Source organism: Aedes albopictus, chromosome 1, assembly GCF_035046485.1.
Source record: "Aedes albopictus strain Foshan chromosome 1, AalbF5, whole genome shotgun sequence".
Taxonomy (NCBI): Eukaryota; Metazoa; Arthropoda; class Insecta; order Diptera; family Culicidae; genus Aedes; species Aedes albopictus.
In genome coordinates, this window is record NC_085136.1 from 25,142,652 (window position 1) to 25,266,363 (window position 123,712).

General features: G+C 43.7%; 1 protein-coding gene across 5 annotated transcripts; it reads left to right on the forward strand.

The window, feature by feature from the left end:
* Positions 1–1,649: 1,649 nt before the first annotated feature.
* Positions 1,650–100,016, forward strand: LOC109428376 (glutamate receptor-interacting protein 2). 5 transcript variants are annotated; one of them, XM_062844234.1, is made up of 10 exons: positions 1,650–1,871; positions 20,149–21,071; positions 82,832–82,957; positions 92,706–92,903; positions 93,495–93,685; positions 93,750–94,048; positions 94,109–94,275; positions 95,862–96,675; positions 98,414–99,416; positions 99,479–100,016. In XM_062844234.1, exons 2-10 carry the CDS (start codon positions 20,723–20,725, stop codon positions 99,587–99,589), a joined length of 3,258 nt encoding a protein of 1,085 aa, XP_062700218.1. In that variant the 5' UTR covers positions 1,650–1,871; positions 20,149–20,722; the 3' UTR covers positions 99,590–100,016. The 5 variants fall into 5 exon arrangements, with proteins under 5 accessions (XP_062700218.1, XP_062700219.1, XP_062700221.1 ...); XM_062844235.1 differs by having other exon boundaries at positions 20,592–21,071; XM_062844237.1 differs by having other exon boundaries at positions 1,652–1,746.
* The last annotated feature ends 23,696 nt before the right edge of the window (positions 100,017–123,712 follow it).

Genomic DNA, 123,712 nt, shown 5'->3' on the forward strand with positions numbered 1-123,712 from the left:
GATATTTTTCGAATATTTAATGTAAATGTCACGGACTACCTTTGAAAAATGCCAAATGATATTCACCGTGAATATCATTTGCATTTTTGGAAGGTACACAGCAAAAAATAAATGCAACTCGCCCGATGTAACTCATTCCGATGTACTAAATAATCAATGTAATCACGATTCCTATGTACGATTACATCGTTTTGATGTAAAATGTTTTGTTCTTATGTGTACATCGTCCTGTGTAATATTCATGCAACCGACGTATTGATCGGGTTGCAGCAGTTCAGATGTAATATTACACAACATTTTTTTCTGTGTAGTTCGTGACATTTACCTTAAATATTCGAAAAATATCGGTTTTTCCGTGACTTTCTTGCAGAACTGGTCTAGCCGCACATTTTTTTCATATACCATATTCTCAGGTTCAGCTTCTGAAATGAGCTGTAGGTGATTGAATTTAGATATGACGAAATAAATTTTTTGCACTTGCGTTGCTTATTTCCTTGATTTTCACTTGCGATAGCAATCATATAACGGCCTACTTTTCTTCACTAAAGCAAAAGTGCCGAAAAGTGCTACTTTTCGGCACTCTTTTGACAACTGAAAAGTAGCACTTTTAGGCACCTTTGCTTATGCGCACTTTTTACTAACTGGCACATTTTCCGTTGATACAGCTGTTGCGTCTACACTACATCCACTGAACACTCGTCCGAATCAGGAAGATTTAGTTTAGTGCAGATCAGCCATAGAAACACTAGCTGAAACTTCCTTCTCTTGTCCATACTGCTGTTTGATGACGACGGAGGACTGAAAATCTGTGACACCTACTACGCCATAGCCTACCTGATCAAACATAACAGCCGCGCTGTCGTGCATGAGAGCTTCCACGTGGTTCTGCCTGATTTCATGTTTGTGAAGCTAGGAAGATTATCCTGAATGAGTATTTTTTGCAATTGCAAAAAAATTTGTATGCAACTCGTTGCAAAACTCGATTTTTTCAGCACTCGTTGTATTTATCCAACTCGGCAAGCCTCGTTGGATAAATGTACGACTCGTGCTGAAAAAAACATCATTTTGCAACTTGTTGCATAAATAACTATTTCAGCACTGCCAAACATCAGCTCTATGCAATACATACCGTCAAGAAATTGCGATGCGATGATCGAAAAGTGGGTGGCTGAACGCTATGCGAGACTCGACTGTAGTAGGTTTTTCACTTCTTCAACGATGGACAGCATCCACAAACAACCGCACGCATTCAGCCGAGTCCTCACGCGGCATCATCGCGAGAGCATTGCGGTGCGGTGAAGGAATGCTTGCCAAAAAATCAAAGCAGCCGCACGCCATGTGACAGAGAATGTCGTTCAGTCGGCACGACGCTCTCTCACTCACTTCTCATCGTTCTCTCTGTGATTTTCCACCGTCCGCTTTTCCAACCATCACATCGCCTACTCGACAGCAGCACCGACGATGACGATGACGATGATGATATCTCAGCTCCTCAGCTTACTATGGATGATGCGTCTCCATCTCTCACTTTCGGTCGTCGCCGCCGACGACGACGTCGTGTGGAAAACGGAGAAAATGATGCTCACGACGGCGGCGGCCGTCGAATCCGACAGCTGAACGTCGCATCGCAGTCTCGTAAGGATTTTCGTTTCTCCAAGTCGGTCAGATAAATTTCGGCACTCGGTCGGCGCGGAAGGAAATTTTGCCAAGTCGCGCGCGCGGAACGTTCGCTCAGTAGTGTAGTGAGTAGGTACAAGTCAGACGAGTTAGTGCGGATGTGTTAGTGCGCAGCGCACCTTTTGCGCACACTTTACTTTTCTTTCGTGATTAATTAGTGAAGCGAAAAGATCGTAGCAGCGTGAAGAATTTGGGTAATTTTATCGACTCAGTGCGGGGAAGTGTTTATAATTTCATTTCGAGTGGTGGGATCAGATTACACACATTAGATGGACATTGGATTGCAAAAATCATACGGATGAATTCCACGACGGATCGATGGGGAACGACGATCGCTGAATTTTGTGAAGAAACGAAGTGTGAAGAAAGAGTACATGCCATGTGCTTGTGGTTGTGCGTAGGGTGATCGTGACACGGAGTGTCACAACTGAGGGGATCTCTACTAGTGGCGGAGTGTGTGCAGTGCAGATAGATAGAAAGCGTGAAGATGTGCAAAGCGCAAACGTTTTGATGGTTTTGGAAGGCGATCAGTTTTTCCTGTGGTTGTGAACGGTGGAAACTTTGCGTTTCTGTGCGGATTGTGGTGCGGATTAGATGGTGTTTTGAAGAAGTTCGACAAAGGGTGTATTTTTCCGAGATGAGTTTATCGATTTTATTTGAATAAGTTTGTAAAAAAATGAATAACAAACAGGAGATTGTTTTCCCATTATATACATACATACTAGTTTAGTTTAGGCAGCTGCTACCTGAATACAGTACAGTGATACTTAATTTTTACAATCGTAGATTGCATTTTGAGCTGACAAAGTAGGGTATCAGACAAAATAAGGACATTTTTTTGTTATACTTAAGATGAATTTTAAGCTTTTTCTTAATGGTTCTACGTTGCCACTGGAACAAGGCATGTATTTCTTCAACTTAGTGCTCAATTCCACAGTTATTAAGGACTTTCTTTGCCTGCCAATGCATGCATTCTTATATTGTGAGGCAAGCACAATGATACACTTTGCCCAGAAAGTCGAAAAAAAAATCCTTACCGGAACGGGAATCGAACCCGCCGTATCCGGATTTACGATCCATAGCCACTAGGCTAACTGGAGACCCTAGTTATAACGATATTGAGTCCTTCAGAGCAGAAATGTGTGAGCCATAGGGGAGGTGTGTGGTTTATGTACGTTCAAAAATTACAGTGATGGTTAGGAGACGAGAAAAACATGGGATTTTATAAGTGAATAGTGATTTGTACATGTTCTTATGCTCTTTACAGTAGCACTGTTACAACGGTAATTTCTTCGCCAATCGGTAATCGGTTCTTTCTGGCTTGCAGACTTAAAAAAAAAACACGGACACGTTTTATGCTTCCAGTGAGCTATTCGCTTTTTGAAAAAAAGCACGACGCTAGACAACGGACTAGCAAGCAACGCCCAGTGGCACAGCCGAAAAATTTTCCTGGCAGCTGCGGCGGGAATCGAACCCGCGCTCCTCAGCATGATGCGACTAAGTGCTTGGTGACAATAGCCGCACAACCACGAAGCCACTTGTGTGTTGGTTCGCGAGACTGCAAGCCTGACAGAAATTACCGCTGTAAATCTACCAGTCGAAAAAATCAAAAAGAACTGTTACATAAGTCATAGAGAAATTCCTAGAATTCTTGGAAGAATTCTGCCCATTTAACATTACGATGGCCAATTAGTCTTGTGGAGGCTTTCAAATTTTTTTTTTGCTTTATTATGCTTCTAACAACCTCTTCTAGACTATTTGATTAAGAAAACGTAACTTGGATAAATTCCTAGATGAATTCTTTTTGTATCCATTGGAGATTGGGAGAGAAATCCTTGAATAAATCACTTGCGAAATTCCTGCAGGAAGAATTCCTGAAGTAATCCCAGGATAAATCTCAGAGAAAATCTCTGGGGAAAAACCCAGGTGAAATTGCTGAAAGATGGGTGTAATGGTAACTTTTTTCATTATACAAAGCTACGATTTGTAATCTATCATGTCCAGTCAGTCTTTTGAAAGTGTTATAGACAATATCAGATCAGTCGGGATATCCTAGGTCATCCAAACTGTTCTTGAGTTTAGTTCTTGAAGTCTACTGGTGTAACGGTGGCTTCATTCATTATACAAAGTTACGATTTGTAATCTATCATGTCCAGTAAGTCTTCTGAAAAGTTAATATACAACATCAGATCAGTCGGGATATCCTAGGTCATCCAAACTGTTCTTGAATTTAGATCCTTAAGTTCACGGGTGTAACGGTAACTTCTTTCATTATACTAAGCTACGATTTGTAATCTATCATGTCCAGTAAGTCTTCTGAATGTTTAATATACAGTATCCTAGGTCATCCAAACTGTTCTTGAGTTTAGATCCTAAAATCTACGGGTGTAACGGTAACTTTTTTCATTATACAAAGCTACGATTTGTAATCTATCATGTCCAGTAACTCTTCTAAAAGTTCAATATACAGTATCAGATCAGTCGGGATATCCTAGGTCATCCAAACTGTTCTTGAGTAGAGATCTTAAAGTCTACGATTGTATGAAGCGATACTCAGTTTGTCAGATATAGCTGATATTACGAGAATAGACCTTACGTTCTGAACTCAGAGATAGTTTGGCAAACCTGGAACATTCGCGTAGTGTCTCTAATGATATTTGAGATTTCACGGATCTCAGCAGATTATGCTGTGCAATTATTTATTGTGAAAACAAATAAAGTTTATCTTGTAGATTTGAAGTACTTCATTATACAAAAGATTGGACGAACCTGAATGTCCCAGAGGTTCATAATAAGCTAGTAGACTTCAAATTGCTCCAGTGATTGCGCTTGTTTATGCAGGATGTCACAAAGGTTTATAAGGATACCTTCAGGTCCAGACACCACGGATAAATATGCAATGTTACTCAGTATAAGGCTGTTGTTACGAGTGTAAACCTGAATTCCTGAACTCGAAGGTAGTTTGGCTGACCTGGAATATCCCTGTAGTGTCTATAAATGACATTTGATATTTCAAGAGTTTCGCGAATCCCAGCAGATAAAGTTTTTCTTGTAGATTTGAAGGACTTCATTATAGAACAGTTTGGACGACCCTGAATGTCCCAGAGGTTTATGATAAGCTAGTAGACTTCAGATCGATCCAGTAATTGCGCTTGTTCATGAAGCGTTACTCAGTATCACAGGTATGGATACTGTTACGAGTGTAGACCTGAAGTCCTGAACTCCAAGGTAGTTTGGCTGACCTGGAATATCCCTGTAGTGTCTTTAAATGACATTGTAGATGACAAGAGCTTCGCGGATCCCAGCAGATTATGCAATACTATTATTTATGGCGAAAACACATTAAGGACAAGGTATTTGGAGTACATTGCTCAAAATTTCTAGAGCACCGTTTTTTAGAACCGTTGAACGGATTTGGATTAAAATGCATCACGCTGTTGACAACCACTGAACAATTAGCGTGATGCATTTTCATCCAAATCCATGCAATGGTTCTTAAAAACGGTGCTCTAGAAATTTTGAGCTATGTACTCCAAATACCTTGTCCTTAAGTTTTTCTTGTAGATTTGAAGGACTTTATATTATAGAACAGTTTGAACGACCCGGAATGTCCCAGAGGTTTATAATAAGCTAGTAGACTTCAGATTGCTCCAGTTACTGCGGTTGTTTATGCAGCGTTACTCAGTATAACAAATATGGATACTGTTACGAGTGTAGACTTGAAGTCCTGAACTCCAAGGTATTTTGGCTGACTTGGAATATCTCAATAGTGTCTCTAAATGACAATGCAGATGTCAAGAGCTTCACGGATCCCAGTAGGTTATGCAATGCTATTATTTGTGGGGAAAATACATAACATTATTTTTGTAGATTTGAAGGACTTCACTATTGGACAGTTTAGAAAACCTAACATCCCAGAATATAAAACACCTTTTGATATTGTTAACGAATTCTAAATGAATACATATAAACGTGACCCACATCCAAGTTCAGCTTTTAGAACAACTGGTATGTCAATTATTTCGGTTTTACCAAATGTCATGGTGTTCAGGATGTTCTAGGTTTTCAATGAAGTCCGAAATACAAATATTCCCTTTTTTCCCTAATAGAGGACTCAATTTGCAACAACTTTGCCGAAGACAGTATTCTTCTTCAGCCGAATGGATGAATTTATACAGCCGTTTCTATGTTGGGGTCATATATGACCCCTCCGGCTCCAAAGCTCCAAAGCTCCAAAAGGGAATTTTAGGGGCATTTCAATAGTATTTCAGGGACGTTTAATGGAGCTTTGAGGGCGATTCAGAGGGCGTTTCAGGATCCTTTAAAGAGGTTTCAAGAGAGTTTCAAGGCAGTTTAGTGAGCTTTGGGAGTTATCAGGATTTCAGGTTTTAATGGCGGTCCTAGCGGTTTTAGGAGCGTTTTGCGGCATTTCAGGGGCGTTTCAAGGGGTTTCCAGGAACCTTTTGAATGCGTTCCAAGGGGTTTCAGGGGTATTTCAAATTGATTATGATGATCTCAAGGAGTTTAGAATCAGCATTAGTAAACATACACAAAAAAAAAAAAGATGACTTCAAGGCCTTTTAATGAGATTACGGAGAGGCGTTTCGAGGCATTTCAGGTCAGAGTCGTATCAGGGTATCCATTTCAAATGGTTCGACCCTGGACAGTTTTTTGACTTCCCTGGACATAGTGTACCTGCCTCATAATAAACAAAGTCGTGCAATAATGGTAGGCAAAAAAGCCCTTCAATTAATGTCTATGGAAGTGTTCAAAGAACACTAAGTTGAAGTGAAACCAGTCAAGTTCCAGTGGGGAGGTAGAACCACAACGAAGAAGAAGGTTTGAGGGCCGTTTCAAGGTATTTCAGGGGGGTTTAAAGGGTTTTTGTGAGGGAGTCCCTGGACATCCTTTGAAGCTTCCTAGAAATCCCCTTAAAACCCCCACGGACTCCATGTAACGCACCTGAGACCCTCCGAAACCCCCGAAAATGCCTCCGCGCCGCTCTGAAACTGAACTTGAAATGCCTCCGAAATCTCTCTTGGACCCCTCATAACGCATCTGAGACCTCCGAAATTCAAAAAACGCCTATGTAACGCCTTTGAATCCTGCCAAAAATGTATTGGAACTTTCAGAAGTGCCTTCTTATAGATACGTACATAAGAATCCGTTTTTAATTGAAACAGACTGAAAGCCATTCAGAAGTGCCTTCGGAATTCCCCTAAAACTCCCTCGGACCCCTGGAGCCCCCCTAGAACCCATGTGAGCCCCGGAGATGTCATTGAGATCATTTTAAACGCCCCTGAGAGCTTCTGGTAGCCGATGAACTACCCTGGAACTCCCTGAGGCTCTTTGAAGCGTTCCTGAGCCCCCATAGAGCCCTTCTGAGTGTCCTGAAACGCTCCTAAGACTCCCTGAAGTGCCCTTGAGACCTCCTGAAACTCCCTGAACCCCTAGAGAGGACCCTGCAACCCTCTGAACACCTTAGAGGCCTCCTAGTACCATCTGGAACCTCCAGGAACCTTCTTGAAACGCTTATAAAAGCCTCTGGTTGCCGTTACCATAGTTACCGTCATTATAACATTTTCTTATGCACATTACCTGAGCAGGAAGCTGCAGAATACCAAACTCAGGCATGCAAAACCCAGGACCTACAACCTGAATAAGGTATTCAGGACTATCAGGAGCTCTGCATAAGAGGTAAAATACATAAAATAATAATTGGTGTTTATTCTAAGAAGACCATGTAAATAATAACATCAGGTATAGCAATACCTCAACAATAACCGACGATTTTTCCATTATTGCATAATAGCTCAAGCAGTCCTCAATAACAAACCGATAACTCATTGAGGTATGTTTTGTCGATTACTTGATACCTACACAATACCAAAATAAGATATTTTCAATACCAGGATAACCACCAGGGTGCGAGGCCGCCATTTTTAAGAATCCAACATCTTGTATGTAAACATTTGTGTATCCACAAAGGATTCCATTGTGGATACACGATAGATGTTGGCTCCTGTCAGATGCATTAGGTGGGATTAGGGTTGCCACATCCGTGAGGATAACCGACTAATACCTTGTCTTGGTATTATGCTTGACTGTGGTATGGTACAGTTATGTGCCAGCTATTCGTTCCTGCTCGGGTATTGGTTCTGAGGAGATGTTCCTCTTTTAATGCAGGGCGTAAATGGAAATTGCATAAAAATATGCATGCATAAAAAAGGTTTGAGTCTATATATAACTGGAATGAAACCAGCACTTTCTCATGGAATACCTCATCTAATTCTAGCAAGAAAAAAATGTTGTATGCAACTCGTTGCAAAACTCTATTACACACTCTCGGCAAGTCTCGTTGGATAAATGTACGACTCGTGCTGTAAAAATCATCATTTTGCAACTCGTTGCATAAATAACTATTATGCAATGATTTTTTCATAATGCAACTCATTTGAGTTGCATAATGTTCATAATGCAACTCAAATGAGTTTCATTATGAACATTATACAACTATTTTTCATTATGCAACTCACTTCAGTTGCATAATGAACCAGTTCGGAAAAATTGGCCATAAAAATACCAAAATGAGTTACATAAAATGTAAATTATGATTCTGAATTGCATAAACTTACTTTTATGATAGTTTACATGATATATCATGTAAATTTGTGTTATATGTCATGTAAATACATAGAGTGGAAAATATTTACCAGAAATTTCAACGAAATTTCGAAAACAATGGTTTTTGGGGAGCTGGTAAACATTTTTCACCAGGAAAAATCAGGAGATACCTTGATCCCTCCTCAAACTGGGTATGAAATAAAAATACATAAAAAAAATCCAAAAATGAGAGAATGCCAGCTTTTTGTTTAACTTATCATGGAGATATGTTTTTCTGTTAACTATCTGAAATAATTTATAGCTGATTACGAGGCGATAATTTCGTGAAGATGCTTAGCGGCATCTCCAATTGAAGATCTGGAAAGGTCCTATTAGACATGACAAATATTTGGCCAAACAAGCCCACCCGGGTAGAGGAAAAGAGCTTAATAATAGCATATTTTGATATTGAGATCAAAATGTGATATTAGATTGATTGATATAAGAGATAAAAGATCTAAAAATAATATCTAAAATTTACTCTACGAACATCATCATCAGATCATATTTAGATCTTGTAAGATCTAACCAATAGCAGCAAGCTATTCGTTTGATCTTGAAATATCAAATTTTGATATTGTTCAGATGCTCCATGAACATTTTTTTGATATTATTTTCAGATCTTTTATCTCTTATATCAATCAAACCAATATCACGTTTTGACCGTCAGTAGTTCACCTCTACCCGGGCAACAACTGACCAACACAACGTGAATCATGGCAACCTTGGATAAATGTTGGACTTCAATGGCAAATATTTGTCATAATGGCAAACAGTGTAATGGCTCCTGAAGAATGTCTGACAAAATTCCCAGGTAATTGTTAAGAAAAGTTTTTTTTAATTTTTATTTTTGTGAATTTTAACCTAAGGTAATTTTACACTGTTAAGAAAAGTCTTTTCTAGACAGCTTGTAGCACGCAAATTGCGGCTAAGAGTTTTCCCGTCTTCTGCTTCGTTCCCTGGCTCCAAAAACAGACGGCTTAAGCGCCACCTCCGAAGAGGACCGTCTGTCGAGTTATGTTTGCCCGGCAAGAAACCCAACCTCAGGGCGGGTTTGTTTTATAAGAGACCAAATAGCGATTTAGGGACGATACAGAAAACTCAAAGGTACGGCTAATCGAGATATCTCACTTATAGAGGTCGCCTTAAGCGATTCTCAAAATATGGTTGATGCTAACCGTCGTTCTACCAACTCACAAAGACACCACTCACGAGTATCATCACTGGAAGAACTCACCAGTTCAAATTTCCCTGTTAGCTTCGGACACGTGAGTGGAGAGACTGATTTCCCAGGCAGTCTACCCTGGCGTACAAGAATTAACTAAAAAACAGGTAGAACGACGCGAACGTGAGAAATCTCGAAGACCAAAAAACTGTTACAGGGAAAGCACTAACATTTCACAAAAATACAGCTTGTTTGAAGGTAACGAAAACTAACGAAACATTTATTGAAAATTTGATAACCTAGGTTTTATTCATGTTCCTTTCCATGCTAATTCATCTTCTTCTACTTCCTAGCTTTCCCTACGTGTGTGCGGTTTTAAATTTGTTACTATCCTAGTTTTGATTCTGTCGACATTTATCGACTCATAATCTCCCCGAGCTCGGTTAGTTGTGTGGAGTTTTCAACACATGCGCATGGTTAATTGGATTTGTCTACTCACGGTACCTTTCAGCTGCTCATCAATGCCGTCGACAAAACAGAAGCGACGGTGTGGCGGTCGACGGACGGCTTGGTAAAGAAGCACGCTATTCTTACCGCATCCTACGGTGGTATTGCGCCGCTACCTCCAAATGCGTGCGACGCGCGGCGGTTTGGGAAATGCGCCTTCCTCGCTGCCGGTCGCTAAACGGACCGGATCACCGGCGCAGTTGCTTGTTGGTGTTGATGACGATGGGGGTCGTCGGTGGCTTGGTGGGTACGGTGTCTACCTCATGAACACCGAACAAAAACGTGGTCTGGCCGCTCTGTCGGAACGGGTGTTCCCTTCCGGCTTTCCCCTCAAACCGGGACTTTTGACGCTGCGACGTGGGGTCGAGAGCGCGTTTGGCGAAAAAGGTGCGGTGTGCCGAGCTTTCGGCCGTGGATCGTTAGATCGAAATCCTGAATAAAAAGCCGTCGAACGGCTGTTCGACGCATTTAACAAAAGTTTACTCCACACAACAAAAAATATCAATTACCTTTTTCTATTCACTAACACGCACACACAAACTACTTGACCGCACTTAACCTTTGGCTTAGGTTATTGAACTGGCTAACTAACGGAAAGGAACAAAAGTAACATTAATTTAATCTAAAGACTTCTCACATTTTAAATCACATACTTAATTAAACACACCGCGACACAAGAACTTTAACACGCACTCTCGCCTCTTCCACGGTCCAGGTCAAAATGGACGAGTAGAAGTTCTGTAGGTCCTCAGATAAGGTCGGATCCCAAGACTTCGTGGCCGGAAATACGTAAAATTACCGAAGTAATTTTACGATCTTTTCAAACGACAATTCTCATCAACCACGAATGAGAACCGAATAAATGCTATCTCTTTCACTTTCATACCCATCTGAATGATCTGTATCGCTCCATCTATTTTTAAATACCCGATCCAATTTTATCGAGAGAGTTCGGGCTTGAACATTGAACCTCGAGATTGTTCGGGTTTCGTGGTGTAGTGGATAGAACGGCAGGAATTTTATTTACATGTATTAGACTTGAGAAGGCGACTTGCATGCAAGTTGTATGCGGGTTTAACGGTGCATGTCATTTCGAATGGTGACATTGAATATCGCAAACATTTATAGTGAACTTTGGAATTTAGTATACTTGACAATGAAAACCAATAGATTTAAATGAAAAATAAATTAACACTAATAATAAATTAACATTGAAGAACATGAAAAATATTTAATTTATTATACAATTTATGTACATTCTAAATACATTTTCTATTATATATTGAATAAATCTTAAAATAATATTTACACAAAAATGACCATGCTACAAGCTTTAGAAAAAAAAATACGGAAGGACGAAAGAAGTTCATATGGCAATTAAACGAATTTCTCAAAGTTTATTTTCAAAATGAACTCTTTGAGAAATTTCTGACGAATTTCTGAGAAATTTCCTAAATACGTTTTCGGTAAAGTCATGGGAGTTTCCTCAGTAAGTTAACCTATGCCATTTTTTTTACAAGTTACAGAAAGTATTGGTAGTGGATTTTCTTGTTGTAGCTCAATCTCTGAAAATTTCAAAAAGAAGTCAGAAGGCAACATCTCCCATTAAGAGGAATTTTGGTAAAAACTTTAAAAGAGCTTTTGCATTAAATTCCTTGTGACATTGCTGGATATACCCTTGCGTATAATGAATAACTTGAGAAAACCATACCAAATCGTTTTTTTTTTTGCCAGAAGCTTTGAATTTTATTGCAAAAGATTTGGATCACATAAAATATATTGGTCTGTGGTACAGTTCGCCAGGAAATCAACGGTTAAAATTAGAATTTTGAAACAAAAATAGTAGTCATAATAGATGGATTCTTATATGGTTTGGTAGAACATTGGTAGAATAAATTGTTAAATGAGTACTAGATGGCGACCGTGACTTCGGTTGATGTTCAAAATAAAAGTTAAGTGAAAAGCTGAATTTTCACTTAAAATTTATTACTGTGTGTTTATTAAATGCTCTCTCATAAGTCATTTTCAATTCCATCTGAGTGTCAGTCTCATTTTACCGTGTGGAAGGTTAACTTTTCTGAAGACTGCGATCACGGCTTCCCTTTTCCCCGAAACCAAAACCAAACTTATCTTTTCTCTTATGGGCTCTGGTTGCCTACTTGGATCGCGAACGGCCCGACACCATCCTGTCACAATCAATTTGCTGAATGCAAAATTTGTAAAATACCCATCGAAGTCGCCATCGTAGTAGCCTCTTAGCACAGTTACTACCACCATGAGTTACACTCAGTGGCGTACGCAGAAGATGACCACCAACGTCGCGTGGGCGAGACGTTTCTTCTCTTATGCCGCCTCCTCGTTGTTGTCGTTATATAGTCGTAGTAACGTAACGCAAAAAGTGGTCAATTGCGGGCCGAGTTAATTAATGTCCAAGCCAAATATATGGTGAGGGACCAGAAAAGAACGATGCCCAAAGTGGATCACTCTTCTAGGGGCAGTCTGCTGAATGCACTAATAAACTACATAGGGTGCCTGTACCAGTTATCGCACCACCTAAGAAAAACTATTTCTACAAAAATAAGTGTTACGCAAATAACTTGTAGTCAGTTGGACGAGTAAACAAAGACTGATTTTATTATCGAGTTCAGGTTGAGTTGAGGTAATACATATGAGGCAAATGTGTTAGTGAGTGAAGTGGATATAAACAAGGTACATATTATTAAAAAGGTAGGTAGAGTTTCCTAACATCTCCCCCTTCATCGTTAACTCAGAACATTTCAAAGTCCTCGAATTTCTTCGGGATAGTGATGGCTCGACGTGACCGGAAGGGCGCGACAGACTCGCGTGCCGGTAAACGTTGTGAGCTTGGTTGAGAGTCCCTGATGATGACCGAAGGTTGCAAGGGTGGGTTATCTTGTAGAGTGATCGGCGAACGTTGTGGATCTCGCCGAGGTTCTTCCTTGATGCGCACTGGAGTCCTCGCTTCGGGATACACCGGCTTTATCAGTGTGTTGTCGCGGCGATATTCCTTGTCTCCCGCAGCAACTATTGTTGAACGGTCCGTAACTGGTTTAACAACAGTTGCGGGGCGCCAGTCCTTGTCGTCTGGCTTCAGCTTCATGAACACCGGCTGCCCGATCTCTAATGCTGGAAGCTTCTTTGCCTTGCGATCGTAGTACTGCTTCGCTTCTTGTCGATTCTTTTTTATCTTCTCGGCGACACCTTCTTCTATCTTTGGCAGATACTTCCCCTCTGCCATTGGTACGCCAAACCGTGTGCGTCTGTTCAGTAATCGCTGAGCCGGAGATGAATCACACTTGTTCGGAGTATTTCTCCACTGCAGAAGAAGATCCCAAAAGTCCTGTTTCGATTCGTACGCTTTCTTTAGTAGTAGCTTCGCAATTTTAACGGCTGATTCGGCTTTGCCGTTTGCCTGCTGATGGTAAGGGGCTGACACGGTATGCTGAAATCCCCAGTCCTTCGCAAATCGTTGGAAATCCTGGCTCACAAATTGTACACCATTATCCGTTGAGATGAACTGCGGTCTCCCGAACCTCGCGAAATTTTTCTTGCAAGCGTTGATAATCGCGGCTGAGTTCAGAGATGGTAGTTCATCGATGTCAAAATAATCAGAGAAATGATCAACTGTTATTAGGTATACCGCTTTTCTGCCTCCAAGCTCAATTTCGCACAAGTCCATGCTCAGTTTCTGGAAAGGATAGCTGGGAATTTGATGGCTCTGCATGGGCTGCGGCTGTTGATTTGGTGCAAATTTTTGACAAATGTCACACTGCTGAACCTTCTGACGAATTTGGTCGTTAATGCCGGGCCAAAACACTCTGTCACGAGCAAGCTTTGTCGTAGCTTCGATTCCGGAGTGCGATTGATGCAGCCGATCCAGAATATCCTTTCGAAGGCTTCGTGGAATCAATATTCTGTCGTTCCGAAACACAAGTCCGTTATGCGTGCTGAATTCATCCCTGAATGGCCAGTAAACCTGCAGCGACTCTGGTACTTCCGACTTTGTAGGCCATCCGTCAATCACAAACTGGATGATTGTTTGTATTTCCGGATCCTGCTTAGATTCCGCCTTGATTTGCTGAACTCTGTCATCCGAAATGGGAATGTACTCCAACGCATACACATCGTAGATGTCCTTGCTGCCAGGGTTGTTAACGTTAATCAACGATTAACGCCGTTACGTTAATTCGTTAACGTTAATTGTAACGATCAACGATTCTTCCGTTGATTTTTCAGGATCGTTGATCAACGTTAACGTTAACGCAGAGCGTTGATTTAACGTTAACGACTCCGTTAATCTTCCGTTAATTTCTGTATTTTGGGATCAGCCATCATCCAAAATAACCCATTTTAATCAATTGGTAGCACTCAGCATAATATGCGAAAAGCTTGTGGCGGACATCTTTGAAGATTTTTCTACGGAATTCAGGCAAAAAGTGGGAATTCTGCAAGAGCTTTTACCGATTCTGTTAAACAATATCTAGTAAATTTGTAATACGTTTCTGGTAACTATTCATGGAACACATTCTGGATAGTAAACAAGAACTGGAAGAACCTTCGATTAATCTTTAAATGATTGCCTTTGGGAGATATCAGGTTTTTTTTTTAAACAGACAATTAAGCTCCCCCAAGTTGCACATTTAGGTAAAAGTGTGACTGTAAGTGGCACAGGTTCCAAGAATTATGAAATTTAAAAATATAAATTTCATATGCCTTTTCTATGAAATAATGGAAAATACAGAGAATTCTATATGTTGAGTGATAAACATGTTGAAAATATCATTTCCACGGTCAAAGTTTTTTATCTCCCATAAATTTACAAAGCAATCAACCAAGGAATATATTTTGAATCATTCAAAAATTTCAAATGTTTTTTTACTCCTAGTTGTTTTGAAAGCTAAATTTAACTATGCATTTTGTTGACCAAACATTCGCTTTCATGCCCCATTAGCTAACCCAACATTATATGTGGCAACTCTTTAAGCGACTATTGGAACTTTGCCTAGTGCGCGAAGAGTTATTAGTCCACTAATGTGGGCGCTTGTTCATGGGTGGTGTGATGAAATTACAGCGACCTTGGTAAATTTAAAGGCATTAGAGAAAAAAGCTGATGAAACAACTAGAATTAATTCGTACGTATTTAATGATTCAAAATATTTAAACCATCATTAAAATAATTTCAATAAAGGGTAAATTCAGTCTTGCTACTTTTCCAATACCCTACCTCACTGTATAAGAAATTAAGTCTCTGCGTCCAATATCACCAACAGTGGGTTATTGTAAAGCCCATAAAGCCACAGCCGTAAAGGCGTGGGTATTCAGCATGATCATGCTGAGAGTGACAAATTCGATTTTGGTTGATCCAGAAATTTTCCTTGACTTCTTTGGGCATAGAGTGTCTTCGCGCCTGCTGCACGATATACACATGCAAAATGCTCATTGGCAGAGAAAGCGCTTAGTTAACATGTAACTGAGGAAGTGTCCATAGAACACTGCTGAAAAGCAGGCTATATTTCAGTGGGGGCGTTACACCAAGAAGATGAAAAAAGAAGGAAAATGGATGGAGTAAAAAATCTTGCTACTTACATCAGCTTGCATTGTTTTCCGTGTTTGAGTGCAGTAGAACACAAAAAAGTCACTGGTGACCGGAGAGATTTAATCGATAAATGATTCTGCTGTCCTCAATGCCAAAATCCAGTAGATTTTCAGAAAAAAAACATATCTTGGAAGATTGTAGAAGTTTATTTCAGCAATCGTGCTGACTGGACATGGCCGGTCTGTGATAAAGATTCCTTGAAATGAAGGAGAAAATTTTTGACACATGGATGGCTACTATGATCACCTCATAGGGAATTCAGATGTTATTTTTTTTCTCATCACATGAAGTAACGCTAGAATTAACGATAATCGTTAACGTTAATTTAACGCATTCCGTTGACGTTAACGTTAATTGCCAAAAAAATCAACGCAACGTCGTTAACGTTGATATGAGCGAAAATTAACGTTAACGGCGTTAATCGTTGATTAACGTTAACAACCCTGCTTGCTGCTTACATCGTTGTCAGCTATTGACGCACGTGAAAGCATGTCAGCTATGATGACTTCCTTACCTGGAGTAAACCGTAGAACCGTGTTGTACCGTTGAAGGGCCAAAAGCATCCGTTGGATTCTCAGTGGTGCTTCCACCAACGGCTTCTGAAAAATCCTGATGAGAGGCAGATGATCCGTTTGAATCGTAACCGGTTTTCCGAGGATGTACATTTCAAATTTACGGCAGGCAAACAGGATGGCCAATGTTTCTTTCTCGATCTGCGCATACTTGCGCTCCGTTGCGTTCAGAGTCTTCGAGGCATACACCACGGGCTGACCATCCTGCAGCAGTACAGCTCCGAGCCCAACGCTACTGCTGTCACATTGGATAACGACATCTTTCTGCACATCAAAATATCGAAGGACGGGAGCGCTTGTAACCATTTGCTTCAGCTGATCAAACGATTGTTGCTGTTCCTGATTCCAACTCCATGGTTCGTGTTTGTTGGTCAGCCGACGAAGGGGTTCAGCTACTGATGCAAGACTGGGCAAATAGTTGGTCAGATATGTTATCATACCCAAGAACCGAAGCAGCGACGGTACATCCTCCGGTGGGTCCATTTTCATAATACTGTCTAATTTTTCCGGGTCTGCCTGCACTCCGCTTGAGGTGAGTACGTGTCCGAAGAACTTAACCCTTTCCTGGCACAAGTTGATTTTATCGCCGTTTAATTTCACCCCTCGCTCTTGCATACGCTTCAAAAAAGCATCCAAGTTTGCGTCATGATCGTGTATGGCTTCTTCTAGTGTCTCTCCACAACCATAGATTAGCACATCGTCGGCAAGCGCTTTTACGTTCCGCAAACCGTTGATTGCTTCATGGAGCTTCTTCTGGAAAATTTCGGGTGCCGGAGAGATCCCGAACGGCATACGCACCCACCTATACCGTCCAAATGGCGTCCAAAAAGTTGTCAATTTGGAGCTTTCCTCGTCCAGACGCACTTGCCAAAACCCGCACTTTGCATCCACGGTTGTGAATACCTTGGCATTGGACAACTCTGGCAGCAACTCGTCGATCGTTGGCATTTGATAATGAGGTCGCTTCAAGGCCCAGGCTGCGTATTCCTTCTGCTGAACGATGATTCCCTGTTGTTCCATCTCCACCAGCGTTTGGCGAAGCTCATCCCGCATAGTAACAGCAATCCTTCTTGGCTGCTGGACAACTGGCTTGATTGTATCGTCGACTTCCAAATGTACATCTCCTTCTAGCCTTCCGAGACCTCGAAAAACATCCTTATGCTTCTCCAGAATCTTCTTCGCAGACGACAGTGGCTGATTCATACAGACGGTGTGACAAACTTGGATTAATTTCAACTGCAGACAGGTGTTTTTCGACAGCAGTGGAGGTTGATCGAACCCGACGACATGGAACACCAGCTTGTATTGGCCGCCGCCGTGATTGCAGTCGATTACGGTTCGACCGAGTGACTTCAACGAACTTCCCCCGAACGCCTTGAGAATTGCTTGTTGATTGTCCAGTCGTAGATTGTTTGTTCCAAGGATCTCCATGGCGTTTTTCTTTCCGATGACGTTACACGAAGCAGCCGAGTCAAAAATACAGGTCACGTTCACTGGATGCTTGTTCACGTCGTAGAAAACGATGCTGCCTTTCAACATGGAAGATTCGCTGTGGTTGATGCTGTACAGGTACTGGATCGAATCGACCGATTCCTCAATCTTGCAGTCCTCTTCCAGATCGCTGGGCTCCTCATCGACACTGTGCACCTGTCCTTCCTTGTGGCTTGAAGTCTTCTTGATCGGTCGGTGCTGGCTTAGCGATTCCTGCTTCTTCCGGCACACCGCGGCGAAATGGTTCTTTTGTTTACAAAAATTGCAAACCATTCCGCGGGCCGGACAATCCGTTAGCTTTTGGTGATACGTTCGTCCACAGAAAGCACATTTCTTCTCACGTTTCTTGCTGGATCCAATTCTGTTCACAACTTGCATCGATGGTCCTGGTTGAAGCAAATTGTTACGTTCAAGCTCTGCTTTGGTTGCTTCTTCGGTGCGGCACTGATTAATTACAGCGGCTGACGTTAGGTTCTGCTCTCCGATGAAACGTTTCCGTAGGTTCACGTCCAGGATACCGGTGATTATTTTGTCGCGCAACATCTCATCTTCCAGCGCGCCAAAGTTGCAGTCCTTCACCAATTCACGAGCTCTATTGATGAAGTGCGACATCGTTTCTGTCTCACCGGTGTCGCTACATTGCTGCCGGCATTGGAAAAACTCGTATCTCGCCAGCTTCACATCCTTCTGCGGAACCATGTACCTGGATAGAGAGTCCAGACAGGCCGCTACCGTATCCTGTTCGTTAGGCTGCAGGGGCCACAGATTGAAAATTTTCCGTGCCTCCAACCCGAGTGCTGCCTTGAATGTAGCAATCTTGACACGCTCATCTCGATGCTCGAGACCCGATGCGATCAGGTAGATCTCGAAAGAGTCCCTGAAATTGTCCACGTTTTCTTTGATGTTCCCGGTCAGCTTCAATTGTTCGGGAAACGGGATGCTGCTGTTAATTGCGGGTGCTGCCGCAATCGAATTTCCTGGCTGAGCTACAGCCTGGGGCACACCATTTCCAACTTGGCCAGTGGGGTTGGCCATATTTGTCGTTTCCTTTTCTCGTTTGTCCGAAATCTCGAAATTGCGCAGTAGATTTTTATTCTGACACCATGTTACGCAAATAACTTGTAGTCAGTTGGACGAGTAAACAAAGACTGATTTTATTATCGAGTTCAGGTTGAGTTGAGGTAATACATATGAGGCAAATGTGTTAGTGAGTGAAGTGGATATAAACAAGGTACATATTATTAAAAAGGTAGGTAGAGTTTCCTAACAATAAGAAGAAGTCCGACGAATGTAAACAATAAGTCCAATGATTGATTAGTTTTTATACTTTACAGGAAAAATATAAAAACGGAGCCAAAACTACTTTTAGTATTTATTACGGCGTGTGCCAATGATAGGAACCCTGTACCAGTTATGGACACATTTGTTAATTTAGGTTCCACTTCGCACTATTTACATGCATTCCTTATGGGAGTTGCCATAACTGGTACACTATGGCGAAATAGGGTGCAAGGAGGCCGAAAAGTTAAGAAAAATGATTTATTTCTACCATAATTTGAGCAAATTGTGAAGTTTGATTGATTGCAATCATATTTTGTGAACGTGATCTGTTGTTCACGATTTTTTTCTTGTTGATTTGTATCTTTAAAGGTTGAAATCAAGTATGGCGAATTTGAGGTACTATAGCCATAACAGGTACACTGAGCCTACTTAGATTGGTACAAAAACTAAAAAAAAAAATGAAAACGCCATTTATTTACAAATTATGACGTCCATCTTTCATACATTCAAGCGTAATTTTTAAGCTCATGAAGTATTAGAACAGAAATGTTTGAATGTAGAATCAGCTGCCGACTATTGAAAAAATGTCTAAAAAAGAGGCAGTTGTAAGATTAGCTTAAAAAGGTAAACATTGACCTGTCAAACTAGAGAATAAGAGACCAAATGAGGTAGATGTAGAACTGGTTTGAAACCAAGTACTACGTCTTAACGTATCTTTAACTTTACATTTAATTTGTAAGATTTTCCTGCATTAGGAAAAATCTACGAATAAACATGGTGACATGTCGCAAAAACCTTCAAACCCATGCAATCTATAGAGGTAGATTGGTACCTGCTACCGTCTATACATTACGAGATGCGTCGCGTTGTGACGGTTGTGACGAGAGGACTTTACGGGCGGTTATGAAATCTTCGACGACGACAACGACGCGACGCGGCGGCTCAGTTTGTAGTGATTTTTCCCGAGAAGGGTCTTAAAAATAGACATTTGGCGGCGCTTTGGTGGAAAATTATGACAAACAGGGCGAGGGGAGAATGAACGATGGTCGTCGAACGACAAAAAAAAAACACAGGGGAGACTGATCGCCGTGATCCCCATTTGAATGGGAGAGATTTGTGGTTGTGTTTTGTGAAGATCTTCGAGAAAAAGAAGTCAGTTTTCTACCTATTTACAGAAAGATTGAAGTTCCCATTCATCGTTTCACGTACGGTATCACATTGTAGTACTAGAACGCGTGGAACGGACAACAACAATGGCGGGCGGCCAGCAGCGGTTTTAGCAACATGGCGGCGGCGCGTCGGTTTTGACAGCCCACAGCTAGACAAACACCGCTTAGTAGGCGAGGGTATTCAAAACAAACATTGTGTAGTGATTTGTCGTGGCAGGCAGGCGCACGGACGGGCACGCACTTGGGGATGTCGCTTTTACGACGGGTTTTTATGTGACCGCGCGAATAAAAGTGGCGAATGAGCTATAAAAGTGCGATCGCCATTTTTTTTTCCCTCTTCTTGTGCCATTTGCAAATCCGTTGACGGATTGATTTTTCAACTGGCGTCGCGAAACCGGGGCGAACTCAGCGTACAATAACCTCGTAAGTGATTTTCGTACATTTCGTAGAAGAAATCTCGATTGAAGAAAAATCGAAAGGGAACGACAGTGAACCAACCGCAAGGATAAATTTCCTCGAAAAAAAAAAAAGACCGCAGTGAAAGAGTTGCGAGTGCCAAAAATCATCCTCGTGGAAAACCATGAAACTGTGGAAATCCAAGAAAAGTTCCTCCGGTTCGGGTAGTGGCAACAGCAGCACCAGTAGCAGCTGCGTGCCCGGAGGCGGAAGTGGCAAGGGTGGGACACTATCGAAAAGCTGCAATTTCAATGGGCACAGCGGCGGCAGCAGTAGCAGCAACAACAGCTTCGAGGATAATAGCGTCGAGACGTCGTTCATCAACCCGGCAGGCAATGGCGGTGGTGGTGGTGGAGCGGCAGCTGTGTCGTCGTCGGCTGCGATAACCACTGCTGGGACGCCGTCGGCTGGTCTGATGCAGTCGTCGGCCGAAGGAGCAAGGGGAGCTGGAACGACCGGGAGCATGTTGTCGGGTGAGTTGCCATTATTTTTGGGCTTTTTTGTTGTGTAACGGGGAACTGGGTACAAGACGCCCCATGTCTAGGAAAAATACTTGTTTTTGAAGTCTTCATTTTAAAAGTTGCAAAATATGCACCTAGAAGAATGTTTGGAGTAAGCTAAATTAATGTAAGCTTTATGAGAGTTTTATAACGGCTGTCATTAGCAGCATGGCATACAATATCACAAGGCAGGCTATAGTTACCTATGTGAACATCCATTTTGGACGTAAGCACTAAACATGAGTACTAGATTTGTAGTAATGAGCTGACTTTTTGTATGGCGAGAAAATAAATTCTTCGTTTCTAAAAAGAAATGGAACAAAATGCATGAGTATTATCATTCCTTGTCTAATTTGGTGTTATTTTAGCAAAACTTTGGGTAACTGTGTTGCTGAATTTTGCTAAAAATGGAGAAAATAACAACACAGTAACACCATAGCTCCTAGATAAATCATCTAACTAGTTTCTGGTCCGCTTTCTTAAAACAATTTTAGAAGTCTGTCGAAAATTTCTTTAAAATTTATAAAAAGTTCGTGTTATTCCTAAAATAAAGTGCTGCATTAAACTTTTAACGATGTTTGAAAACCTACTGAGGAGACTCCTAGAGGTAGACGAGTTTTAAGAAACTCATAAACGAATGGGTATGTTGAAGAGGATATCTATCATAAGTTTTCACAGAAAATCGTGATTAATTTTAAGTAAAGTTATTTATTACTTTTGAGTTTGTTACATCTACAAATTATGAAGAAAATAGATAGGTTTCCATCTGAGCTCTGTCATCTTCAAAGGAGCTCTATCGTTTCAAGAAGAACTCAATCGTCTTCAGAAGTGCTCTGTCGTCTCTGGAGCAGTAGTGTGGCTCTGTCGTCTCCAGAGGAGTTCTGTCGGCTCTAGAAGAGCTTTGTCGTCACCAGAGGAGCTCTGTCGTCTCCGGTGTAGCTCTGTCATCTCCACAGGAGGTCTATCGTCTCTAGAGGAGTTCTGTCGGCTCCAGAGGAGCTAAGTCATCTCCAGAGGCGCTCTGTAGTCTCCAGAGGAGCTCTGTCGTCACCAGAGGAGCACTATACCCCGGCAAAACAGCTCTGTCGTCTCCAGGGGATCCATAAGAGAAATGAGGAGTTCATGAGAGCAATATGGTCTTCATGGTAGCAGTTTTCGTGAGATTATCACGGTCTCCATGAGAGCGCCAAAGTCTTCGTGCGAGGACTTTGGTCTCAGTGTATGGCTGTTTACTCCATGAAATTATACTGGCGGATCTATGAGAGCATTACGGTCGCTATGTGAGCACTATGGTTTCCATATCCATGAAAACCACAGTCTACATAAGACCATTTCGGTTTTTACGAGAGCGTTAAGCTCTGCATACGATCTCTTCGGTCTTGATTTATAAATGTTTACTTCATCGAAGTACTACAGCGTTCATAAGAACACTAGGGTCTGCATGGTAATATTACGGTCGTCATGTGAGCACCATGATCTCTATGACAGCGTTACGGTCGCCATGTGAGCACTATAATCTCTTTGAGAGCACTACGATCTCTATAAAAAAAACTCCAAGATTTTCATGAAATCACGAAGATTTTGTCTCCTTGAGATCACTACTGGCTTCTCGAGAGCACTACTGGCTCCATGAGAGCACTACGGACTCTTCGATAGCACTACTGGCTCCTTGAAAGCACTACTAGCTTATTGGGTTTCTAAGGTCTTCAAAATGCACCACGGTACCTACAATGCCTACAAAAAGCATGAAAATGGTTAAGTTTCGAAATATCTCATTTATAAGTCCATATTGATCTTGATTTGTAAATATTTACTTCATGGAAGTACTACTGCATCCATGAGAATACTAGGTTCTGTATGATAAAATAACAGTCGCCATGTGAACGCTATAGTCTCTGTGAGAGCACTGCGATCTGAGTCACAAAAGTCTCCTTAAGAGCACTACTGGCTCTTTGTAAGTGAATATGTAAATCGGCATACCAGTTTTGAGGTATTAAAATGACTGTTTTAGATTTTTGGTTCCTAGTTTCATAAACTATATGAGTATGAACAATTCATCCAGGATTTTTTCCATAGCTTGCAGTGCTTCTATCATTCCTTCAGAGATTACTTCAAGAATTCATCTAGGAATTTTACCAGTCATTGCTTCGGGGATTTGTCCTGGGATATCTTTTAATATTCCTCCGCTGATTGTTGCAGTGCTTTTTTTTTTCAAGGTGTCTTTCAGGAATTTCTCCAGAGATCCTTTGAGGTATTTCTGCAGGTATTAATTCAGAGCTTTCTTCGGGAATTTCTCCATATGTTTCTTCCAGAATTCCGCTAGAGATTGCTCTATGCTCCATGTGGAATTATTTCTGCTGGAAAGTCTTCAAGAATATTTTACTAGAAATTATGCATAAAATTATCCAGGAATTGCTTAAAAAAAATGTACAAAAAATCCTTCAGGAGTCCATCCAAGTATTCCTTCAATAATTTGTCCAAAAATTACTACAGACATGGATTTCTTCAGATTTTTTTTATCCAGGAATATATACAGACATTCTCCCGGGAATTCGCTAAGAAAGCTCTCCTGAGATTCCCCAAGGAATTCCTCATGGGGTTTCTTCAGAGATTCCTCCAGGGATTCAACCGTGTATTCTTTCTGAGATTCTTTCAGGAACAACTTCAAAGATTTTTTTTTTAAAAATGACTCCAAGAACTCTTACACGTCAGGAATTCTTCATGGAATTCTTTCTGAAACTCCTCTAGGAAATAATCCACGACTTCCTCTAGGAACTGTTTAGAGTTTCCCTTAAGAATTCCTCATGGGGTTCATTCACGAACTTAAGGAATTCTCCTGGAACTGCTCTACTAAGAGTGTAAGGGAGTGAATAATGAATGATAGTTATGATGGTATTCTCTAGGTTGCGAACAAGTGTGAAAATTTATAGAAGGTGAAATTAGGCATAAAGGCCATGTATTGAACGTTCCTCTACGTACTCGTTTTATAAATTCCTCAGGAATATCAAATTTTACATTTCCTCAGGAATTTTACCGATTTCTTTGGTACTTTTTCCTGGGATTTCTTCAGAAACTTGTCCTGGAATTCCTTCAGGAATTGCTCCTTGAATTTCTTCAGGAATTCTTCCTGGGATTCCTCCAGAAATTCCTCCTGGAATTCTTCTAGGATTCCTCTGGGAATTCCTGCAGGGATTTCTCTTAAAAATCATACTGAAATTCGTCCATGAATCCTCCAAAATTTCCTCCAGTTATTCCTCTATAGATACCTCAAAGAATTCCTCTAGAGATTCCTCCCGGGATTCCTCCTGAAAGTGTTCCAGTGATTCTTCAAGAAAATCTTGAGGAATTCTGCCAGGGATTTTCTCTAGGGATTCTTCATGAAATTTATGCAGAGATTGCTACAGGAATTCCTCTAGAGATTTCTCAAGGAATTTCTCTAGAGATTAGTCCAGGAATTTCGACAGGCATGTTTTTAAGAATTTCTCCAGGGGTTCCTCCAGGCATTCCCTCAGGAATTCCTCTAGGGATTCCTCCAGGATTTTTTTTAGGAATGTCTACAGGCATTTCTCCAAGAGTCCCTCCAGGGATTTGTATAGGGATTCCTCCAGGATTTCATTCAGGGACTTTTTCAGGAATACTTTAAAGATTTCCAGGAGGAATTCCTTCGGAAATTCATCCAGGAATTCCTTCGGAAATTCCTCCAGGAATTGTTTCGGAAATCCCTCTGGCAATTTCTTCAGAACTCCTCCAGGAATTCCTTCGGAAATTCCTCCGGAGTTGATCAGGATTACCTCTACGAATTCCTTCACAAACTACTAATGCAATTTATTCGAGAAATTCCCCAGGAAATCCGCTTGGGATTCCTTCAGAAATTCTCCCAGGAACTCCTCCCCGAATTCATCCAGGAATTATTCCAGGTATTCTTTATTCTCCTCGAGTTCTTCCAGAAATTCCGCCAGGTGTTCCTCTTGGCATTCCTCCAGGATTTCATCCAGGCATTTCTGCTGACACTCCTCCAGGAATTCCACCAACAATTCCTCCAGGAACTACCCCAGGTTTTTCTTCAGGAATTCCTTCTACGATTTCCACCATGAATTGATCCAGAAATTCCTTCGGAAAATCCTACAGTACAGTCATTGCACAATTATGGGTCACTCTGTCACAATCATTAGTCAGTCTGTTCGCCATGCAATTCAAATGCAATTGACCCATAATTGTGGGTGACCCATAATTGTGCTATGACTGTAATTCTTCTAGGAGTTTTTCCAGGAAATCTTCCAGGGATTCCTTCAGAAATAATTTTAGAAATTCCCCCATGAATTTTCCAGCGATTCTTTCGGGAATTCTTCCAGGATTTCCTCCGGCGATTCCTACAGAGTTTCCTCCTGGAATTCCTCCAAAAATTCCACCAGGCATTCCTTCAGTTATTTACTTTATTTGATTCCTCTAGTAATTTATCCAAAATTCTTCCTAGAATTCATCCTGAAATTCCTCCAGAAATTCCATTCGGTATTGGTTGGGAATCCGAATTACCCCCGCCTTCGATAGCCTGCTCCAGTTGACGGCTCCTCAACACTCGTAGAGTAATTTCCCAGTCTTCCGGGCAATTTCGTTGATGGGTTGGTTTATTGAACACTAGAACACACGCGACTTTACTTCGGTTACCAATCACTTTAACCCTAAAAGGGATACCTGGGGTCCATTGGACCCCAGGCGCCTTTCAGAGCTCGTCTTTGATGGAACTCATTCAGCGAGGTGACGAAACTAAGGCCATGAAGGTATCCCTTTTAGGGTTAATAACTAACACAAAACAATTAAAATAACCCGCGCGCAGCCTCCACGCACGACCGGTGGTCTGTCGGTATCTGTCTGCCTAATATTGTTCCGATCATCTGCAAACCTAGATTGCCACATGCGATGTTTTTTGTTCGTGTTCAGTGGGCCCAGTAAGAGTTGGTTTCATCTCTGATCTCTCCTAGTTAGTAGACGACCGTTGTTTGAGATGTGCAAGATATACATGGAGCCAGCTCCTCTCAATTTCTGCGACGACCATCTATCGCATGTCCAGCAGTTAACAGCAAACAATGGATAGTAATGCAGCCTGGTATTGAATGTAGGTCACATTTCTGCATCCTAAAACCGGGCGCAGGGTTGAAGTCTGAGGGGTCCGTATTGATCTTAACTCAAACAGTATTCCTCCAGAAATTCTTTTGGGAATTCCTCTAGGAATTTCATCAGAAACTTCTACACGGATGCCTCCCATAATTCTTCTAGAGATTCCTCCAGGGATATTCCAGGCATAGTTCTACGGAATTTTCCCAAGAATTTCTCTATGCATTTCTCCAGAAGGTTTTCAGGGCATTCCTCCTAAGGTTCCTCCAGAAATTTCATCAAGGAACCCTCCAGAAATTCCACCAGGGATTTTTCCAAGAATATCTCCAGAATTTCTTCTAAGGATTCCTCCAGGAATTCTTCAAAAGGTTTCTTTAGAAATTTATCCAGGGTTTCCTCCCAGGATTTCTGCCATGGTTTGCTCTATGAGTTCTACCATGAATTCCTCCTGAATCTCTTGGAATTCCTCCAGGTATTCATACTAGAATTCCTCCAGGTATTCCTTTAGGAAATCGTCCACGGATTCATCCACGAATTTCTCCAGTGGATTCTCTAGGAATACATCTAGGGATTGTTCCGGGAAATCTTCTAGAGGTTCCTCCCAGATCTCCTCTAGATATTCCACTATGAATTTATCTAGGAATTCATCCAGGGATTGCTCCAGGCCTTCGTCCCAGAATTTCTCCATGGATGCATCAAGGAAATCATCATGTTATTTCTTCAGAAGTCCCTCTAGTGATTACTCTAAAAATCCCTCTATAGATTTCTCCTGCAGGGATTCAACCAGGAGTTTGTCCAGAAGTTCCTCAAGGATTTCCTTCAGAGAATGCTCTAGGAATTACTTCAGGCATTTCTCTAAGAATACCTATAGGGGTTCCTCCAGAAATTCCTCCAAGGATTCCTCCAGAAAGTTGTCTACTAATTCCTCGAAGTATTCCCCAAGAAATTTCTTCAGATTTTTTTTCCAGGAATTCCCCGCATAATTGCTCTAAGGTTTTCTCCAGGGATTCCTACAGGGTTTGCTCCAGGCGTACCTGCAGGAATTCCATCCTCTGGAAACTTCTCTAGGAATTTCTTTTTTTTTTTAATTCTTCACACTCCAAGAATGGGGCACGTTCGGTGTAGTACTAGATTTGTAGTAATGAGCTGAATTTCAGTATGGTGAGAAGGTCAATTCTCCGTTTCTGCAATGAAATGGTGCAAAAAGCGTGGGTATTATGATTCCTTGTCTAATTTGATAATTTTCGGGGCTGTACGGGCTCGTTTGGAAGTTAACCATCAATATTAACTTCTTTTCCCGATCAGCCTAGAAAGCTGTGTAGTGTCGGTAGCGGTTGTCTCAATTGGCTAAGAATAACACTACGGACCGCCTGATTCAGTGGTAACACGGCGTGTGTATGGGAAAGGTTTATAACAAAAAAATGGGCATCGCCAAATTTTTCGCTATTCAAAAATAGAGGCTTCCAGCTTTCATTTGCACGGTCCCTCAAAAAAATCCACCGAGGGATCTCGAACAACTTTTTCAGAATACTGTTTTTCCCCATACAAAATGAACGGTTCCAAATTAATCCCTATTTCTACTTAACAAACATACCCAATTTTTGTATGAAAAAGTTCCCCCGATGGAATATTTCGATGTTGGGCTTGAATGAAAGCTGGTAGCGTCAACTTTCACGTAACGTAAAAATTAGCGATGCTTATTTTTTCGTAATAAATTTCTTCTACCAGACACACCGTGGTAAGAGTCCACTAAACGGGTGACCCCTAATTGATGGTGTTATGCGGCTTTATGCTCACCGTGCCAAGGAATGAATGGTTAGGGGGGTCTAATAAAACCCTAACCACAAACGGAGCCTGTGGAGAATTAGGGCGTCCTCCACAGTATTACGCCCTTACTGCACTAACCGGAGCAATAGTGCAGTGGACCTTGTGTTTCTCCGAGATAATCAGTTGCCCTTCTTAAGTCTCAAATTTGAGGCTCAATAAGGGCGGGGTTATTCAAATGTTGTAAATTAGCTTACATTACTACCTATTTGGGTACGCTTAAGGCGTTTTCGCCATGGGCGTTTTTCAATTGACACCGATTTGGTTTGTCGTTGATGTTTCCTTTTTGTGCTGTGATTGTGAAGAGTGTAATCCTGTCTAGTTTGGGTAGTAGCTACGGCTAGGAAACCTCAGATCAATTTTCAGCGTAAGAAGCGTGCGTAGCCCAAGTGGCTTTACTTCGAAAAGATTATTTTCGTAGGGTAACTTCTGTAGGGGGGGTGGGGGTAAGACGGACATGCTTAGGAAACACTCTATTTTGACAGTGTAAACAATGAGATAATTAAAATTTTACCTCCATACTATTTACTTCAACTAAGGTACTTTACAGTCTGCAAACCGATTTTGCAATAAAATTTGATTTTCCATGACTTTTGAGATATTTAAAAAGTGATCTCCTAATGTATGTTTTTCAACAGTGTGGGTAAGACGGACCGGTAGGGTGGGTAAGATGGACACGTTTGGAAAATTAGCTAATAAGCCATTAATTGTGTTAAATGATGTTCATGGCCGTTTATATTCGGTAGATCAATCATAATAGAATCTAAATTTGGCTTTGAATCTCTTAGCGAAACGTGTTTTTGCAAATTAAAGTCCATTTTGTAAATTGGAAACATCCATACACTGGTAAACGCCTAACAGTATGCAATGCTCTGGTAATTTTCGAAGTGCAAACTGTTCCAACAACAAAAATTCAAATATAATGATTTTTTAAACAAAAAATCAATATAAAATGCTTTACACGGCTTCCACAACCATTTTTGTACTCCATAGATTTCAATCTGTGAAAAATGTGTGGGTTTTAATGTGTTTCTCATGGCACTATCAAAGTAGCCCCAACACTGTCCGTCTTACCCACCCTCAAGGCGGACCGTCTTACCGCCACGCAACGCAAAATATTTATTCCACCATCGTTATCCATAAGCCATGAAATTTACCTGAATTTCGTTTTGTGTAGGACGGAACAGTTTAAAACAACTGGGAAACTCAAAATAATATGGGAAAACTCAGCAATTTAATGTTAAAAAAGCTTATTTATTGCCGCCTCAAAATTAGATCCCATCACAAAAGCGTGTAGCCAGCTAAATCATTGTTTATTTTTTGCACTTTTGACATATATATTCTCTCATGGAGTGGTTTAATAATCATCAACTGATAAGAAGACAGAGTTAATCGTAAAAGAAAACCAAATTTCAGCTCTTAAGTGACAAAACTAGTTACCTCGTTCTTTCTGAAATGCTAGAAACGCATTGTCGATTATCACATCTGTGATGTCGTCTGGCTGACATGCCTTTTCATGTGAACTCACATGCTTCCAAATTTGGGATGTCCACAGTGACTCTTTTACACAAAGTTGTATACGTTTTCAAGAAAGTACTCGCTCAAACGTAGTTTTTGCTTGGGTGATTTCTTGAATATTGAGGATGCTTTCGATGACGTGCCTTTCAATGTCATATTGAAAGAGGCATGACGTCACAAGCTACCTCCAATGAGCTATAGACTCTCTTTACGCTTATGCGTTTTATAATGTCCTTTTCAGGGCACTGATTAAACCCGTTGTGGTATGGGCTATGAGCTCTCATTGCGCTTATGCGTTCATTCCCTCTTCTAGGGCACCCCTTCCTATTTCATCACCTTTCCCTTTCCTAATCCCATTCCATCCCTTGTCCCATTCCCTCAGGTAAATGATGAAATAGGCTTATATGTATGGCGATGGCACAAATGTCCCAAATGGAGGATAACGTGCCTCTGGAGCCGGCCTTCTGATACCTGATACCTGATGGTGAGAAGGTCAATTCTCCGTTTCTGCAATGAAATGGTGCAAAAAGCGTGGGTATTATGATTCCTTGCCTAATTTGATGATGTTTGAGCAAAACTTTGGATAACTATATTGTTTATGTTGCAAAAAATGGAGAAAACAACAACACTCTTTCTCTTTGAAATTTATTTTAGGTACCAAAATAAAGTTCGAAAAATCTGAAAAAAATCATAGTGGCTCAAAAATTGTGCTCTCTCGTATAAAATCAAAAAATCAGTACATTTTTTCATATTAAAATACCCAATTTCTGCCGATAGATTTAATTTTTGACAAGTTTTAGTGTAGTTATGATTTTTTGATGTTAGAAAATAGTCAAAAAACACAAAATTGATTTGATACACCTCTTTAGGTGAAGATATGCCGAAGCCACACCTCAAATCTTCGACAGCACAAATCTGCAGAATCAAATGACTGGTGGTGACCAATCAATCAACTTTTCAGCGCAAACCGTCATTTGGTTCTTCAGATTTGTGCTCTTGAAAATTTGAGGTGTGGCTTCGGTAATTATTCAACTTAGTTTCAATGGATTTGGCTGGAATTTTGACCAGTTACTTCTTTTTGGATGCCAATTAAAATATGGGGGAGAACTTGAGAATCAGAGAACATTTTTGAAAAAGATGACAGGCCTATATGTGTAATGACCAATCGATGATTCGACTGGATAACTTTAAGTTAATTCGTTTTTTATCGAACTGCTAGAACTCAATCGTCCCATTATCACATACGAATCAACAAGTGTGAAATATATCTCCCTCATTCACAGTCTGCCCCCATAACAAGCCAGATCGGGGCATCGCTCGTTGCACCCAGCTGTCGGAAATGCATGAGGCCTAATTCGATTAAAATTTATCGCCCATTTTCCATCGCACCAAAGTGCTGGCTACTCACTCACTGCTGGCGAAGACTGATCGAGATCGTCAATTCAGAGAACACTGATAAAAAACAATTTCACCCGCGTCTCGTTCAAGTCTGATCAGTGGCCAACTCATGAACAATCTCGAAATTGACCTTTTCCTTACGGCCGGCGGTGCACCCAATCGCACGCAGCAAAATGAAGACGTTTACAAATCATCGCGATCCGCGCTCCGTGGTCTGCTTACGACGTTGCGAGCCCGGGCAGATATTTATCCACGTTCGACGGAGGTGTGTTCCCAACCGGTGTGTGCGCATAATTCATGCCCGAAAGTGACATTAATTAGGGGAATTAAAATGACAAATTATAGCCGCGCGCACAATACTTTCAGCCAATTTGTCGGGAATACCTACCTAGCAGCGGCGTATTTTCCGCTAATGAGACATTCGGCGGTTTTTGCTTCAAGTTTTCCGAATTTTCCCGGTAAACAAATTGAGAGTCTGGCATTTGTCGGGTGCATCCATTGGAGGACCAGATGACACAATTTACCAGAAACAGTCGTCTCGTCTCGATCCCACGTGGTGATCGTTGTCGTCGTGGTGGCATCGATCGATTAACTCATTCGAGCGTGGAAAATCGAAGCAGGCCGAAAGGCAATTGTTTTCGAACCACTCGAAACTTTGTATAGTCGTATGTTTGTTTAGTGTGTACTTATGGTGAGACCATTCCATTCATTTCCCCTCTGATCTTTTTACTCCCATTCAAAACTACTCTGCCCGACGGGGCATGTGGAAATGGGAGTAAACGCGGAATGAGTGCAGTGTACTTATAACTACTGCATGGCGCAAGATAAACCGATTGAGCCGAGAGACAAGGGAAGCGATTCTGCGCCCTGCCCGGGTGTGCCTGGCTCGAACCTTGTTGCGCTTCCTAATTGAATTATTTATTTGTATACCCACTACTCATGCTCGACGGCTTCTGTTCACTGCTGGGATGATGGTTTGTTTGGTAACAGTAATTCATTTATCACCACACATTTTTTTTATCTGTATAGTCATCTCTATCTCTGAGGAGCGCGTGGATGTGCTGGCTTCCTGGTACTTGATCGACCATCCACAACTGCATATATCATTCCAATGGGGATCATCCACCCTTATGAATGTGTACTCATTTGTATGCTATTTGTTTTGTTTTAGAATCTGGTCCAGAGTACGATAAACTAACTCAATTATCAGAATTAGAACAGCGACGAAAATTTCATAGGTAGTTTATTCTGAAATCTCAAAGTTTTCCTTGAGAAGGCATGATTGCCCTATGTATACATTTCTAATTTCCAAGCAAGATATTATGACCCTATTTTCTGTGTCAATCAAATTTACATTGACAGCTTCAAAAGACAATGGCCAAGCTAAACAATAGTTAGTAGTTTTCAACGAACCATATCTAGGGTTTGGGTACTAGTAGTGGACCCCCTAAGCCATCGAAATTTACTTCTGCGGCTTTTTAGCTATGTTAAGGCAGTGGACTGTTCCAAAGTAGATTTTTTTAACAAGTTCCACGCCCCCTCTTTATGTTAAGACCGTCAAACATACAACAATAATATATTATTCCAGTGAAATACGCATTTGAAAATACGCATCGATGTTGCCTATAATGGACACCACCGGGGTCCATTATAGGATTATTTACAAATATCTTGGCGCCTATAGTGGACCCCCCATTTGATTTCCATGTAAGCTGTCACGCCGCCGACGGTGCCTATAGTGGACCCTCCCTGAGTGTGCGTATAGTGGACCCTTCTGAGTGTTTACATTCATTAAATAGTTAAAATAACCTATTGTTGCCGCCACTGGGTCATTTGTTTGCCAGGAACTGCTGTGTAGCAATGTAATTGATGTACCCCCGGTGGAAGTTGCCTGGAAACAGTTGATTTGGGCATTTATATTTGAGTTTTTCTGAAGGGGGTCCACTATAGGCGCAGGGTCCACTACTAGCACACAACCCCTACTCAATCAACTTCACCCGAGTAATTGAATGAAAGCTTAATGACATGACAATGTACCCGAAATTAACTCAATTAGTCCGGTAGTATGGCACATGGCCGGCCACTGATCTGGTCTAACGGAATGACAATATGTATTGCTGCTCGACAATACGAGCAATAAATTCCAAATTTCACGCCTCAATGAGTAACTCCACATTCGCTTCCTGTACAATGAGTAAGAATCATGTACCAACTTAAGTACACGCGAACCAACAGCGAACCAACCCAACCGGAACAACGAGACCGACTGACGCCCTACGGGTCGGTATGACCTCAAAAACAAAAAAACTAAAGCAACCAAGCTCACTCGGTAATGTTGCACAAATGACAATCCAAAACGTCGGCGTTCCGTTGCGTTGTTTTGAGAGAAATTAAAGCTACACACAGTGCGGCGGCCGGCATCACTAGCTAGCATCATCATCAGAATCGGCGTCGTCATCATTACGATGGAATTATCCAACTAGGAAACCAGCACGGAAGCTCCAAACACTTTCCAAAAATATGCTCCCCTTCGCAAGCGCTTACAACAACAACAATAACAATAACAGCAACACAACGGCTCCCTTCCAACCGCGATTCCATAAGAACGAGGAACTAGGGGAACTGTGGGCAAAATCGCAATAGGCATTTGAGGATGTAGAGCATACACTATTCTGGTATTACAAACAAGTACTTTTCGGTCATCATTAACATTATTTTCTGGCGTAGTATTGCAAATGAGATCAAGCCTGCTTCTCAGCTTGGTCCTCTGCACACACATTACACAGCGAAACATAAGTGAACGATGGCTATGACTTAACCCTTTGAAGCCTGATTTTTTTCAAGCGAGATTTTCCTACGCATTTCTGTGGTTTTTGGGCTCAATAGCATAGAAAGGGTAGAATATGATGCAGATTTTTTTTCTGTATATCCTAAGTCATCCAAACTGTTCTTAAATTTAGATCTTCAAGTCTACGCGTGCAACGGTAACTTATTTCATTATACAAAGCTACGATTTGTAATCTATCATATCCAGTTAGGCTTCTGAAAGTTCAATAGACAGTATCAGATCAGTTAAGATATTCAAGGTTATCCAAACTGTTCTTGAGTTCAGGTCCTGAAGTCTACGGATGTAATGGTAACTTCTTTCATTATACAAAGCTACGTTTTGTATTCCATTATGTCCACTAAATCTGCTGAAAGACCAATAGACAGTATCAGATCAGTCGGGATATCGTAGGTATCCAAACTGTTTTTGAGTTTAGATCCTCAAGTCTACGCGTGTAATGGTAACTTCTTTCATTATGCAAAGCTACGATTTGTAACCTATCATATCCAATAAATCTTCTGGATGTTCAATTGACATCATCAGATCGGCTGGGGTCATCCAAACTAATATGATGTTAAAAATCTAACATCTACAGCAATTGAAGTTCCTGCTCAGCTATATAGAGATATGTTTTATAATCTATTATACTTACTGAATACTATCAGAGACTATGACCTAGCTTCGGGATATTCTGATATTCAGTTTCGTACACACTGTTCAGCAATATGGACAGTTGAGTCACAGACAAACAGACGTAACACTTGCAAAATTTCCATCGACCACGCTTTTAACGATCATTTTAAATTTTCATAGTTGTGGCTTTCACAGCCAGAGGCGCGCGCATCGGTTTTCTATGCGTTTGACGTTTCACACTAGCGCCTTTTGTTGACGATATTGCATAACACAGTGATTCGTGCAACTTTTCCACCAGGTGATGGTAGTGTGAACTGGGCGATGAAATTCCATGAAAATCGTTCAATGTGTTACGTCTGCTTGTCTGTGGTTGAGTTATACAACATTACCAACCGTAATGATTGTATTTATTTCATTTAATAACAATTATATTAAAACTGAATCAACAAATTTTCACCACAATACTCGATTTGTGGCTGCAGTTCTTATCCTCGGCCGCTTCCCACATTTGTCTTCGAGATGTACCTTCGTCATATCTTCACCTTACCTGGAAGTTCTTGGTTGTATGGAAGTTTAGTAAACCTGAAATATCTCAAATGTATTTTGGAATGGCTCTGAGTGTTACAGAAGTTCACGGATCTGGGTGGATTATACTAGGTAACGTTACTTTTTATAGCATAAATGGTACAAAGGTGCTAAACAATGCCTACTAGTATTTGAAGAATATTAGTAAATGATACATTATTTAGTGTAGCAGGCTAGTATTGCAAGTGTAGATATAAAGTTGTGTACTCCATCAAAGATTGGATGACCTAAGTTATCACGAATATTCCATTAAGTGACCCTTGAGAGTTAAGAGGTTCATGGATCCTATCGTAACGTTACTATCTGAAACGAAATAATCTCATGTTACAGTAGTTGTTTCTCCATAACAGTAAGGATGACCCATAATATCCCAAACATATTGTCGTGTACTGCAAATGCCATTGCTGCTGCCTTTTGGTGCGTCCGTTCGTATCCACTATCGTCTATCAACTGAATTGAATCCACGATGCGCAGCTCTTTTTGTATGTTCGCTTATGTTGTTCATTCTAGCTTTCCACTGAGTCGGCCAATCAGAAGGTGCATATTTTTCGCTTCAATCATTCTCTTCTCTATCTCTATTACTACACATATATTAAAATGCTTATTGTTCCTCGAGGTACTTTGGTAAATACAGTGGATGTAACACTACTGTCTCAAAATGACATTTCAAGAGCTTCACGAAACCCAGCAGATTATGCAATGCTATTATTTATGATAAAACCACATAAAGTTATTCTTATGTATTTGAAGGACTTCATTATAGGACAGTTTGGACGACCCTGAATATCCCAAAGGTTTATAATAACCTCAAGTAGACTTCCAATTCTCATGGTTAAATATGCAACGTTACTCAGTATAGCCAGTATAGCAGATATGGCTACTGTTACGGTTCCTTCCTGCTGAAATTGGCCTCATCGCGCCGTCTTCACCGATCTCACGATACGTTCCAGATGGCATGCGGATGGTCGTTCTCTCCATAATCGCACGAGCCCGTCGATCATCTTCTGATGCTTCGATTCTCGTTGCAAGTGTGACGCCGACAATTTGATTGAGAAGAACTCCTTGACTGTAGTTACAATTATTCTTCTAGAGCTCTTTTTATTGCGTAAAAAAAACAAAAAGATAAGTGAGTTTAATACATGTATTCAAGGCGCATATTCTTCCCTAGCCACTCTTGCCTAATGCCTCACACTTTTGCCCTTCAGGACCACCGTGAACTTGGGTTTGACATCACATGGTCGCAATCTCTACTCTACATACCAGGCACTCGGCTGCTCCCATTGTCGGTGATTCCGGAAAACCCTCGGGAACTCGGTGTAACTCTTTCCGGGACGTCCGGGACGTCCGCCCAATGGTTCCGGAGGTCGCTTGGAAAGCGCGAACTGACTTTGATCCGTCTTTTCATAGTCGCACAAAAGGCGAGACAAGCTTCTGCCCCGGGATCACCGTGGAACTTTTGCGACCGTAAAACCGAGCTGAATCCGGGAAAAACGAGAACGTTCTTTGTTCTGTCCCACCTTTTTTATAGTTCGTCGTCGTCGCCACTCCTTCGTTTTACTCTTTTCTGTTGATACCTCTTCCTCCGTTTGTCATGATGGCGTTTTAAAACCAGAAGTCACACATGAGTTCCATCTCATGTTCCACTCAATGCTGAGGATCCTTCATTCAAGGTGTGAAACGTAGAATACTGTTGATTCTCATAGGGCTTTATAGCGGTATGGTTGGCGCAAAGTAGTGTTTAGGCAAATAGTTGTTTTTTTTTTTTCTATTTTCAACAATAAGATTCTCTAATAAAATTTCCACGCGTTACACTGTTTCGTGAAGATCTTCGTCATCTGATCGGGAGCAAATTTGTAAAAGCCGATGGGATGGCCCGCCAAATTCTTCCACGTTGCTGTAGATCGTCCAACCAAGCCTAGTTTAGTGGCAAATGGCTCAAACTTCTTCCCTCCGCTTTTTTTTAGCGTTACCAGTAAGTTGACATTGTCTACCTACACCAGGCCTGCCCAACCTTTTTCGGCCGCGGGCCACTGGTGAAACTGCATACCAGTCGACGGGCCAGAAATAAAAATTCGTTAATAATACATTTTTTTTTCTTTTTTGAGCATGGTTAGATAATAGAAAAGAACTTTTTTGCAGTTTAATGTTTCTAAAGAAATTTGAAAGGTTTTTTGATTTCTTGCAGAATATTGGAGCTTGACAAAGTATTTAGGAAGTTTCAATAACATGTTTCAATGTAGTACCAGACAGAGCTATTGAATGGCACACAAACTCTCTGAAAGCTTCAAAAATTGTGATTAAATTTTTCATGTTTTTCCTAAATTAAGTTTATGACGTAATCTTTCTATTTTGTTTTACAATCTTATCAAGCAAATTTTCACATTACAAATTTTTTTATTGTTAAGAATCTTTTACTTCAATTCTGTAGGACACTCAAACCAAATACTTGCATATTTTTAAATCTTTTAAAAAAATTACAAAATATACTCTAAAAAGTCATTTTATTTTTTTAAATTATTAAATACATTTCCATTGAAAAAGGAAAATATTCAGAATAATAATATCTCGGGCTAAATTCTATCATATTTGTACAATCGTGCCGCGGGCCGCACAAAATGTCCTCGCGGGCCGGATCCGGCCCGCGGGCCGTACGTTAGGCAGCCCGGACCTACACCATTTAGAATACGCGACACCTTGCCACCGAAAGACCCAGCAGATACTCGTACTTGGTCCGCTAGCTCTAGATACCGCAACGATTGTGGAGGTCTATCGAGTTTCTCCACTGTTCGGACCTCAATTTGCAGCAGTCGAGAGTTTGCCTCCGTTCTTGTATGCCGCTTGTCCATCATAGGCACAGTGGTTCCAGCTCGCCAGTAAGTTCATCCGCATGATCCTGCTCCATCAATGTATAGGAGACGCCGTCGTCGAGGAATGCCAGCGTGCGAATGGATGTTTTTTTTTTCGCATGAACGGTGACCGGAATAATTTACGGTGTGGCACGAGACTGATGACGATGAATACCTACTGTACCTGTAACCTTGGGTTGAGCCGAAGGAACGATTGGTTCGACGATGAATGTAGAGAGATTTTGGAAGAGAAGAACACGCGGAAACAGCAGACCCATCTCTTCCGGCAGAAAAAGCGCCGTCTTGAAGAAGTGGAATGTGAACAAATGGAACTGATGTGTCATTCACAAGAAACATGGAAGTTCTACCAGAAGCTCAACGCACCCCGCAAAGGCTTCGTGCCACGAAACGAAATGTGCATGGATAAGGACGGGAGCATTTTGACGGGCGGATGTGAGTTCATCGAAAGGTGGAAGAAGCACTACGACGAATACCTGAATGGTGCGGAAAGCGCAGACATGGAGGATCAAGGCAGCGGGAGAAACGAATACGTCAGTACAGCAGGGAGCAACAACGAGTCAAAACCCACGTTGAGTGAAGTTAAGGCAGCTATCCAGCAGCTCAAGAACAATAAGTCAGCTGGTAAGGATGGTATCGGAGCTTAACTCTTCAAGATGGGCCCGGAAAAGTTGGCAACCTGCCTGCACCGGTTTATAGTCCGGATCTAGGAGATCGAACAGCTACCGGAGGAGTGGAAGAAAGAGGTCATTTGCCCCATCTACAAGAAAGGTGACAAGTTGGAATGCGAGAACATCCGAGCGATCACAATTCTGAATGCCGCCTACAAATTGATATCCCAGATCTTCCGTCGTCTTTCACCCAAAGTTTATGGGTTCGTGGAAAGTTATCAAGCCGGCTTCGTCGACGGCCGCTCGACAACGGACCAAATCTTCCCCTTGCGGCAAATCCTTCAAAAATGCCGCGAATACCAGGTGCCAACGCACCACCTGTTCATCAACTTCAAGGCGGAGTACGACAGTATCGACCGCAGAGAGCTATGGAAAGTCATGGACGCGAATGGCTTTCCCAAGAAGCTTAAATATTAGATTGATCAAAGCAACGATGGATGGTGTAAGAAACTGCGTGAGAATTTTGGGCGAACGAACTAAAGTTCGAATCTCGCCGGAGACTACGACAAGGTGATGGACTCTTATGCCTGCTGTTCAACATCGCCCTGGAAGGTGTTATGCGATGAGCCTGGCTCTACAGCCATCTCGCGGTATCCTATGAAATTACCAATACACTTGGGCAATGCACGATTCATCCTCGGATCGAATTATGTCACATCAAGACCGAAATAATAATAAACACAAAATTGACAAAATCAAAGAGCAAGTGAGACATAAATCTGTTAACGCCGCGATCTAATTAAAACTATTATTCGGTTCTCCCCCACCATCATCTTCATAGAGAGAGATACTGGCCAAGGCGACAAGTCGATTGACTGCCGCGCCCGCCGTCTTCATAGTGCCCTTCGAAGCTAAGCTAAACTAATGCAGCACAGCAAGGTTTTAAATTAGCTACACGCGAGCACTTCTAAAGCTTCCCAATTAATGAAATCGTTTTATAGTCCACACACATCCCAAAAGACTTTTCGATGACTGCTGCAGCACGACATCCAATTTCCTAGAGGTCTAATTTGGGTCGTTACGGATCAAATAAAAAAAGTACCAGATTTTTTTTTATATTGCACGCAGCGCTTCCTGTGATCTATGCCGCCTGTCGTCATCGTCGGCGTCGGTGTCGGCTGGTGGCCCTCTGTTGTTTGAAATTGGAATCTGCTTGAAAGTGTAGCTCCCTCGCGAGCGACGCGACGGATGCAGTTCCCGCCAGTTAGTTGCGATCAGTCACACACAGCTCTTTCGCAGTCGTCTCGTTTTGGGACGATTCTGCATAATGCATCGGTCGCGCGCGCGCCTGTTCTAAGTTTAAGCACAGATAAACAGATGTCTAAGCACTCACTTGAACTTCTATTCCAATTCTACATTGGCTTAGTCATAATAGGGAACGTTCAAAAATTACGTCCAACATTTGGGGGAGGGGGGTGGTGTCTAGAAAAGTGTGACAGTACGTGTATTGGGTATAGGAAAAGTGCGGGACAGAGGCGGGAGGGGTGGGTCTAGAAATCCCGAAAAACGATGGACGTAATATTTGAATCTTCCCATACCCATGCTGTTTGTACCATTTAGACACAGATTTTTCATTAGGATCTAACTGACATTTTAAAATTCTCTTCATCGATCCTCTCTTTGTGTTTTTACAGAATGTATATTGTGTTTTCTAAAGATTTTTTGGTTGAAATGCGAAGAAGACGACTACAAAAAGAATAATGATTTTGTTTGTTTTGATCAACTTATTAGCGAAAGAGAAAGTCGACGAAGAGAAATCGATCAAGTAAGTGGAGAATTGATCATTTCAAAATCATACAAAAATCCAGCTCACTACTTTCAATCTAGTACTTTACTGATTGCGTCCTATTTAGCTACTTATACTGCCGTTTAGAATGACAGTTAATTTATACGATTTTGCAGTTTAACTTGAACATCTGTTCTCTGTGATTTTAACCATTAGCCCCGGCGGAGGGAGTAACGCGTTTTAGAGGGACACAAAAATCAACGACGATGATGAATTCGTCTTTGGTCGTAGCAGCTTCGTTGTTGTTTATCGTAGGTAATGAGAGACTTAAGGTTGGCGGTGGCGGCCCGACCGATGATGATGGTTCTCGGAGGAACAGATTGCACACATTTATGGTTCCACCGCGCCCGCCGGCCGACGCCGCGTGTGACAACGACCGTGCAAAGCCGCAAGCAAGCAACGAACGCAATATAGAACGAATGCGGCTCGGATGGCGAAATACACCGAAACACAATTTAATGGAAATGGTTGAGCTACTGCAAATGGGCTGTGCATCGGCAAGCGGCAGGACTTTGGAGACGATTCATCGATGCGCTGCTGTGCGCACTGAGGATGTTCCAAAGACCTCACACAGGTCACTGTCTGTACTGGATCTACGTGTAAATCTACAAGATTTAGTTCAGATTGAATGGGAACTGGAAAATGAACTATAACTAAATACTAGAATGCAGTGAAAATCGAGAAGTTCTTTGAGTTCTTTTGAGTTTTGAGATAGTCTTGATATACAATTGGGCAGAGGCGTTTTCTCATTGTACACAAGGGAACAATGTTAGAAAGTTCAATCCATTTGCTCTACCTTTACTTTTCTTGGTAGTTCGTTGGTTTTAGACCTTTAGTCCTTATCCTTTAGACCTTATCGGAGTTGCGCTGCCTACTTCTTGCCAAAATTAGTCTTGAATCCATTTAGGAACGCCCGGAAACCATCCTAAACCTCTAGAAACACTCATTCAAAAATGGTATTCTTCTTAGAGGGTTCGAAAAGTCGTTCCAAGATGGAGAAACCCTGATCCTTCCCTGATACCAAATCAAAACCGCTGAGACCCCGTGACATCCCACAAAACCTTTCTGAAACGCCTTGAAACTCATCTAAAACACATCCAAACCCCTCCTGAGACCAACGGGTGCTTCTCTTAAAACCTTGGGACCTCCGAAAGCCCCCCTGAAATCCTCTGGAATCAACTTTACTCCATTGAAACGCCTTAAACCGCTTGAACACCACTCTGAAAACCTTCTGAAATCCCCTGAAGAGCTCCGCAAACTTCGCTTAAACTCTTTTGAAACCCTCCAAAACTATCTAGACACCTTGAAACGCCATTAAAACTCCTGGTTCCCACCGGAACTTCTCTTAAGCTCGTAGAAGAATCCCCTAAACCCACCGTACACTCCATAAAGCTCTACGATGTCTCCTGAATTCGGCTGAATTCTTCTCAATTATTTTGGATTATCTTGAATCGCCTTGAAACTCCTGTTAGAGTGTTAGATCGCCAAAAATCCCGGGATTTCCCCTGAAGCCCCCCTCTTGAAAACATTTTGAGTCCTCTTTAAAGCCCCAGAGACCACATAGAACATTTTAAAATTCAATAAAGCATACTCAAACGGGCTTAAAGCCACTGAAAACTCCCTGAACCAGCCAAGGGCTGAAAGCAGGGATTGGCGGCATGCACCGTGCGGTGCGAAAAAAGCGTGTGTTTCACACAATCGCTAGTGCTCGTCTCCCGTTTTGCCGAGAGACAAGAGACGTATGAGTGAGAGCTTTCGTAATTGTGCGAGAGACAATCGCTGCACTAGCTCTACGGCGCAGGGAGTAATGCGCGGTGCTTGGGACTGTGCTTGTCTCCAAACAGAAAAAATCAATTAATAAATTGAATTGAAGAGTTTGTGTTTTCGGCAAAGTTGTTAAGCTTGTCAAGGGCTGACAAGTGATGGGTCGTTTGATTCGAAATTTTTCCAATCATGTGTAGTATCAAGCCAAGTGCAACGCACGGAGACAAGCACCGAGAGAGTGCATACGACAGAGCGTGAGAGACAGGAGAGCTCCAGCGCGCGGCAAAGTAAGCGAGCAACACACACCCGATTGCGCGTACTCGTCTCCTTCTAGTTTGTTGTGCTGTCTCGTAGCAGAGTGTGCGGCGCGCAAAGAGTTTTGAGTCGCACCCTATCCCTGGCTGAAAGTCTCTTTAATAAAGACAAATCTATCAAATCTCCTGATGCCCCATGAAACTTTCGTAAACCACTTCGCAGCCCCTTTGAAAGGCTTTCAAACTCCTCAAACTCCCTTGAGATTCTTATAAGCCCTGATACCAAGCTCTATTTAAACCCCGCGAAATGATTCGTTTGGGATGATGGGTTATTTGGGGTAATGGAATTTAGGGGACCGGATCACAGCGTCCGAGGCCATACTGTCCCGGTTCTAGAGTCGCGTTTTGCGAAATAACGCCCAAAAGGTTGGATGCATCATAATATCGTATGTGCCTTCTTTTCTTGGACTTCGTGGCGTATCTGCATGTTTGGACGTTATGCCCAAAAAAAATGCGCCATAAAGTCCTGGGACATTATGGCCTCGGACGTTATGATACTGCCCCGGAATTTAGGGTAATGGAATACCGACAAACGTCCTAAAGTTCCAGGTATCTGGGCACGTAAGAAAAGAATGAGTGTCTGCCGCTCTGAGGAGTAGAGCAACTGAATGAAAAATTGCATGTGCCGGGGCTGGAAATCAAACCCATGATCATTCTTGAGTACCATCGCTATCTTAACACACAAAAAAAGCCTCAACATCTACATTTTCTTTTTTCCTCCATCAACCCTTCAGCCCAGTGATTCCCAAAGTGGGCGAAATCGCCCCCTAGGGGGCGAAAACCATATCAAAGGGGGCGAAAATTTTAAAATTAGAAATTGGGGGGCGAAAAATCCAACAAGGGGGCGATTCTCCACAAACCATTTCATTTAGAGTGATTTCAGGTATTTTTTGACAGTTTGGTCTCTTCGTCAAGAGTAGTTTTTGTCATTAGAATTGTCCGAACCTTGGTCGAATAATTCAGCTCGATTGGGAAAATTTTTATGTCAATTTTGGATTCAACAGGCTTAATATATGACGAATAGAACACAGTTATCAATAAATTGAATAGGTTCCCCTTCAAAATCACTTTGAAAATCAAATCTCAACCAAAGTCCAATTATTTCAGAGAATTTAATCATGTTCTTTTTTTGAGTCATCAGCCATTCAGTGGAAGCTCTTCAGTTCTATCCTAAAATAAAAATTTTTGTTTGTTTTTTTTGGAAACATATCAAATATCATCTGATTTAAAATAATAAATCTACTTAATGCACTTAATACTTAATACATGTTTGAAATTTTACCATTCATGTAGTGAGAAAGCATGTTACACTTTTGTTATCTGATATTTTTTGAAAATGAAGTAATTATGGAAATTTGCAACAAAATGATTTTATAGATTCCTTATGTATCAAGAAATACGAAACTTGTCTGTCCTTGATTTGTCTCAGGTGTGAATTCAAAACGTGATTTTTTTTCTTAAAGCTTTCATATATTTCAGGATATAGGAAAACTATGAAAGTATCTTGATTTTACCAGAGTTTTTCAAGCTTCATGTATTCTGAGATTTTGTGATAGAATTTTAAACAAAATTCGAAACTTAATGATTTTATTTCAGGTTTGATTTTACAAATTTGTTGCTATTCGAAGTTGATATTCAAGATGACATTTTACTCCTACATATTTGGTTAAATTGCTTATATTTGCCACTCTACTTGAAAGGTTTTTGTTTTGTTATTTGGCATATTTATTACAGATTATCTAATTTTCGGTAAAATTTCAATCTTTGCCGAACTTTTGAAGTTTTTGTCAGCAAAACCAAGACGACTTACAAAGCTGAATCCCTACTTTCAATCTTCTTTCTTCGATATTTCAAAATAATCATATTGAGTTCCATTTTCTTAAAATTCTCCAAAAATATAAATATACACAGCTAATATCAATTACCGACGTCGGTACTTTTTTACTGGGTTTTTGAACTGCTGACTACTCGGTAACTTTTTCCATTACCGAAAAGTAGGTATTTTGAAAAATTTCTTATTTGTCAAACATTACCGAAAAAGTCAGTAAAATTTTCAGGGATTTTTTACCGACTTTTTCAGCATTTGTTTATTTACTTCCAGCACCCAGCTCATCGGGATTCAAACTATCTTTTTTTCCATTACCCAATTTGGGTTAATCATCAGTGCATGCATCAATAGTTATACATCGGAACGCTGTGGCCATGAGAATCTGTCCTGCCGCAGCACTGGATGAAAAGAAAAATCAGCGGCTATCAGACAAAATTTGCCCTGTGTCTGAACTTGGCAGAGCAAGATGTGGTTTGTAACATTAAATACACAACCGGCAGATATGCAAAATAGTCGCTGATAATTCTTACTTACCCAGTTTATCGCGAAGACGCAGCAATTGATCATTTTTCCAGCCAAAAGTAGTGAAAATTCCGGTAAGCAGAGGAACAAATGATTCAGCCGTTGCCGGAGCCTGGTGATGCAATTGTTATTTGACAGCTGCTTGAAAGCGCTGTTTATGTTCCGTTTGAGGGAAAACTCAGTAAACCAACAAAAACTACTGAAGGTCGGTACTTTGTTTTTACTGACTTTTCCTTTATTCGGTAAATTATCAACATTACTGTGGGTTCGGTAATTGATTCTACTGGAGCCAGTAAAATGTGATGTTCATTCACCGAAGGTCAGAATTCGTTAGTCAAAAACACTGAACTGTCGCTTTTTTCGTAATTTACAGTTGGAGTCCAGTTGAAAAAACTACCGAACTCCTAAATAAAGAATAAGTGTGTAATATAAAGTTATTTAGTCACTATTCTGTTTTATAAATTATAGACTGGAAGTTGAATGAAAATGTAATAAAATTTGTTGGAGCGTCAAAACATTTTCAAAAAATCAAAAAAATATAGTGAAAATAAGAAAACTTTGTTCCATTAACCTACGAAATAGACAAAATTTGTAGATTTTAATACAATTCCAAAATTTTTAATCTTATTCAAAAAATGCAGACTTAGGGGGGCGAAATTTTTTTTCAACAGCTTCAAGGGGGCGATTGCTCCGACAAGTTTGGGAACCATTGCTTCAGCCGATCGTCTTTATATCGCTAAGAATCGGCTTAACCGGTAAGCCAAGCTTACCCATATGGTTAAACCTGGTTTGACGATTGATCCTTTAGAGCCGGAGGGGTCTATGTGACCCCGGCGATGAAACCGAGTATAACAAACGGATTCGAAGCCAGCGAGGTTGCGGCAGTAGTGGCGAAACTATGCGGCTCCAATGGGTTAAACCAGGGTGAATAAATCGCCTCTAACAAACACATTCGCGACGAATGCATTGATACCATTGGGCTGCAAAACGGTGAGTCGATAAGGAGAGCGTCTAACATAGCTCTGGTCCTCACAAGTTCCTACCTCATGCTTCCACGGGTCAAACGATGACAAAGACCGCCAGATAAGAGTTGTGTGCTTAGTTGGTAGTGCAGCCTGGGCACTGTTGTCCTTCTGACTTCAGCTAGATTGAGGAGGTACGATCCGTGCGTCTGTTCACCAAGGAGGTGCGGCTCAAACAGCTTCTGTTCTGGCATCCAGCGGCTGAGTAAGAAACGCTGCACCACGCCCAGCTAGATCCAAGGTGGTAGCCCCATCAGCGTGGTCGTCCTAGTGTTGGTTGGGACGTTAAACAGAACTGGCACGATGGCCCTCCGGCGAGACAGGAGTGTTGGCGTAGGCCCAATAAGCCACCCGTAAAAATCCCCATTGCGAATAACATAGGAGAAAATACGACTCTATACAATCGGCAAAGACCCACGCGATAAAATAAGGACTACGATTGGAAACTTGGAACATGGAATTGCAAGTCACTAGGTATCGCAGGATGTGACATGATAACCTACGACGAACTACATCCCCGCAACTCCGAAATCGTTGCGTTGCAGGAACTTTGTTGGACAGAAAGTGTGGAAAAGCGGGCATCGAGCGGCTACCTTCTACCAAAGCTGTGGCACCACCAATGAACTGGGAACAGAATTTATAGTGTTTAGCAAGATGCAACAATGTGTGATCGGGTGGCAGCCGATCAACGCAAGGATGTGCATGTTGAGAGTTAAGGGCCGTTTCTTCAACTACAGCATCATCAACGTCCACTGCCCACACGAAGGGAGACCTAATGACGAGAAAGAAGCGTTCTATGCGCAGTTAGAGAAAACATACGATGGTTGCTCGCCGCGTGACGTGAAAATCGTTGTCGGCGACATGAACGCGCAGGTAAGAAGGGAGGAAATGTACATACCGGTAATCGGGCGAAACAGCCTGCACGCCGTATCGAATGATAACGGCCAGCGATGCGTAAACTTTGCAGCCTCCCGTGGTATGGTAGTCCGAAGCACCTTCTTCCCCCGCAAAGATATCCACAAAGCCACCTGGAGATCACCCGACCATCAAACAGAAAACCAAATCGACCACGTTCTAATCGACGGAAAATTCTTCTCGGATATAACCAATGTCCGCACATACCGCAGTGGGAATATAGATTCGGATCAATACTTACTCGCTGTATGCATGCGCTCAAAACTTTCGACAGTTATCACCACGCGTCGAAGTCGAACGCCGCGACTCAACATCGAGCAGCTGCGTAACGTAGAAGTGGCTCAAGACTACGCGCAGCAGTTAGCAGTGGCCCTACCAACGGAAGAGCAGCTTGGCGCAGTTACACTTGAAGATGGCTGGAGGGACATCCGATCCGCCATAGGTAGTACCTCGGCTACAGCACTAGGCTTCGCTCCTCCGAATCACAGAAACGACTGGTACGACGGCGAATGTGAACAGTAGAAAAACGAGAAGAATGCAGCATGGGCGAGAATGCTGCAACACCGTACGAGAGCGAATGAGGTACGTTACAAACAGGCGCGGAACAGGCAGAACTCAGTCTTCCGGATGAAGAAGCGCCAGCAGGAAGAACGAGATCGCGAAGCGATGGTAGAGCTGTACCGCGCTAAGGACACACGAAAGTTCTAAGAGAAGCTGAACCGCTCGCGCAGAGGCTCTGTGCCACAAGCCGACATGTGCCGAGATAATCACGGGAATATTTTCACGAGCGAGCGTGAGGTGGTCGAGAGGTGGCGGCAGCATTACGATGAGCACCTCAATGGCGACGTTGCAAGTACCGAAGGTGGCGTGGTAACAGATCTAGGAGTATGTGCACAGGACGAAAGACTTCCAGCGCCTGACCTCCAAGAGATTGAGGAGGAGGTTGGCCGGTTGAAAAACAACAAAGCCGCTGGAACAGATCAACTACCAAGCGAGCTTCTAAAATACGGTGGAGAAGCACTGGTGAGAGCACTACACTGGGTCATTACCAAGATTTGGGAGGAGGAAGTATTACCGGAGGAATGGATGGAAGGTATCGTGTGTCCCATCTACAAAAAGGGCGACAAGTTGGATTGCGGAAACTACCGCGCGATCACACTACTGAGCGCTGCCTAAAAGATAGTTTCTCAAATATTATGCCGCCGTCTATCACCGATTGCAAGAGAGTTTGTGGGGCAGTGATATCAGGCTGGATTCATGGGTACTACAACGGACCAGATGTTCGCTATCCGCCAGGTGTTGCAGAAATGCCGCGAATACAACGTGCCCACGCATCCCTTGTTCATCGATTTCAAATCGGCGTATGATGCAATCGATCGAGACCAACTGGCAGATTATGCACAAATACGGATTCCCAGATAAATTGATACGATTGATCAAGGCGACGCTGGATCGAGTGCGTAGTTCAAATATCAGGACACTCTCGAGTCTCTTTGAATCTCGCAGAAGGTTACGGCAAGGTGATGGTCTTTCGTGCTTGCTGTTCAACATTCCTCTAGAAGGTATAATAAGGAGTGCGGGGAATAACTCGAGTGGAACGATGTTTACGAAGTCCGTTCAGCTGCTTGGTTTCGCTGATGATATTGACATTATAGCTCTAAAATTTGAGACGATGGAAACGTACATCCGACTAAAGAATGAAGCCAGGTGAATCAGATTAGTCATTAAAGTGCCCAAGAAAAAGTACATGATGGAAAAGGGCTCCTGGAAAGAATCGTCGCACCCGCCACCCCGAATTCCTATCGACGGTGATGAAATCGAGGCGGTTGAAGAATACGTGTACTTGGGCGCACCGGTTACCGTCGGCAACGAGACCAGCAAAGAAATTCAAAGACGCATTGTGGCAGGAGGAAATCAAGCTTACTTTGAATTTCGCAGAACTCTCCGAACGAACAAAGTTCGCCGTCACACGAAATTAGCTATCTACGAAACGCTGATTAGACCGGCAGTCCTCTATGAGTACGAAGCAGAGGACCAACGTGTCTTTGGAGTTTTCGAACGGCGTATCATCTACGGTGGAAGACGGGACTTGGAGAAGGCGAATCGGGAGGCTACGGTGAGCAGGTCACGTCATCAGGATGGTTCTCGAGAGTCCGGCCGGTACAAGAAGACGTGGTGCACAGTGAGCTAGGTCGCTAGGATCAAGTGGAGGACGATTTGCGGATCCTCGCAGAGTGCAATGGAGACGTCTGCTACGTACAGGTACAGCAGAAGACACTCAGGCCTTAGTTTGACCGGTGAGCAAGTTAGTTATCCGACCATCTGTCTTTTGGACCGAATGTTATTTAGCCGAATATCATTGGACAAAATGTCTTTCAAGCATTTAGCATTCAAGCATGATATGTGTCAATCTTGCCAAACTAATAAGTAATGTGAAGTATTGATTATTTTGTTGTCAACAAAATAATCAATACTTCACATTACTTATTAGTTTGGCAAGATTGACACATATCATGCTTGAATGCTAAATCTAATGTGTTTAAAGCATATGTGGTGATAAATGCGAAATACAGTTAACTTTAATACAGTACTCTAAAATTGTAAATGCTTGTGATCAAAATGGTGATGAAGTTGCTTAACCGGCTCTACATTTACATGTCGAATATAAAGTGGCATGATGTCTGCAATTGCTACCGGATTTCGTCGCATCGGCTATAAATAACCTCGTATATCAAATTTCTTCCGTCGTTGCTACTGCCGCTGCCCCTCTGCACACATGACGGCCTGTCAGAAGCCTAACATAATTTATAACTCATCATCAGATTTTTTTTATTTTCTGCTTGTTCCGTCTTGCATCGTCCCTTTGTTTTGCCTTTGAAAATGATCTCGCTAAGCGTTAGCACGAGTCTTGCTCATTATGTTGTGGAGGAATTTTGAACATTTTTTTTTTCAGAACGTTTTTTTTTACTATCATCCGTTTGACGTTTAACACATTTTTTGTGCGACATTCTCCCACTTGTAGTGCCACATTTTCTTTTGGAACAAAATATTCTAATCAGATCGAACTGTGCGTCTTCAGACGTAGACGTCCTCACATAATCAGAAAAAATCTATTGTTCACTTACAAGCATGAGGCTTCAAATCCCTAATCATTAATAGGTACTTAGAGAAAATCAACATCTTTACGATCTTCTAATATGGAGAAAGTGTTATAAAAAGTATGAGAAATGAACCGGTATTGACGTCTTGTCCAGATGATTTGTGAGATACGCATTTGATAACTCAAATATGAGTTAACAAAGAATAACTCGTCAGTTACCTGGACTAGGCACACAGGGAAAAATTTCTGCTCAGTGGCTGAGTTGGTTTTACTCAGAAATCGAAAAATCCTTTGTTTTCTTACTCAGTTTCCGTTAAAAGTGGGACAACCCATTGCCAATGGGTTGTCCCACTTTTAGCCGAAACTGAGTAAGAAAACAAAGGATTTCTCGATTTCTGAGTAAGGCCAACTCAGTCATTGAGTAGAAATTTTTCTCGGTGCACAATTATTTACTGTCTTCTCAATTACTCAAGGGGCGCAATTCCGACCGCAGACGGTTCTCGTCGTCGATCGGCTTCGTTTCTTCATCTGATGCAGTGTGAAAAACGAGATTTGTCACATCGCCTACTTTGTTTCTCATGTCTACACTCAGGCAAATAAACCTAAGATTATCATAAGGTCTAACTTATGAAATGGCCTTTAAACAATTCATAACGGCTAGAACGATTTTCATAAGGTCGGTCTATGACGCAGAATCGACTCATAGTTTGGCTTTTATACACATTTAGCAACACGAAATTCTCAAGCGTCGATAGCCGCGTGGGTTGGGCACGAGCGCAGTGATCTCGACGTTCATGGATCGATTCCAGTCTGCATCATTTTGTGATTTTTCTGCTCTTTTCATAAGTTTATCTTATGTAATTAGGTCATAATAAGCATGTTCAATTTTCATAAGGTATTCTTATGGCATCCATACTTTACAGTTATGGCTAAATTTCATAAGGTATTTCGATGAATTTCGGTAGTTTACTTCGCTGAGTGTACGCTTCGTTCTGCAAACAGCTGACGCATCCAGGAGGAATCTTCTGCAGATGGTGCATCCTGGTGTACTGTCAGTCAATCTATGCATAATTGACTCAAGCTCTATGGATTTTGAATCTCCTCTATACATGAGACAATCATTCGAAGAAAGTCCGTGCATATCATCTCTCTGACTCGGTTGCTCGTTGATGCGTCATTTTAATTAAGTGCACGTGGTGATCAGATCAACACCGTCTGTCTGCAGCAAGATGCACTTTTCGTCAAGCGACAGAGATCAGTAGATCAAGCATCGATCACTGCATGGGTTCGCGAGTTTTTCGGACGAATTTTATCAGTCTTGTTTGCTGATTTGATGTGTGTTGGCCTTCGCAGCGACTGTTGCCACAGTTATTTCCACACTAATTTAGAGACCAATCCATGGTTCTGACCGCGTGACGACTACCAACCTCCTGTGCATCGGGCCTCAACTCAACTCAAGTCGCCACCATCGCATCGTACCTAGTAGTAGTCGTCGTCCCTGTCGTCTTTGGGATTCGAACTGTGTAGGATGAAAGATCGCTTTACGTGCCGCGTTTGGCGGCGAACGGGCATCAACGAGTCACGCTCGTTACGTTTAGTGAGCGTGTAATTTAAGGCGAAAGACTTTTGAAAACTTAAATTACCGAACCGCCGACGCCGTAACCGGCTGCTGGCTGCTGCTGTGGCGGGGTTTCTATGTGCAGTCTTATTAGTATGTGTGTGTGTCGAATTTGTTGCTAAGCTACTGAGCATCTGAGCAGAATTTTGGCCATGTTCTATAAAAGAACCGATATTTTCAATGAGAACTCAGAACAGACTCAACAATACGAATTCGATTAACGATGACTATTCGGAAACAATAAAATATCGCGAATCACAAAAATAAATATCGTATCAATACGTCACAATTGGTGAAGTACTAGAATTAAAATAAAGAGCTGATTTTTTGTATTGCGTTGCGTTGCGTTGCGTTGCGTGGTAACGGAGTAATTCGTAGATTGCATACTGAAAGTTGTCATGTTAAAACTTTAATACTCTTATTCTAATTGCTCATGGAATGCTATTTGGGAAGGAACAGCTATCCAATCAGAGGTTGAAAACTTCCATTGCCGGCCACGCCCATCTTCTCTGTTACGAGGAAAGGAAAGGATGTGATGATATGACACCTACTTTATGAAAGGCCAGCGACTCACCGGCGCCCCCATAGGTGTCAAGGAGTTGGATATTTGGAATGGGTTGATTGGGGATTCACTATAAGCGAGTGATGCGGCAAGATTCAGATTGTGTAAGTGTATTTGAGTTGATCATGTAGATGTGTTGATATGAGTGTAAGTGATTTTTTTAACACCAACGTTGGGAGTGACATAGCTAAGAAATTTGTCACTCCATGGGCCTTTTTGCTTCCGGGATGGGGCACAGGCATTTGGACCATGTGTCCTGGCTAACTATTACTCGCTCTCTGAAACGATAAGAAATACGTTTTGTGGATGGGAAGGGATAGGGAATGGAACGGCAAAAGGTTAATGCAACCATAACAAATTGCAAATGCTCCATAGAAAATCAAAAAGCGCTCCATAAAGAATGAACATATGTTCCATGAAAATGTGAAATGTTACCCATAAATAATTGAAAACGTTCCATACTTTATAAAACAAAAAAATTTCTCATTAAAAGTGAAATTTTGCACCAATAAATAATACTGAAATGCTCCATAATAAAATACAAATGCTCCATAAAAAATTGAAATTGTACCCATAGAAAATTGAATATTGCTCCATAGAAAAATTAAATTGCACCTTAAAAAATAGAAATTGCACCATAGAAAATATATGAATGCTCCATAAGTATTAGCAAACTGCACCACATAAAATACAATTTGCTCCATAAAAAATTGAAAATTCTCCATAACTTTAAACATTTGCACCACTAAAGCAGTGCAGTGTAAAGCAATTCAGCCCTGCCGAATTAAATTATAAGAATATGCTATCTATGGAGGATTTTCAATTTTTCATGGAGCAATTCATATTTTCTAAGGTGCAGTTTGATAATACTTATGGAGAATTCATCTATTTCCTATGGTGCAATTTAAATTTTTTATGGTGCAATTTAATTTTTCTATGGAGCAATATTCAATTTTCTATGGGTACAATTTCAATTTTTTATGGAGCGTTTGCATTTTTCTATGGATCATTTGTATTTTATTATGGAGCATTTCAGTATTATTTATTGGTGCAAAATTTCGCCTTTAATGGGAAAATTTTGTTTTACCGGTACATTTTTTATAAAGTATGGAACGTTTTCAATTATTTATGGGTAACATTGCACATTTTCATGGAACATATGTTCTTTCTTTATGGAGCACTTTTTGATTTTCTATGGAGCGTTTCTATTTGTTTATGGGTGCAATAAATAGGCTGCCGAATGGAACATACCTATTTATCGAGATGCCAGCGACTCACCGACGCCCTCGTAAATAGATAGGAGATGGGATTTTGGTACGGGAATGGGCTGTAATTCATTATGGTTAAGTTATGTTACAGGGTTACTTTTAAATTATGTAGGGCATTGGTTCCCTTATGTGGCTGCTAATTTCATCCCACTAAAAACACTGGTTGTTTCGTCTCCTATTTTTGTACTTTTTGTTAGAAGTGAGCACGCATGAAAACAAAAAGAGCGGAATCAATCGGTGCCGTATATCGCTTGTTTTCGAAAACGATGGATTTAAAAGTGTGACATTACTTATGGCAATCATACTCTACAACTTATGCGTGGTAATGGTACTAAAATAGTTATTTATGTAACGAGTTGCAAAAAGTTGATTTTTTCAGCACGAGTCGTACATTTATCCAACGAGGCTTGCCGAGTTTGCACGCAGAGTGCTGAAAAAATCGAGTTTTGCAACGAGTGCCATACAAAATTTTATGCAATGATAATGAACATTATGCAACTATTTTTTATTATGCAACTCATTTCAGTTGCATAATGAACAGGTACGGAAAAGTAGGCCATAATAATACTGAAATGAGTAGTATAAAATAGAAGTTATGATACTGAATTGCATAAAAATCTGTTCCACATCGGAACGAACTCACCAAATTATCTGGTTGCACATCATCGTCCAAAGCACACAAGATTTCTTTTCCTACAGGAACTGAAGTTATTCGACAAATACCACGAAACATTGGATTTCGGCATCAGCGAGATTGCAATCTGCTGGGAGGAAACTAAAACACTCGCGCCGACCAAGAGTTTTCACAAAACTAGCTCGAGGTAGAAAAGCGCGAACGATTTTGTCACCACCGGGTATGCAATCTGCCGCAAGGCAACTACTACACTCGCGCCGACCGAGAATCTTCATGCAATTAGCTTGACGTATAGAAGTGCGAGCAATTTTGGTACCACCGGGGATGCAATCTGCCGGGAAGTAACACACTCGCGCTGTCCGAGAGTTTTCACTAAACTAACTCGAACAATTTCGGCACTACCGGGGATGCAGTCTACCAGGAGGAAACTAACGCACTCGCGCCGGCGAAGAACCTGATTGAAACTCACTAAGTTTCAATAAAAAAAAATAAGTTTAACACTAATTAATTACAAACAATCCGAACGCGAAACTCTTATTTCCAAATCGAAATTTTACGGATGTAGAAAAAACCGTGACAGGAAAATCGAAAAACGTCCACGCGCACCAATAAAGAGCTGATTTTTTGAATTCTTCGTTTTTGTAATGAAAAGGTTCAAAAAGCGTGGGTATTATGATTCCTTGCATAATTTGATGCTGTTTGAGCAAAACTTTGGGCAACAGTGTTGTTGTTTTCTCCATTTCTTGCAATGGAGCGATTCCAAGCAACAGCATCAAAATTAAGGAAATTTTTTAATTCATGATTTTCTATTGAACTGAAACATTGCACAGTTTTTCAGTTCCATCTAAATAGCCATTTTTCGATATCAAATTTTTATTTTGAATCACGACTAACTTTTCAACAGGGTGTATGTGAAAATGGTTCAAAAATATTCAAAAATCTGCACAGCCAAAACGGTTCGTTCGATTGCTATGAATTTTTCAGCAAAGTTAGATAACTAAATGGTGATTCCTAAGAAAATATACACTGTGAAAAAAAATCTTTTTTAACATGAAAAAATATAATTTTTGGCACAAAAATTCAAATATCTCAAAACCCTATCTTTTTACCAACGTAATTTTTTTAGGGAAGACGGTCCATTGTATAAGCAATCTACCATAAAAATTTGGTGATGGTAAACTCATAAACAAAAAAGTTATAACATTTCAAACATTTCACAATTTTCACATTTGGTAAATATTTTTTTCTGTGTAAATTATTTCGGTCAGAAATCGCAGTTTGATGCTAATTTTATTGTTCAGCAAAGTTAGATAACTAAATGGTGATTCCTATGAAAATTTACACTGTGAAAAAAAATCTTTTTTCACATTAAAAAATATCATTTTTGTCACAAAAACTCAAATATCTCAAAACCCTATCTTTTTACCAACGTATTTTTTTAGGGAAAACGGTCCATTGTATTATAAAAATTTGGTGATCATAAAAATTTGGTGATGATAAACTAATAAACAAAAAAGTTATGAAAATTCAAACATTTCACAATTTTCACATTTAGTAATATTTTTTTTAGTGTAAATTATTTCGGCCGGAAATCGCAGTTTGATGCTCATTTTATTGTTAATGGCCTTGCGTGAGTAAAACAAGCTGTTTTTATTATGTATTATGTATATTATATAGGGCCCATATAGCCAAGGCGGTAAACGCACGGGTATTCAGCATGACCATGCTGAGGGTGACGGGTTCGATTCCCGGTCGGTCCAGGATCTTTTCGTAAAGGAAATTTCCTTGACTTCCTTGGGCATAGAGTATCTTTGTGCCTGCCACACGATATACGCATGCAAAATGGTCATTGGCAGAGGGAGCTCTCAGTTAATAACTGTGGAAGTGCTCATAGAACACTAAGCTGAGAAGCAGGCTTTGTCCCAATGAGGACGTTACGCCAAGAAGAGAGAGAGTATATTATATGTACAGTAATGTTCCGATTTCATCACGCCCTCCGCGCATTAGTCGTTTATTCATTAATTTGCTGTTACATTTGAGGACAACTGTTTTCCCTCTTCTTCAAGATGGGTATTCAGCGTGTTTTGCAACGTTAAAAATATTGAAATGGGTATAGATGTTTAAGGATATTTCAAAGCATTATTGAAAAGGGGCGTGATTAAATTGTTTAAACAGATGTCGCTGATGGTACGGTGGCATGACTCTCTGCACTTAGCACTTCTGGCAATTTCTCAGTTGTTGTCGTTTTCGAACTTCCTGCGCTCTGCTTTACCGATGATATACAGTTGGTTCGTTTGTCAAAGTCTAGACGGCAGGACGTGCGAATGCGTAAATTTGTATTCAATGTGGACATTTGGGCATAACCAGTCTCTTTCAGTTTATCTATGGTGCTTTCGGTGAGACTTCGTAACGCTTTTGAACATTTTTTTTTTCATCAAACGGTCTACAAGAGAGCGTTGAGTTGAAGACCTTTGGAAAAGCGACTGTTCATGTTGTTCGTTAGATTATAATAAACAAAATCACTTATTAGTTTTTATTGACTAGTTTGGTGTTGTTTGCTTGGCTGAAAAAAAAAATACTATAAAATTTTTAATATCCATAGCGGTAGTATTTTTTTGCTTTTTCGTGAGCATTGTCATGGTATGTATACAGACAAACAAACGTAACACTGACGAAATTTTCATTGACCACGCCTTTAACGATCACTTTGAATCTTGGTTGTGGCTTTCATAGCCAGAAGAGCGCCCATCGTTTTTCTTTGCGTTTGACGCTTCACACTAGCGCCTTCTGATGACGATATTGCACAACGCAGTGTTTCGTGAAACATTTCCACCAGGTGGTGGTAGTGTGAACTGGGCGATGGATTTTCACGAAAATTGTTCTAGGCGTTTCGTCTGTTTGTCTGTGGTATGTACCTCTCATGCATTTGTTGTTGTTGAAGTTACTCGCATTCTTCCGATCATAAAGTATGTTCTCTAAGAGGTATTTTTTTTGCAGATAAACTAGACGTATACGCGTATTTTTGATCACAAGACTGGATCGCGTCTAAGTTTCAAATAGTAATTATGAATAATCAAACAAAAATATCATGAAAACAACTTGTTTAATTCAGGCGGTAGCTTTTACAATAAAATCAGCATCAAAATATAATTCTCGAAATAATTTACACAGAAAAAAAAATTTTTTTTTGTTACTAAATGTTGAAATTGTGAAGTGTTTGAAATGTCATAACTTTTTTGTTTATCAGTTTACCATCACCAAAATTTTATGGTAGATAGCTGATATAATGGGCCATTTCCCCTAAAAAATTGACGTTGGTAAAAAGATAGGGTTTTGAGATATTTTAGTTTTTGTGACAAAGATCATATTTTTTTAAAGTAAAAAAATAAATTTTTTACAGTGTATATTTTCTAAGGAATCATCATTTAGTTATCTAACTTTGCTGAAAAATTCATAACAATCGAACAATCCGTTTTTGCTGTACAGCTTTTAGAATATTTTTGAACTATTTTCGTATACACCCTTTTGAAAAGTTAGTCGTGAGAGAATATGAAGGTTTAATATCGAAAAATGGCGATTTAGATGAAATTGAAAAACTGTGCAAAGTTTCAGATATTTTTGAAATGGTCGCTCAGGATCGACTGACATGACCCCGTGGAATTCCTCAATGTAAACAATGCAGTTACTCAAAGTTTTGCTTAAATAGCATTAAATTAGGCAAAGAATCACCCACGCTTTTCGCACCATTTCATTGTAGAAACGGAGAATTCGCCTTCTTACCATACAAAAATTCAGCTCATTACTACAATTCTAGTACTGCACCGAACGTGTCCTATTGCTTGGCTCAAACTTTCTGACTTTCGCGGTATGTAAAAAAGATTATGCATGATAAGCTGTCGGTAGAAATGTACAAGGGACAGTTTCTCCATCAAGATTCGAATATTTCCATCAGTTTTTTTCTGCTTAGGTCAGGCTTGTTACGTGAAGCGTGCCGAATGAAAGCGATTCTGAAAATAAATTCTCGCAAAGTCTACCAACTAGAATCGAATAACTGAATGAATGATGAACACAGAATTTTTGATTCGTAAATCAACGCGGCTCCTCTTGATTATTGTAAGCTATCTGCTAGTAAGTTTCATCAGAACTTTATATTAAAAAAATTTCTAAGAATTTTTCTTTAAGAATTCCTAGTGGAATCACCATAGGCTACTGAATTCGTGGATGAGTTACTAGTAAAAAAACTGGACGAATCTGAATGGTATCTGAAAAAAAAAAATCCGTGTAGATATTTTTATAAAAATTGAAAAATAAAACATGAAATAACCAGAATGAAATCAATTTCTGATTTTTTTTTAAATAAAGTTCCCGATACAACATTTTGGGAAGAATCAATAAAATAATGAGTATGAATATGAGTATGAAACTGAGGGGGAACTCGTAGAAGATTACTTTGAGAATTTTTAGTTAAAATCATGTCTGGAAAAAAATCAGTGAGTCATTCTCGAAAAATCGCCGGCATAATTCTGTCGCCACAATTAGAAGAAATGCCCTCAGAAATCACTGGAGAAACAGGTACTAGTAATCTCTGTAAAAATCCTGCAGAGGACAATGTGGAATTTGTTCATCTTTTTCTTACTACTTATTTATTACTACTGAAGGGATTCAAGACATCATACGTCGGCAAGTCAGTTGAGAATTTATTCAGAATTTTGGTAATGTCCTGAAATTTTTCTCAGGGATTTTCCGGAAATTTACCCCGTAACTTATCCAGGAAACCAGCTTTGTCTTTTTTCTTGCTCACTCTCCTAAGCAAACACGAGAAAGAGAGGAACGAAATCTGGGGTGAATGGCCCCTCTCTCTATCATTCTCTTTTTCATGCTTGCTTAGGAGAGCGAGCAAGAAAAAAGAAAACGCTGGCTACTCCGTTGCCACCGGTAATTCGGGCACATTTGTAACCGTTTGGTTACAAATGGTTGATTTTTGTTTTTAAATATGTTGTATATGTCGGACCCTTCACGTTTCTTGTGTAAAAACAGCAGAGATACCACAGAAGTGAAAGGGTCTTGTGCCGCTGAAATTGTATTGCTGCTACCAAAAATTGAGTATGGCTGAACTAATAATTAAACAGAACATGAAGAGAATGACGGAATATGGGAAATGAGGATTTTAGCGGCCATTGCCTAAATTTGGCCTCTTTAAAAAACTCAGGCGTCCGTGTGCTAAAGACATGTTTTTGTAGTGTAGTGGTTAAATACGGTTTAAGAACCGAAACCCCCCCCCCCCTTGACGTTGGTCAAGTGGATGTCTGGGAAGAAACCTGTTCAGGTAAATGTGAAACCCTGCGCTTAATTTAGACCTTCTTTTAAAGTGCATGTCCCGTTCAATAGCACCTCTTTTGTTCAGACCTTTAGGTCCCCGTCCAGCACACGACTCGGCCCGCGGAACCGGGAACGGTTCCCGCGCCTAACCGCAAATGATCATGAATCCTCATAGGAGGACGAATAGCTCGGGCCGAATGCCCTAACCGTAAAGGAGCTTTCCCCTCTCGGCCGTCCACGGTGGTTAGTCCACGGCCGGCCGATTGCGTCCACGAGGGAAGACGCCTGCATCCCCCCCCCCCCAGTAACGCCCGCTGGTCCCGTCGGCCGAGTACCGGCCCTAGACACCGCTCGCCTTGCCATCCGGCGAGATTTCCGGCCGCACAGCTGGACAGGAGTCGCTGTGTCGACCACCGAACTCACCTTCAACCGAAAGCAGCGGTATGTACCGGTACGTCCACCATTAGAATAGGTCACACATTAATAAGTTTACACTAAAATTATACACAAAACAACACGCACACGCCACAATTAGGGTTTTAATAAAATGCACAAGTAAAGTGAATGTTCTTGGTGTAGTGTTTTTGTATCGCGAAATGTGCCCTTGATTACCCAGTAGCTAGTCGACCCTGGGATTACCGGAGAGTCTCTTGTGTCTTGAGTCGGCCCGGCACTGATAAGTTGTCGCTTCGTTTCACATTTTTATGGAAGCTCCTCTAGTAGGGCGCTGTTCTTAAACCATGTAAACCAAATTTTGGCCATCTCAAAACCCCCCACCCCACCCTTTTCAACCTTCCTTCCTCGTAGACTTTCGTCCAAACAAAAATATTGAAATTTGTATGGAGCGCAGACTTTGTCCGTAGACTTTGCGTTCAGGGCGTTTCAAAAGGGTACCAAGACATGGAGAAGGGTTCCATGGGATTTCAGGATGGGGGCTTGAGAAGCATTTCAATTCGTTTTTTTTTGGGTGTTTTAAATCGTTTCAGGGCGCTTCGATAGGCTTCAGAGGGCTTTCAGAGGGTAGCACAGGTTCTCAGGTCAGCTCCATTTAGTGATTTTAGGAGGGGTGGGGGTCAGAAGCGGTGACTCAGAAGCATTTCTAAGCGTGTCAGGGCGTTTTAGAGGGGTTGCAAAGGTTTTTAAGTCAGTTTCAAGAAGTGTCTACACACCATTTTTTAAAGGTTCCAGCAAAAAAAAACAGCAAAATAAATTGCTGAATTACAGCAAATTTTTTGCTGAGTATCAGCACAACGTTGCTGATCAACTGTCAAAATTGCTGGATGGTTCAGCAAGTTGAAAAATAATTGCTGATACTCAGTAAATTCTTATTGCTGAATGAAATCAGCACAAAAAAATCAGCAAGAAAGTGTAGAGTGGTGCATTAGTTTGCAGATCAGTTCCATAGAAGTTCTAGAGGGTATCAGGAATATTTTGATGCGTTTTATTGCGTTTCAGATGATTTAGATGGGATTTTAACGAGCTGTATAGGAAAGTCTCATGGTCTCTCCCTCTCATCTGTCATCTCTGAACCCCAAATTGTCGTGTTTGTTCTTACGTTAGCACTAAGTACACAAATTAAAAGTGAGATTCTCTGGATTCTCTGGATCTCTGGATTCTCTGGATTCTCCGAATTCTCTGGGTTCTCTGGATTCTCTGGATTCTCTGGATTCTCCGGATTCTCCGGATTCTCTGGGTTCTCTGGATTCTCTGGATTCTCTGGATTCTCTGGATTCTCTAGATTCTCTGGATTCTCTAGATTGTCTGGATTCTCTGGATTGTCTACACAGTTAGAAAAAATCACCGACTTCGGTAATGTTTTACCGAAATCTCAACCGTTAAGTTTGTTTTACAGGAAAAATTCGGTAAAGGTAGCAACTTTTACCGAAGTTCGTTAGAGTTTGACAGATAAACGATAAGATTTTACCGAAATTTGTTAGTTTTTTACAGAATTTCGTTAAAAATCCATTACCGAACGCTCAGCGGTTGAGATTTCGGTAAAAATTACCGAACGCGATTAGCTGAGTAGATTGTCTGGATTCTCTGGATTCTCTGAATTCTTTGGATTCTCTGTGTTCTCTGGATTCTCTGGATTCTCTGACTTTTTCATATTAATTCATTCGAATATTCATAGTCATGCATATGGCTGTCATCTATGTGTTTTGCCTGTGGTCTAATGCTGCTTAGTGCTTGCTACATGAAACAGCATATTAGTTTCAGAGCCGAACATAAGCTTCTAAATAAGCAAGCTGACAAACAATACACGTGCCATACAACTCCTGATAATGCTACCATATAATTACAAATGGCAACAAGTACAGTGCTCCCAGGTAGCCATTCGTCAGTATCATTTACCGTTAGATTGTTGTCCGATACTAGTAAACCAGTCATCTACGTTAATTGGAATTCCAACAGTGCCATTCAAACGGACAACAGGATGCCAGCTAAGTAAACAAGCACGTGTCAGAGTAGGCACCTTCTGTACGTCAAGACAATGGATGTTTTTAAAAATTTAGACTATTGCTTCACAACTATCTGAACGTTGTTTTTAGAGGTTGAAAATAGTTACTTATGCAACAAGTTGTAAAAAAAAGATATTTTTTCAGCACGAGTCGTACATTTATCAAACGAGGCTTGCTAACTTCAAAAATTCTTCCACAATGTGTTGCTGTAATCCATAAACTTTATTCTATCCATATAATTGTCATAATTATAGGAAAGAGTCACGTCACAACATCAGAGCACATGCAAGGCAATTTGCCAAATATGGAAAATATAAACTACCAAGCATCTCCATAAATGTTCGTTTGCAATTACTTCCACACTTGCCAATCTTTCAACAGCCAAGGCTGACAATGACCGTATAAAAGTATCGGTATCATTCTTTGCAGAAGACTGAAGATGAAGAAGGAAAGGCACAGCAGAGTATGTTATTTTTATAGTCCTCAATTGGACAGCTTTTATGAAAATCAGATGTCTGCTTCGCACCCGAGCAGCTCAGCAGAAGTTTATCTAATGGTATAAATTATAGAACAATAAAATGAAAAACTTTCAACAGTCGAACATTTATCTCCGGCTTCTGGTCGTTCTTCTTGTCATACTATACATGCGTAAGTATGATTTACGACGTCAACTAACATTGTCTAGCCTTCGACATTTTTCTTTCCCGAGAACGGTAACAGAAGATCCGCGTGTGCTGTGCACGCACGCAACTGTGAGAAAGGGTTAGAGAAAATGCAATTACACTTAAAATATTCCAAATTGAATTGGACCATAAAAATGTCAGTTGGCGTCACCATTTGTTTGTTTTCCGAAATTTTCGGCATTGCTTTCTCCTGCTGAGAAAGACAGACTGCTTGCCTTGCTTGTTCATACTAAATGTCATTAACCTCGCACAACGTGGAAATCGAATGGAAAATATGTCCCGTCGTCATCATCACACGTTTAATGTCACTTTTTCGAATCCCCCATATAATCCCGAACAATCACGCGTGCACGTGTGATGATCACGGCGATGATCATATGAGCGCATCTTAGCAACCATACGTCGCCACTTTCAATCGCACGATGTCGTGGCTTGCTACGACGATGGAGGATGATGGCCATGGCATGCCATCATAATGTCGTCCTCCTATACGGTCGGATGACAGACGCGATGACGTACGTTTCAATCACCGGAGCATGAATTTTCATTCCATAATTAGAAATTTCCCCCCCTCTTGTCGTCGTTCGACTGCGGGGCTTTCCCGCTGATTTGGGCACAATCCTAATAGGGTGGTCCCGTCAGATCCGACTACCAAGTTTTATGTTTTTCAGATTCATACCTCTGGTATATCATTTACGCGAAATGAACACTCTTACAAATAAACATGTCAATCAGAAATTTTAATTCAGCAAGTGAATCATGAAGATGCCATTTTCTTTTTTCCAATTCCACTGACAGTATTATTGTTCATGTTCACGGACTGTACAGGGTGCGGCAGGAAAAAATGCGAAAAGTTCAAGGCACTATTACACGCTAAATATGGGATATATATGACTATTTTTTCATGACAGTGTATCAGTCAATGTCTATATTCTAGCACAGAAAAATAAAAATGAACATATTTGATGTTTAACATGTGATAATGTAGGCCTAATTAGCGGATATCAATAAACTGCGCGCCCAATGGTCATTAAACAAAATGACTATAACAGTAACAAAATTAGCTCAAATTCGATGAACAACCAGACCACACTGATCCAAAGCCATGTAGTTTCACATACCAGATGGAATAAGTACATATATTTGATGATATTGTAGAGAAAATCAAAAGTTTTGTTTTATCAGATGCGAAATTTAGCGACCTGTGTGATTTTCTGCGGTTTGAAAATTCTGGTTGTCTTCATCTTCAGGCGCCTCCCTGTAAAGGTTAGTGACCAAAATGGGAAATTTTTAAATTAACTTTTCAGAAAACTAGCCTACTATAGATCATGGAACGTTGAAACATACATTGGTTAATGTCAAATGGACGAAAATGAGGTTTGAAGTTGAAAAACACTTTCGCATTTTTTCCTGCCGCATACTGTAGTTCGTACAGAAAATTGAGGAACTGAAAAAAATGTCATGACATTTTTACCATTATGTTCCGTGACATTTTCCAGTCCTGAAATAAACACTAACCTAAACAATAATTGAAGAGTATCTCTCACATTATAATTATTTCGTATAATCACCTCTAGTAAACTTCCCAATGCACGACCATTGACGTTTGACGTTTAAACATGTTCCATGATTAGTAATAATGTCCTTCTTTTCGTGACAACCTCAATTCACCCCCTGCGAGAGAAAAGAATGGCACCGAATGAAAACAAACCACTGGAAACTGTCAAAATTCGCGTGGGAGTGAAGAGGGCGGGACGAACGAGAATGAACCGAACGTTCATTCGTGACGTCATTTTGAGAAATCATGCCCAGACAACCACTAATCGTATAAGATGTTGCATAAGATGATAAAGTGGAGGACATATGCGTGCATGCCTCCATTTAGGCGCATGTAAAATGTACGCATATCGCCTCCACTTTAACATATTATGCAACAACTAATACGATCACTGGTTTACTTGGTATACGGCTCAAACGTTAAACGAGTGAACTCATGCTTTAGTTTTTTAAGCAGTTCATTTTTAGGGATGTTCAATGCACAAAAATGTCCATATGAGTTGTATAAAATGATAAAAAGTTTCAAGGATGTTTCTAGTTTGTAATAGTTATTTATGCTACATGTTGCAAAATGATGATTTTTTCAGCACGAGTCGTACTTTTTACAACGTAATTACAAAAAAAAACTTTTTAAAAATTGCTTATCATGAAGCGTAAGAAAAAAGTTGACAGAAAGGTTCTATTGTGAGGAAAGCGGCGAACGAACAAGAGGGAGCCAAAAATATGCAAAAACCAAACACAATACTTCTGTGAAGAAGAGACTCACTAGTCACCACACTATAGGAAAAACAACAGAAGGAAAAAACAAACCGAATGACTGACTCTTCTGCTGGAGGAGAAACATTTGTCTCCCATTAAATCACTTAACAGTAGAGCATAATAAAAGTGGAAAATATTACTCATTCCATTCCTTTAAGGCTGGAAGTGGTGAAGGAACGTGCATCGAGAGGAGGGAGTGAAGTGTCTCTCTCTCGTGCGTGAAGGAGTCACTCGATTTTTGAACTTGGATTGTGTGGTAGGGACAGAGAAGAGGAGTCGAGAGAGCATTGTAAACAACAGACAGCACGCGGCTTGCCGCGATGGAATTTTTTCGATTTGTATGGGGAAAGCCCGATCAAAAGATTTATTAAAATGCAAACATTTTAGATAACACTTTATCTTCTTCTTCTTCTTCAAAGCAATCAATTCAATTGAAAGATTTTTTTTTGACTCTGCATTCAACTCGATGAACCGATAAGTCTCCCTGCACCAATAGGTGTAGAATTTTGTCCATCTGTATCCTATTGAATTTGGTTTAAATCGGTTTAGGTGTTCCGTATTTATAGGCGTGCATTTTGTTCTGGTACATACTTGAAGGAAGTGGTCAATGCTACATAAATGAATTTGACAAAGAAGCAACACATCGAAATTGATATTACACTTGATGAGGCGTTCCTTTCGTTACAGTTGGTATGATACACTATAAGTGTAATGTCAGATACTGACCCGGAACCAGCCCTGGAGACCGTGGTTAAATCTACAACAAACCCAAACAGGGGGAAATCTGCGACGATAATTGGTGTTTTGCAACGTTTCAGTGATACTCTATGATTTTCCGTCCTACTCCACGGTTTTTCGTGGTACTTCACAGTCGTCAGTGGTACGTCGTGGTCTTTAATGATATTCAACGGCCTTTCTAGATACTTCACGGTTCAACGTGATATTCCGCAGTGGTCTATAATACCACTCAGTCTTCTGGAATACTTCACGGTCGTCAATAGTGCTACACGGTCTTTCTTGGTACTTTACGATCTTCCGTTATACTCCACGAACTTCCGTAATACTCCACGGTCTTCCATCCTACTCCACGGTCTAAATAACCAATACTCCACGCTCTTTCGTGATTATAAAAATCTTCCGTGGTTCTTCACGGTTTTCCATAGTACTCCATGGGCGTTCATGGTACTCCTCGGTATTGCTGGAAACTTTCACCTACTCCGGGCAATCGGAATGCCAAAGGGGATTAGGTTCTGTGGATCTCATTAGCCGGTATGCTTATATCCTAATGAGTCTGCTTCGGATGTACTGTCAGTTGTGATGATTTAGGAACTGCCTAACTATACTACAGGTTCAGAGAATCACCGCTTTCAGGATGCTGTTCAGGTCCTTCTTCAATTCCAGCTCATTTAGAGACCATAGGAGAGATTTAGAGACAACTCCGGTTGCCAAGAGGACAACCGGAACTATACGGACGTCCTCCAGGTGCCACATCTGCTCCGACTCCTCCGCTAGGCCGTGGTACTTGGTTATCTTGCCGGAGAACGTTGATTGGACATTATGGTCTAACGGTACAGCGATGTCGATGAGGGTACCCGCTTCATCCTTTTGTCGTAAAAACAAAAATGTTGGGCCGGCTGGCACGAATAAGGAGGTCCGTGATGATCTCGCGATCCCAGTACAGCTTTATGCAACTATTTTCCAGAACCGGGTTCGGTTGGCACTTGTAGTAGGGTACAAATCTGTCGACCAAATGGGAAGCAATCAGTGAAGTACTAGATTGAAAGTAGTGAGCTGGATTTTTGTATGGTGAGATGATCAGTTCTCCATTTCTGTAATGAAATGGTACAAACAGCGTGGGTTATATGATTTCTTGACCAATTTGATGCTATTTGAGCAAAAGTTTGGGTAACTGTGTTGTTGTATTATTTGTTTCTTGCAACTTCAACAACACAGTTACCCAAAGTTTTGCTCAAACAGCATCAAATTAGGCAAGAAACCATATAACCCACGCTGTTTGCACCATTTTATCGCAGAAATGGAGAACTGATCATCTCACCATACAAAAATCCAGCTCACTATTTTCAATCTAGTACTTCACTGATTGCGTCCTATTGTGCTTTAAAGCAAGCTGTTGGTGCACAATCTTGGCAACTTCGTTGTGGCGATCGAGGTAGGCAGATCCAGCTAACACTGAACAGCCTGCAACGACATGCTCGATCGTTTCCTCTACTGCATTGCACTTACTACACGTCTTCGTGCAATGTGTATCGCCTGTACAGTCTGGATTCGCTGGTTGGGTCACGACTGCGCCCCGATTAGCGAATCGTGTTCGTTCGTTGGGGCAACTGACAACTGATCAAAATGCTCTAACACACGCAAGTGACGAGAAATACGTCACTGAACACTCACATACTTGCGTAAACGTTTTGTATACAGGAGCTGTGATGCGACGGCGGTCAGACGTCAAACTCGTTTTGACATCTATTTCGACATTGACAGTGCTTTTTAATTGGGTTTTGCCCCAACCAGTGAACATTCAACCATCGAGACAGCCCATCTAACGAGCTCTCAACGAACGAATCGTCACTGTAATTCTAGGTCCTGGATGGTAACCATGAAACCTTCTGTTTCCGAGAAGAGGTCATCCCGTACCAGCCTTTTGCTTCCACGCTACGATCAGCTCGTCAACGGTCTTGTTGTCACAGTTTAGCTGGTAATCCTCCTGCGCCAGATACAGGGCGCTGTAACCGTGGTCTGGTCAGCTTCACATACAGTGCGGTACATTTCGTGACGGTTCTGGCTTTCTACGAAATATGCCCGCAGCTGCTGGATTTGGGAGACCCATAGTGCCGGGATATTGGTGACGCCTCTTCCTCCTACTACGCGTGGCAGGGTGACTCTCTCGATGGTCGACTTTGGTGAACGTCATTAGTTCTGTTCGTTCTAACGCCTCGAGGTCAGTCTTGGTCCACTTTACCACTTTACCAGCTGTAGGTCAACAGGGGCAAGGCAAACGTGTTGATCGCCTTCACCTTGTTGTCGGCTAAGAGAAAGCTCTCCAAAACACAGTTGACACGATGCAAGAACTTGTCCTGCAATTCCTTCTTGATCGTTGTCAGGCGAATGCCTCTCCGTTGCAGGAAGCCGAGGTATTTGTACGCTTTGCCTTCAACCATTTTCCGAATCGTCTCCTGTTCGTTGACGCGGAAACAGCGAAGATGGACTGACCGGCATTTGTCAATTCCAAACTCCATCCGGATGTCGTTGCTGAACACCGTCAAAAGCTGCAACAGTTGATGCAGCCTCTGTACTGATTCCGCAAACAGCTTCAGGTCGTACATAAAGAAGGTGTGGGTTATTCTTGTACTCCTTCCCCCACTTTTCAGTTGGTAGCCATAGTTGCATTGGTTGAGTGCTCTGCTGAGGGGGTTCATCGCAACTGAGAGTTCTGAACCGCAACACAGCTGTTCCGTCGGTAATTTGTAGGGACGTGCTCCACATCTCCATCGCGTGCTGCATCGTTATGAAGGCACGAGTGTGGTACTGAGTCGTATGCCTTCTTGTAGTCGATGTACGCCATGCTCAGGTTCCTCTGCTTTTCGGTGAATTGACCCACAATGACTGATCTTTGCAGCCTTGCGTGTTCTTGCGACACCCTTTTTGTTCCTCGGTCATCACGTTGTTGACATCGCAGTGGGCTTGTATCCTCCTCGCTATTATCAACGACAGCCCTTTGTACAGGCTCAAAAGGCCAACGAAAAGCACGTTATTGGTCTGTACTTTGCTGGATCAGCTGTGTTTTGGTCCTGCGGCAGAATATAAGTGATGACCCTGGTAATGAACTCTGGTAGCTGCGTGGGTTCTTCTAGCACTATGTTGAAGCATTCCGCTATTAGTCCGTGGATCGTTTATACACAAAATCGGGTCCTGATGCAGCAAAATTTCTGGTATACCGGGTAGCTTCACGTATATCCTGGGCGGTTATTACGACCGCGGTCACGTCTCAAACTCCACTACACTGTCGCTCTTCTTCTGTCAACCACATTCCATCGTCGCTATGCTGAACAGAGTTCTCCCATAGATTGGCCCAGAACTGTGTGACGTCGCCAATCTCCGGAAGGCCTTGTACATAATCGGGCTTGTACATGGGTGTCGAGGATCTCCGTAATGATGACTTCTGTGAGATCTCGGAGTTCTGCGGGATTAACAATTTCAGCAACATAGCCTCGTTGGTCGATTCCCCTGCTTGTACTGTGTTAAACGACCAATCTTGGTCCGCGCGGGTTTTTGTGTGCTGAGGCGTGTGCGATCTTCACCGTCTCTTTGCGAGCGCGTCCGTAATCCCAGCGTCTTGACAACAGGCTCCGCAGCTGAATACACAGTAAACTGCAGATCCTCGAGGTTCTGTACGGCCTCCAAGTACTGTGGTAGAATATCCTGGTTTAGGATGCTTACTGCACTTGTTAACCGATAGCAATTTCGCAGCTTTGGTATTCGGTGCCGGGCCGGGGCATGGGGTCTGTCCCACGGAACTGCGTGACTGCTGTGGCCATGTGGAGCGCTAGTTCATCTCGTAGTTGCTGGCGTTGTATATCCGCCACTATTCCTGGAGCAGTGGGTACAGTCGAATCACTACTCTCGCTTGTGTTCGATCTATCCAGCCCATAAGAACTCCTTTTCGACGTATCGCTCGATCTTGTCCTCTCCTCTCCCTATTCCCTCTGAGCTTCCAGCTTGATGTACTCCACTTCTGCAGCTGTGAGCATATTATGAGACATAGTTGCTCGCTGTCGTGTATACAGCTTGTACAAGTCAAGCTACATATTAGAGCCGCTGGCTGCTCGCTCTGTCCTCCGTTCCAGGATCAGCTCTAGTAGGAGCATCCTGCTCGGGCGATCGCATTATTCGGTTTCGGCTCTGATCTCCATATAAAGTGTACTTTCATTCCCGAAAGCTACGGGTTCTGCATTGGCATTTACTCCAAGTACAGTGCTAAATAGCTTGGCTTAGGCGCCGCTGCTCGCCAAGAAATGGTGGTTTTTCATGGAGAAATTAAGTTCTTCCGTGGTACGGTACTCCACGCTCTTTCGTGGTTCTCTACGATCTTCCGTAGTATTCTACAGGTCTTCGTGGTATTCCATGGTCTTTCGCCCTACTCCATGGTCTTCTGTAGTATTCTACGGTCTACCGTGGTACTTTACAATCGTCTATGGCACTCCAAAGTATTCATCGGCCTTTCTTGATACTTCACGGTCTACCATGGTATTCCACAACCTTTCTCAATGCTCCATTGTGCTCTAAAATACACCGCGGTCTTCCATGGTACTTCACGGATTTCCGCAGTATTCTACGGTATGCCATCCAACTCCATGGTCATCTGTGGTACTCCATAGTGTTTTTTGGTATTCTACGGTTTTCCGTGGTACTCCAAAAATATGCGGAGTACTCCACGATCTTAGGTAAAACTACACGATCTTTCGTGGTTCTCTACGGTCTTCCGTAGTATTCTACGGGTCTTCGTGGTATTCCATAGTCTTCCGCCCTACTCCATGGTCTTCTGTGGTATTCTACCGTGGTACTGCACAGTCGTCTATGGCATTCCAAAGTATTCAACGGCCTTTTTTGATACTTCACGGTCTACCATGGTATTCCACAGCCTTTCTCAATGCTCCACTGTGCTCTGAACTACACCGTGGTCTTCCGCAGTATTCTACGGTATGCATCCAACTCCATGGTCATCTGTTGTACTCCATAGTGTTTCTTGCTATTCTACGGTTTCCGTGGTATTCTAAAAACATGCGTAGTACTCCACAGTCTTAGGTAAAACAACACGATCTTTCGTGGATATCTACGATCTTCCGTAGTACTACACGGTCTTCCATAGTATGGACTACTAGTACTCCATAGTGCTAGCACAGTATTCCGCAGCTTTCTGGGGTACCCCATGGACTTTCATCCTAATCCACGGTCGTCTGTGATACTCCTTGGTCTTCAGCGGTGTTCAGCAGGTCTTTCTTGGTACTGCACACGATCTACGATGGTTTTCTGCAGTCTTCCGTAATACTTCACTGCCTTCCGTGGTCTTCCGTGGTACTTCGCGGTTTTCCACAGTATTCTATGGTATTCCATTCAACGCTACGGCCATCTGTGGTACTCCATGGTCTTCCATGGTACTCCAAGAATATTCGTAATACTCTACGTAACTCCACGGTCTTCTATGAGACTTAACGTTCTTAAGTAATCCTTCACGTTATTTCGTGGATCTCTACGATCTTCCGTGGTACTCCACGTTCTTCCGTGGTACCCGACGGCATGGTACCCGACCGTGGTACAGCATGGTGGGCACAAATTTACCAAAAGAAGGAGAAGGTGCCTCTGGAGCCGACCTACTGATGGTGGGCTCGTAGTGCTGCACGGTATCCCGGTATGCTCCAAGGTATTTTTACTCGGGCTGCCAAGCACTTTCATATCGGAAAACGGTCTGCTGTGCTGTGCGCTGGCGATGTGTGTTTTTGTTGAGGAATGGAAATAATAATAGTAGTCACTGAAAAACAATATAACGCCATCAGGGCATCATCCCGTGCATTCCGGTCGACGCACGTTTCCCGCTGTCTGCGTAGTCGTAGTCGACTGACTTTAACCGACGACCGACGTGTTTTTGTTTTACGCAATGATCCAGCCCGGCTTGGGATGGGAGCAGCCTAGCAGCAGGTTCTCCGGCGGGATTTGAATTTATGGAGCCGCAGCCTCCTTTGTGTAAAACATAAATTGCGCTCTTATGATCCAAAGTGGCTTCATTAGATGGCAAATAGACTTATGGAAGCACAAACAAAACGACGCGACTCAATAGAGTTGCGAGTCCCAAGACTAATCGTTTATTTTACTAACTTTGTTTACATTGTGCACCGGGCGGGCCCGAGGAAGAGTGAAAATGTTCACACTTGTTGACGCTCGCACGGGAATCGAATTGTTTATCTGATTCTGTAACAAGACACATCACTTTTCAATCCGAAACGTGTGAGGCGTGCGCGCGATCCAATCTAGTACCTCCCTCTTCAATCGGCCGGCACTACGCGTCAGATTGACAGCTCTGGCGCCGCCATTGTCGCTTTTCTCTATTTTTGCACTTCGCCTTCCGACGCTGATGCAAAAATGCAAGCAATTTCACTCGCAAATCACTTATCATCAATCTGATCCGACTGACTGTTGTGATTTGCTGTTACTGCTCAGTAGTGCCTCTATATCTACCGAGTACCGACTCGTAGTCTAACGTTGTTGTTGCAAGAACGATCCGAGTGCGTGTGTGTAGACGTAGAGTAACAGCTAATGACGCTCTCAGCTTCTCCATCAAGGCGTAATGCGTTGGATCGGTATGTTGTCTGTTTTTACGTTTGTTTTGTAGTTTTTTTTTCTTTTGTGAGTGCGCAGACCCATTAGTGCTTGTTTTTCCCACTTTGCATACCCGTTTGGTGTAAGGTACAGGAGGTGCAACCAGAAAGTAGTAGATGACTAACCAAGACGTCCAAGCTTCATGCGGGGCAGCGCATGAGGAAGGGAAGTGCACTCTCAATCGAATCCATTGTCTTGACGTACAGAAGGTACCTCCTCTGACACGTGCTTGTTTACTTAGCTGGCATCTAGTTGCCCGTTTGATTGGCACTGTTGGAATTCTAATTAACGTAGATGACTGGTTTATGAGTATCGAACGGCAGATGATACTGATGAACGATCATCTGGGAACACTGTGCTTGTTGCCATTAGTAATTGTTTGGTGTCCGAGTAAGCGATTTGAAAACCACGAGTAGATATTATTGGCTCATGTATTGTAAGTTAGCTATGTCGTGTCAGCTTAGGTATGACTCTGAATCTAATCTGCTGTTTAATTTTGCAGTCTGCCTTAGACCACAGACAAACAAATGCAGCACATACGAAATTGCTGTACTTCATTGCGGTAAAATGTGTCATTAAAAATTGCTTTATCGACTCTTAATTTAAGTCGAATAAAAAGTTGCATGATGTCTGCAATTGCTACCGGATTTCGTCGCATCGGCTATAAATAATCTCGTATATCAAATTTCTTCCATCGTTTCTGCCTCCGGTACACATGACGGCCTGTCAGGGGCCTAACATAATTTATAACTCATCATCAGATTTTTTATTTCTTGTTTGTTCTCTCAACTTGCGTCTTCTCTTATTGTTTTGCCTTTGAAAATGATCTCGCTAAGCGTTAGCACGAGTCTTGCCCATTATGTGTTGGAGGAATTTCAAATACTGTTTTTTTCTTGTTGGAACCTTTTTTTTCTAGCATCGGTTTGACACATTTTTATGTGCGATATTTTTTGTTCTTACAGTGTCGCTTCTTTTTATAAATAGGGTCAGGGAGCCATTAGTCCTCCTGGGATCCACAGGAATTTCATCCGGGATACTTCCAAAAAATCTTTCGCGGTTTGTCCACAAATTTGTTCCAGCACTTTTCCAGGAGTATCTTCTGGGATTCCTTGAGAGGTTCCGTTCGGGATTCCATCAAGAGCTCTTGCCAGGATTCCTTCAGGAAATACTCCATGGATTCGTCCAGAGATTCTTCCTGGGATTTCGTGAGGAATACCTTCTAAGACTACTTCAGGAATTCCTGGATCCCTTGAAGATTCTTTTAAGAAGTTTTCTTGGACTTCCAGAAAATATTCCTGGAAATTCTAGCGATTTCACCCGGGATTTCTCCCGGTATTCCTGTAGGAGCACTTTCGGGAATTTCTTCTGTGAGGTCATTTCCTTCAATTCCTGCCGAGATTCCTTCAAAAACTCCTTCCAACATTCCGTCATGGATTGCTTCAAGGAATTCCATACGAGATTCTTTCCGGAGTTCCTACTGAGATTTCCTCTGAAAATATTTCTGAGATCCTTTTGGGAATCCTACAAGAATCCTGGCAAGAACTGCTTCCAGTTTTCCTCTCCAAGTGTTCTCCAGAAACTCCTTGTACGGGATGGCAGTGGACTGTATCTGCGCTGGCTACGTTGTGGTGCTCGCGTTCCGCTCAGGAACCGAGCCGGGTGGAAGCAGGAACCCTCGCGTTCCTTCCCGGGATGATGGCCGGACGTTGGCCTGGCTTCGCCTCATGAAGCCTCGGTGGTTGAGCTGGACTAGCCCTGCTAGCAGCAACCTGATAACTCTTTGAGCCTTGATAAAGGCTGTTGGGTGTGGAGGAAAACAATTTCCGAACAACTCCGTTGCTCCGAATAACTCTCAGGAAAATTATTTCTGAACAACCCTGGGTGGAATCGGGGATGTTTCGGATGTGCGATGAGCGGATAACAAACACTGGAGACCTTTACTTAAACTACTGTATTTAACATTTCTCTTCTAATAACGCTTGATTTCATCCGATGTTCACTCGTTGGCGGTCCGAAAAAAACTGATACTGCCGCCACGACGCGCACTGTATTAATAGCCCCGATCCTACTCGAGGTGGAGCCACGCGCCGATCACGCTACCAGCGCACCGCTGTTCGTTGCTGTCGACGGGATCATGCGGTCCGCACGTGGGACCCAATCGTTCTCTTTCGCTTCGGCTTCGCTCTCGCTGTTGTGTGATTTTCTCGACGACGGATGAAAGGATACTGACGCTGATCGCTGTTCGGCCGTTGGTTTTATTGTCGTCGCTTTGCTGTTCAGCACTCGCTTCGTCGTCGTCGTTCGTTCGTCGCTGGTTGGATGGGCGGAGCTCTCGTGGTGCAGATGTGTGGCTGCCACTGCTAGATGCTTCTTCAGTTTGACTGCTGTCGAACGGAACACTCCTTTCAGGATTTTTTCAGGAAATACTTCCAAGATTCTTTCGAGAACTTCTACCTCTTTCTGGGATTTCTCTTGGCACTTCTTCTAAGATGCTTCTGGAATTCTTTAAGAAACTGTCTGCAAGAACTCTTTCCAGGATTCTTCTTCTTCCAAGATTCTAGGGACTCTTTTCTGGTTTCCACCAAGAGATCCGTCTGGAATTCCTGTAAATCCTTCTGAAATTTCTTCGAAAGTTCATTCTGGAGTTCTTTCAGATGTTTCTAATATAATACTCTTGCAGTCAACTTGGGAATTCCTCCACGGGTATTTTAGATAATTCCTCCAGCAGTGTTTGTTTGTGGGATTCCTCATGAAGTTCCTGCTGGATTTCCTCGACGAAACACTCCAACAAGTTTCTCCTGGTTTTCCTTCAACAGTTCCTTCCGGGATTCCATTTTGCCGGGAATACCTTCGGGAAATTAAAAACAACTGCTTAAGACCTTCCAAAAGAAGCTTCTAGGAGAATAGCGGATGGAATTCCCGGAAATCCTTGACAAATCCAGGAAGAAATCTCTTGAAATCCCAGAAGAAATCTCAGAAGGAATCCTGAAAGGAGTTCCTGAAAGAGTCTCAGATGGAACCTTTCATGAATCTCAGAAGGATCCCAGAGGGAATTTCTGGAGGTACCCCAAAAAGAGTCTCCCTGAGGAAGGATCTCTTAGAGGAACCCCAGAAGAACCTTCTGGAAGGGTGCTACCGTGCCGCCGTCAAGTCATAAATCTCACGCACGTGTACCTCTCATTTTGAATTATCTGGAAGAATCCAGCATCTAATCAGGAAGCAACAGGCTATATAACTATAATAATATAATAATAATATAACTAGAAGGAAGTAGAAACCGGCAAAACTAAAGGAGCAGCGTTTTCCGGAGATAAGTCGAAGAAACCACTGAAGTTCCAGGGTAAGTGCCATAAATGCGGAAAACGTGGCCACTTCAAGAAAGAATTTCGCTAGAATTCCGGTGGAAAAGCCAATGCGTCCGCAAGCCAAAAGAAAGCGGAGCATTTTCGGCGGTCTGAAAATTGAAGCAACCCATTGTCATAAACGTGGCGAAGGATGACCTAGTGTCCAATATGAATCTCTGGCAACAGCAACAAGCAGTTTCCGTTGCACATGAAGATGGTCATAGCGAAGCTCTATGCGAACGAAGTCCGAAGTGTTCAGAAAGTTCCAGGAATACATGACTAGCTACGGTGAAATTCGGCTTGAAGACTTCTAGCTTACCAGTGGACCAAGTAGCTAAGTATGGCTCAAACGCGTAAGCGTTCTGAAGAAGTTGTGGCCGGAGGTGGCTCTCACCACCGTCTATCTCATCAATCGAAGGCCAAATGCAGCCCTGTCAAAGATGATTACCTCTGCTGAGTCCTGGTGTGAAAAAATGAAATCGGGCCCTTCGCAAATAGCACTAACCCGTAGATGAGGGTCAAACGTAGCTGAGACATAGTGAACGGTAGCGTAAGCTCCCTGATTATAAACTGAGACGTTATGAAGGTGTTTCTGCCGCGTCATCCATTACAGATGTTCCGAACTGCTATAACGATATCGAGGGTCGAGATGATCGTGTGGTTGAAAGCTGTTCGCGATGGGGAAAAGGGAACTCCGAGTGGAAGAGGATGTTATTGGTGAAAACCGAAGCCCATTTAGTGGTGAAATAGTACTTGCAGCGCGAGTGTATCAATGGGTCATTGAAGTAGACTTTTCCGCTACTCATCGCATCAAAACAAAAGCGCCACCGTATATGGACGGTAACACAGTGACAGCAGTCGAGTAACGTCAAACACACAAGACTACGGTGGCGCTATCTGTTTATTTCATAGCGGCCGTTTTAGTTATTTTAGTGATTTATATGAAGATCTCAGATCATGCCATAACTACAGCCTACACGAAGTGCGTAGCGGACGACGAACTGTTTGTCATCATCTATGTTGACGACCTGTTGATGATAGTTGGACGGAGGCTGAAATCGATTCTGAAGCTAATAATCGAGCTCTCCGTCGTGTTCAAGATAGCCGATTGTGGGGAGACTAATTACTTCCACGGAATGAAAGTATCCTACAACCGCGATGAAGGAACATTCACAAGGTGGTCAATCCTTGATTCTGCAGCGATTTGGCATGTTGAATTGCAGCCCTTACAAAATCCCGGTGAACGAAACGGAACCGTACAGGAAACGGGGGCGTGCAATGGTTGTTCCGCCGTTTTCACATGTTGATCTAGAAATCTAAAACTTTACCAATCGCGTCTTATAAAAAAAACAAAATGAAAATCACAACATCGTCCACTTTCCTAAGATGCATTATGTCCAACATTCACCTTGGCCTTCCAAGACCATCACTCGGTTGGCGCCTGCTTCGATTGATTCTCCTACATCGCTGAAACGATAAAAAAAAATAGCACCAAGAAAAAAAAAAAAAAACAAAGTAAGAAAACACAAAATACGAGCAAGCTGGATCTGGGCCGCCTGGTGGAAAACATCTACCTAGCTGCTATCAATTAACCTATGGCCACTGACTGTGTGAAGCGTGATGCGATGGAAGAGGCAACCGTTTGGGGAACATCCCACTCGAAGTCTGGCCTCGGACTTGTGCGCAGAAAGAAGAAAGGAGTTGGCCACTCAACTCAACTGGTATAGTCGAGTCGCGGCGGCGGAAAATATTCGAAAACAAATTGAGTCTGACAGCGACGAGCGGCGAACAGCCGCACCGCGTCGCCTCATCCTGGTTGAGCCTCCTCAGTCCTCGTTCATTTCTTTCTCTAGCCCCCCTCCGTCTCAAATGTTGTTTTCATTCTACATTCACGGAAAACATTATGCTCTACAACTACGTACGACGACGCGTTCCGTGTCGTCCCTGACCACTTACCGAAATCCGTCTTGATTCACTTCTATGTACTTTGTTGCCAACCTCAGCCGTACGTAACGCAACGCGCACGGATTCGTATTTCACGCTCCAATCCCGCGTGAGCGAGTCGCATCCTCCGCCGCGCCGCCATGATGAAAACACACGCGTGCTGGTTGTCAAAAACTAGGAGTGTGTAATGTCTGAGACATAACCGCAATGTTGACGTAGGACTAATTTTTAACGCATAATAAAGAATTTGGGGCTCACAGATGAAGTAAACGTGTATCTATTCAGCAAAAATAACGGCCAGAGTAAAATCACTATATGCTAAAGACTCGAAATCTGGCGATTGTTGCTGGTAATGATGATTCCCGTATCATGACGATGATGCTGCCGAGCAATGCCTTTAAAGTTGAAGGATTCGTCATTGAAATAATCGTCATCATTGAAAATTCGAAAGCAGTTTTCTCGTACAAAGCTGAAATTTCCGCAGTGAAAATGTATTCACTGTACTGCGGCTGAAGATTGGAGTACAGTGAACTTATTTTCACTGCAGAAATTTCAGTTTAGAATGAGAAAACTGCTTTCGAACTTTCAATGATGACGATTATGTCCAAGGATGGAAGAAAATCACTTCTAACGATAAATGATACACCATACGAACAATCAAAGATAGCCGTTGCTCTTGTGGTAGCATGATGCGACACCCTCACACTGTGCTCGTATCACAGAGCAATCAAACATCTGATGCACGCTTTATCGCGGGATCTATCATTATCGGATCATGTCGGATCAGTCGCGATAAAATTTATTCATTACGATTATGGCCACTTTTGCACCCGAAACCAATATTCATGATCTGGAATATTACATTCATATGCAGATCGTGAAGCTTCAGCAATAAGAATGCACAAAAAGTGATCGAAAATCGAAATTTATCATTTCGACTTCATGATAACGATCGCATCGCGGCCGCACATGTCGAGCGATTCATTATTCGCGGAGCATGGTTTGTTATGAATGCTTGACGACAAAATTCTATCGTTGTTGCTATGATCGCGCGATGCCTTCCAACCGCGACACATTGGGGATCCTATCATGATCACTAGATTTCCATCCTTGATTATGTCAATGACGAATCCTTCAACCTTAAAGCGCATTTGACAGGTATCCTACTCGATTGGAATGACATTGACAGTAAATTTGGAATTTCAAATACCAAATATACAGCGGTGTATATTTAGTATAAAAATTAAACTTTATCGATAAACTAAACTATAAAAATTAGAATTAGTTGAATTTTTAGAAATAATTGAATAATGCTCCAAATAACTCTTTCGGAAGCTTTGGGGCCCTTAAAAGAACCATTTTGGTATAATTCATTGCCACCCATGCCGCCACCACCGATTGATCCGAAAAGAATCGAGGCTTCATTGGACAGAGGGCGGTGCCACCCGCTTGCTCATCCGTTGAAGCGGATCTTTTTTGGGATCTTGCTGCTGCTGCCGCTTACAATCCATGAAAGAATCGGGGCCCCGGCAAACAAAAAGTGACGCCAATCGAATTTTCGTTTGCCGAGGCGGATTTTTCTTTGGATGTTGCTTCCGCTACTGCCTCCACTGCCGATGGATCCGAAAAGAATCGAGGCTTCATTGGACAGAGGGCGGTGCCACCCGCTTGCTCATCCGTTGAAGCGGATCTTTTTTGGGATCTTGCTGCTGCTGCCACCGACAATCCATGAAAGAATCGGGGCCCCGGCAAACAAAAAGTGACGCCAATCGAATTTTCGTTTGCCGAGGCGGATTTTTCTTTGGATGTTGCTTCCGCTACTGCCTCCACTGCCGATGGATCCGAAAAGAATCGAGGCTTCATTGGACAGAGGGCGGTGCCACCCGCTTGCTCATCCGTTGAAGCGGATCTTTTTTGGGATCTCGCTGCTGCTGCCGCCGGCAATCCATGAAAGAATCGGGGCCCCGGCAAACGAAAAGTGACGCCAATCGAATTTTCGTTTGCCGAGGCGGATTTTTCTTTGGATGTTGCTTCCGCTGCTGCCTCCACTGCCGATGGATCCGAAAAGAATCGAGGCTTCATTGGACAGAGGGCGGTGCCACCCGCTTGCTCATCCGTTGAAGCGGATCTTTTTTGGGATCTTGCTGCTGCTGCCACCGACAATCCATGAAAGAATCGGGGCCCCGGCAAACAAAAAGTGACGCCAATCGAAATTTCGTTTGCCGAGGCGGATTTTTCTTTGGATCTTGCTTCCGCTACTGCCTCCACTGCCGATGGATCCGAAAAGAATCGAGGCTTCATTGGACAGAGGGCGGTGCCACCCGCTTGCTCATCCGTTGAAGCGGATCTTTTTTGGGATCTCGCTGCTGCTGCCGCCGGCAATCCATGAAAGAATCGGGGCCCCGGCAAACGAAAAGTGACGCCAATCGAATTTTCGTTTGCCGAGGCGGATTTTTCTTTGGATGTTGCTTCCGCTGCTGCCTCCACTGCCGATGGATCCGAAAAGAATCGAGGCTTCATTGGACAGAGGGCGGTGCCACCCGCTTGCTCATCCGTTGAAGCGGATCTTTTTTGGGATCTTGCTGCTGCTGCCACCGACAATCCATGAAAGAATCGGGGCCCCGGCAAACAAAAAGTGACGCCAATCGAAATTTCGTTTGCCGAGGCGGATTTTTCTTTGGATCTTGCTTCCGCTACTGCCTCCACTGCCGATGGATCCGAAAAGAATCGAGGCTTCATTGGACAGAGGGCGGTGCCACCCGCTTGCTCATCCGTTGAAGCGGATCTTTTTTGGGATCTTGCTGCCGCTCGGTGCTGTCCGTCCGCTGCTGTGTGTGCCGATGAAATGATCGAAATGAGTGTGTGCACCACTTATATAAGTTTCGTCGTGTCGCCTCACAGAACTATGCTTGATTGTGATTGGTTGGGTAAGACTGATCTCGAGCTTTTACTAATTTTCAGCTCCAGCCTCAGTCAAGGCACATCATTCAATTGAGCCCCAGCTAGGAAGCATAAATTTGTGGTGTTGTAGGTTTAAAGCTTTTACCATAGTTGATGACGTCAAACCCGACATCAACCTATCATTCACCTATTTTGATTTTAGCCACCAAACCTAACATAGACCCAATAGTTGATCGATGTTGGTCCAACAGTGGCCCAACATTCGATAAAAATTGACCCGACTTTAACCCGACATTCGACATTTTTTCAGTCTGGCGGAATCCAGAAAGAAATCAGAGGGAACAGCTTTTATACCCCTAGATTAGCAGATGCAGCTCCTCCCATTCGGCTGGCTTTCCAGAATATTTCATTTGCATGGCCCGCCCCGCCTGCTTCAGACGCTTCAAACGATTAATCAACCCAGAAATGGAAAAAAAATTCATTAAGCGTTAAAGTAAACAAAATATTGGATGATTTAGATCATTTTAATTCGAAAATTGTTAGAGTTAAACAATGTTTTACGGAAAATAGTTCTGATAGGGTAATGCGTTGCTGAATTCTGGGTGGAACCATTAGTGGCCGGAATTCAATCATTCATTTTTCGGGTGAACCACACTTTTCTCGATTGATGGAGTAAAATTATCTGATTTACAACTCTTGAAGAATCATTTTTTGGTGATCCTGATAAGGACCGTTTGATAAAGTAACGATTTCAGGAAGAAAATGGCATGAAACCGCCTTGCCACGCAATGCGTGTTGGTTTTCTCCGTGCTAATCCTGCAGGATGCCACCGAAAATTGGTAGGCCGCTTTCTGCCGTGGATAAGATTCATGACGCTATCAGCACGATAGCCGAGAGTCGCCGATGGGTAGTGCTCAGGTGTGGAGGTGACATCCACCCTGCTTGACTGATCCAACGAAAATGACGAAAGAAATCAGAGGGAGCAGCTTTTATGCCCTAGATTAGCAGATGAAGCTCCTCCCATTCGGCTGGCTTTTCAGTATATTTTATTTGCATGACCCGCCCCGCATGCACCAGACGCTTGAAACGGTTAATCAACCGAGAAATGAGAAAATTTCCATTTAACGAATAAAGTAATCAAAATATTGTAAGGTTAAGATCATTTTAACTCGAACAACGTTATAATTTATCGATGTTTCACGAAAAATGGTTCGGATAGGGTTCGGATACGGGTTCGATGGAACCATTAGTGGCCGGCATCATCATTCTTGCGGGGCCACCAAGCATTCAATCTTTCACTTTTCGGTTGCACCACACTTTTACCGATCCATGATGGAATGAAATAATTATCTGATTCACAACTCTTGATGAATAATTTTCTATGGTCCTGAAAAGAACCGATTGAATATTGAAAGATTTTAGACAAAAAATGACATGAATTTATCATGCCACGCAATGCGTGTTGGATTCCTCCGTGCTGAATGCTGAACGCCGTCGAAAATTGGCCCGCCGCTTGTTGCCCTGGATGTTCCTGATGCTATCATCAATGCGCCACCGCCAATCAATCGGCGAAAGGACCGAGCCCCGAGGACAGCGACGCAACTCGCAAATTCGTATGTCGCTGATCTTTCTGTGGATTTTGCTGCCTCTGCCACCACCGCCGAGCAATCGATGAAACGTATTCTTTCCTTCGTCTGCCGCGTTAGACGGTTAGAAGGCGAATGTGCAACAGCACCCTTGCCGACAACCACCGACGCCGAGCCAACACGGCCGTCAAAGAATAATGAGCGAAAACGCAAACGAAGAAAGTGGGCAGCTCTCGTTCGATGCGTTCACCTCGAGACGACAAAGGCAAATGAGGGAAGATGCGAAGAAGCAGTAGCTTTTATATTCGACGGGAGCATCCAAAATGTGCTCCAAAATGTGTTCGATCGTGATTGGCTGGAATAAACATGGGTTCACTTTTCCCAATTTTTCAATAGTTTGTTATTGAAAAACAGCAAATATTATTATTGGACATAATTGGTGTAAAGATTTGCAATCGATTGGTGCCAAAATTTTGAAAATTCAACAAGAAATGGCTGAGCTATTAACGCTCAAAATCTCCACTTTAAACGTAACGCGGCTGATTTCTGAAAATTTAGAATGACACCCGGTATAGAAAAGAGAGACGTAGTCCTACGTCAAAACACGAACGAACCCCTCGTAAATTGTTGCCAACAGACGCCCTCGGCAGCGGCTGTTCGGATGCGAATCATGGCCTACTATGTATACTGCGTTGAATCCCAATATTCTCGCGCGCCACCTCCACAAAAATTGAGCGATATTGGTTTTTCCAACAAACTAAATCGGGGAAGTTTGTCATTTTTTCACGACTGTAAATAATTGGCGGGTTAATTTCCGATTTCTATTGGCCAGAAAATGAAAACAAACAGCGTGCCCGTTTAATTAACACGTACGAATCTCGAAATTCCAACACGTGCTTGCTGCCTCGGGTTTTGGAACGCTGAGCGTCGCTCGCAGCCGGCCCGACGCAGATGTTTGTTTTCCGATCTAGTACTGCCCGCACGGTTCATTAATCAAGATTTTCCTCTCTTTTTTGTTTCATTGCAGCAATCGATCGGGCCATGAGTCCGGCCCAGTCCGAGGATTCCGGTCTGGCGGCCGATCGCGCAACAACTTACGCGACGATTTCGATCCCACGCGACCAGGGCGCGTCCCTCGGGATCATTCTGGCAGGTGAGTAAGTGCGCTTCTAGTACCCCATTGGGAAAAGTCATGGATTGCTATAATACAAGTTGCTCAATCGCACGGTGCGATTTCGAAACGGTCTCGCGTCGCCGCCTCCGTTCACTCGCGAATCGTCTTCGCGTGTGTGACGTGACGGACGGGTTGATGAATGAGCTCTAGTTGGCCGAACGGCTACTGGGATGCGATTCGGCGGGCGGTGGGAATGTTTTGGGAACGCGCTTGATTTCGTATTTTATTTACTTTAACGACGCCATTAATTTGAATTAGGACCGCAACAGCAACAGCGCCATACCGCGTGCGCCTGGCTCGTTCAACCGAGTGTCCGAGAGTGGGCCGCGCCCCGCACTGCCAATAAAAGACGGATTGGTATAATCCAATTAAGATGCTTTCGGATGCATTCGGATTTGGGAATGAGGAGGACGATGCCATGCGGCCACAAAATCCGCTATAAAGTGAGAAAATGGGCGAATCTCGCTCCAGTCGACTTTTTCGATTCCATTTAGGTCCCATATGAACTGTGCAAAATTTCTGCGCAATCGGTGAAACTATAATTTAGCGCAAGCGGTTCAAAGTTTTCATAGGATTTACTATGGGAATAGTTACACTTTCAGATAAAAAATCCCAGAGGTCGCCCTTTGTCCCCTTAATTCAAATCGATCAATGCTCCTTGTAGAAAAATCATTTTTGAAACTTTCCTTCGAAGACCGCAAAACGATTGGATGCTTGTGGAAAAAGTTATTGATTTATTACCGATTAGTGATCCAACGAACGGCTTTTTGTTTTGTTTTATTAGCAGCACTGTAGCTGCTGTTTCTGGGGGTGGTGATGCCTCCCGCCACCCCATGCAACAACGGCAGCAGCAGTGCTGCTGATAAAACAAAGCAAAAAGCCGTTCGTTGGATCACTAATCGGTAATAAATCAATAACTTTTTCCACAAGCATCCAATCGTTTTGCGGTCTTCGAAGGAAAGTTTCAAAAATGATTTTTCTACAAGGAGCATTGATCGATTTGAATTAAGGGGACAAAGGGCGACCTCTGGGATTTTTTGTTTGAAAGTTTAACTTTTCCCATAGTAAATCCTATACAAACTTTGAACCGCTTGCGCTAAATTATAGTTTCACCGATTGCGCTGAAATTTTGTACAGTTCATATGGGACCTAAATGGGATCTAAAAAGTCGACTGGAGCGAGGATTTATTTTTTCCATACAAGCGTGTCCCATACTAATATACAATTCATGTATAAACGTATGGTCATAGGCATCGCTAGAACTAGATACGGATTGACAAAAAAGCCGTTCCCCTTTTTTCCAAGTTTCACAGCAGACTTTATACATAGTCTACAAGTTATGCAACCAAGCGAACTGTACCGCTTCACTGTAATGTTCACACAATCTACACAGATAAAAAAAATGAGATTTACACGTCATGTAAATTTCAGTTTAGCCATGTAAACTTAGTGTTATGATGGTTTACATGATATATCATGTAAATTTGTGTAATATGTCATGTAAATACTCAGAGTCATGCGGAATTACATGACATATAATGGAAGTTTACATGATATTTTATGACTTTTACATGATATGTCATGTAAACTTCTGTGATATCCCATGCTCCAAACATGTGCATCATATGTCACAGAATTTTACACTCTTTTTTCGATCTGTGTATCACTAAGTGATAAAGGCTTTACGGCTGGCATCCACGCACCAATGCGTGAATCCTTGTGCGAAAAATAAACATTTCCCAACAGCACTCCGACATCCGCAATGCAGGCGCAGCGGATTCAACGACCTGTTAGCAACTAGCGACTGCAATCATCATTTCCCCTTTTCAACACCACATTGATCTGCAGCCTGACTAAGCAGGCTCTATTGTCGCCTTAAAATAGAAGAGCATCAATACTCACATACTGAAGATGTGTAACGGTTCGTAGGTTTGTGATATTTTGGCGCGGTCTAGTGTAGGTTTCATCTGTTTGTTTAATTAAAATTCTGGAAAGTGTTGGTGTTGTTTATTTCCATTCTTTGTGTTTGCTGGCCACCCTGAAAGGACGTAGCCATAAGTAGCAACTGCCATCATCCTTCAACATTAGCCCCAGATGACTTCTGGCTTGCCTGAAATATGGACGTAGACGTAGACGTAGCAAAAGGAGGCCATAAGAATCTTGGGGATCCTCTTTTGACCGGCCATTTGCCCAAGTGAATGATACTAAGGAAGAACAATGTGAAGTGTTCACTGTGTGTCTTTTGTGTTTGTAAGATGATTCGAGAATCCCCCTAATCCCTCACACAGAACCCCGAGTTTTTATCATAAACCGTGGTTTCACCTCAGCCAAAGAGGCGAACACTAATAAAAAAAGGGTCACCTTCCACCGTGGCTACATCCTGGTGATGGCTTGGGCAGATGAGGATGATCCATTCGCTAGGACCAACCTGAGGCCCATTCTCCAGTGGTCGCAGACATCCTGGTGCATATGGGCGGCAAAGGTCGTAACGGACATGGGAAAAGGAGAAGGATGAGGATGGAGACGATCAATGGATGATGGCAGCAGAAGAAAGGGACCCCGAAGAAAGAAGATCAGACTAACTTAAGAATGTAGGATAGTGAAGAAGGTGAATAGTGAGGAAGCGAAGACTACTTTATCAAGAAGACATGCAACTCTATTATTTTCCCATACTAACGGCAAGCGTCACCGACGGCACCGCCGCCTGGTGAGATAAGGTGGTACCTTTGTGTAAAAGAGTAAGCGTGTATTGGTGCGAGTATGAAAATTTACACACACTATCATGAATAGTGCCACCTTCATCCAGAGTGGCGCTGCTAGCAGTGACTCCCGATTTTCACCAGTGCTGCAAGTCTTCTTGATAATGTGGTCTTCGGAGGAAGCTAGGGAAAGGTGAGAAAATAGTACACGAATACAGTCTTCAAAGAATCTCACTCCAAGAGCTGCTGAGATTCAAAACCATATGAGCATGATCAATTCGACGCGCTTGTTTCGTTTCGATCCAGGCATGCATTGAATCCTGCCTCATGTATGGGAGGATTGAATCCCATGATTCAATCCTTGATTGATTCCCACAAGAGTGAAAATGCATCGTGTTACCATAGATATTTTGTTGAGTGTTGAGGAAAATTTTGTTTGACAGATTTGACGGGAAGCAAGTTGGGTTGAAAGTTGCTCCTGTTTTTATCTCAGAAGAATATCGTCTGTATTATGCTTGAAACTGATTTACAAGACGGAAAATGCTCTAATACCTAATACAATCCAGAGGAGTCACTTCGAGACGACAAAAAGTTCGAGGCACACAATGACAGCATTCTTTTTTAGGTTTTCTACAGACATTTTCTTTTATTAACCGTTAATCTTTGCTGGAGGTGGTGATTTAAAAGGGCGTCCAGGAGCATTTTCCTGCTCTAACTCTCCTATTTCCTCCTTGAATTGAAAAAAAAAAACATTTGCCAACAGTTCTCACGTTAGAGCCGGATAGAGCTACGGCGACTAAAAACGATGTTTCCTTTTGAGTTCAATAGAATCATCCCACTAATTTTTCCTCACACAAATTGAAAAGCGATTGGGTTTATAGTCGGTGTACGGCTGACATTTTTCGTACCACCCGTAACGGTGTATTAAATGGAAAGACAAGAGAAGAGGTTATTTTTTTAACAAACGTTGCCAAGGATCCTTTACTTTCAACCCTACCTGATCAGTGCACTTGAACGCAGGGATTCAATCTTGGGATTGAATCCCATGCACAAATCCCGCACGCTATTAAAAAAAAAATCATGATCCAAAACGATCCTGGGTTTCGGGATTGTTTCAGAGCATGCTTGTTTGAATCATGGAGCAGAAGGATGCTCTTGAAAGACTGCACGAAAGCTAAAGAAACAGGAGAGTGAAAAAGGCAGTTCAAATGTTCCTCTGAATCCGCGAAAGAGCAAGGGTAAGCGTGTCGACCCCTAGGATGTCATGAAAAACTTTGTTGAAGACCGCAAAGTGATCCGATGCTTGTGAAAATAGTTATAACCAACGAACCGCATGCATGTGTTTATGTTTTAACATGTAAAGGAATAACAATAGCAACAAAATCATGCTGTTTCGCCAAGCAATACCAACGCTATAACTTTTTTCATAAGCATCAGATCACTTCGCGGTCTTCGACAAAGTTTTTTAGGACACCCTAGGCTATGTTTTCACTTTATCGGTTACATGGTTTTAGAAAAAATCGAGCTTGTTATGAGAGAAATGCAAAAAAGTTTGTTTTCCCATGTAAAACCCCATACAAACTTCAAACATGATGCGCAAAACGTAGACATAACCGATCGTGCCCAAATTTTGCACACTTATTTGGGTCTTGAAATGGGATCAAAAAAGCTTTGAACTGATAGGATGCCATTGAATTTTTCTATTTTCCATATAAACGATGACCCACTCTAATGTCCACCTTTCAAATTCCGCACTCATGCAAGAGCTGGTGGAGAAACTGACGGGGACGATGAGAATGAAGTGGGCTGTTTATAAGTCTCGTCTAAGCCGATAGCTACGTTGCACACTTTTGGAGATTTTATGTCTGGGCTGGTATCAACAGCGAGCCAGATTTCGTTGGAGCTTCCCACACTTGATCGGTCCGCAAGGAGCGACAGGGCTAAAGTGAAAAATGAAGGCGTCGTTCAAACCCATTCGGCAGGATCTACTCCAACTCCATCCACTTCGATGGTCAAGACTGGGAAGCCGGAAAAACCATGTCCGCGCTGTAGTCGAGAAGGCCATAGACTGGCGGAATGCAAACGCTTCAAAACCCAGAAGATTTACGACCGTTGGAAACTGCTGCATGCAAAGCGACAAGAGCTGTTCATCTTTGCTTTTATCGATAAAGGATGGTCGGAAACTCTCATCGAAGAAACGATGGCTAAACAGTTAGACCCAACAGGACCAACCGAACCATTGACGCTACACTCAGAAATAAAAGTATACACGGAATTACTATTATTTATGCATTTTGTATCCGCATCTCCCTCACTCTCTTTCTGTTTTCATGCTATCTGGTGCTTTGCCTGGGTTGACGAAACACTTCTCTTCAACCCAGGCTAAACGGCAGATAGCGTGAAAACAGAAAGAGAGTGAGAGAGATGCGGATACAAAATGCATAACAAATAGTAATTCCGTGTATACTTTTATTTCTGAGTGTACACTGGACCGGAAGTGTCTCCCGAGAAGAATCGAACTCGCAGCGAATACAGTTGAAGATTACCTACTGCATAGAATGGCGCGGCTCGTCACGACCTTCATCATGTACGTACAGTTACGGCATGGCGCTACGCCGTTTGCAATCTCTGGAACGGAAGTTCCGTCAGCATCCATATCTCGGAGACAGGGTTGCTCAGCAGATACGTTACTACGAGCGAAAAGGGCGAGCTACAGAAGAAGACCTGGTGAACAACGATACCTGCCAAACATGGTGTCTTCCCCTAGGAAATGTAGTCCCCAAAAAAAAAAAAACAACCGAGCTTCGATTGATATGGAACGCAGCTGCGAAAGATGGCGACGTGTCGTTCAACTCCAAGCTCCTGTTGACTCCGCTCCCGGCTGTACTCTCTCGGTTCCGCCAATTTCCGGTTGTGATTGCAGAGGATATCGAAGAGATCAAAATACGGAAACAAGATCAACAGCCTCAACGCTTTCTCTGGCGGGAACATCGAACTGAGCAACCTCGGATCTACGTTATGGAAGCAGCAACCTTGGCCTCAACGTGCTCCCTAGCTTTGGCGCAGTTCGTAAAGAACTTCAACGCTGCAGAGTACGCCGACCAATATCCTCGGGCTGTAGTTGCTATCCACGACATTCACTATGTGGAAGATTACTTGGACAGTTTTCAGACGATCGAGGAAGCGGTCCAACTAGTTGGGGAAGTGAAACACGTCCATGTCTTGGATGAATTCTTAGGATGATTTCTAGAGGAATTCTTGGAATTCTTGGAAGATTTACTTGAGATATCCTCGTTAGAAACCCAAAAGCATCTTTTTAAAGAATTATGTACCGGATGAATCATTAAGAGAAATTGTAGAAAACGTCTTAGAAGAATTTCCGAAGGAACCTTAGAAGAATGTATGGATGAAGGAAAATTTCGGAAGAGCCTTTCCAAGAATAAGTGGAGAAAAATTCTGAGAAGAAGTTTCTCGGGTCTCTTGGAAATATTTGTGGATTAATTCTCAAAAAATCATCCAGAGAATATGCATGGTATACTTCAAAAGAATTCTTGAAGAAACCATTATTAAAAGAATTTCTCGAGAAATAAAAAAAAACTTGGTGAAATCCTTCGATTAACCATCTGACAGTCGCGCGGACGGCTACCACACCGTTAGGACCACGCTGAGGCTGTGTACTGCAAGCAAACAATTCCTGAAGAAATACTTCGAATCCTGCCGGAGTAGTCTTAATATGTGTTCATGAAGGATTTTTTGGAAAAATTCCTGTGGGAATTTGTAAAATAATGCCTGGAAGCACCCTTGAAAAAAAAATCCTGAAGGAGATTTTGGAAGTATTGCAGTAGAGATTCTTAAAATATTATCTTTGGGTGAGGAGCGAACCTGATGTGATGGTTGAATTACGTGACTATCACGGCAAGGACTCGATAAACTCAAAAAAAATAAAGTTCTTCTTTCGGAAGGGCGTGGGTTCCAAGAGAAACTAGCTCCGGGTTAAAAATCTCCCCAATAAAGATAAAAGTAAATGAATTAATAAATTTGGGGATTCCTCTGGAAATTTCTTTCGAGTATTCACCAGAAGATCCATTTGGGGGTCTCTCCAGGACTCCTAGGGAAGCTTGCGTAAGAACTTTCTCTTAGGATTCCTCCAGGTATGAGCCTTTGCACAAATCTGGCCTACTGCTCACTCCCACAGAAAACATGAAAACAGCGCGTACAGTAAAAGTCAAATTAGACTTTTACTGTGCGCGCTGTTTTCATATGTTCTGTGGGAGTTAGCAGGACAAGGCAAATTCGTGGAGGAGGCTCATTGACACGGAGTTTTTGGAGCAGCTGCGCTGGATTTATACAATGGCCTCGTGATTGCGTTAAGGCCGCACGGGACGACGTGTAATTTTTCCTATCTTCTCTCTCTTTCTAACAATTTGCGTCGCGATTTTGAAGAAGCAAATATCAATTTCCACAGCACTGACGTAGCTGAAACTTTAGTCGATTGTGCAACACAAGTGAGCAAATGAACGATCAAATTTCTAGTCAATAATATGAAGTAGAAGTTGAGATTTGCATCTTACTAGCAACAGAGCAATGGCGGACGATTCAACCACCGTCCCTTCCGGCCTGGAAGAGTCGACCCGACGCGACGCGAATCTGACGCTGAAGTTTGTAAAATCAAAGCTACTGGATGAATACGAGCGTTGCAGGGATGAGCAAGTGTGAAATCAAGTTTCGCTGCTGTTTCCGGAGGTTTTTCGTTAGCTTTTTCTGCAAAAAAATGAATACTTGCGACGGAACTGCCTACTGTTCCAGGCGAAGCAGAAGCAAGACAACGCGACTGGTCGGCGCAGAAAAGGATGAAGAAATCATCTGTCAGACAACTTCAGTGAGTATGTGAAGGAGCTGTTCACTACGTGTCATCCGCTTTATGACGTCAGATTTCAAGTGAACGATACTTGTTTGACAAGTTTGCTGATAAAGGGGCTACCGAAGCAGTATGAACCGAAGAGCCTGGGATTTGAGTCGTCGGGTATGAAGCTTACGACGGACGTTGTTCGGGTAAAAATTCAGTAGGATGTAAAGGTCGGCAAGAACTGCAAGTCATGCGATTGGGCGTTCTGCAGCAATTTGAACCAGCAACAGAAATCTGCGGGTAAGTCAGTGCAATGATGAAGTGCTTCCGGTGCATAAAATTGGGATACTACGATTCACAGTGCCAGAAGAAACCATGCGAGAAAATGATGGGACTGGTGTGAAACCTTCCAGTTGAGGCGAAGGTAAGGTGTACGGTGTTTTTGGATGTGGCGGAACAGTAACGAATAATTATCTATTTATCTGGTAAGTCGGAGAGTGAACAAAGTGAGACTGGCGTGAATGAGTCCTATTTAATGGGCGATTCTCTAGAAACTGGACAAGTGACGTTGATTCGGACTTCGGAGAGTGTTTCTGTGGACAGGTAGTCGACGTGATAGAATCGTGGACAGTATCGCGGACGTAATTTCGACTTCTTAGCTGGAAATTGCTAAGCAGTTGGTGGCAGAACCATAGTAAGCCATAGTGCCATGGTGCCTCACCGTAGGCAGTGAAGTGTTCTCTTGGAGAGTCGTAAATGCAGGCGATGGATGACGAGTTCCAGTCTTGGAGGACATGTATTTAGAACGATGTTTGAAAGCTGTTTTACCTGCCTCAAGGAGAAGAAATTGATTGATAGCCGCTGGGTGCTTAAAATAAAGTGCAATGGAGCGGATAAAATTGTAAGGTTCAAGGCACGGACTGAGATGAAGAAATGCAGGCTGTAACACGGAGTGCGGGTTTTGAGGATGTGTTTGTCCCTATTTCCCGACATGACACGTTTGGAGTTTATAGAATATGAGTGAATATGAAAAAATTCGACCAGTTATCAGTGCCATCATCGAAGGAACACGCAAGGGAGCAAAGAAAAACCGAACCAACTGCGACCACTGTTTCTCATCGGTCGGTTGGCTTGTAAAGCAAACTGACTGGCGATCATTCATGCTCACTTGTAGCGGCGAGTGTGTAGATGCGGAAACGATTCAGTGGATATATTTGTTGCTTAAAACTTGCAAAAACTATGATTCTGTTGGTATGGGAATTTTGTACGTGGCTATTATAATCGATTTAATTCTAGTTTATGTCATTTGGTTAAACGGGTTAAAAAATAAATATATTCATTGCCGTATACACCGTGCATCACACTGGTGCACCATCGCTCCTCATTCTCAGTAATGAACTTGATTGCTCATGCTATCAATGTACATGAAGATTAGGGTGGTCCGTATTTTCAAAGAAGTTGGAAACCAAACTTTTTTATTTACAGTAGGGGAATCAACGTATTTTGGACACAGCGTTACGCCAATATATTTTGGACACTTTTATTTGTTTTTGCCGTAAGTGTTCAAAAATATTGGCGCGTTGCTGTGTCCAAAATATGTTGGTTCTCCTAATAGCTGTATACATTCTTCGGTAAATTTGTAGATCTATCAATTAAGAGCAAGTATGCTGAAGACATTTTTTTTATGTATTGGAAAAAACTGTATTTGTTGAAAGATCTCTGTGAAAAACTGGAATGGCGTGCTTGAATGCCGTGACTTTCGAACGTAACAACGTACCACGAGCATCATCTGGTGAAGCTACGATACCGTACAACCGAATGCAAGAAGGCAGACATCCTAACCAAACTATTTGGGGCGCTTAAGCATCGCCAGCTTGGAAGAGTTGCCGGAACTAAAAGGATTGTGAGGGTTGAGGGCTTAAATGTAAACTTGATTCAATGAATGTTGTTAACTGTAACAGCCTGTGTATGATTTTGTCTCCGGTATATTCATATTCCGAAGTTCTGTTCACTGTCTTCCGCCAACTATCTTTCGTTGTTCCGTGGCGCCGAATTAAAATGACACAATCCAAACATAAGATCGAGCGTAATCGTGTCGGCCATTAGGGCTGTCAACATTGGGAAGTGTTGCCAGGTTAATTAACATTTTGTTGGTTTCTTTTTTTTCTTATCGCTCAAACAGATCGTTCGGACTTATCCTATCCTCCTGTTGTGGAGTCCATTAACGGGCCCGCTGCGGACATTCTGGCACCCGGCGATCGGATTCACCAGATCGATGGAATATCAACGATCGGACTCACCAATCAGCATTTATTCAGCATACTGGCGCACGGAGAAGGACCAGCCGTTATCGAGATCGAGTATTCTTTTCCAGAGTATAGTAAGTATCTATTCGTGTATATCTATGAATGTTTTTGTGGAACATCAATATCTGGAGTAAGTTTCAATTATCTGACGTCTGGTTAGTGTTGCTGGACATTGATCAGACCACGACCCAGACGTCAGATCGCATGATCTCTATCCTCTCTGTCTCTATCTCAGAAACGAAGCTTAATCGTGACTACGCCTAAAATCATTCTTAGAAATCTGAATTATTCATTTTCGCATTATCAAGATCTCAAGAGAATTCATCTCCGAATAAATCTTGCGAACAAAAAACGTCATTCATTTGTTTACCTTCTCGTAACGAGGCTTCTGAAACCCAATCCCTCCGTCAAAACATAGATGTTCTATTTCACCCATTTCTCTGCCTGCTGCGTAGCAGTTTATCTCCATTCGGTGATAATTTATGACACTGGCAGTTGCCATTTCTAAAACGAGGCCTACTGCGTGCGTGGGCCCCTCTCCGTTCCACACTTGCCGCACTCTCGTTCTCACAGGCCGCAAGACAAATGGACGCGATCGTAGTCGCCCGTCACGACGACGACGGTTCATTCTTTGATCGTTCCCCCCGCTCTCTCCGTATTTCCAGTTTCCCAGAACAGTCTGTGCGTGACCACCAAACTGGCCCAAATCACAGTGGAGCGTGAAAATGGCTGCCTGGGGCTGACGCTCCGTGGCGGCGGCGAATACCCGCTGATCGTGACGAACGTCCGGATGCACGGGCCGGTGTTCAAAACGGGACAGATCAAACCAGGCGATCGGGTGCTGCGGGTCGATAATGTAGGTTGCTTCATCATGGCGTCAGTTCGACACCGTTTTTCAAATGTGACTATCGTAATTTCAGGCATCCTTGGTCAACAAAACACTCTCGGAAGCGCAGCATATTCTGAAAAACGGTCACCTGTCCGGCTACACCAACCTGACGATCGAGTACGACGTGTCGGTAATGCAGAGCGTCGAGTTCAGTATGGGTCCGCTACTGTTGGAGATCGAACGGCCGATGAACGAAAAGTTGGGTCTGATCCTGAGCAACTACTCCAGTGCCGTCAACCAGAGCGACATCTATCACAGCGGCAAGATGGACGAGGTGCAGCCGGCCGGGATCTACATTGCCAGCATCCTGCCGGCCAGCATTGCCGATCGGTAAAGAAGATTTCTTTTGTTTGCGTCTCGAAGTGTGATTGATTGTTTATGCTTTTTCAGGTGTGGCGCCCTCTCAGTAGGCGATCAGCTGTTATCGGTGGATGAAACGATCGTAGAGAACAGTGCCTTCTCGCCGGAGGAAGTGTCCTCGCTGTTGGACGCCAACTGTACCAAAGGTTACACCCAGCTGCAGATTCTGCCAGCGCACACTCTGGTTCGGAGAAGAGGTTAGTACATGTAGTAGGCGGGGAAACGTGGGCGCGTCGAGGTGAGCTTAATTAATCGCGGATTCAAGACATCAGCCAAAATAAACATACGGACGCCAAGTAGGCAGGGTGATTTTCTCAGTCGTCGCCATCGTTACAGTTCGCGTGATTCATCATGTGGCTTGGCACGATCTTCATTTACTTCCTCGCAGTTGTGGTGTGGTCTGTTGGCGCTTTTTTTCTATTTACAAGCTCTTTCGTTTCCCCGCCAGCGCAACTTCCTGTTTTACTGGTTTTCTACGAGAAGAAACGCCCCACTCGCAATGTTGTTTTCATTAGGGAGCAAAAAATCTACTTAAATCACGCTTGATGTAACGTTATGGCTAGATTTAGCTTCTTCTACAGGTCGACTTTGCTAGTTTGTCCAGGTATTTTACTGAAAACTGACTGACAGCATGTCACCACTTGTCAAATCGCAGTAGACTGTCCCGCATATTGAAACGTAAACAAACACCTGTTAAAGTTGTTTATCAATTTGATACTTTTCGCATTAGTCAGCGCCTACTGTTTTTCAGTTTCACTTCTCTCACAAATTGCAATCCGACGACAATTCCTCTTTTAACGGTGACACTCATTCTTGCCTCGATCTTGTGCACCACTTTCGTCAATAATTCGGAATCTCCTCCTTCTGTCGCGCTTATATTTGCGGAGCGATGACATTAGTCATTCCGTCACTGCGATACGTAGGCCCATCATCGGAATTGTGCACCCATAATTCACTGCGCGATGAAATGTCAGAACGCGTCAGGCTTATACGTTGCACTGTTATTGGAAGCGACTTTTCCAGCACGCGTCCCAGCTAATTAATTCTAAAATGCGTCATCCGCTTTCCGGACTCCGTATGTTGCGTGGCGTTGAGATTGCTTTTTTTGTTTGTTTCTATCGTTAATTCGGTGGGTTTGATTCTCGTTTTTCATCTGTGCTTTCTGAGCTGAGATGCATCCACAGACGAACCGTGTTGCCAGTTCTATAGATAATGATAAACAATTTATACGGAAACGTTTAAAAAACTGTTTTATTGTCCGTTTCGCCATCCATCTAGTTTGCCCTCTGGCGAAATGACTCTCCGTCTATCTGTCTCCGTCCATCCATCCTAGTTGGCCCATTCGTCCTAGTTGGTCCATCCGTCCCAGTTGGTCCATCCGTTCTAGTTTGCTCATCCGTCCTAGTTGGCCTGTTCGTCCTAGTTGGTACATTCGTCCTAGTTGGTCAATCCGTCTCAGTTGGTCCATCCGTCCTAGTTGGCCCATCCGTCTCAGTTGGCCCATCCGTCCTAGTTGGCCCATCCGTCCTAGTTGGCCCATCCGCCCTAGTTGGCCCATCCGTCCTAGTTGGCCCATCCGTCCTAGTTGGCCCATCCGTCCCAGTTGGTCCATCCGTTCTAGTTTGCCCATCCGTCCTAGTTGGCCTATTCGTCCTAGTTGGTACATTCGTCCTAGTTGGTCCATCCGTCCTAGTTGCCGAATTCGTCCCAGTTGGCCGCCCATCCGTCCTAGTTGGCCCATCCATCTTATACTAACCTACATACCCTTCACACATCGTTTCAGGAATCGCCTGTTCCAGCCCGAAGTACGGCTTCAACACAGTGGACTCCCGCAAGAATATCTCCGCCGCGGCCAAGAGCCGTCGTCTCGTACGCAAGAGCTCTCTTCCACAGCCTACCGAAAATGGTGCCACTCTGCATCCAAACGTGGGCCTCTGCAAAGCGGAAACCATCCAGCTGGTACTGGACTGCTCCCAAGGTTCCGGTATCTGCTTGGGACCGAAGACTCCGTGTGGCCGCGGCTACATCATAGCGCAGATCATGCCTGACTCAGTGGCGGAGCGTTCCGGCTGCCTTTCCAAAGGAGACCGAATTCTTGCCGTCAACAAAATGTACAACCTGGACGCAAACACTATCCGACAAGTTCTGGGAGACTTCGGGTCAAAAACCGCGGCCAACCACTATCACAACCAACCGCAGACAACGAACTGGGTCGAACTGGAGCTGGAGTTCGACGTGGCGGATGCCGTAATACCTTCGAGCGGAGTGTTCAACATCAAGCTGATCCGGCAGAACAAGTGCGGTTTGGGGATCACGGTCAACGGCAACAGTCACGGATCGTTTGTCATATCGGAAGTTAAGCCGGGAAGCGCTGCTCACAGGACGGGATCGTTGAGGGCCGGGGATGTGCTGTTGGCGGTCGATAACCATCCCGTGCAGCATTACAACTTGGATTTGCTGCTGAAGGAGAGCAAGAACGAATACATCACGCTGACGGTGAAGAGGAACTCACTGCCGGACTTCCTCTTCGATGCCCAGCAGAAAACGAACCTGCTGTATGGAAGCACGGAGGACAATGCCTACATATATGGAAACAGGTTGGTTTGAAGTATTCATTACTCTTAGATGTTTTGGAGCAATTTCTGGAAAGCTTCACTTGGAATCTCAAGTGAACTTCTGGAAACTGTGAAGAACTTCTTTTGGAATCTCCAGGGAATTTATGTTGGAAGCTTTAGGAAAGTTCTATTAGAAGAACTGGAGAATTTCTCTTAGATGCTTGCTTTGGAGAACTTTTGTTGGATTTTCTAGAGAACTTATGTTGGAAGCTCTAGGGAACTTATCTGGAAAGCTTCCCTCGGAAGCCCTGGAGAGCTTCCCGCGGAAGCCCTGGAGAGCTTCCCTCGGAAACCCTGGAGAGCTTACCGCGGAAGCCCTGGAGAGCTTCCCGCGGAAGCCCTGGAGAGCTTCCCGCGGAAGCCCTGGAGAGCTTCCCGCGGAAGCCCTGAAGAGCTTCCCTCGGAAGCCCTGAAGAGCTTCCCTCGGAAGCCCTGAAGAGCTTCCCTCGGAAGCCCTGAAGAGCTTCCCTCGGAAGCCCTGAAGAGCTTCCCTCGGAAGCCCTGAAGAGCTTCCCTCGGAAGCCCTGAAGAGCTTCCCTCGGAAGCCCTGAAGAGCTTCCCTCGGAAGCCCTGAAGAGCTTCCCTCGGAAGCCCTGAAGAGCTTCCCTCGGAAGCCCTGAAGAGCTTCCCTCGGAAGCCCTGAAGAGCTTCCCTCGGAAGCCCTGAAGAGCTTCCCTCGGAAGCCCTGAAGAGCTTCCCTCGGAAGCCCTGAAGAGCTTCCCTCGGAAGCCCTGAAGAGCTTCCCTCGGAAGCCCTGAAGAGCTTCCCTCGGAAGCCCTGAAGAGCTTCCCTCGGAAGCCCTGAAGAGCTTCCCTCGGAAGCCCTGAAGAGCTTCCCTCGGAAGCCCTGAAGAGCTTCCCTCGGAAGCCCTGAAGAGCTTCCCTCGGAAGCCCTGAAGAGCTTCCCTCGGAAGCCCTGAAGAGCTTCCCTCGGAAGCCCTGAAGAGCTTCCCTCGGAAGCCCTGAAGAGCTTCCCTCGGAAGCCCTGAAGAGCTTCCCTCGGAAGCCCTGAAGAGCTTCCCTCGGAAGCCCTGAAGAGCTTCCCTCGGAAGCCCTGAAGAGCTTCCCTCGGAAGCCCTGAAGAGCTTCCCTCGGAAGCCCTGAAGAGCTTCCCTCGGAAGCCCTGAAGAGCTTCCCTCGGAAGCCCTGAAGAGCTTCCCTCGGAAGCCCTGAAGAGCTTCCCTCGGAAGCCCTGAAGAGCTTCCCTCGGAAGCCCTGAAGAGCTTCCCTCGGAAGCCCTGAAGAGCTTCCCTCGGAAGCCCTGAAGAGCTTCCCTCGGAAGCCCTGAAGAGCTTCCCTCGGAAGCCCTGAAGAGCTTCCCTCGGAAGCCCTGAAGAGCTTCCCTCGGAAGCCCTGAAGAGCTTCCCTCGGAAGCCCTGAAGAGCTTCCCTCGGAAGCCCTGAAGAGCTTCCCTCGGAAGCCCTGAAGAGCTTCCCTCGGAAGCCCTGAAGAGCTTCCCTCGGAAGCCCTGAAGAGCTTCCCTCGGAAGCCCTGAAGAGCTTCCCTTGGAAGCCCTGAAGAGCTTTGCTCAGAAGCCCTGAAGAGCATCCCTCGGAAGACCTGGAGGGCTTGCCTTGGAAGCCCTGAAGAGCTTCCCTCGGAAGCCCAAAAGAGCTTTCCTCGAAAGCCCTGGAGGGCTTGCCTTGGAAGCCCTGGAGAGCTTGCTTGGAAGAGAGTACACGTCGCCCACCAGAAGTTGTAAACGATCCACTTTCTTCCAGATACAACGAATCGCCTTCCCTAAAATCCAACAACAACGTAGATTACTTCCAAGTTGAAGACAACTCGCAGTACCAACAGCCGCAGCAGCTACGGAGACCTATGTGGAATCACCCGACGCTGCACGACATCCTCCCTACATCCGGAAACCCTATGACCCAAAGCACCGGTACATTGAAAGCCATCCATCATCCATCGCAGCAGCAGCAGCACCAACAATCCATGCAGACGTCCAGCGCAGAGAACCTTCCGCATCCGTCCAACCAGATGCTCGCCTCCGAAGGGGACCTTTGCGAGGACCGCTACGACGACATTGTCCACTACAAGATGGCGTCGATGAACATCAACAGCACAAACTATGTCTCGGCCGCCGGTGGAGGAGCGGGGATAGCTGGTGGCGGAGTCAACGGAGGCTCCAACGATCAGATCCACCAGATCATCTTCAATGTACGGCTGGAACCGAATGGAGGTCCGCTGGGAATCACGCTAGCCGGGAGTGATGACCTGCAGAAGCCCATCAAGATCAGTGCCTTGACAGAAGGTGGAATTGCGTACAACACCGGTCAGTTGAAGGTTGGGGACTGTCTGTTGGCTATCAATGGAGAGAGCATTTGCGGAGTTCCGTTGACAACGGCTACCAAGCTGCTGCACAAGTTCGAGAATGTGGTGGACTTGCAAATTTCGCGGACGGAGTGCGTTGGAGGTGTGCGAAGTAATGGAATGGGAATTGGAGGGGAACCTCAGCCGCAGGCGGTCTATGCGAAGGTTCAGCGAAGACCACGAAGTCCTTCGATTACGGATGCACTGTCGACGAATTCGAATTCCAGTGGTGCGGGCAACTGCCGCACTTTGCACGTGACCCTGTTCAAGGATCGAGTCTACGACGACTATGGGTTCTCCGTATCGGATGGTCTGTACGAGCGAGGTGTCTACATCAACAGGATTCGGAGTGGAGGACCGGCCGATTTGGTCGGCATGCTGAGGCCTTTCGACCGGATTGTGCAGGTGAGAAATCCTACAACGCTGATGTTAATGGTGAGTTATTCAACGATTCTGAATCTTTCCAGGTCAACGGAACCAAAACGCAGGACTTCGACTGTTGCCTTACCGTGCCGCTGATAGCAGCCGCCGGGGACAAGATCGATCTGGTAATACAACGACCCCTGACGGCGGAATAACCTCCGTGGTGGAGGCGTCCGCCAGCCAGTGGCAGGAACCTAATTCAACAAGTGCCATTTCCAGAGCGAACAATAAGCAAAGGTGCCAATTCGAAGCCAAATCCTTAAGAATAGTTAACACGTAAGCAGCATTTGAAATCATTCGTACTCGAAGGTTTTTCCCCCTTGTTCCCTTCTATCCCACTATCCGCATTATTCATTACTACTCATCTACAACTCCTTTATCGTATTTATTATCTACACAATCACCTAAAAAAAAATCCTCGGAAATTAGATAACTACGAACTTTTACACAATACTCGTTAGGACAATAAATCAAAGTTAGTGCAAGGTTTTTCTCGCAGATTTTTCGAGTTCATCAGAGTTTTTCAACCAACAAGTTCTATTATAGGGTTATCGAAATCAAAAAGTCAATTTTTACAACCTAGATCAAGTCGTTTTACATTTTAAGTGTATAGAGAAATCCGTCCAATCGAAATTTTGCAGAAAGCTTCTCCAATCTTCTCTAGAAACCCTTGTAGAGCTTCACTAGGAAGCCTTGCAGAGCTTCCCTGAGAAGCCCTGCAGTGCTTCCCTTGGAAGGCTTCCAGAGCTTCCCTTGGAAGCTTTGCAGAGCTTCCCTTGGAAGCTTTGCAGAGCTCCCTTGGAAGCCTTGCAGAGCCTCCCTAGGAAGCCTTGCAGAGCCTCCCTAGGAAGCCTTGCAGAGCTTCCCTGGGAAGCCTTGCAGGGCTTCCCTTGGAAGCCTTGCAGAGCTTCCCTTGGAAGCCTTGCAGAGCTTCCCTTGGAAGCCTTGCAGAGCTTCCCTTGGAAGCCTTGCAGAGCTTCCCTTGGAAGCCTTGCAGAGCTTCCCTTGGAAGCCTTGCAGAGCTTCCCTTGGAAGCTTTGCAGAGCTCCCTTGGAAGCTTTGCAGAGCTCCCTTGGAAGCCTTGCAGAGCTTCCCTTGGAAGCCTTGCAGAGCTTCCCTTGGAAGCCTTGCAGAGCTTCCCTTGGAAGCTTTGCAGAGCTCCCTTGGAAGCCTTGCAGAGCCTCCCTAGGAAGCCTTGCAGAGCCTCCCTAGGAAGCCTTGCAGAGCCTCCCTAGGAAGCCTTGCAGAGCTTCCCTGGGAAGCCTTGCAGGGCTTCCCTGGGATGCCTTGCAGAGCTTCCCTTGGAAGCCTTGCAGAGCTTCCCTTGGAAGCCTTGCAGAGCTTCCCTTGGAAGCCTTGCAGAGCTTCCCTTGGAAGCCTTGCAGAGCTTCCCTTGGAAGCCTTGCAGAGCTTCCCTTGGAAGCCTTGCAGAGCTTCCCTTGGAAGCCTTGCAGAGCTTCCCTTGGAAGCCTTGCAGAGCTTCCCTTGGAAGCTTTGCAGAGCTCCCTTGGAAGCCTTGCAGAGCCTCCCTAGGAAGCCTTGCAGAGCCTCCCTAGGAAGCCTTGCAGAGCCTCCCTAGGAAGCCTTGCAGAGCTTCCCTGGGAAGCCTTGCAGGGCTTCCCTGGGATGCCTTGCAGAGCTTCCCTTGGAAGCCTTGCAGAGCTTCCCTTGGAAGCCTTGCAGAGCTTCCCTTGGAAGCCTTGCAGAGCTTCCCTTGGAAGCCTTGCAGAGCTTCCCTTGGAAGCCTTGCAGAGCTTCCCTTGGAAGCCTTGCAGAGCTTCCCTTGGAAGCCTTGCATAGCTTCCCTTGGAAGCCTTGCAGAGCTTCTCTTGGAAGCCTTGCAGAGCTTCCGTTGGAAGCCTTGCAGAGCTTCCGTTGGAAGCCTTGCAGAGCTTCCGTTGGAAGCCTTGCAGAGCTTCCGTTGGAAGCCTTGCAGAGCTTCCCTGAGGAAGCCTTGCAGAGCTTCCCTGAGGAAGCCTTGCAGAGCTTCCCTGGGAAGCCTTGCAGAGCTTCCCTGGGAAGCCGTACAGAGCTTCCCTGGCAAGCCTTACAGAGTTTCCCTGGGAAGCCTTGCCGAGTTTCCCTAAGAAGCTCTTCAGTGTTTACCTATGACGCCAGGTGGATCTTCCCAAGGTTCGCTAGGAAAGCAGCTTGCACTTTGCAGAGCAACCCTTGCATACCGTTGAAGCCATTTTGGTCCGAATCCGGTTCAAGTTCCTCTCTGTAACTATGTATTCAATCAGTCAACAAAAAGCCTTCATTGACGTCAATGCTCCCGTTGGAGGTGTGTTCTATCTTTGCCCCTTTTCCAAGTACAGGTCGCACATTTTACAAACAAATCAATCCGACCGGGAGGGCGGCGCCTCAACCTGGGCCTTTAATCTCCAAGAGCTAATCGCACAGCGCTAATTCACACGTCGTCCATTCAAGTTATAATCCTCACAGTGCGCCGCCGTATCCTCCCAACGAGGAGAAGAAAAACACGAGTATTCAAGGGTAAACAAAACGAGTATGTAGCGGTTCAGAGGAAAGTAAACAAAAATATGTTAACTACCTACGACGAGTGGAAAGTTCGCGCCGCAAACTGGACTTTGGCCAAAACGTTCTTCCGAAGGCGGATCTTGCCTGGGGTTGCATCAGCTCTCACTCCTATGGTGCATTATCACCAGTAGCAAAGGGGGCAGGTCAGGTGGGGTACGTGTCTATGTCGATGTCATATTTATTCGATGGGAAATTTTTATTGCTCGGTTAATTGAATGGCGTATTGAGTTTTAAATCTCGAGCAAAGTTCTACCCGATTTTCAGTAATCAAACGATAATAAATTACGGGAACGATGCGAAATTCGCGTGCTCTATATTGGCCGAGTAATAGCCCTATGAGTCAAGAAAGGCGAAACATAGTGCTACTCTCATGAAACCCACAGACTTCCTTAAAACTCTACTGAAGCACCCTGAAACCCATTGAACTTTCGAAACGCCTTGACACTTCTCATAAAACCTCTTAAAATATCTTCAAACACATTAAAATGCCTATGACATTCTTAGTAAACATCCCAGAGATCTCCGTAGACTTCTTTTAAACTCTAAGACCCTTAGAGTATTCTGAATTTCACTGCAACGCCTTGAATGCTTTGGAACCTTTCAGAAAGCTCCCCTGACATCTTTTAGACGTCCCTTAAACTCCACTCCTCTCAGAGGCATCGAGACTCTACGAAATTCATCAATCCTCTAGAAATGCCTTGAGAATGAAGCCTCCTCTAGCCCGCCGAAACCCCTGGAAAACCACTGAAACGCCTTCAAATGCTATGAATCCCCGGTGAAAGTTTCGACAAGACCTTTGTAGACTTCCTTTAAAATCGAATGAAGTCCACAGAAAGCTACTGCAACGCCTTGAATGCTTTGAAACCTGAGACCACTCTACCGGATCCAATGAAACCCTCTGCAATCCCCTGAATCCTCCAGAAACGCATTGAAACCACCGACGAACCGACGTGACAGCTAGAACAAACAAATATTCAAATTTGTTGTCCTCAACGCCATGATGAAAAATAGCCGAACACTACCGCCACCTCTATGACCGTTCGCGTTGATTTGATAGCATGACCCCAAACCCCCGTGTCTGCGACAGAAGACTTCGCTCGCTTCGCTGGTCGACCGTTAAATTTAGGGGGGACACTTTTGAAACACCACTGCACACTGGGCCAGGAACAGACATTAGCAGCAGGGACGGATGTCCTGGGGCCTGACGCACCTCCCCGCTTGCGAGTCAGCCGCGTAGTTGCCGGCTAAGAATAGGACTACTAACCCCAATTCAAGGTGTCAAGCGACCCGTGCCGAGGAATGAGTGATCGAGGGGGTGAAAAAGATGCTCGATCTTTAACGGAGCCTGTGGGGTACCTGGGCACCCCCCACAGTATGCTGTCCCTTACCGCGTTAATGCAGAGCTCTGGCGTGGTGGACATTATTTCTCGTGCAACTCGTGGGAACAATGAGCAAGAATTCAAAAACAAATAATTTAGGTGGAAGTAGCGGTGCGATCAACCCCTTCGCAAGAAGCGGGTTGATGAGGTCTCCGACAAGGAGAAGCGAGGAGTCAGGTGCTGGTAGCTTACGTAGCTCAAGCGTGGGAGCTCCTGTCCACTCCACGGCAAGCCAGCCGGTGGAGGTCATGGACGGAGCGTGGCTGCTGAGGGCCATAAGCCAAGAAGTTGGTAAAGGACGGCCCGCATTAGAGGTTGCTGAGCACCAGCTTGGCAAAATCATCGACTTTGCGACAACTAAGTCGAATATAAGCAAGGACCTGAAAACGGCCTTGCTTAGACTTAGAGTGTCTGTCGATGAAGCCAAGCAGGAGCACGCGGTGGCGTTGCTGGCTGCTACAGCTGCGGAACCAGCAAAGGAGAATGTGTCGAAGTTTACACAAACAGAGGCCTTCTCCTTCGCAGGCAGTCCGAGGAGTGTGGAAGCGAATGCTCGTGACAAACGTGACAAGCATTCGCAGAAGCGGGCGAGGCAGCCGTCAGGCGAGGAGCTGTCTGGCGGCGCCCGCAAGGCCAGGCGTATAATAACCCCGAAAGCCGGTGGTAACGCTGGAAAGTCGGACCCCAGCCAGGGTTCCCGGAAAGCTGGGAAGGGTGGGCCTGAAAAGGCTGGCCCGTCCCGGAATGATGGGAATAAGGGGTTGCGACCAATGGTGGGCCCTCAGCAGCCACAGAGCAGGGCGGTCCAAGGAGAAGACCCTCCTTGGACAAAGGTAGAGCGGAAGAAGAAGAAGAAGGTGAATCCGCAGGTAGAAGTACAGGACGCCAAACCAAGGCGTAGGAAGGCAGGTGCCAGGCGTGAGAAAGGCGACGCTATCGTCATCAAGACGGAACAGTCCAAGTACTCGGACGTCTTGAAGACGATGCGAAGCGACGCCAAGCTTGAGGGTCTTGGAGCCGACGTACGCAGTATTAGACGTACTCGTACGGGCGAGATGATCCTGGAGCTGAAACGCCAGAAGGAGCACAAGGGCGCCGCCTACAAAAGGCTGGCAGAAGAGGCCCTTGGCGAAGGTGTGCAGGTGAGGGCTCTGACACATGAGGCGACTCTCAAGGTCAAAGACATTGACGAGATCACCGAAGTGGAAGAGCTCGTCACGGCACTGCGGCAACAGTGCGATGTGCAGGTGGCCGCCGCAGCCGTTAAGCTACGGAGAGGGCCTGCAGGGACACAGATAGCTTTGGTTCAGCTACCTGTGGCGGATGTTAAAAAATCCGTTAAAGTAGGGAGTATTAAGGTGGGCTGGTGTGTATGTCACCTGACATTCCACGAGCCACCTGAGGTTTGCTTCAGGTGTCTGGAACCAGGACACAAGTCGTGGGACTGCAAAGGCCCCGACAGGCGCAAACTGTGTAGGCGATGCGGCGCTGAAGGTCATAAGGCCCAAAGCTGCACGAGTCCGCCCATATGCATGATCTGTACCGGGAAAACCTCGAAAAACAGACACGCGATGGGTGGTCCAGGGTGCCCGGCCTTTAAGAAAGCCGCAGTGAGCAACAAATCACAGTGCAGGTAACGCAGCTGAACCTGAACCATTGTGATGCGGCTCAGCAACTGCTTTGTCAGGCGGTTTCTGAGTGGGAGACGGATATCGCCATCATTTCGGACCCATACCGAGTACCCGCCGGCAACGGCAACTGGGCCTCGGATGGGACCAGGAAAATGGCGGCGATATGGACGACGGGTAAATACCCCGTGCAGGAGTTGGTGTCTACTACCTATGAGGGCTTCGTGGTCGCCAAAGTAAACGGGGTCTTCTTCTGTAGTTGTTATGCGCCTCCGCGGTGGCCGATCGAGCGGTTCACGCAAATGCTGGACCGCTTAACGACCGTGCTAACAGGGCGAAGGCCGGTGGTAATAGCGGGTGACTTTAATGCCTGGGCTGTGGAATGGGGAAGCCGTTTCACGAACCAGCGGGGTCAGATCCTGCTAGAAACACTGGCCATCTTAGATGTCGACTTGGCTAACGTCGGTACCAAGAGTACCTATAGTCGAAACGGAGCGGAGTCAATTATTGACGTGACCTTTTGTAGTCCTGGCCTAACAAGTAGTTCGAACTGGAGAGTAGATGATGGCTACACTCACAGCGACCACCTGGCGGTTCGCTACAGTATCGACTACAACAACAGCAGACAGCGGATAGAAGAAGAGGCGGCTAGGCCAAGGCCAAGCCCTCGTAGGTGGAAGACATCATACTTCGACGAAGAGGTATTTAGGGAAGCGCTCCGCCGTGAGCGAAACTTACTCGGTTTAGACGGCGACGAGCTGGTAGCGGTGCTCTCACGTGCGTGTGATGCGACCATGCCTAGGAGAGTCCACCCTAGAAATGGGAGGCCACCGGCTTACTGGTGGACCGACGCGATTGCGGACCTGCGCCGCGCCTGCCTACGGGCTAGGCGGCGGATGCAGCGAGCACGATCAGAGGAAGAGCGAAACGAACGGCGGGTGGTGTTCGCCGCTGCAAAAGCCGCGCTCAAGACCGAGATAAGAGCAAGCAAGAAGGCCTGCTTTGAGGGTCTCTGTCAGAGTGCCAATACGACCCCGTGGGGTGATGCCTACAGGATCGTTATGGCCAAGACGAGAGGTGTGATGGCTCCTACAGAGCAATCTCCAGAGATGTTGGAGGGGATCATTGGAAAACTTTTTCCGCGTCATGATCCTAGTCCTTGGCCTCCTTTCGTAGGACAGCCGGGGACTGGGGCTGGCGATGAGGAAAGGGTCACCGATGTGGAACTTGCGGGGATAGCTAAGTCCCTTAGCGTAGGTAAGGCCCCAGGTCCGGACGGAGTTCCGAACCTGGCCTTAAAAGTACCTATTGCAGAAGCTCCCGAGATGTTCAGGTCTGCTATGCAGAAATGCCTGGACGAGGGAGTTTTCCCACACACCTAGAAAATATCATGTAATTTCAAGTGTCCTGAACCTGACATATACGAGCATCTTCAAAAACACAAATTAAGAGGTTATAACATGTAAATTCACGTCTTTCAAGACACCCCAAAATAAAACTTGTTTTTTCTTAGCGTCTAGCAATCGCTAGAACCTATTTGACAGATAAAACATAGAAAAGAAAAATATTGTCAGCCATGGGATTCGAACACCGGATCTGCTGATCGTGAGCCACGTCGCTTCCCTCTCGGCTATTTCACCGAGTTAGATAGTGACTGATGAACGTGATACTGATTCTACGTTTCTGGTGAAACGGATTTGTTGACATCTAACGCAACCAACCAGCACTTACTTGATGCACTTAAAATTGAGTCCAATTTGTGATTCAGTCTTGAAAACGTTTACGTGTTTTGGTGATTCCGTTTCGTGGAAATTTCAGAATTTGTAAGTGTGCAGAAGCTTGGAAGAGGCAGAGCCTGGTACTATTGCCAAAGGCGGGGAAACCACCCGGAGACCCGTCGGCATATAGACCAATATGCTTGATTGACACGGCGGGGAAGGTGCTCGAAAAGATCATCCTCAATAGAATGTTGAAGTTCACTGAGGGCGTAAATGGTCTCTCGAGCAACCAGTATGGCTTCCGGAAGGGGAGGTCCACCGTAGACGCTATCTTGTCGGTTACAAAGACCGCCGAGAAAGCACTCGAGCCTAAGAGGAGGGGAATTCGCTTCTGCGGGGTAGTGACTCTGGATGTAAGGAATGCATTCAATAGCGCCAGTTGGGCTGCTATTGCCGATGCGCTCTTGCGTCTGGGGATACCGGAGTACTTGTACAAGATTCTCGGAAGCTACTTCCAGAATCGCGTACTGGTTTACGACACGGAGGTGGGTCGGAAGTGCTTTCACATAACCTCAGGAGTCCCGCAAGGTTCCATCCTGGGTCCGGTGTTATGGAATGTCATGTACGACGAGGTGTTGAGGTTAGAGTACCCAGTGGGAGTGGTGATTGTCGGATTTGCCGACGATATTACGCTCGAAGTCTACGGTGAAACGATCGAGGAGGTGAAGTTGACTACCGACCACTCGATCAAGGTTGTGGAGGCGTGGATGCGGTCCAGAAAACTGGAGCTGGCTCACCACAAGACAGAGGTGACGGTTGTTAACAACATGCAGTCGGCGCAGCAGACGGAGATCAGTGTAGGAGAGTGCACTATCCTGTCGAAGCGCTCTGTCAAGCACTTGGGCGTGATGATCGACGATAAGCTTAAATACCTTCGGTAGCCACGTCGATTATGCCTGTAAAAGAGCCTCCACAGCTATTGCGGCACTGTCCCGGATGATGTCCAATAGCTCAGCGGTGTACGCCAGTAAGCGCAAGCTTCTGGCTAGTGTTGCTACGTCCATACTTAGGTATGGCGGCCCGGCGTGGGGTACCGCGCTAAGTACTGAATGCTACCGACGGAAGCTGGAAAGTACTTACAGGCTTATGTGTCTGAGGGTTGCAAGCGCGTACCGTACCGTGTCACACGACGCTCTCTGTGTCATTACTGGTATGGTGCCCATCAGCATTCTTATCAGTGAGGATATGGAGTGCTTCGAAATGCGCGGCACAAGAGGCATACGCAAGACTGTCAGGATGGCCTCTATGGTCAAATGGCAGCGCGCGTGGGACAGTTCCACCAAAGGAAGGTGGACCCATAGGTTGATACCGAGGGTAGATAGTTGGATTAATAGGCGCCATGGGGAAGTTTCATTCCACCTGACACAGGTCCTTACAGGTCATGGTTGCTTCCGACAGTATCTACACCGTTTCGGGCATGCGGATTCTCCCGAATGCCCAGTGTGCAATGGTTTAGAGGAAACGGCGGAACACGTTTTGTTCGTGTGCCCGCGTTTTCGCACAATGCGTGACCGCATGCTTGCCACATGCGGGGAGGACACAACTCCGGACAACTTGGTCCAGAGAATGTGTAGGGATGAGATTAGCTGGAATGCCGTTTCAACGGCTATCACCCATATCGTCTGGGAGCTACAAAGGAGGTGGCGCGTGGACTCGGAGAATGGCTAGTCCAGATGCAGTACAAGAGGTGGTCCAGGGGTTCGAAGTCGGCTTCGTAGGTCATACCGGTGCCCTGCGGTCGAGATCGACCCTTACAGCGATTAAGTGGCCGCGGAGAGGAAGTCCCGGTAGCGGTGCTGTCGTGGCGTCAGTCTACTGGGTTGGATCTGAGCCCGCGGTTGGAAAGGGGTCCCCGGCAAGGGTCGGGGTAGGTGAGACCCTGCTGTCTGCAACCTACGGATGCAGCTGATAAGGCCTGAAGGGTAGTGATACCCTTGCCTTCAGCAGGTCAGATCGGGTTGCATGTGGGCATCAGTTCTTGATGTCCGCTCAGCAGTAGGGCGCGGGCGGGGTTGACCCTGCCCGCCTTCCGAGGACAAAGGGAGTGGCGAGGACCACTCGGGAAACTGGCTAAGCGCCAGCATGCTATCGTGATGGACTCTCCAGTGCGAGTCATCGATGTTCGTTGCTGCTAGGCTACGGCAGCTAACCTTGAGGGTGCGATATGCACTAGCCCCTCTCTGAAGCAATACCTTCTTGGTGGTTCCGGAGAGACGTAGGGTTTGGCGACCATAGGAATGTGTTTTAGTGGGTCGAGGAGAGAGTAGTCCTGGCTTCTACCGGCATTGTAGAAGACGGCCTCATCCCCACACTACCCTAACCTTCCTGTTAGGGTGTCTGATGAGCAGATTTATCCCCCTATGGTTTAGAAGGAAAAAAAAAAAAAAAAAAAAGACATTAGCAAGACAAAACCTCTAGCGCATTGGGGTTACGTCCTATCAAGTTGGTGTCTTCGGCAAAGTTGTTGGGTTTTATCTGCGCTTCAAATTGCGCTTGGAATTTAGTTCGTAAAATCGCCGCATAGGTGGCGCTGCGGTGCTAACTTCTTTTTTTCACATCCTAGAGCTTTGCCGTTTTCGGCAAAGTTGTAGAACAGGCAAAAATATGAAAAGTTGTTGAAGACACCAAAACTCTAGCTCTTGAAATAACAAAGTTACATTGAATATTATAAACGAACACCTTAAATTTGCGCTTTTATGTCATTCTCTTGTTTATCACCCTACATGTTGCCATGGCAACAGAAAACAATAATCGCAGTAGTCGAACAAGACCGTATATGAAATTTGAAATTCTTGCAACAATCATGCGTTTTGAGGAATAATATATATATTTTTCTAGGTATGTATTACTAGCAGAGCCGTAGCGTGCGGTTGGCTAGGTTGGCCCCGCCAAGGGCGCCAGCCTCAGAGGGGCGCCGAAAAGACCTAAGGCTAGAAGAAAACAAGATGATGCAATTGCTTTCGTGAATGTTATCAAAAATTCACTATTTTCAATATTGATAATATGTTTTTAACGTTTCGTGCCGTATTTACTAAAAATCAGCTTTCTTTAATTCACTTTGATCATTGATCATTATGTTACCTTGAAATTTATCTATACTATTTTAGTTTAAGAAACTATTCTTAATTCTTATAAAAGTTTCTTTCTAAACATTCACTGTATTGAGGTTACTTCCGAGGATTGTCTTCGCATTTATTTAAATATCTTTTTTATTCCTTTAGAAATTCAGGAAGTTTTCTAGGAATTTATTCAGAAATTAGTCAATAAATTCGTCCTGATATTTCTCTAAGGATATTATTACATAAACATCAATAGTTTCCTCAAGGAATTTCGGTAGATATTCTTTCAAAAAATCTTTCTGTGGTACATTTGTAGATATTCTTCAAGGATACCTTCAGAAATTCCTCCAGAAATTCCTTAAAAAACTCTTCATACTTCTATTTCATTTTTTTCCTGGGTTGCTCCTGGAAAATCTTCAATGAATTTCTTTAGAAACTTTCCAGAGTTTCCACCAGAAAATCTTATAGAGAGGTTTCTTCAAAAATACCTTTAAGAATTACTTTAAAGCCAATCCATAGATTTCCTCAGTAATTCCTCCTTGGATTCCTTTAGAAAATCCTTCAGAAATTCTTCCATATATGTTTTTTTAGAAAATCGTCTAGAGATTTCTTTAGTAAATTTCATTCGAAGTTTCATTCAGAAAGTCTCTTCCTTTAGAAATAGAAATCTCTTATATCACTTAGAAAACCTTCCAGTGATTCCTTCCGAAATCGTTCCTTGTTCACCAGAGATTGCTCCATAAATTTTTACTACAATATCCCTAGATTTCCTCATAAATTTCCCTGGAAAACAATAAATTTGAAATTCCTTCAGAAATTTCTCTACGTCTTCCGTTGAAAACTCTACCATTGGTTTTACCCAAATTTCGCCAAGGGATTCTTTCGAAAGCCTTCCAAGAATTCCTTTAGAAATTTCTCCAGGGATTTCTTCATAAAACCTTCTAGGGTTTTTTTTAGATAATCCTCAACAGATTCCTCAAGAAACATTTACAAGGGATTCGGGGTCTTAGTGAGATTCTTCAAATGCAAAATGTATTCGCTCTTATACTCGTGTAAAAGAAATAAATTATGAAAAATTTTTGGGCGGCTGCTTTTTAATTCCTCAAGAAAAACTCGAATGAAAAAGATTTTAAGAAAATATATGCAATCGGAGGGAATTTGTTTTTTGAAAAAAAAGTATAACTTAAAACTTTTACGGATTAACAATGTACAAGTGTCGTGGGGCGCCAATGTGGAAGCTTGCCAAGGGCGCCATGGGTTCACGCTACGGCTCTGATTACTAGTAGAAATTCATGTTTTAATGTTCCTATATGAATGTTATATCGCTTGCTGTCGATGTGCACCTTCCTGATTTTGCCCGAATTAAATGCATTTTTCGTAGATGAATTCACTAATAGTATCTTTTACACTTTTATTTTATTCGTTTTAACATCAAATCAGCAACAATCTCTTCTCTTTTCTTGGCGTAACGTCCTCATTGGGACAAAGCCTGCTTCTCAGCTTAGTGTTCTATGAGCACTTCCACAGTTATTAACTGAGAGCTTCCTCTGCCAATGACCATTTTGCATGCGTATATCGTGTGGCAGGCACGAAGATACAGCACGAAATCAGCAACAATGTGAACAGCTGAATGGAACTGAAAGATTTATCTGATAAATGTTGACAAATTATCCATTCACGATTTTTGTGGGTTGTCACCTTGGTTGTCACGCTTGCAAATTAAAGGTAAATTATTTAAATTCACTAATATATTTATTATATTAAGTATAATTAAAGTAAACAGCATTAGCATGCGGGATATTGCGGAAGTTCGATGAAGTAGGTGGAATTTTATATGAACATTAAAATCAATTGCCCCGATAGTGAAATGTTTCAAAAGATACTCATGAAATCTCTCAGCAAACGCATTACTCTTGATATAATAAAGAGGGTGTAAAGTTGGGACTTATTTAAAACGCTGCCATCCACTTTACGCCAACCACTATATCTCAGCTAGCTCGGGTACAAGCTCAGGGACTCAGATCATTTTTTGAATTCGATCAGGCACACATTAGGCTCCTCTTTCGACTTGTCAAATACTGAATATAAACTTATTTGGTTGGACAACCTGGAGTTTACGGCGGGCGTAAAGTGAGTGACAACATCTTGTAGGAGTCCCGACTGTTTAAAAAGATTCAAGAAGCGAAATTGCTCACCTACGGAACGTACGTTTCATTCAGGCAAAATCAGGTGCAGATTACGGTGTATCACTCATATACACTAAAACAGGAATTTCTCCTAATAATACCTAGACAAATGTATGTATTTTTGCTCAAAACGCATGATTGTTGAAAGAGTGAAATACAAATTCAAATGTACGATCTCGTTCGACTACTGCGATTATTGTTTTCTGTTGCCATAGCAACATGTATGATGATAAACAAGAGAAAAACATAAAAGCGCAAATTTAAGTCTTTCGTTTATAATATTCAATGTAACTTTGTTATTTCAAGAGCTAGAGTTTTGGTGTCTTCGACAACTTTTCATATTTTTGCCTGTTCTACAACTTTGCCGAAGACGCCAAAGCTCTTAGATGTGAAACAAAGAAGTTAGCATCGCAGCGCCACCTATGCGGCGGTTTTACGAACTAAATTTCAAGCGCAATTTGAGGCGCAGATAAAACCCAACAACTTTGCCGAAGACACCAACTTGATAGGACGTAACCCCAATGCGCTAGAGGTTTTGTCTTGCTAATGTCTGTTCCTGGCCCAGCGTGCACTGTCACGTCGGTTCGTCGGTGTTGAAACTAAAGCCCTTCAAAACCCCCAGAAATCCACTGAAACACTTAGAATCGCGTCGAGACCACTCAGAAAGCTTCCCTGAGTCCTCTGTAGACTTCTTTTTAAACTCTTCTGTAACTCCCTGAAATCTCCTGAATCCTCTAAAATGTCCTGCAACCCTCTGAGACTCACTGGAACGCCTTGAAACAACTTAGAAACCACCCCATGATCCGTTTAGACTTCTCTTAAGGACAAACGTCATGAAATTCCGCTTCAACAGTACTTCAGAACTTCAGACGCATAAATCTCAAGAAGCAAACTTCAAACAACAAAGCCTTTAATATTTTGTTATTGCTCACTTGTAATAAGCTTATAATGATAAGCTCAGGTGTGCTGGTTTGTTTACGAAGAGATTTGTGCCCTCGAAATCGTGAGTAGGTGCTAAAGTCGGCCATTGTGGCGGCCATTTTGGGATTCTAAAAAGTCTGTCCTTAAACTCTACTGAAGCCCTCGTGCCCTCGAGCCCCCGAAGCCTCCTGAAATACTCTGCACCCTCTCGAAACGCCAGAAGTTCGCTGAAACGATTGGGAAAGCTTGGGCACTTCTTAGAAGCACCCCCTTAGACCTCCCTAAACTTCTATGAAGCTTCTATGTAGCATCACTTGAAACGTCTTCACAAATCTCCTGACACCCTGAAACGGGTAAAACCCTTCAGAAATCCAAACAGAGATCACCACTATATATCTTTCAACTATATTGAAACCCTTTGGAACCTCCCGAATCCTCTGAAACCCACTGAAACTGATGGAAATCGAAGCAACTCGGTAGTTGAAGCACACTAATCATAGTATTCTGTACGAGTTTGATTTGTAAATACATTTCTGTTGATCTCTCTACGCTTTAAATCAAACAAGATGGGTGTCATTCCCCTCAACAATCTTCGAATATGTGGATCACTCATGTTGTAAATCGAGTAATGTTTAATTGCATACATAGTTAAAGCTTAGGCTCCTATACCCCACAGTCAGATAACTGGGTTTAGCAAACTATAAGCACTATAAGCGGCATGATGGAACTTTGCCGAGCGCGCTAAGTGTTATTAGACCACTAATGTAGTTGCATTTAGTGGGTGATGAGGTACAGGAGTAACATTACAGCGTGCTTAACCGTTATGTGTCCGACAAGCTTTTTTCTACACCGTGCTTTTTAAATGGGCGCTGGGTACCCGGGTACCGTGTCGGCCACATAAGGGTTAATCATTATTATAGTACTTAAAACTTCTAGATGGACTGCTCGGGTGCCTAAACAGGTAAACAGAGCAACCCATCTTTAAGCGCTACCACGTCCAAACCGTACGGTAATGGGTCCAAAATAGTCCAGACCAGTGAAGGAAAAGGCTCTTACTCTTAAATATGGTGTAAAATGCGAGCATCCGGTAGAGGTGCCATGGGTGGCACCTGAGGCTTGGACTTGTACACCTTTTACCAGTTGCAGCTCCTTGCGACCTTTTTGATAGCTGTCCATAGTTCAGAGACGTGGAATCTCTGCCGTACCTCGTTTACAATGGTTTCGTTGTTGGCGTGTCCATATTTCCTGTGAAACCAGTTGATCACCATTTGTGTTACGTAGTGGTCCTTGGATAAGATGACTGGAAATTTGGCTTGGTACGGAACATATTCAGCATAACCAATACGAGATCCCATGCGGTTGACTCCATCAGGATCTAAAAATGGCGATAGCTTCTATAGGCAACTGCTTTTGTCCACGAGCTGACGTTCTTCTGGCCGAACTTGCTGATTTCTTTGAAGAACCCGATATTCCTCAGCATATCCTCATCCTCAGCTGAATTAGCCTAACCATGACCGACTCAGCATGCCTCCTTGATTCACTACTTGGATTGTCCGTTCCAGTTTCTGTTTTCCTTCTGTCGAACTGCAGGACGACCGCTAACGTACCATTAAGCTTCTCCCACCTCGACAACCATGTGAAGTTGATGATCTGCTCCGTTGGAATCACCTGGTGCATCGCAACTATCTTCAACTCCTCCGCTGTAGCTTGTTCAATCACTTCATCCGGCCAGTCGCATTCGGGGTTGTAGCGAGTTCCTGGAGCTTTATACCATCTACTTCCTTGATCGAAACAGAGGTCGTTTCCCCATTTAGTTGCTTCGTCGGCCACATTCATCCTTGACGGCACTTTTCTACAGTCTGTAACATTTGTTTCACCCAAGATCTCAGTTACGCGGAAAGCTACGTACTGACGATATTTTCGAGGGTCGGATCGGATCTTATTTGGAACCGTTAATGAATCACTCCGCATAGCCTTGCGCATTATCTGCAACGTGTGACTTGACGAGATGGATTTCATGAGCCGTGTTCCTATCACTGCTGCTTGGATTTCTAACCTGGGGATTGACAGTAGCTTCATCGGCGCCACCTTGGTTTTGGTAGAGACGAGACTGCAACGTACTACTCCATTATCTACGATCCGGAAATGGGCTACGGCAGCATCAGCCGTACTGCTTGCGTCTACAAATACATGTAGTTGCATCGATTCGTATGCTCCCAGACTGTATCCCGGAAAGTAACATCTAGGTATTCACACGTTATCCAGCTTCTCGAGTAGCGAAATGTACTGTTCCCATTTGGGAACTATGTCAGCCGGCAGTTGCTCATCCCAGCCTATACCTGACCTCCATACATCCTGGACAATCGTTTTCCCGTGTACCACGAACGGTTCGACCAATCGCAACGGATCGAACACACTCATAACAAGGCTCAACAGTTGGCGTTTTGTCGGGACTATGCGTTCATTGATTAGGTGTCGTAGGTCTTCGCGCAGCGTCAAAGATAATACGAAGATGTCCTCCTGCGGGGACTATTACGAAAGGCCGAATTACGAAAGGCCGAATCACAAATGGCCGAAAGCACGAAAGGCCGAAGGGAACGAATGGCCGAAGGTAATGAAAGGCGGCCTTCTGCCGCCTCAGTTCCTCAATCCTCCATGCGGCTACGCTGCATGATTCACATTTGTGTGCATTTTACGTTGGAGTGGGGCTACTAAAAATATCCAATTTGAAGTTACAAAGTGCTCAAACAAACCCTTATATACATTCTTTTAGTAGATAGAGCATTTAACTAAACGGAAACCGAGTTAAAATGCGTCTTTCATAATTCGGCCTTTTGTTACATTCGGCCTTTCATTACTTTCGGCCTTTCGTGATTCAGCCTTTTGTGCTTTCGGCCTGTTGTGGTAGTTGCACTGGTTTCGGCCTTTTGTGATTCGGCCTTTTATGGTTTGGCATTTCGTGATTTGGCCTTTTGTGTTAATCCCCTCCTGCGGCCGTCAAACTATTTCTAAAATGCGTTCTACATTGCTGCCTTTGTCCATGGTGAAACTCTTTACTGAGTTCAACATCCAATGTCGAATCAGGAATCCCGCCTCTTCGTGCACCGCTTAAACCTCCAGCGCCAACTGGACCGCTTCCTGGACCGTGTCGACGCTGTCCAGGTAGTCGTCGACATAATGATTATATTGAATGGCTTCGGACGCTCTCGGGAACTCGGTGGCATATTCCTCTGCATTCAAGTTCTTCACGTCATGTGTCGAACTCGGAGAACAAGTTGCCCCGAATATGGTGGCATCCATCACGTACACCTGGATCGACTCTGACAGGCAATCCTTCCACAGGAACCACTGGGCTGAACGGTCTTGTCGGGAAATGAGCACCTGATGGAACATTTCCATTATATCGCCACTTATGGCGATTTCCCTTGGGCGATAGCGGCTCAAAACTGTCTGCAGCGCCGTCATCAGACCTGGCCCTTTTAGAAGGACAGAGTTCAAAGACCCTCCCTGGACAGCTGCAGCTGCCTCCCACACAACTCTCACCTTGTCGGGTTTCTTCGGATTCACGACAATACCCAATGGAAGAAACCAAGTAAGCTTCGGATTCTTCTTCTTCTTTATGGCTCGACCTCCCCACTATGACTTGGCCTGCCTCGCTTCAACTTAGTGTTCTTTGAGCACTTTCTTTGCCTGCCATTGCATGAATTTGTATATTGTGAGGCAAGTACAATGATACACTATGCCCAGGGAGTCGAGAAAATTTTCCCAACTGGAACGGGAATCGAACCCGCCGTCTCCGGATTGGCGATCCATAGCATTAACCACTAGGCTAACTGGAGACCCTCCTCCCCTTCTCTCTGACATTTTTATCTCTGTTGAAGATCCCTGAAGTCACCTAAAACCTCCAAAAATCCATTGAAACGCCTCGAAACGCATTGAATTTGTCACAAACCACAATCCCCCTCAAACACCCATGTAGACTTCCCATAAACTCTACTACAGATTTTGAAGCCCTCTGAAATCCCCTGAATCTTCTAGAAACGCCTCGAAAACGAAACCCCCTACGACCACCAGAAACCTTCTAAGACATCTGTAGACTTCCCTTAAACTCTACTGATGCCCCTAAATCATCTCTCTTGCAACCCCCCAAGTTCCCTGAAATCCACTGGATCGCATTGAAATCCCTAAGAAAACCACCCTGAGATCCCCTCAAACTCCCTTGAACTTTACTGAAGCTTTATGAAATCCCTTGCCACTTTTGGAAACGCCTTGAACTAAAGCTCTCCGGAAACGCCTGGAAATACATGGAAACGCTTCGCTTTCGTTTGTCGGGTGAAGATCACTGCGTCCTTAGAACTATTGTGATATACCCTTTTGCTGTGAGGTACGCAAGTTTTCTCAGTAACATGTTTGTCACTGAGATACCTTGGTATCGACTGAGCTCAAGACCATCTATTATTGATGAATAGAGATCCTGAGTTACAGTATGTGACTCCCCCATTCTGGCGAGACTAGCTATATAAAGCCAACCACGTCCTTGGGAGATAAGATCCATATGTCAGCAGGCCCTAAAAAGGGCTTGCTGAGAACTACGTTGGGTGAGTGCACTGCAATAGCAGAGGATGTGTTCTGATGTTTCTCTCTCAACGTCACAGAAGCGGCAACGCTTGGAAACACTTGGAAACCCCTGAGGAAGTCCCTATGAAACCTCCGTAAAAATCTCATGACACTTACCTTAACGTTGAGCACGACAAATTAAAACAGGCCCTAAAACCCTTCTCTGAGTTCACCGTTGTATTTCCTTGAAATGTACCGAAACCACTTGAAACCCAGTGAAACGTCTTGAAACCCCTTTGTAAACCCTCGGAAGCTTTCGTGAAAGTCTTTGTAGTCCACTGAAACCCCCTGGAACGTATTCAAAATCCTAAAAACTATTCTGAAGCACCGTTTAAGCTCTCCTGAAAGTCCCTGATGTCCTCTAAAACCCCGTTGAAGCCTTTTGTAAATAGCTCTTCTGGAAGCCTCTGAAGCTCTCTGATGCCTCGGGAAATCCCTCTGGATCCTTCCAAAACATCTTGGAACCATCTGTAGAACCCCTGAAAGTACCTAGTTTAGTTCAACACCAAATTCATGATAACACTAAGTCAACATTGATTGGCAAACACCACTTTTCCAGGGTTGTTGACCACCGGCATTGCAACATTCCCTGTCCTCACAAATTACGCCCAACTTAAGCCCTTTTTCAGGATGTTGTGTTCACCGTAGAGTGCAGCGAGCTCGAGGTTCATCCTGTTAAGTGTGCAAACCCTACTTGTAACCCCCACTTGACATCGGCGCCCCTGCTGCCAATACATTTTTGTTTTGCTTTGCGCTTCACGCTACCCATTGTTATAAGAACAAACTTTGTTAATAATAAAACACGCGTTTTGAATTCGTTCGAGTATTTTCCAAGTTTTTATTTCGATCCGCGAATCCCTTCCGCCGGATAATTTCAGGTTACGGTGCCCAGTAACGTTTACCGCGAGTGGCAAGTGGAATTATGACGGAAGAAGAGAAGCACGAACGGTTCCTGCTTCCGTTGTTCGACGGAACAAACTTTACGGCATGGAAGTATCGCATGCGCGTATTGTTGGAGGAGCACGAACTCATCGAGTGTGTGGAGGCGGAGGCTGCTGATTTGCCGGAGTTGCACGACGCAGCGGGCGACAGCAACGACGTAAAGACGGCCAAGCAGGCGAAACGGACGAAACGCGCGAAGAAGGACAAACGGTGCAAGTCGATACTGCCCAAGTAACCAAAAGTTCCGCTTCCCATGACAAAATGCACTTTCAAGTTCCGCGAAGTTCAGATAAAGTTCCAAATGGAACTTTCTGGCTGCTTAAGAGGCTAACGATGAGCCTTGGTGGAACTTCGGCCACAAGTTCCGGCAAGGCTCATTGTTAGCCTCTTAAGCAGCCAGAAAGTTCCATTCGGAACTTTATCTGTACTTCGTGGAACTTTAAAGCTGCTTAAGAAGCTACTCGGAACTTTGTCGGAACTTTCAAGTTCATAGAAGTTCAGTTCAGTAGAATTGTGTTTCAATGAAGGTTAAATTTATTTCTTTTACAGAAAACAACTGTTTAAGCATACACGAATAAAAGACAAATATGAGTTTATCAAATCAATGAATACTAGGCTTGAGCAAAAAAAAATTGCCACCCATCGGATTCGAACCGATAGTCACTGCGTGAGAACCCTACGCTCTACCACAGTGCTACAGCTGCGATTGAGTTAACAGCAGGTAAAGTCTGATTTGAATCGATTTTCTGTCGGCAGTTAGTTTTGCACATTTGTACAGTAGTGAAGTTAGCTTGACTTTGTCAAGTGTCTTCAGCAGCGCAGCGGTAAGTCAGCAGGCTACCACGCAGGAGGATCCAGTTCAAATCTACATAGCAGTGACATGTGTGAAAATATAATTAACAGAAGCAATTTCCAGACGTGAATCACAAACCCACCAACAGGGTTGTGATTCTGAAAAACAAATTTTTGTTTCTGCATGAATTTTGTCAAAGTTCTGTCAGAAGCTGCTTAGAAGGCTATCCAGCGTGCTTATGTGAACATCAAGTTCCAAAATTACTTAAAAATGAAGCTGCTTAGAAAGCTAATGAGCAACCTCGAACAAGCTGCTTAGCTTATAAAGTACCCTTTTATCTGAACTTTTGGTTACTTGGGTGGTGTCTCGCATACACGATTCCCAGTTGGAATACGTGCAGGAGAAATCGACACCAAAGGAGATCTGGGATGCGCTAGTCCGCGTCTTCGAGCGGAAGAGCATCGCCAGTCGCATGCACTTAAAACGGCAGATGCTATCGTTGCGACTGGAATCCGGGAGCCTGCAGGAACACTTTCTTCGGTTCGATCGCCTAGTGAGGGAGTACCGAGGAACGGGCGCTGTTATCGAGGAGCTAGACGTCGGAATGGAGGTGGCGGCATTCTCAGGTGCGAAGAAGAAAGGCGAGAAGAAGAAGAAGCGGCAGCTTCGGTGCTTTGGATGCCAAGAAGAAGGACACAAAGTGTCAGAATGCCCGAAGAACAAGAAGAAAAGTGCGAACGTGGGGAAGCATTCTAAAGCGAATTTGGCAGACCGAGAAGAGGAAGTTGTGTTTGTTTCTACGACGGAGAGTGATGATCCTTCGGATCGGCGTTCGGTGCAATGGTTCGTAGATTCTGGGTGCTCGGACCATATGGCCAAAGATAAGGAGTTGTTTGAAGAGCTCGTGCCGCTACCGAAGCCGGTCGAAATCGCGGTGGCAAAGAATGGACAGTCGATCGTGGCGCACCACTCGGGGACGGTGAGACTGCAATCCGTCGTGAATGGTAAGTGCATCCCCTGTACAGTGACGAACGTATTATATGTTCCATCGTTGCGGTTTAATCTTTTCTCTGTCGTGAATGTGGAGAAGAAAGGGATGCGCGTTGTGTTCGGTAATGGAGTGAGTATCTACGACGGATCCGAAATCGTTGCAACCGGTACGCGTCGCGGAAAACTCTACGAACTGGATCTTTATAAGATCGAAGACTGTGAAAGTGCGTCAGTGTTGGCTTGCGGTCGTGTCACGAAGGGCCTGGAGTTGTGGCACCGCCGGTTCGGCCACTTGAACATGAAGCAGCTTGAACAGTTGATTAGTAGAGAGATGGTCGACGGTATGCAGAAGGTTACGAATGGTTCGGACAGTACTGTAGTGATTTGCGAGCCGTGTTACGTGTGGATTTTTAAGTTAAAGCATTCTGAGGACGGTGAAGCGCCGTGGTACAAGGCCAGATTGGTCGCCAGAGGCTTCATCCAGAAGCAAGGGTTTGACTACTCCGACACGTATTCTCCCGTGGCACGGATGGACACGCTACGAACGGTGCTGGCACTGGCCAATCAACGAGGTTGGAGCGTCCACCAAATGGACGTGAAATGCGCTTTTCTTAACGGTGAGTTAACAGAAGAAATATATATGCTTCAGCCTGAAGGTTTCCAACAGCGAGACGGACTCGTATGCCGTTTGAAGAGGTCTCTCTATGGCCTAAAACAGGCGGCAAGGTCATGGAATGAAAGGTTCCACAATTTCGTCGTTCGTCTGGGATTCGTGAGAAGCCGCAATGATCTGTGCTTGTATCGCCGTGGTTCAGGAGATACACAAGTCATTTTGGTCATTTACGTGGATGACGTACTCATCGCCAGCGGTTCTGAGAAGCTTGTCGGGACAATCAAGAAATGTCTCGCCACCGAGTTTGAGATGACGGACGTCGGAGAGGTAAGGAATTTCTTAGGAATGCGGATTGATCGGGATGCTGAGAAGAAAACTCTGCGGATTAGTCAGCGGCGGTATTTGGAAAACCTTTTGGATCGTTTCCAGATGCAGGACTGCCGACCGATCGCCACGCCGATGGAGAACCGGCTTAAACTGCCAAAAGGTGAGGAGTCGAAGAGAACGAGCAAGCCCTATCGTGAACTGGTCGGATGCGTCATGTACGTTTCGCTAACGTCTCGACCGGACTTGGCTGTTGCTGCAAATTACTTCAGCCAGTTCCAGGCATGCCCCAACGAGATTCACTGGATACATCTACGCCGTGTATTACGCTACATCAGAGGAACGCTGGATCTCGGGCTGATCTACCGAGGATGCGACGTTGGCCCGGTGCTCGAAGCCTATTCTGACGCCGACTGGGCGAATGACATTACCGATCGTCGGTCTGTGTCTGGTGCAGTATTCAAGGTATGTGGATCTACTGTCAGCTGGAGTGCCAAGAAGCAAGCTACCGTATCCCTTTCCTCTACGGAAGCTGAGCTAATCGCCTTCTGTGCGGCTACCTGCCATGGACTGTGGCTGGTCAGAATTCTAGAAGACCTTGGGTCCAAGCCAGTGACTCCCATCACCTACTATGAGGACAACCAGTCGACGATGAAGATTGCTGCAAACCCGAAGGACTCTAGTCGTCTGAAGCATTTGGACGTGAAGCACTTCTTTGTCCGAGAGCTAGTGGAGAGCCATCAGATTCGTATCGAGTACATCCCTACAACGAAGCAGCAGGCGGACATACTCACAAAGAGTCTTCCAGGACCTGCATTCAGGAAGTTTCGAGGATATCTAGGATTGACAGACTGCAGGGTTTGAGCGGGCGTGTTAAGTGTGCAAACCCTACTTGTAACCCCCACTTGACATCGGCGCCCCTGCTGCCAATACATTTTTGTTTTGCTTGCTTTTGTTAATAATAAAACACGCGTTTTGAATTCGTTCGAGTATTTTCCAAGTTTTTATTTCGATCCGCGAATCCCTTCCGCCGGATAATTTCACATCCTTCGTCGCCACCGAGGTAGACGCAGTCTTCCACCACCTCGAAGGTATCCCCGTCTATCGTAATATTGCTGCCTAGGCTTGTCCTTTCGTTCGAGCGGTTGCTCCAGCCATTATGTATTTCGTTCATCACCAGTCAGACCTTTGCTGCTTCTCGTTTGAGGCGGGTGTACAATTCTGCCACCGTTCCAAATGTTCTAGCAATAATGTCCATGTCATCCTCAAAACAGACAAATTGGCCGGATTTCGAGAAAATTGTTCTCCGGCTGCCGAGCCTAGCTCGTCGCATAACACCTTCCAGGGTGATATTGAGCAGCAGGCATGAGAGTCTACCACCTTGCCGTAGTTCTCGGTGAGATTCGAACGAACCAGACAGATCGCCCGAAACCCTTACGAAGCTTTTTACACCGTCTATCGTCGCTTTGATCAGTCTAGTGAGCTTCACCGGGATGCCGTTCTCGTCCATGCTTGTCCAGAGCTCTATGCAGTCGATACTGTCGTATGCCGCCTTGAAGTCGTTGAACAGATGTGGTCCGTTGTCGAGCAGCCGTCGACGAAGTCGGCTTGATAACTTCTCACGACTACAAACTCACTCACTTCAGGTGAAAGACGACGGAAGATGGTCTGGGATAGCACTTTGTAGAGGTGACAATCAGAATTGTGATCACTCGGAAGTTTTCCCATTCCAACTTGTCACCTTTCTTGCAGATGGGGCAAATGACCCCTTCCTTTTTCTCCTCCGGTACACGCTCAGAAAACCGTTCTGATAAACGTGAACAAACAAACGCAAATATGAGAACAAGCAAATATACACCGTGAACTGGAACTAGTTCCAGCTGTCAATATGAGCGTTCTAGAAATCGTGACATCTAGTTCACGGTGTACATTTCTTATTGTTGTAATCGTTGCTATGCATAGTTCCCGTTAGTTCCCGTTGCCGTGACTGGGAGTTCACGTAAATAGGAACGGATTTTTTTGCGTGTAGCTGTTCGGTCTCCCAAATCCGGACTATTAGTCGTTGCAGGCAAGTGATCAACTTTTCCGGTCCCATTTTGATGAGTTTAGCTTCGATACCACCCAGTAGGGATCCACCCTAGTCCTACAAGTATTTGTACTATTCCCTCAATGCGACATAGCCAAACGAAAACATTGATTGAAAACAAAGTGGAATAACAACATGTTTGTACATCCTGCTAATAGGTATACGATTAACGATTACCGAGGACAAAGATCGTCATTATTTTTAGCGTTCAATCAATGTGTCCCTTACATTAATAACTACTGACACGTGTCGGCGCAGCTAAAATTGTTAATCTAATCGAGCTCTCTCCCCCTCTTTGCACAACTAATCACTAGTTTGACGTACACTACTCTGAGTGTGGTGAATTAGAGCTCTATTTCTTACACTTTAAAATCAATTTTCACATCGAACAAATGAGACGAATCAGTTTAAAACAGTAACG

Coding starts and splice junctions, on each gene's coding strand:
- LOC109428376 (XM_062844234.1), top strand. CDS start 20,723: ATGAAACTGTGGAAATCCAAGAAAAGTTCCTCCGGTTCGGGTAGTGGC. Junction 82,958..92,705: donor CCTCGGGATCATTCTGGCAG/GTGAGTAAGTGC, acceptor TCGCTCAAACAG/ATCGTTCGGACTTATCCTAT. Junction 94,049..94,108: donor CCGGCCAGCATTGCCGATCG/GTAAAGAAGATT, acceptor ATGCTTTTTCAG/GTGTGGCGCCCTCTCAGTAG.